The 144,179-nt window shown below is 40.6% G+C and overlaps 2 protein-coding genes across 8 annotated transcripts; both read right to left on the reverse strand.

Annotated features, from left to right (window-relative positions):
* Nucleotides 1-13,073: 13,073 nt before the first annotated feature.
* Nucleotides 13,074-77,427, reverse strand: DAW1 (dynein assembly factor with WD repeats 1). 6 transcript variants are annotated; one of them, XM_050752121.1, is made up of 14 exons: nt 77,306-77,381; nt 76,640-76,882; nt 62,723-62,795; nt 58,134-58,278; nt 56,796-56,854; nt 54,186-54,308; nt 48,033-48,132; nt 43,217-43,324; nt 41,270-41,376; nt 39,977-40,079; nt 39,059-39,173; nt 24,549-24,625; nt 21,875-22,037; nt 19,229-19,639 (listed from the first exon to the last, which is right to left on the reverse strand). In XM_050752121.1, exons 3-14 carry the CDS (start codon nt 62,788-62,790, stop codon nt 19,605-19,607), a joined length of 1,203 nt encoding a protein of 400 aa, XP_050608078.1. In that variant the 5' UTR covers nt 62,791-62,795; nt 76,640-76,882; nt 77,306-77,381; the 3' UTR covers nt 19,229-19,604. The 6 variants fall into 6 exon arrangements, with proteins under 6 accessions (XP_050608077.1, XP_050608078.1, XP_050608076.1 ...); XM_050752120.1 differs by lacking the exons at nt 19,229-19,639; nt 76,640-76,882 and adding an exon at nt 13,074-13,169 and having other exon boundaries at nt 77,306-77,393; XM_050752119.1 differs by lacking the exon at nt 76,640-76,882 and having other exon boundaries at nt 77,306-77,427.
* Nucleotides 77,428-133,821: 56,394 nt separating this feature from the next.
* Nucleotides 133,822-137,549, reverse strand: CCL20 (C-C motif chemokine ligand 20). Of its 2 annotated transcripts, none has more exons than XM_050752134.1 (4): nt 137,403-137,549; nt 135,828-135,939; nt 135,004-135,081; nt 133,822-134,326 (listed from the first exon to the last, which is right to left on the reverse strand). In XM_050752134.1, exons 1-4 carry the CDS (start codon nt 137,476-137,478, stop codon nt 134,305-134,307), a joined length of 288 nt encoding a protein of 95 aa, XP_050608091.1. In that variant the 5' UTR covers nt 137,479-137,549; the 3' UTR covers nt 133,822-134,304. The 2 variants fall into 2 exon arrangements, with proteins under 2 accessions (XP_050608091.1, XP_050608090.1); XM_050752133.1 differs by having other exon boundaries at nt 135,828-135,942.
* Between the last annotated feature and the right edge of the window lie 6,630 nt (nt 137,550-144,179).

Genomic DNA, 144,179 nt, shown 5'->3' on the forward strand with positions numbered 1-144,179 from the left:
CTGAGAGAATCCACAGACCCTTTGAAGGAAGTGGATTGCTCCTGCAGGGCCCAGGAGACAGCTCAAATACTGTGCTAGTATCCACAGCTGAGAGAACTGAACACAGTTCACCTCACAGGACTCTGTGCTGACACCCCCCAGTACCAGCCCAGAGCCTGGTAGCCCTGCTTGCTGGCTAGATTCAGAAGAGAAATAACAGTCACTACAGTTTGGCTCTCAGGAAGCCACATCCCTAGGAAAAGGGGGAGAGTATTACATCAAGGGAGTACCCCGTGGCACAAAGGAGTCTGAACAGCAGCCTTGAGCTCCAGATCTCCCCTCTGACATAGCCTACCTGAATGAGAAGGAACCAGGAAAACAATTCTGGTAATACGACAAAAGAAGGTCCTTTAACACCCCAAAAAGTCACACTAGCTCACCAACAGTCCTAAATATATATGCACCTAAGACTGGATCCAAACCAAGAAGAAAACTCTGAATTGCCAGAAAAAGAACTCAGAAGGTCAATTATTAAGCTATTCAAGCAGGCACCAGAGAAAGGTGAAGTCCAACTTAAGGAAATCAAATAAATGATACAAGATATGAGGGGAGAAATCTTCAGTGAAACAGATAGCATAAATAAAAAACAATCACAACTTCAGGAAATAAAGGACACACTTAGAGAAATGCAAAATGTACTGGATAGTCTCAGCAATAGAACTGAACAAGCAGAAGAGAGAACTTCAGAGCTCAAAGACAAGGTTTTTGAAATAACCCAATCCAACAAAGACAAGAAAAAATAATTTTAAAAATGAAGAAACCCCCAAGAAATTTGGGACTATGTTAAATGACCAAATCTGATAATAATTGGCATTCCTGAGAAAGATCAGCATTCCTGAGGAAATTTAAAAGTTTGGAAACTATATTTGGGGGCATAATCAATAAAACTTTCCCCAGCCTTGCTAGAGCTCTAGATATCCAAATATAAGAAGCTCAAAGAACACATGGGAAATTCATCACAAAAAGATCATTGCCTAGGCACATTGTCATCAGGTTATCTAAAGTCAAGACAGAGGAAAGAATCTTAAGAACTATGAGGCAAAGCATCAGGTAACCTATAAAGGAAAACCTATCTGATTAACAGCAGATTTCTCAGCAGAAACCCTACAAGCTAGAAGGGACTGGGGCCCTATCTTCAGTCTCCTTTAACAAAAACAATCATCAGCCAGTGATTTTGTATCCAGCAAAACTAAGCTTCATAAATGAAGGAAAGATACAGTCTTTTTCAGACAAACAAATGCTGAGAGAATTCACCACTACCAAGCCACCACTACAAGAACTGCTAAAAGGAGCTCTAAATCTTGAAACAAATTCTGGAAGCACATGAAAACAGAACCTCTTTAAAGCATGAATCTCACAGGACCTATAAAACAAAAATACAACAAATAAACAACAACAACAACAACAAAAACAAGACATTCAAGTAACAAATAGCATGATGAATGGAATAGTACCTCACATCTCAATACTAATGTTGAATGTAAATGACCTAAATGCGCCACTTACAAAACACAGAATTGCTCAATGGATAAGAATTCACCAACCAAGTATCTGCTGCCTTCAAGAGATTCATCTAACACATAAGGACTCAAATAAACTTAAAGTAAAAGGGTGAAAAGAAGACATTAATGAAAATGGACACCAAAAGCAAGCAGAAGTAACTATTTTTATGTCAGACAAAACAAACTTTAAAGCAACAGCAGTTAAAAAGGACAAAGAGGGCCATTATACAATGACAAAAGGCCTTGTCCCACAGGAGAATATCACAATCCTAAATACATATGCACCTAAGACTGGAGCTCCCAAATTTATAAAACAATTTCTACTAGACTTAAGAAATGAGATAGTGCTTGGCAAGGTGGCTCACGCCTGTAATCCCAGCACTTTGGGAGGCCAAGGTGGGTGGATCCCCTAATGTCAGGAGTTCAAGATCAGCCTGACCAATATGGAGAAACCCTGTCTCTACTAAAAATACAAACTTAGCCAGACGTGGTGGTGCATGCCTGTAATCCCAGCTACTCAGGAGACTAAGGCAGGAGAATCGCTTGAACTTGGAAGGCGGAGTTTGCAGTGAGCCGAGATCATGCCATTGCGCTCCAGCCTGGGTGATAAGAGTGAAACTCCATTTCAAAAAAAAAAAGAAAAGAAAAGAAATGAGATAGCAACACAGTAATGGTGGGGAACTTCAAGACCACACTAACAGCACTAGACAGGTCATCAAGACACAAAGTCAATAAAAAGCAATAGATTTACGCTATACCCTAGAACAAACGAACTTAACAGATATTTACAGAACCTTCTACCCAACAACCTCAGAATGCACATTCTATTCATTAGTGCATGGAAATTTCTCCAAGATAGACCATAGGATAGGCCACAAGACAAGTCTAATAAATTTAAGAAAACTGAAATTATATCAAGTACTCTGTCACACAACAGTGGAATAAAATTGAAAATCAACTCTAAAGCAACCTTCAAAGCCACACAAAGAAGAGCTATGCAAAGAAGAATTGGTACAAATCTTATTAATACTATTCCACAAGATAGAGAAAGAGGGAACCCTCCCCAATTCATTCTATGAAGACGGTATCACCCTATTACCAAAACCAGGAAAGGACATAACCAAAAAAGAAAACTACAGACCAATATCCCTGATGAACATAGATGCAAATATCCTTAACAAAATACTAGCTAAGCAAATCCAATAGCATATCAAAAAGATAATCCACTATGATTAAGTGGGTTTCTTACCAGGGATGCAGTGTAACAAATAAATTTAATACACCACATGTACAGAACTAAAACTAAAACTCACATGATCATCTTGATAGATGCAGAAAAATATTTGACAAAATCCAGCATCCCTTTATGATTAAAACCCTCAGCAAAATCAGCATACAAGGGACATACCTCTGTAATGTATAATGTAATAAAATCCATCTATGACAAACCCACAGCAAACATAATATTGAATGGGGGAAAGTTGAAAACATTCCCTCTGAGAACTGACACAAGACAAGGATGTCCACTCTCACCACTTCTATTCAACATGGTACCGGAAGTCCTAGCGAGAGCCAACAGACAAGAGAAAGAAGTAAAGGGTATTCACATTGGTAAAGAGGAAGTCAAACTGTCACTGTTTCCTGATGATATGATTATATACCTAGAAAACCCTAAAGACATCTCCAAAAAGCTCCCAGAACTGATGAAACTAATTCATCAAGTTTCATAAAACTAATTCATCAAAATTAATGTATGCAAATCAGTAGCTCTGCTATACACCAACAGTGACCAAGCTGAGAACAAAATCAAGAACTCAATCTCTTTTACAATAGCTGCAAAAAAATAAAATACTTTGGAATATACCTAACCAAGGAGGTGAAAGACCTCCACAAGGAAAACTACAAAACATGGCTGAAATAAATCATGGACAACACAAGCAAATGAAAACACATCCCATGCTCATGGATGGGTAGAATCAATATTGTGAAAATGACCATACTGCCAAAAGCAGTCTACCAATTCAATGCAATTCCCATCAAAATACCACCATCATTCTTCACAGAACTAGAAAAAACATCCTAAAATTCATATGGAACCACAATGAGCCTGCATAGCCAAAACAAGACTTACAAAAAGAACAAATCTGGAAGCATCACATTAACTGATTTCAAACTATACTATAAGCCCATAGTCACCAAACAGCATGGCACTGATATAATAGTAGGCACACAGACCAATGGAACAGAATAGAAAACCCAGAAATAAACCCAAATACTTACAGTCAACTGATCTTTGATAAAGCAAGCAAAAACATAAAGTGGGGAAAGGACACTGTGTTCAACAAATGATGCTGGAATAATTGGCAAGACACACGTAGAAGAATGAAACTAGATTCTTGTCACTCACCTTATACAAAAATCAACTCAAGACAGATCAAGAACTTAAATCTAAGACCTGAAACAATAAAAATTATAGAAGGTAACATCAGAAAAATCCTTCTAGACATTGGCTTAGGCTTCATGACCAAGAACCAAAAAGCAAGTGCAACAAAAACAAAGATAAATAGGTGGGACTTAATTAAACTAAAGAGCTTCTGCACAGCAAAAGGAACAGTCAGTATAGTGAACAGACAACCCACAGAATGGGAGAAAATCTTCACAATCTATATATCCAAAAAAGAACTAATATCCAGAATCAACAAGGAACTCAAACAAATTAGCAAGAAAAAAACCAAACAGTTCCATGAAAAAGTGGACTAAGGACATGGATAAACAATTCTCAAAAGAAGATATACAAACAGCCAAGAAACATATGAAAAAATGCTCAGCATCACTAACGATCAGGGAAATGCAAATCAAAACCACAATAAAATACCACCTTACTCCTACAAGAATGGCCGTAATCAAAAAATTAAAAAATAATAGATGTTGGCATGGATGTGGTTAAAAGGGAACACTTCTACACTGCTGTTGGGAATGTAAACTAGTACCACCACTATGGAAAACAATGTGGAGATCCCTTAAAGAACTAAAAGTAGAACTACCATTTGACCCAGAAATCCCCCTATGTCTATCCAGAGGAAAAGAAGTCATTAATTGCACACTCATGTTTATAGCGCACAATTCGTAATTGCAAAATATGGAACCAGCCCAAATGCCCATCAGTCAACAAGTGGATAAAGAAATTGTCCTATATATACAATGGAATACTACTCAGTAATAAAATGAAGTGAATTAATGGCATTTGCAGCAACCTGGATGGAACTGGAGACTATTATTCTAAGTGAAGTAACTCAGCAATGGAAAACCAAATATCGTGTGTTCTCACTGATATGTGGGAGCTAAGCTATAAGGACGCAAATGCATAACAATGATACAATGGGCTTTGGGGAAAGTGTGGGAGGGGGTAAGTGATAAAAGACTACGAATTGGGTTCAGTGTATACTGCTCAGGTGATGAGTGCACCAAAATCTCACAAATCACCATTGAAGAACTTATATCACCAAATACCACCTGTTCCCCCAAAACCTATGGAAATAAAAAATTTTAAAAAACAAATGAAAGCATAATAAATGAATTTTTAAAAGAAATGCATTTCTCTTTCCTGAAACATATCATGATTTTTAAAATAATTTTTAAAATATTTTTCCCTGTGATGGTCAGTTGTGTGTCAACCTGGCTAAGCTACAGTCCCCAGTTATTCAATCAAACACTAATCTATGTGTTGCTATGAAGGTATTTTCTTTTAATTTTTGGTAAAGATAGGGTCTTGTTATGTTGCCCAGGCTGGTCTCCAACTCTTGGGTTCAAGCAATTCTCCCACCTCGGCCTCCCAAAATGTTGTGATTATAGGCGTGAGCCACTGTACTGGGTCTTATGAAGGTATTTTGTAGAGGTGATTAAAATCCATAATCAACCGACTTTAGGTAACGGCAATTATCTTACATAGTCTGAATGGCCCTGATTCACTCAGCTGAAAGACCTAAAGAGAATAATAAAAGCTTCTCAGGAGAATGAAATATTCCTCCTGTGGACAAAAGTTTCAGCTGCCACTTATCCTGATGGCCTTCCCTAAGAATTTCAGACTTACCTAGTCAGCCTCACAAGCCTGGAAGACAATTCCTTACAGTAAATCTCTTTATGTTTTCTACTTACTCTGTTCATTGTCTGAACCTCAACTGATATACTCCACCACCCTCAATAAATTGTAAACCGTGAGGGAGAAGTGTCTGTCTTCCTTTTTATGAATCCCAGTACCTAGCAACATGCCTGGCCCATAACAGGCACCCAGTGAACATCAACACAAACAAGGCTACTCTGTGATCGTGATGTGGGCCAAGACAAAAGAAAAACAAAACAAAAAAAATCACCATACAGCCATCTGAACAGATAGAACATGACCATTGTCCAAGCCACAAAAATGACTAAACAGCCCCCTCTCCTGGCTGGTTTGAGAGATAGCTGCTCCTTTACCAATTACAACTTTAACCTTGCTCTAGTTTGCTTTCTCTATGGATAATTTTATGAAGATCCCCAATAATATAAAATTATTCTCACTTCCTGAGAGTATTCCATCTAGAGCAAAGACCAAAACTGGAAGGAAGGGGAGGGGAGGGGAGGGGAGGGGAGGGGAGGGAAGGGAAGGGAAGGGAAGGGAAGGGAAGGGAAGGGAAGGGAAGGGAAGGGAAGGAGGAACAATCTGGTTGAAGAGGCAAAACGTGCAACATAAAGGGTGGGCCTTGAGCCATAATAAATGCTATCAGAATTCAGCACATCTGGCCATGGAGATCAGGGAAGGTTTATAATATGACCTGGGGTTAAAGGATAGAGAGTGGGGGAACAAAAGTGTAGAGATTAGAAAGGACATATCTGGACACATCGTACAAAATAAACTAAACAAAGAATTCATGTGAGCAAGTGAGGGAAAACAAATGTGGAAGAATAGATCATGACCAGATGTTGCACAATTAAATGCAGAACTTCATTCTTTCAGCCAGCTGTTTCTTGCTATTTATCTATTTAACTATCTCTCTATCTCAAGATTCAAAATTTTTTTCTTCAAATGCATTTTACTTGGAGGCTAAAATCAAAGACGAAAACAAAGTGTTTTTAATGGCACTCCACTGGCTAAAGTACAACGTGGAAGACAGGATTCAGTGTACTCAGCTCCTCACTCACTGAGCTTTAAAAAATACCTGAGGCTCCATAAAGCTGAGTTTGAAATTCAATGCCATATTAGTATTAATTCATTCATGTATTTACTCCATCAATCAATCAATTAATTCAGTATTTAGAGAACTCTAACATGCCACATTTTGGAGAAGCTCCAAGTAAGAAGAGAAGCTTTGTCTCCTGGTGGTGGGACCAGAATGAAAAGGGACAAGAACACTCCTGAGGTTGCAAGTCTTTCTGGACATGACTGAGGTCCAGCAGCAGCCTCCAGGTTCTATGAGGCTTATTCCAAAGACAATGAGTCCCTGACAGAGAGGCAGACTGTTGTGAACACTGTGGATGTATACTAGCCAGATTTTTCCTGACCTCATCTCTCCATGAACTTGTGCCACAGCCCTGGGGAGATGAGTTAAAAACAAAGTGTTCCATCATAAACTTCTCTGTGAAACACTGGGGCAGCAGCAAAGCTGCTTTACAGTCCACACAGCAAACTGCTAAAGCAGTGCTAAAAGGGACTTGAGGTGGAATAGATTTTTTAAATGGAATATGAGAAAATGTTATCTATCCTAACAGGAAAAGGTGATGATCCCAGAGATAAAAGTACTTGTCACTTCACCCGCATCCTGTCTTGGAAAAACCAGGATGTTTGACAAATCCAAAGAGTCCCAAGGAGAATTCAAAGTCTACTTGCCTGGGCCTTCTTGCAAGACTTTCCATTTTTCCCCAACCTCCTTATTTCCAATGGCCTAGGCTCTTTCCAGACAATGATCTTCCCGTCACCCAGCAGGGCTTCAGCTCAGAACACTCTCTAAAAGATATCTAGTCTCCTCTTTTCTTGGTGGTTAGTCTTTTCTCATATTCTGTCTTTATTCGTGGAATAGCCCATTCCTCACAAGGAACCAACAGATCTGTGCTCCCTGGCACTTTCAACTCTGAACTCCTGTCCTTTGTCCTGATCTCTTTGTAAACCCCCAGCCCAGGGCCAGTGTTAGATTGTGCCTTCTCCACACCAGTGCTGCACAGCCTAGCCCAATCAGAATGCTGATCGCTACAGTTACTCCATCACCTCCAACTTTGGCTGCACCTCTGATGCTGCCCATCAGCCCTTTATGATTCTCTTCAGTGACGATTCTCCCCACAAAAAAAAAAAAAAAAAATTGCCACTGTCCATCTCCATCTTTAAACACCTCATTCTCAGCAGACATCACCAGAAAGCAAAGTCATCAGGCATTCATTATTCAGGTCTTGGTGTTGCTACTGGGCTGATACTCACAGCCAGGTCTCGGTGTTTTCCAGTTGAACACAACTTCACAGAACATCAACATAAACAAGACTACTCTGTGATCATGATGGAGATCAAGACCAAAAGCAAGACCACGCTAGAGTCATGTCCGAACGGACAGAATGTGAGCATTGTCCAAGCCACAAAAATGACGAAACAACCCCCTCTCTTGGCTGATATGAGTGACAGCTGCTCCTTTACCAATTACGTTAGCCTTGCTTTAGTCTGCTATCCCTATGGATAATTTATGAAGTACCCCATCATGCAGAATTATCCTCACTTCCTGATAGCATCCAATATAGAGCAAAGAGCGAAGTCCCTAAACCCAACCTAACACAAGCTCACATCCTATAATAAATTATCTCTAAAATTCTCTGAGACATTCCATGGTTTCCCAGGGAGTGCATTTTCTCTGCAAGGCATCATCAACCAAATTCATTCAACTATAGTCCTGTTCCTGTTGGTGTTCAGCTGGAGGATATTGACAAGAGTGATTAAAAAAAAAATGATTGTTTTCGTTGGGTTCCATACTAAGTAATTTACATGTGTTATCCATTTTATCCTTTGGTGATAGTGAGGATTTGTGCCCATTGTACACATGGAAACACTAACACTGAATCAAATAAAAAGCCATCCAAGTCACAGATCCAGCATAAAGGATAAAGGGATTCAGGAGTCTGGCTCCTGAATGAAATAATGTATACAGTGGTCCATTTCTAAGACAAAGTGTCTTGAATCGGCTTAGGTCAGCAAACTACAGAAGAAACAGAGTATACTAGGCCCCTGCTTGGATAGCCGATGCCTGCTTGTCAGCCTCCCCCTCCCCCCACCAACTTAGTTGCCTTTACCCAAACCAAAGAAGTTTAGTCTAAGATGAAAGTTTACTAGCCTGCAAAATAGCTTGTTTTATCTGTTATCAGCCTGCCCAGCTACTTAGGTCATAAATCAAATACTTGAAGAGCCCCTGAGCTAACTAGGATTGCAATGCATTGTGGGCTGCAACAAAATGCAGCAAGAGGACCCTGAAAAAAAAAAAAAAAAAAAAAAAAACCACCTGAAGGCCCTACACAACAATTAATAGGTGACATCCGGGAAGATTGTGACCCCATAGTACTCAGCCTACCAGGAGCCAGGGGAGGGACCTGCGCTCTAGAGGTTAAATTGCTTGTGGAAACTGTGCTGGGTGTACCTGCCTATCAGACACCTGATCTTGCAAGATCCTCATTAAAAGTCTCCTGGCACCTGTGAGCTGATCCTAATCTTCATTTCTGGCCTCACCTCCAGATCTCTGAGTCCATCCTTTGGGTTTGGACGAGTGAGTGAGTTTGTCTCACACTCCGGAGCTCATGCTCTTAATGATTTTAGAAATAAAAACTAAGAAAAGTTAGCAAGACCATTGTCTTCCTCACATCCTCTCCTCCGGTCTCAGAACAGGAGTTGTTCCTCCTTATAATGTCAGCCTCCCCCCTCTGTCTGCTGTTTCACCCCTCCTCTTCCGCCTTAAGCAACTGGCATCAGCAAATACCAATTTTCTTGTGATTCTTCATTTCTCTTTCCCCTAGGACCATCTTCTCAGTCAGATGTAAGCCTCTTTCACTCTAAAAACAAACCACAATTACCTCCAATGACCCACGGTTCCTTCACCTTTTCCATCTCCACCCCAAGTTCTGAAAACCCTAGTCCACATTTGCAAGAGGAGGATAATTAATAGGCATGCATGAGTGGAATTTGGGAAGCCTATCTTTTCCAGTGTGGAAGGCAAGAGTCGGTGGGAGAAACTCAAAAAAGAGTACAAGAAAATAATGATATCTGGAGTAAATTCTAAAATGTGAGGGGGTAAGATTGTCCAGTTGTGGGGATAGGAAAAGGAATTTTAGAGTAGTTAGGTAAAAGTAAAATCACAGAGAAAGGAAAGCATGGCACATTTTTGAGACCTAGTGAGCAGTCTATCTGCTGTATTAGTTTACTAGGGCTGCCATAACAAAATACCAGACTGTGTGGCTTAAACAACTTGTTTACTCCCAGTTTTGGAGGCTAGAAGTCCAAGATCGAGGTGCTCCCAAGTTTGGTTTCTTCTGAGGTCTCTCTCCCTGGCTGGCAGATGGCACCTTCCCGCTGTGTCCTCACATGCTCTTTCCTCTGGCCATTTTCCTGCCTCATGTTTCTTTCTTTTCTTATAAGAATGCCAGTCATTGGATAAAGAAAATATAGCACATATACACCATGGAATACTATGCAGCCATAAAAAAGAACGAATTCATACCCTTTGCAGGGACATGGATGAAGCTGGAAACCATCATTCTCAGCACAGTAACACAGGAACAGAAAACCAAACACTGCATGTTCTTGCTCATAAGTAGGAGTTGAACAATGAGAACACATGGACACAGGGAGGGGAACATCACACACCAGGGCCTGTCGGAGGGGGTGGGGGAAAGGGGAGGGAGATCATTAGAACAAATACCTAATGCATGTGGGGCTTAAAACCTAGATGACAGGTTGATAGGTGCAGCAAACCACCATGGCACATGTATACCTATGTAACACACCTGCATGTTCAGCACATGTATCCCAGAACTTAAACTAAAATAAATAAATGCTTGAGGGAATGGATTAAAAAAAAAAAAAAAAGAATACCAGTCATATTGCATTAGGACCGCCCCCCATCCCCCGTGGTCTCATTTTAACTTAATTACCTCTTTAAAGACCTTATCTTCTAATAATTACATTTTCAGGTATTGGGCGTTAGGACTTCAACAGATGAATTTTAGGAGGGACACAACTCAACCTATAACATCTGGGATATACAGGCACGGGAAAGATGCAGTCAGAAATGCAGATTAGGGTCAGCTCACAGATGCCTGGGAATATAAGAATGGGAAACTTGAACTTCTTTAGATAGTGAGCTATATGAACACCTGAGATGACATACTTCACTCATTTAACCTTCAAAATTGAAGGTTAAATCTGCTAACATGATTCATTTACAAATAAATTATCTTTGAATGTTATAATGTGTATTTTGTAGCAATCAACACTTCCCTCTAAAGAAACTCGCTTTCAGATATAGAGATATATATATTCACATTCTCCTATTTTTATCCTCTTCTTTCAAACCAACCCTAAGAGGAAGATCTTATAGATAGCAAGAGATTATCTGAAATGTACATATAGCCAATGCTACAGAAAGGTTTGGATTAATATTCGTTAAGTATTAGCTCAAATGCTTGGGAAAGACGCTAACGCTATTCTAAATATAGACCACCTGCTTTCCCCAAGGGAATCAGTAAAACCTGAGTGACTCAGAACACATTGGAGAGAGAAAGGCTCTGCTACAGCAGTAATGAAAGGTCTTCAGAAAGCCAGAGGAGCTGCCCTTGCACTTTGCAGGAAGGGCAGTGCATGCAAGATCTTCCTTCCCATCACACAGACAGAACTGATTCCAGCCTCAAAGTGGCACATTCTCAATGCAGAAAGGGAAGGCCTTTTGTAGGTGAGAAAACTGAGTCACAAACAGAATTCTCAAGGTCTCAGAACCACAAAGTGGTGGAGCAGGATATTAAAACAGGCATTCTGATTCCAGAGTCCGTATTTTCAATCACCAAAATACTGCCACTCATGAGAAACGGGCTGTCATGGCAGCCACCCCTTCTCTCAAATAAAAACCATTATGACAGCTTGATGTCAACAAAGCACCCTTGACCTCCACTTATTCCAGGAAACAGCCACCACAGAAAACCTTCCATCCATAGCATTGAGCAATCCTTAAAGAAACTGCCAAATGTACCTGAAGACCAGTTAGAAAGTCTCCCGACTTCCAAAGCTCCCTATCTTCACAGAACGCTTGCTAATGAGTGGCTGCCTCACATTTCCTCTTTTTACTCAATAAAATGGATTCCCCTCTGAACCTCTGATCTCCTGCTGAAACGCAAGTGACAGCAGATGGTTTCCCTATCTGGTCTCAGACTTACTTTAGTCTTTGACAACCAAACACAAATCAGTTTGACCCTTTAGGTTTATAATCATGCAAAAGTAATCAAATTCAAAGTACTAACAATTATTAGACACTCAATCCACTGAAAACACAGTAAACTTTATTAAAACAAAAATAATCCATGTCATACTCTCATCGGATACTAACACTAAAAGACGTAACTGAGTGTTGAATTCCCTGGACCACATGTGGTAGTCATGACTCTGAATCAATCCAGCTTTATAGCAACTTTTCCCCTTTGCAAATCTCTAAACCTCTAAGTAGGTTAAGAAGCCTCCTCCATTCTGCACAGCAATGCAAATCATTGTTCATGAGGAGGAAGATGTAAATATCATTAAGAGCAATTGACAAATCTTGAAATCCTCCTCCCAGCACTTGAGACGATAAAGTATTTTTATAAGAAAAATTAGAGGGAATTCATCAAATACTTTAAAATATATATATTAAGGGTAAAATATTTCCCAGGGTGTTCTCATGCTTTAATTTGAACAGCAGTCCTGTAAGATAAATGATCATAATATGGCTTTCAACAGAGGGGCCTGCAAAGAAAAATGGAACTATCACTTACTCGCCTTATTGGTCTATGTCCTCACAAATAGAATAGAAGAGGCCTCTACAGTGCATCAGGATTAAGAAGATAAGTCATTTGCCCCAATCTGCCAGTGTGGTCCTAAATTTATACCACAATCTGAGCATTGTTATGTATTCACCCATAAACCTGATCGGTCAGGAACACAATACAAAGCCTACTCTATATTCTTCACGTGTAGCTGCAAGAAAAGAAGCAAGTGTTTACTTATCTGCTGAAAGATGAACACTGCCACCTGCTGAGATAAGAGAACTAACAAAAGTGTGCGAAGTTATGCACTTCTAAAACGCGACATTTTCTAGTTTTCATTAGTGAGAGCAGTAAAACGTATTCGCTTCGTTGTTAAGTGAAATACATGAACATCTGGCCTGTTGTGGTGATTACTTGATTAAGATCCTATAGTCCCAAGAAAATAGTAGCAAAGGCAACTTTTTTCAAAGCAATCCATCCAACATTTCCCAAAAGGTAAGACGAAGAGCAAACTTCACCTTCATGGTCTTTACAGCTGCCATAGAGCCTTTCTGGAATTCCTCTTGTTTGCATGCCCACAAGTACCCATGAACTCATTTTTAAGCTTCTAAGTAATAAAACCTGAAACAACAAAGCACAGGAGAAAAATTCGGACTAGAGAGAAACTGATGGTTTTGCTCTGATGTGCAGCATCCACAACTGTATCACTTCCCCTTCATATGCTGAATCGATGTTCATCCTCGGAATTTCTCATATAGACCAGGGTGTTCCAGAGGAAAGGCAAGGAGAAGAAGGTGGGGGCGGGTAGTAAAAAGGGTTAAAAGACTCCAAGTTATACCAACTCCTAAACATGCGTTGTCAGCTTAAATTAAGGCTCTAATAATTCCTACTTTGTTCCTATTATTAAATGAACTAGCTAATGCAAAAGTCTTGCAAAATATAAAATATGCAGATATTTGGAATGTTTTCTGTTTATATTAGAAAGAAGTAGCCTGATAGGGCAGGAGGAAGCTAGGACAATTAGCTAGAGGATTGTTTCAGTTTCTAGTGCCAGGGTGATCATGAGATTCTAGATTCTAGATTAAAATGGAATAAGACTGGGTAACTAGGATTTTTTAACTGAGGGAAATCTTTATGATTTGGCGGATAGATAGAGAAAATAAAGGGAAAAAGGGAATGACAAGTCTATTGTTAGCAGAAATAGCATTGCTGAGATGATACAGAAAATGGAAGGAATAGGGAGGGGAGTAAGTAGTTCCCTTTTAGCCTTGATGAGATTAAAATAGATGGCAAGATGCTTAAGCTAATAAAGCTGTGTCCTCAATCTTGCAAGCAGGAAGGTTACTCAGGAGGACAGAAGCCAACATGCTAACGATAAAAAAGTGGAAAGTCACCAAACTCTGGGTCCTTGAGTCCTCGTGCCATTGCATAACCACCTTTGGGACTAACCTTGGTTTAATCATGGTATTAATCGTGGTATTTAATCACGGCAAGTATTCTGTTGCTTGCAACCAAAGCATTTCTAACCAAGACAATAGCAAATTTGAATTCAGCAAAATATGAAGTAATCTTGGTAAGATAACAGTTTTTTTTTTTAACTTCAAATTTTACTCCTTCGGAAACTTAAAAAAATAAGTTGTTTTAGAGTAACACTAGCAGTGAAAATATAGAAGATAAATTTACTTGTAATTTAAAGATGATTGATGTGTTTTTAAATGGCAATGTGAAACACACATGTATAAAAAGCATTGTTTAGTTCAAAAGTGCATTTATTTTAATTTTAAAATGGAAATTATGCTAAATCGTGAGCTAATATATTTTTATATATGAGCTGTTGGAAACTATTTCTTTTCGTAAGAATAATCCTCTTTTATAGACTCATAAGAAATCTAAACATATGAAGAAGATGGATTAGATCATAATGGTCTACATCGATGATTTCTTTACTTCTCGGTTCCTCTGTTCAATACAGAACTTTTAAAAGGATAATACTCTAAAGAACCTTAAATTTTATTTCTAATTGATAAAAAATTGATCTAGATAATTCTCCTTACAATACCTATAACACATTAAAGTCAGTTATATCTCAAGTATGATTTCTGAGGAAGTAATATCATGTTCTTTCTGGAGAAATGTGTTTAAATAAGATGACTAAGGTTTTGTTCATAAAAATAGTAGTAAATGTTGGCCAGTACAGGGGCTCACACCTGTAATCCTAGCAATTTGGGAGGCTGAGGTGGGCAGATTGCTTGAGCCCAGGAGTTTGAGACCATCCTGGGCAACATTGGAAGCCCTCATCTCTACAAAAAGTAACAAAAAATTAGCCGGGTGTGGGGGCATGTGCCTATAGTCCCAGCTATTTGGGAGGCTGAGGTGGGAGGATTGCTTAAGCTCTGGGGGCAGAGGTTACAGATTACACCACTGCACTCCAGCCTGGGCAAAAGAGTAAGACCCTGTCTCAAACAATAATAATAATAATAGTAAATGTTGATTACTATGTTTATTATGTGCCAGGTATTCCTTTTTTTTTTTTTTTTGAAATAGGGTCTCACTTTGTTGCCCAGGCTGGTCTCAAACTCGTGGGCTCAAGTGATCCTCCTGCCTCAGCCTCCCACAATGCTGGGACTGCAGGTATGAGCCACCGCACCCAGCCTGCGCCAGGTATTCCTAATCCTAAAGAAGAGAACTATTGTTAGCACTTTTGAAGTAAGGAAACTGAGACACAGTAAGGAAACTGAGACACAGCAAGTAAACTGGTCAGGTAACTTGCCTAATGAATAAGAGTTGGAATCAGAATCCACAAGCAGGCAATCTGACTTCCAGACCCCACACATACCGCACTACAACTCTTCAATGCCTTTTCCGGCAAATGAAAATAAAGTGGGCATATTATCACTTTTCTTATGACTGTAAGTAATCAAACACTTATTTTAAGTAGGTTGGAATATCTGAAAATCGTAATAAATATTAAGAAAGACTTCCTCAACATATAAAAACTAGCGAAATAAGCCATTTTCTGGCCAAGGCCTTCCTCCACCTAAATTGGTCTATGGGACATTGGATCTCCACTACCATACATTGGCCGACTCTTTTGAATAATGTAACAAAACAGTATCACCCTTCCCTAAAGCCATCAAAGAGTTAGACAGGCAAGAGTCAGCGTCTGCTTCTATTTCTTTGGAGTTTTAAAAGAAGTAACCACAACGGGAAAATGATAGTCTCTTTAATAAATGATGCTGAAAAAACTGGATATCCACATAAGAACAAATGAAATTGGATCTTTATCTTACATCATACTCAAGAATCAACTCAAAATGGATTAGAGATTTAAATATAAGACCTGAAACTATAAAAAATCCTACAAGGAAACATAGGGGGAGAGCTCCACGGAGTTGGTTGTGGCAAAGATTTCTTTTCTTTTCTTTTTTTTTGTCATGACAGGAAAAGCACCAGCAGTAAAAGAAAAAAAAAAAAAAAAGGCAAATAAGATTACATCAAACTAAAAATATTCTGCACAAATAAGAAAATAATCAACAGAAAGAAAAGGCAACCATAGAATGGGAGAAAATATTTGCAAACCATAGGTAAGATAAGGAGTTATGATGCAGTCATTATGGAAAATAGTATGAAAGAACCTCAAAGAATTGAAAATACAACTACCATATGATCCAGCAATCCCACTTCTAGATATATATCCAAAGGAAATAAAATCAGTATCTCAAAGAGGTGTGTGAACTCCCATGTTTACCGCAGCATTATTCACAATAACCAAGACATGGAAACCACCTAAGCGTGCATGGATGGATGATAAAGAATATGTGATATCTATATGGATATAGTGATACATATATGTCTATATCAATAAAGAAAATGTAATACATATGTATATATTTCTTTATCTGACAATGTAATGTAAGAAAATCTAATACACATATATGTATATATCTTTATCTCATATATATCACATTTTATTTATTCATATGTTCATCAGCGAACACTTAGGAAGTTGTTTCCATATCCTGACAATTGTGAATAATGCTGCAATGAACGCAGGTATGCAGATGTATAATATAGATGCAGGCAGACCTTGGAGATATTGCAGGTTCAGTTCAGATGCCTGTGGCAGTTTCTTAAAATAAGATGGCAATAAAGGTTGCTGCATCAATTGACTCTGCCTTTCATGAAAGACTTCTCTGTAGCATGTGATGCTGTTTGATAGCATTTTACCCACAGTAAACTTTTTAAAAATTGAAGTCAATTCTCTCAAACCCTGCTGCTGCTTTATCACCTAAGTTTATATAATATTCTAAATCCTTTGTTGTCATTTCAACAATGTTCACAGCATCTTCACCAGGAGTAGATTCCATCTCAAGAAACCACTCTGTATATCCGTAAGAGGCAACTCCTCACCCACTGAAGTTTTATTGTGGCATTGTAGCATTTCAGTCACACCTTCTAATTCTAGTTCTAGTTCTTTTGCTATTTTGAACCACATCTCTTGTACCCCTCAGTCATCCATGAGGACTGAAATCAACTTCTACTAAACCCTTGTTAATGTTGATGTTTTGACATCCTCAAAATGATTCATCATTCAGGATGAATCATGAATGTTCTTAATGGCAACTAGAATGGTAAAACCCTTTTAGAAAGTTTTCAATCTACTTTGCCAAGATCCAGAGGATCACAATTTATGGCAGGTATAGCCTTACAAAATGGAATCACAATTTATGGCAGGTATAGCCTTACAAAATGTACTTCTTAAATAATTAGACTTGAGAGTCAAAATTACTCCTTGATCTATAGGCTACAGAATGAATGTTGTGTTAGCAAGCATGAAAACAAAACTAATCCTCTCGTTCAACTCCAACAGAGCTCTTGGATGACCAGGTGAATTGTCAATGAGCAGTAATATTTTTGGGAAAAAAAATCTTTTTTATTTCTGAGCAGTGGGTCTCAACAGTAGACTTAAAATATTCAGTAAACTATGATAAAAACAGAAGTGCTGTCATCTAGGCTTTGTTTTTCCATTTACAGGGCACAGACAGAGTTCATTTAACCTAATTCTTAAGGGCCTTAGGATTTCAGGAATGGTAAATGAGGACTGCCTCAACTAAAGTCACCAATTGTCTTATCCCCTAGCAAGAGAATCAGCCCTATCCTTTAAAGCTTTGAAGTGAGGCACTGACCTCTCCTCTCTAGCTATGAAAGTCTTAAATGGCATTTTGTTCTAATGAAAGGATATTTCATTTACATTGAAACTCTTTTATTTAATGTAGCCACTTTCATTAATGATCTTAGCTAGACCTTCTGGATAACTTTCTACAGCATTTGCTGCTCACCTTGCACTTTTATATATGGAAGCAGTTCCTTAAACTTCATGTACCAACCTCTGCTACTTTGCTTCTGTACCTTCCTCATCTCTCTAAAACCAACATCACCACCTAATATCCAGATGCCCTTGGCAAATTCCTTAACTTCTCAGGGACTCAGTTTCCTCATTTTTAAGTCAGGGCTTGTATCTACTTTGTAACCGTTGCCAGGAAGATTAAATGAGATGTTCTACATGAAGTGGTTGGGCACTACTGGCACATGGTAAGCACTCAGCCATACTGGTATTATTCGCATTATTAAGAAAATGAGTTCTAGAACACGTTCTGGGGATCTGCTGTAAACCACAATACCCATAGTTGACAATAAAGTATTATACACCTTGAAATATGCTAAAAGGATAGAGCTCATGTAAAGCGCTCATACCAATAAACAACAAAAAACACAAAACAACACAAGGAAATAGTTGAAGATGATGAGTATATTTAGTACCTTGATTTTGATGATGGTGTCATATATGTTCAAACTCATGAAAATGTATACATTAAATATATGCAATATTTTATATATTGATTATATATCAATGAAGCTCTTTTTGAAAAATAATTTTATAAGATTTTCAGGCATTCTCTTGCTTCAGATTCAGGCTTTATTAATGCTTGTGCTTTTCTTTTAACGTTAATTTTAATATGCATTTGGGTACTTTTACATAAACCAAGCTTTTAAAAAACATTTTAAAATATTTCAGCAGTACTAAGGTTGGTATTTGATCATTTTCTCTCATGCTTCAATCGTTTTCCACCCAGATTTTATTTATTTATTTATTTATTTATTTATTTATTTAATGTGTGTGTAAAACGGCATCTCGCTCTGTCACCCAGCCTGGAGTGTAGTGGCACGATTTCGGCTCACTGCAACCTCTGCCTCCTGGGTTCAAGCGATTCTCCTGCCCCAGTCTTCTGAGTAGCTGGGACCACAGGCCCCCACCGCCACGCCCGCCTAATTTTTTTTTTTTTTTTTTTTTTTTTTTTTTTTTTTTTGTATTTTTGGTAGAGATGGAGTTTCACCCTGTTGGCCAGGCTGGTCTCGAACTCCTGACCTCAAGTGATCCACCTGCCTTGGCCTCCCAAGGCACTGGGATTACAGGTGTGGGCCATGGCACCTGGCCCCACCCAGATTTTCAAATGCAATAGTCTGAATATTCTGTTTAACTTTTCCTTAGAAATAAACCTGCCAACATTTTTTTCAATGTATCAATACAGAACAGAAGATATTTGCTATTAAATAAGATCCACATTATTTCCCTTACTTCACCCTAAAAACATACATCATAAATACAGATGTACAAGGAATTTCCTCCAAAGACTTTATTCAACAGAAATTATAACAATAGGCTTCAAAGTAAAATCCAGGAGACACGTTGTTAAGTTACTCTGGTTTCCTTTTTCAGTATCATAATGCTTTTAAAAAACAAACACAATGGAAATAACTGGTGGCATTAGCCAAACATTACGCTGTGTCCTGCCATCTCCATCAAATAATAATATTGGAGTGGCATAACTTTGTCATGTTTAATGGTCATATCCGTGAAATAAAGGACAGTTGTATAAATAGTTGACTTGTAGAAAAAGAGAAAGCGTAAGAAATATTAAAGGAGCAGTTGTCTGGGAAGTTCCAGTTCTGGATTACCATTGCTAGCAAGTTTGCTCACTGACCAGCTTCCTTCAGTCAACGCCATATCCTACAGGTATTATCCTTGCTGCCTAATAAAACAGATTTCACAGAGTTATTTTTTTCTTCATTTCATTCACCTCATTCTCTCTTTCTACAAGTTGACCTTTTCTGGGCCATCGGTAATTAGCAATGTGCTAAATGGACTAGGTTCTCCGCGCCTAACTGCAGAGTCTCTGAGCAGCTCAGGCACCTTTGAAGTAGTGATTTTTTTTTTTTCCCACGATACCAGCTAGTTGTAAATTAAGCAGGTACACATCCTGCTTACTTACACTGGCAAGATTCATGGCTTCTTAGAATGGGAGAGAACTTGGGAATGCAGCCACCTCAGCCATCCCCTCTGCCGTCCCCTCAAACATCACCACCCAGTGGAAAGTAACTTTGAATATCTCCAGGTTTGGGTGATAAGCTTAGGAGGAGGCAGGACATACCACCATTCAAAATTTTAGGGGAGTTTTCTCATCATCAGTGGGCACTACTGGTTTTCTCACCTTCAGGGACTAGGCACATAACATCAGTATAAGAAGTGTGAGTGCCTTAGGAACTAGGAAAGCGTATAAAAACCGTATCTCACAAAATGACACTTCATGTTTTAAAAAATGTAAAGACCATGCCAGCTACTTTTCTGCGGTTTTCTTTGTGAATCTAAACCCAGCCTCAGGCAGCCCACTACAAAATGCCTGCAGTTAATCACGCTGGCGTCCACCCAGAAAATAGAGTAGACTCTTTCAAATAAAGTGATTGCTCTATCGATGGCAAGAGAGAAGTGTCACCCCGTTCTAATAGGCTCTGTTGTCTAGTGAGCCAACGTTAAGCACTTTGGTGCTTTGGGATACACTAAATTACTCAGTGGCATCTTAGAAGCACTCAGGAATGTATGTGCCGGCACCAAAGCAAGGCACAACAACAAAATTTCTTTTGCTAAACCCTCCAGGGTCCTCTGTGAAAACTGGCTGACAGAAGAGGTACTGCAGAGCCAGCCTCACATGAGGCCATGTGGACTAGGAAAGGCTGGTCTTCCTTCTCTCACTCCCTGCAGGAGCGCCCTGTGCCCTCCATCATTGCCCCTCACCTCTTTTCTCATCAAGGAGAAGGATTTGATATTGTGTTGACAACAAAAATCTATGGCTTATTTTCCCAGTGTTTTTGAAGTACCTACATTTTAGTTAACACTTGAAAATCATAAGCCCAAAGATTTTGAAGATCATAAGCCCTGTGATTTTGGAAACTGTCCATGATTAAGTAGACTGAGGAGGCATTCTAATTGGTAAGGGGAGATAATTCTCAGCACTCCTGAAGTTACCTGACTAGGAAACCACCTAATTAGCCAATATGTAAAGCCAACCTTGGGCCTGTGGCATTTAACTTATTAGACCAGTAATTTTTAAATTTGCTCAACACAATGAGAATCACTGGTACTTAGGCAGATCCGGTCTTTCGTGCTCACTTAGGGCACCCTACTCCACACCACTGTGGCACCCGTTCCCTGCCAAGGCCTCCCCTCGAGCCACTGCACTAACATGATGTCATTTTTCTCCCCCTTCCACAATCTAAGCTACCCTTTTCTTATGAAAAGTTGCTAATATTATTAATTCACCATAAACTGTTAATGGTTGAAAAATGGTTAATACATGTTCTTTTCCCCCCAAACATTAGTGCTTTAGCAGGGGAGAAAACAACTCTGCTCAAAGAATAAATCTCTAATGGGCTGTAAAGCCAACTAGGGAGAATTTTGATCCTGACTTGTTTTGGTTACTAACACTTACTGCCATAAACTGAATTTTTTTCTTAAGACAGGGTCTTACTCTGTCACCCAGACTGGAGTACAGTGGCATGATCATAGCTCATCGAAGCCTCCAACTTCTTGGCTCAAGTGCTCCTCCAGCCTCAGCCTCCTGAGCAGCTGGGACTACAGGTGCATGCCACCATGCCCAGCTAATGCTCTATTTTTTGTAGAGACAGGGTCTCACTATGTTGCCCTCACTTAGTAACCAGTAAGGTTACTAAATCTAGATAAATTATTACCTTATCTAGAGCAAATAAAATTCAAAGTTCACAAAGCCTTACTATAGTCAATGGCAGAGCTCACTCCTGCAGGTCCTCATAAAACTAAAATTAAATAATGAAAATATGAGGGCAGGCCAAGATGAGCTAGTGACTATAGAAAAGAGGTAGGGAATGGGGATGAACTCCTGTTAGTATTCAGCTTGGAAACTCTAACAGCCAATCAAGAAAAAATGAGTCTATGGTGTTGATGTCTTCCATACCTGTAATGACTATGTTGCCTTTATAGTTGAAAGTACATGAAAAGATTTCATCAGTGTGCCCCTCAAGAACCTGGAGGCACTGGCCAGTCTGAGCATCCCAGATTCTAGCCGTTTTGTCAGAGCTGCCAGTTAGAAGACGGTTCCCTTGGGGGTTGAAAGAAATCTGCAAAAAAGAAAGAAAAATGATCACGGCTTTGTGTAATGGTTCCAAACACATTTCTTATCAGCAAAAAGAGGACATTACTAAGCACATGTCACCTTCCTAGTCTGGTATTTATTCTTGCATAGAACAATTTCTTCATGATGGAAAAAAAAATATTGCAGGGATTAATACATGGAAATTAAAATCCAGAGAGAAAATTTAATTGCCTACTCCACACATTTTTAAGCATAAAGACCAAAGCATCCATATAATTTGAGTATTCCCCACCCAGCCTCTTTCCAAAGATGCATGATGCCCTTCTCCATGCAAAGACGCAGGGCCCTGGTGTGAATGAACACACAAGTCAGGATCTTTCATAGCCAAACCCTGGTGTTGTCTTTGTAGTCAAAAGCACACAGATCCAGGCGGGGGGTGGTGGCTCAGGCCTGTAATCCCAGCACTTTGGGAGGCCAAGTCAGGTGGATCACCTGAAGTCAGGAGTTCAAGACTGCCTGACCAACATGGCGAAACCCCATCTCTACTAAAAACACAAAAATTAGCCGGGTGTGGTGGCGCACACCTATAATTCCAGCTACTGAGGAGGCTGAGGCAGCAGAATCGCTTGAACCCGGGAGGTGGAGGTTGAAGTGAGCCGAGATCATGCCACTGCACTCCAGCCTGGGTGACAGAGCAAGACTCCGTCTCAAAAAAAGAATAATAATAAATTAAAATAAATAAAAAACAAAAAAGCACACAGATCCTTCTCTAATCTGTGCCACAGAATAAGTGAATGTTAGAACCTACAAGAAAGGAAATTCTCATCTACTGCTACCCCAAGTATAGCATTTTCCATAAATAACCTTCTGTGCCTCCCATGTGCCAGGTGTTGCCAGTTGGTATCTGAGTGACCATCAGAGGAACCTGTTAGTCCTGCATTCCTTTGGGCATCATGCTTACATCCCTCTCTAATCACCAGAAGACAGTGATTCGGGCCATCTCGTCAATGACTGAAGGTTTGAGGAGGGCAGTGCCATTTCTGTTTTTATCACTGTGTTACTAGTGGCTGTGCAATGCCCAGCATAGTGTACACTCTCTAAAAACGTTTGCTGAATGACTGAATACTTTAGCTTTGCACCCCATAGAAATGCCCTTACCAGATGCCAATTCAATAGTATGTTCACTTAAAAAGCATAACATTTAATAAAATAGCACTAGAGAATTCTTTATAGTCACTCATTCATGAAAATAGATGTTTACTTGTCGAGGGGACACACCAGATGTATCAATAGCTACCTAGTCAGACACTCAGAAACGTGGGCCAGGCTTCCTCCTCGTCCTGCCTCCCACACCCACACCCCACTTTTCCATCCCCTCCTGCCATCCATAAGCCTCCCAGCTTATGAAGAGGCCATAGTCTGCATGCCCTGCAGACCTCCACTGACCAGCCAGAGGGCAATGATCACCAGCTGCAGGTGCAGAGGCAGAAGAGCCGAGAGCACAGCATGGGGCAGAGTTCCAGGGTCTAGATGGAGCCTTCAGAAACCTAAAATCATCAAGCTGATATTTTACAAAGCAGGAACACAGCTGATCTCAGACAGGGAACCAAGGGATTGGGCTGAGCTGGGAGGTGAGAGCCACCAAGTCCTAGTCTACTCTACGAAGTTCTGATGACACATCTGAACTTCAGATCACTGACTAGGTGGGCCTGCTCTGTGAATGATCTTTTGGGGGAAGTTTATACAAATCCTAAGATACAGCTTTGTAGTTTCAAAGTGGATAATTTTATATTTTAGTTGTTATGTATTTCCAGGAACTACTTCCTCAATTGCATCTAACTTACAGAACACTTCACATTTGCTGCACAGCATATTTTTTGCACAACATAAACTTCTGTGTTTATTGGAACCAGGAAAAGCACTTTACACGCTCCTTAAATTGCTGTATTAAGTATTTTCAGCTAACTAAATCTTTTGCTGAGAGTGGAAGAGAATGTTGCTCCATACTTTTTAAGAGGTTTTAGAAATCATTATTATGCTAAGTTTGAGGGCACAGTTAAAAATAAAGTCTTTAGGTGAGTGATTTCTAGAAAAAAAAAAGAGACAATTGAACAAATTTTAGTACTTCAGTTCCAGTAGACCTATTCATAATAAGCATGCGCTTTTTGCTTTTTTAATTTGAGATAGGGTCTTGCTCTGTCACCCAAGCTGGAATGCAGTGGTGCAATCACATCTCACTACAGCCTTGACTTCCTGGGCTCAAGCGATCCTCCTGCCTCAGCCTCCAGAGTAGGTGGGACTACAGATGTGTGACACCACGCGCAGCTGACTTTTTTTGTTTTTTTTTTTTTTTTTTTTTTTGTAGAGATGTGGTATCCTTATGTTGCCCAGGTTGGTCTTGAACACCTGGCCTCAAGCAATCTTCTCACCTCTTCTTCTCAAAGTGCTGGGATTATAGGTATGAGGCACTGCACCCACGCCCTGCTCTTTATTTTTTGAAAGTAAATAAACTCCTCCAAATGAGAAAGCAACTCACCTTTGAAATTTCACCTTCATGGCCTTCCAGTTTGGCAATGCATTTTCTTGTGGCAGCACTGAAAATTCTTGCTGTTCCTTTTTGAGAGGGGTGGGGATATATATAAATTCATCTTAAATACAGAACTTTGGATAAAAGACCCTGCATTGTATAAATATCTATCCCCCGACACACGAGCTCTGTGCTAAGTTCATCTTCTTGCCAATGGTAAGAGCTGGATACTTAATACTCTAAATGCCTGCTGGTGCCACTGCAGGAGAGGGCGAGAGGGAGCTCCCTGGTAGCCCTGAGCTTATTAGAAGAAATGATGTATTCTAAGGTAGAAAAGAGAGCAAGAAACAGGAATCCAGAAAGAAAAACCTTTAAGAGAAAAAGAGGAATTAGAGCAAGTTTCAAGAGGCAAGTGATGAAATAAGCAGCAAGCCCAGCATGATACACTAGGTGTGAGTCTGAGTTTCTGCAAGGTGCACAAGGAACATCCCAAGAAGAAGCATCAGCTGCTACTCAACAGGTAAAAAACAGGCTTCAAAAACTCTTTTCCACAGAAAAACCTAATCGAACACTTTGTTCCTGCTCTGCCTCCAGTGACCAAAAGTGCCAAGCCTATAGTAGCCATTCAATAAATAGCTGTAGGATGGATGGATGAATGGATGGATGGACGATGGATGGATGATGGATGGATGGATGGATGGATGGATGGATGGATGGATGGATGGATGGATGGATGGATGGATGGATGGATGGATGATGGATGAATGGATGGAGAAATGGATGGAGTAAGTACTATGGATATTTCCTTATAAGTAAAGGATGAATAAGTTAAATAAATAAGTATTGAAAGAGAAAAACATGAGTAGTAACATTTTTGTTAGAAGAAAAGTTATAATTTGCCTTGCCAGATGAAGACTGCTTTTTAAAATCTCTAATTATAGCTTTACATAGTAGTAAAATATAGCAAGGATACAAAATTGTAGGTACTTGATTTGCATCCAGAGAAAAGTAAAATACTGTAATAAATTTTTTACTTGCCTTTCTGACAATGTCAACTTCATGAGGAAGTACAAAAATGATAAAACTTGCTATTTTAGAATTAATGTAATTTAAAAACATATAACTTGAAATTCAGTTGGACATTTCAAAAGCCTCAAAGGGAAGTGACCAATTTGGTTTCAGAGTCAATAACATGAAAGAGAATGTCCTACATAGATCTACACTTTAAATTTTATAAAACTATATTTCTAAACTTCAGAAAACTCAGAAATAATATGGCCTGAAACACTGTAATTTTTTTACAGATAGGGATACAACTAAAGAAACAAAAAAAATCAGCCTTCAGAATAATTCCAATGAAGAAGAAAAAATAGATAGATAGATAGATAGATAGATAGATAGATAGATAGATAGATAGATAGATAGACAGACAGATAGATAGATACATAGATAGATGTTGCTGCACGGGTAACTATTAGATGAGATCTAAATTTTAAGAAGGGAATTAGGAGCAAAGACCAGAGATAAATAAAAAAAGATCATTGTAAACATCAAGACTTCCTAGAAAGACTTCTCATTCCTAGAATGAGAAGAAGTTTACAAAGCATGCAAAAGGGAAAAAAAAAAGAGAGCGAGAGAAAGAGAGAGAGAGATTTTCAAAGTAATGTTTTATCAGACAAGGAAAGAATAGAATCATGGCCAGAGCAAATACCAGATTATATAGAAAATAAAACTAGAATTGAGCTTGATTTTATTCTCATTCACCCTAAGAATCCTGATTCTTTAATTCTACCTTTTTTATCCCCCCTTAGTGTGAACCAACTTCTAACATTCTATACAGTCAAACATTCCATATAATCTAGCATTCTATATAAGATATGAGTATGGTGTTACATATTGTCTGCCTCTCCCTTCACAATGTAACTCCATGAAGGCAGGGATCCCTATCTCTTTTGTTCACTCAACTATCCTATATTCCTAAAACAATTCTGGCACAAAGTAGATATTTTGATACATATTGTTGAGTAAATTATTTCTATCAATAATGATATTTAAAATGAGAGGGGTGGATTAATTACACTTAAGGTATGGTTATTAAAAGCCAGGATCTGTGAGAAGATAAAAAAAAGTAAATAGTTATTTAAAACAATTAAATTCTCCAGCCTCAGGATGTTTACATTCTAGGGTATAAGGAAGACTTATATCTATCAGCAAGGGATCACCTTTGAAATGTCCTAGCGAGTAAGACAGCAAGCATGCAAATGTAATTTTGAAGGAGACAATGAAATACTGTGTAATTACAATAAATCACCAATAAAATTCTACACCTGATTATAACATAAAGGATATGTGACTGCTTAAAAGTATGTTAGTCACAAGGTGTTTCCATTTTTGCCAGAATTTTTGTATCCAAAAATGTCATTGCAGCCATAAAAAAGAATGAGTTCATGTCCTTTGCAGAGACATGGATGAAGCTGGAAGCCATTATTCTCAGCAGACTAACACAGGAACAGAAAACCAAACACTGCATGTTCTCACTCATAAGTGGTAGGTGAATAATGAGAATACATGGACACAGGGAGGGGAATATCACACACCAGGGTCTGTCTGGGGGTAGGGGCAAGAGGAGAAAGGGGAGAGAAAGCATTAGGACAAATACCTAATATATGCAGGGCTTAAAACCTAGGATTGATAGGTGCAGCAAACCACCATGGCACATGTATACCCATGTAACAAACCTGCACGTTCTGCACATGTATTCTAGAACTTAAATTTAAAAATAAATAAATAAATAAAAATAAAAACCTTGCTCATAACCCCTCAGCCAGCAAATCACATATCTAAGTTCTGCAACTCCAAGTTTGTCTATCCAGCAAATATTGACCTTTATAAGAGATTCTGAGGCATACAGGGAATGTAGTTATACAATCATTATATTGAATAAAAGAGAAGAACTGCTGTCTAAAAAAAATTTCTTATAAGTACTTTTTAAAAATGTTTGGTTTTGACAAATAAAAATTATATATATTCAAACTGTACAACATGATGATTTTATATACAAATATATTGTGTAATGACATCAAAATTGAGTTAATTAGCACATCCACCACCACCCATGCTATACTTGAGACCCCAGAACCTGTTCCTCTTGTAATCTAAGTTTGTGCCCTTTGACCAACATCTCCCCATTTTTCCCACCCCTTGACCCCTACTAGTCACCCTCCTACTCTATCTTCATGAGTTCAACTTTTTTAGACTCCACGTCAAAGTACATCATACAGTGTTTTGTCCTTTTGTGTCTGGTTTATTTCACTTAAATCCTCCAGGTTCATCCATATTGTCACAAACGGCAATGTTTTCTTCTTTTATGGTGAAAATAAAAGTATGTATATATATATCACATTTATTTATCCATTTATCTGTCAATGAACACTTTGGTTGTTCCCATATCTTGGCTATACTACAAAGCTATAGTAATCAAAATAGTACTGGCATAAAAACAGACACATAGACCAATAGAAAGCCTAAAAATAAACTCACACATATATGGTCAACTAATCTTTAAAAAAGGCATCAAAAATACACAATGGAGAAAGAAAAATCTCTTTAATAAATGGTGCTAGCAAAATTGGTTATCCACATGCTGAAGAATATTACACTATTTACAAAAATTAACCCTAAATAAATTAAAGACAAACACAAGATATGAAACTGTATAACTTCTAGAAGACAATATAAAAGGCAGCTTGACAATGGTCTTGGCAATGACTTTTTGGACATGACACCAAAAGCACAGGCAACAAAAGCAAAAATAAACAAGTGGGACCACATGAAAGTAAAGGCTACTGCACAGCCAAGAAAATAATTTTAAAAATGAAAAGGCAACCCATGAAATGGGAGAAAATGTTTGTAAATCACATATGTGATAAAGGGTTAACATCCTAAATGTAGTTCACACAACTCAATAGCAAAAAATAAAAATGGGCAAAGAACCTGAATAGATTTTTCCAAAGAAGACATATTAATGGCCAACAGGTACATATGAAAAGGTGCTCCTTTCACTAATCACTAGAGAAATGCATATCAAAACCACAGTGAAATATCACCTGCACTTAGGATGGTTATTGTCAAAAAGACAAGAGATTTTAAAATGTTAGCAAACGTGTAGAGAAAAAGAAACCCTTGAATGTTGCTAGTGGGAATGCTAATTGGTACAGCCATTATGGAAAACAGTATGAAGGCTCCTCAAAAAAAATTAAAATAGAGCTACCATACAATCCAGCAATCCCTCTACTGGGTACATATCCAAAGAAAATAAAATCAGTAACTTGAAGAGGTATCTGCACCCTCATGCTCATTGCAGTATTAGTCACAGTAGCCAAGATATAAAAACAACTTAAATTGTCCATTAGTGAATGGATGAACTTCCAGAATCTCTTAAATGGCTGTCAAGGAGTTTATGCAGACATGATGTCGAGTCACCACATGTAGTCATCAGAGGAATCGGAAGAATCAGAGGAATGTAGTCATCAGAGGAATCAGACAGAAATATGTGCCTGTCAAAGAGACGATAGTATAGACACAATGTATTCTCATATATGATTGCCAAGCAATGACATGATCATAATTCAGCATGACACATATCACAGGGGGTGACACAGATATAATGTAGTGTCATATGTGGTCAACACAGATGTAGACATAGAGTAATGTCATGCATGGCCATGAGGGAGATGACACAGACATAGCTTAGTGTCACATGTGGTAAGAGAGATGACATAAATGTACTGTAGGGTCAAATGTGGTTATCAAGGAGATAATGCAGATATAGTGTAGTGTCATACATTGTTGACAAGGAGATTATACAGACATAGGTCAGAATTACGGAGCTGACACATACACAGTATAGCATCATACATGATCATCAATAAGATGATCCGGATGTATAGTAGTACCTACACAGGAGTCCGAAGGTTAATGCAGACATGCTGTACATCACGTAAGGATTTAAAGGAGATAATGCAGACATAGTATAGCCTGAGGTGTGATCATTGTCAAGTTCAAGTAGATGAAAAAGACATAGTGTAGCATCACATATGATCATCAAGAAAATAATGGAGACATCGTGTAGGGTCATATGTGCACTATAAAAGATGATACCCAAATAACATGGCCATCATGGATATGACACATGTCCATGATTATCATGTGTAATTGTCCAGAAGATGATGCAGAATAGTATGGTACTCTATAAGGTTATCAAGGAGATGACAGAGAAATAGTATAGCATCATACTTGGTTTTCAAGTAGATGACATGCACATTGACATTCATAATATGTGACTATCAAAGAGAACAACCTTGGTTTAAACATCATACATAGTTATCAAAGAGATAATGCAGTCATAACAGCATAATATGTACTTCTCAAGCAGATTTTGCACATATACTGTGGCACCATATATAGTTGTCAAGGTGATAACACAGATATCTTGCAGCCTCAAATACTGTCATCAGTGAGATTACTCATAATATCATGCATACTTATTTTAAAATTGATGTAAACATAGTACAAATTCATGTATTGCTGTTAAAAACAATGCAGACATGGTATGTAACCATAAGTGGTTGTCAAGTAATAATTACATATTAGATATAGTGTAGCAGTATATTATTTTCAGGGTAATAGTCATATAGGGTCTCAGTAAGACAACGAAGACATAATGTTGCATCATACATGGTTGTCAGGGAAATCACAAAGGTTTAAATGTCACAGATGTTTATTAGAAATATGTGACTGATAAAATAGCTATAGTGAAAATATGCAGAAATAATATATAATCATATGTAACTTTCAAGGTGATGGCACAAACATTGTAGCATTATAAACTGTCCTAAATGAGATGAACTACAGCATAATATCATAAAGAGTTTTCAAGGACATGATATAGACAACAGTATAACATTGCATGTGGTTATCAAGAAGAGGAAGTAGATATAGTGTAGCATTATATATGGCTATTAAGGATATGACACATAAGATAGCATTGCATATGGTTGACAGAGACAATTATATTGTAGCATAATAACTGGGAGTAGTGAGATGAAACATGGTACATATATTCAGTGTTATTAAGAAGACCCAAATAGAGTCTAGTATCACAGGATTTACTACAGACAGGGTATGTTACAGCATCACACATCATTCTCAGGGAGATGATTATCAGAGGTTATTGTCAAGGAGGCATCACATAAATAGTTTAGCATCACACATTATTAATCCCACTTGATGTTCAAAGAGATAATGCAGACATCTTCCAGCATCAAACATGGTCATCAGGAAACTGACCCACAAATTAGCATACTTTATGGATATCAAGAAAAAGAGGCAAACATAGAATGGCATATACATGGTACTTAACTTGATGACACATACATAGAGTAACACCATACGTTACCATCAAAAAGATGACCCATAATAGATTGTCATTTGAGAATATTGTGGAAATAATAAAATCATAGTATAGCATCATATATTGTCATCAAGTAAAGGATGCAAATATAGTTTACATCACTATACGACATGAATTAAAGCAGAGCATCATATATTTGTCAAAGTGTGCTGCAGTAATACTATACCATAACACATACTTAATAAAATTATGATGCAGACAGAGTGTGGCACCACATGTTTTTGTCAAGGGTATGATGCAGACATTATGTAGCATCACTGTCATCAGGAAGTTTAGCCATAGTACAGCAGTATCATACATGGCTCTCAAGGAGGTGAAAAAGTCATAATGTAACAACATATATAGTATGTTAAAAGGTGATACAGACATAGTATAGCATGATATGTGGTTGTCATGGTGGGCTATAGCCTAGAATTATATATGATTATCAATGACGCAAACATGTGATTGGCAAAGGTGCAACATTATCTAAAACAGATATTGTATTGAATCCAGCATAAATTTCAAGATGGTGATGAAAACATGTAGCATCGTGGGTGGTTTTCAAGGTGATGACTCTGATAAGATATAGCACCATACATATTAATGCAGACAGTGAAGCAGACATCATGTATCCTCATAAGTGATCATCAGTGAGATGAGGAAGACAGACAATATAATGCCAAATGGGGGGATAAGGGAGATGACATAATCTAGTGTAACATCATATGTAGTCTTCTTGGATGTAAGGTCCACAGAGTGTAACATCATACATGGTTTTCAAAGAGATGACACAGAGTGGCATCATATATGGATATCAACATGATGGCTCAGTGTTGAATCATAAGTAGTAATCGAAGTGGTGACAAATAAAATAGATCATCAATGATTGTAAAGGAGCTGTGGTACACATAGTAGAGAATCGTTTGTGGTTATCAAAGAGATGGTGCATGTAGTCTTACAGCACCATCCATGGTTATCAAGTTTATGATGTAGACATATTGTAGCATCATACATTATGGTCAGAGAAATGACCCAAAATATAGGATAATCCTCAGTACGGGATCAGGGAAAAGACCAGGTTCCAAGATCATACATGGTTATAAAGATGATGAAGATGCAGTATATCACCATATTTGTTTATCAAGGAGGTGGTGCAGACATAGTACAGTGTCACTCATGGTTATAAAGTAAATGAGGTAGACACAGATGTGATGTGAGGTCCTACGTGTTTATCAAAGAAATGCCACAGAAATATTGTTGCATTATAAAGGCCTTTAGGAACATGAGCAGACCTAATGCAGAGAAAGAGAGAGAGAGATGACTCTCTCAATAGATTAGATAGATAGATAGATAGATAGATAGATAGATAGATAGATAGATAGGATGACTATCTTCTGGCAGAAGGTGTAGACATGTTGTAATGTCATACATGATCATCAGGGAGATGACAGAGACACTGTAGCATACTAGTGGCCATCAAGAGCATGACATATGCATAGTGCAGGGATATATGTGGTGTACAAGGACTCTACAAAGATTGATTTTAGAACCATACCTAGTTCCAAGGAGATGACACACTTACAGTATCACATGGTCATCAGAGGGATGATGTACATGTAGAGTACCATCACATATGGTAATTTTAAAATGGCACATAGGATACCATTATACATGAATATCAAGGAGATGACTTACACAAATGTAGCACTGTAGGTTTTCCTCATGGAAATAACCTATATTATGGCATCATAAATATCACAAAGGAGCTGGCCCGTATAAACAGCAGGCATCATATGTGGTTACCAAGGACAAAAACATTACCCATGATGAAAGGGACAATATAATGTCACGTGTGGTTATCAAGGTGATGACTCAGAAATAGGGAGGTATACCACATGGTTATAAAGGCGATAACTTAGTATAATATCATCTATAGTTTTTAAGGAAATGAAGTACACATAGTATAACATCACATGTGGATATGAATGATATCATGCAGTCATGTTTTAACACAATATGTGGTGATACAAAGACCCAAGCAAAGGATAGTGTCACAAATCATCATCAAGATGGTCTTCTCATGTGTGGTTCTGAAAGACGAATCCTAAAATTGCACGTCACTTTGTTATCTAGGAGATGATTCAGATATAGTACAGACTCATACACAATTGCGATTGTAAAGGAGATGACAGAGAAATAGTTTAGCAATATACATGCTTGTCAAATGTTACACGCTCCTTTGTAGCATTTAGGATGCTATACGCAGTGATAATATTGTACAACACATAGTGGTCAGAGATGATGCAGATGTCTTGGGGCATCAAACATGACCATCAGTGATAGGACCCAAAATGTGGCATCACATATGGTTGCCAAGGAGATTTGGAGTGATATTGTAGCATACATAGTTGTCTAAGACACATAGATGCAAACATATGAGAGCACAGTCCACAATTAGCATGTTTATCATTGCAGACACATGGCAGCCTTTTATATGATCACCAAGGAGATAACCCAGAATATACCATCCTACATGATTAACAGGTAGGGGGTGACAGCAGTATAGCTTAGGTGTGGTTTTCAACAAGGTGACACAGACATAGGAAAACATTTCTGTTTTCAAGGAAATGAAGAATACAAATGAAGTGCAATAGGTGGTCATCACTGAGATGATGAAGACAAAGTGTAGCAATGTCCAGGCCTCCAGTGATATGAAACAGACATACCAGACAGTGCAGCATCATACATGATCATCAAGAAGATAAGGAACACAGTATGCAGCATAACATATTGTTGACAGCAGATGACACAGGCATAGTTTAGCATCACATCCAGTGATCAAAGAGATAACACACTGGATAACATCACACATGATTACCAAGAACGTGACATAACTCGGGAGGCTGAGGCAGGAGAATCGCTTGAACCTGGGAGGTGGAGGTTGCAGTGAGCCAAGATCATGCCACTGCACTCCAGCCTGGGCAACAGAGCGAGACTCTGTCTCAAAGAAAAAAGAAAAAGAGAAAGAAGACGACCTCGATATCACATAACATCATACATGTTGACCATGGAGATGAGGCAGAATGTAACATTATACTTGGTTCCAAAAAAGACAACGTATACACATAAGTCAGTATAGTATGGTATGGTATGATATGGCATAGCAGAGCAGAGCATAGTGTAGCACAGTATGGACACGTAGACACACACAGACATGGCACAGAGCCAAAAACTGTTGTCATGAAGGGATCTACACGTAGTGAAGCAGGATATATGGTCATGAGAAAGATGAATCAGACAGCGTAGAGGCACATGTGGTCAGGGAGATGGCACACATGTAATGCAGCTGCCATTTGTGGCCATCAGGGAGATGACGTAGACATAGTGTAATCTCATAAAGGTCCTACAGAAAGGTAAGAGGTAAGAGAGCATCACATGTGGCTATCAGGGATATAAGACACATATTATACAGCATCATATGTGGTAGTCAGAAAGATGATACAGAAAGAGTACATGTGGTTATCAAGGCAATGACACAGACATAGTGGAGAATTATAAGTTGTTGCCAAGGAGAGGATGAAAACACGTTCTAACAAATAAAATGATCATCAGGGAGACAAAGTAAATATATTGTAGCATCATCCTTAAATAACTAGGCTGTGTCACCCATAAGGTGTAGCACAGTCCTTTGCAAAGGGCATGATGAAGTTACAGTGTAATTTAAGTGGCTTCAAGAAGATTATAAAAACATAAAATAATATTCAGTCTTCAGGCAGAAGAAGCAAATACACAGTATGTCATATGTGATATTATTGTATGCTGAATTGTGTCCTTTTAAAATTCATATGTTGAAGTTCTAATTCCCAGTATCTCGGAAGGTAATATATATACACATAATATATAATCATGTATAATGTTATGTATATGCGTGTATATATAACATATATATTATATATAAATATATAATATATATACACGCATGTATATATACATATATATGTATGGGTATACATATACACATGTATATATGTATATACGTGTGTATATATACAAACATGTTTGTATATATACACACATATATATAACATTATACATGATTCTTAAATATATGCAAGCATAGCATAGTTTCTTCCATTGTCAAGAACATGATGAGACATAGTATAGCTTCATATACAATTGTCAAGGATATGGCTCAAAAAATAGTATAAGCTTACTTAGGTTGTCAGAGACATAATGCAGATATAGGGCGGTGTCATACATTATCAGGGAGATGACACATAGCATAGTGCCATACAAGGCATCGGGGTCTCATGGATGATTGGATGCAGAAAAAAAAGGTATCTGGGTGATGACATATAATTTTGTGTCATATGAAGATACCATGGATTTGACACAGGTATGTTGTAATGTCACAGGTGCTTATCATGAAAATGAAGCAGACATATTGCAGCATCATAAATTAAGTGGTCAGGAAAGTAACACAAAAATATTGTATCATCATACCCTGTTTTCCAAATGGCACAGACATAGTGTAGTATCATATATGTTTGTCCTGGAGATTAATTGTAGCCTAGTGTAATAAATGGTTATTACGAATATGATGCAGAAATAGTATAAAGTAACATATTATAGCATCTTATGGGGTTATTAAAGGGGTGATATAGCAATAATATAACATAACACATCGTTGTCCAATATATTTCAAATAATGTAACACCACATATGGCTGTCTAGAATATGAGGGGTGTGTGTGTGTGTGCGTGTGTGTGTGTGTGTTCATCAACGAATATATTCATCAAGGAGACAGGGTCTTGCTCTATCACTCAGACTGGAGTGTAGAGGCATAATCATAGTTCACTGTAACCCTGAACTCCTAGGCTTAAGTTATTTTCCTCAGCTTACTGAGTAGTTAGTTCTACAGGTGCACGCCACCACACCTGGCTAATTTTGTTTTAATATTTTGTAATGATGGGGTCTCCCTATGTTGCCCAGGCTGGCCTCAAACTCCTGGCCTCAAGCGATCCTCCCACCTTGGCCTCCCAAAGTATTGAAATTACAGGCATGAGCCACCACACCTGGCCATGATGCATATATTATATAGCATCATACATGATCATCAAGGAAATTGTCATAGTACAACATCATATATGACTACCAAAGAATAAGGTAGGCATAACGCATGCTTTAGGATAACTCAGAAACATCATGACAATGTATTTGGTTATCAGGGAGATGATGCACATATAGTATAGTGTCATATGTGGGTAACAGGTTATACACAGACACAGTGTGGCATTGTGATGGTTAATTTTATGCATCAACTTGACTGTGTTAAGGGATACCCAGGTAGTTGTTAAAACATTATTTCTGGGTGTGTCTGTGAGGGTGTTAGACTGAGTAAAGAAGAGCCACCCTCACCAACGTGGGCAGGTATCATCCAATCCATTGAGGACCCAGATACAACAAAAGGTGGAGGAAGGATGAAATTCTTCTCTCTTCTGGAGCTGGGACATCCATCTTCATCTTCTCTGGCCCTCGGTCATGAGAGCTCCTGGTTCTCAGATCCTCAGACTCCAAGACTGACACTAGTGCGCTCCTCAGTTCTCTCAAGTTTTTGGCCTCAGACTAAGAGTTACACCATTGGTTCCCCAAGTTTTTAGGTTTTCAGACTTGGACTGAATTACACCACTGATTTTCCTGATTCTCCAGCTTGCAGATGGCATATCGCAAGATTTCTCAGCCTTCATATATAAATATGTATGTGTGTATACTTATATAATATTGGTTACATACTATATGTGTGTGTGTGTATTTATATACTATTGGTTATATATTTATATACAGTATAAACAGAATTATACATAGAGTAAATATAGTATAATAAGTATAAATATATAATATATAAAAATATATAAATATATACAATATATAAATATATAAAATATATATAATTATATATAGGATAAAACAGAACCAATAGGATATACATATAAAATACAATAGGATATATGTATAAAACAGAACCAATAGGATATATACATATGTACAAAACAGAACCAATAGGATATATACATAAAATATCACCACCTTTCTAAAGGTGGCGATGTGATATAGTGGACCCTGCAGACCATGTTGGCCAGGGCAATGAGGTATAAATACTATAGCATCATACATGGATTTCTAAGAAATACTAAGATATGGAACAGTATCATACATGGTTATAAAGAATAGGATAAAGATATAGTATACTACCATACATTATTATAAAGAGGATAACAAACAGTGTAAATTAAAACATAGTAGTCAGATACATGACATAGATAAAATATAGCATCATATGTGGTCGTCAGATGGATAACATAGACTTGGTGTAGCTTCATACGTGATTATCAGGTAGATGGTATTGATGTAGTTTAGCATCACCTGTGTCTTCAGGAAGATGACACATAGTTCATACTTCATATTCTATGCCTCATAGAATAGCATCACGCATGGTATGTGATGCCATGATATAACATAGACTTAGTATAGCATCACATATGCTTGCCAAGGAGACATAGGATGATGGAGACATAGTATAGTACCATGTGGTTATCAAGGATATAGTGTAGACATAGTTCAGTGTAAAATAGGAAATTGTCAGGGAGATAATGTAGAAGTTGTATAGTGTTAACACATGTTTGTCAGGAATATGCTGCAGACATAGAGTCGCACCATAAATACTTGCCAGGGAAATAGTGCAGACACTATGAATCATCACATGTGGTTGTCAAAGAGATGACACATAATACAGCATCATATATGTTTGTCATGGGAATGACTTGTTGTTCAGTATCATAAAATGTTATCCAGGACATGATGCATGCATAATACACCAATACAGATGGTTGTCACTGAGAGAATAAAGATGTCGTATAGCATTGCATGTGGCTTCAATGAGATGATGTGGACACAGAGTTAGTATCATACATATTTGTCAGCAAGATGACTCAAGGTTTTGCATCATATATGATTATCAAGGATATGATGTAGATATGGCCCAGCATCAAATGTGGTTTTAAAGGAGTAGATGAAAACACGGTGTAGCATAATATTCAACTTTCAACAAGATGATGCAGATACAGCATAGAAATAAACATGATCCTCGGGTGATAAGACAGACACAATATCATGTCACATGTGAGCCACAGGGAGATGACAGATATAGTGTAGTATCACATGTGACTGTCACAGGATTGAAGCACACCTAGGATAGCACCATGTATGGTTATCAATAAGATGACTTATAGTGTAGAATCACAGTGGTAATCAAAGAGACAGTGTATAGCATAGCATCATGTATGCTTATCACAAAAATGTGGTAGACACAGTGGAACAGCACATGTGGTTATAAGGGAGATTATAGCACCATTGATGGCAATTAAGTTGACAAGGCCAACATAGGGTAACATCATACATAATAATCAGGGAAGCCGGGCGCGATGGCTCATGCCTGTAATCCCAGCACTTTGGGAGGGCAAGGCAGGTGGATTACCTGAGGTCAGGAGTTCTAGACCAGTGTGGCCAACATGGAGAAACCCCGTCTCTACTAAAAATACAAAAATTAGCCAGGCATGGTGGTGCATGCCTGTATTCCCAGCCACTTGGGAGGCTGAGGCAGGAAAATTGCTCGAACCTGGGAGGCAGAGGTTGCATTGAGCCGAGATCACGCCACTGCACTCCAGCCTGGGCAATAGAGTGAGACTCCATCTCAAAATAATAATAATACTAATAATCATGGAGATGACCTAGAATATAGCATCATATACAGGTATTAAGAAGATGACAAAGACTTCATATACCTGGTTATCTAGCAGGTGACACAGACATTGTATAACATTACATGTGGTTATCAACTATATGATATAGACATACTATTGTGCCATACATGGTCACCACAGAGATGAGACATGGTTTTTAATCATAGCTGGTCATCAGAGAAATGACCCATAGTGTAGAATCATGCATGGTCATCAAGCAAAGCATAAATCTCTCCAAAAATTAAAAGTATGAACAGATCACCTACCATCGGCTGAAGCAGTTGCAATAAGCTTTCCAGTGTAATCAAAGCAGCTGTCTAGTATTTCATCGTCATGGCCTGTTAAGGTTGCCACACATTTGCCATTTGTAGCATCCCACAGCTACAATTAAAAGAAACAAAAAACAAAAAAAAAGACTATGACTTTCTGTCTCAAGTGTGAAGATGGCCAGTGGTCTTCATGACATGCTTGGGGCTGGTTAAGTAACTGTGCAAAAATTACTTGTGTAATTCTCGCATGTTCGGTTAGATTTACTTTGATTCATGACCAGAGACCACAGCCAACCACCAAGGAAGGCACACCCTAATCACAGAGAAAACCAAAGTCAGACATTTAGAATCTGCCACTACATTAAAGAAAGAAAAAATATCTCAACGTGTATGCTTTACTGGTTGGGGAAGAGTTTTGCTCTTTTTGTAGGAAGGACATCAAATGATTAGGAGCTTCATATAAAATGACAATGTCGGAAAATGAAAAGTACATTATAAAATTGTAATATATTTGTTACATAAACAAATGATAATTCCATAGTATAATCTCTTAGTAACCATTTTTTAAGTATAGAAACTTAGGGACAAGGAAACATTGTGTTTGAGGCTCCTTGACGGTCACTCTACTAATTGAAGTTCTATAAATGAAAAGTGGGATATTAAATAAAAATAAAATGCCTTCTCAAATAAGATATTTAATATACTTGAAGAAATTCAAATTGCTTTACTACATCACAATTCCTTCAAATTTGGAAAATCCAAAACTTGAAATTTAAAAAATTACCAATTATTATTTGTAAATTAATATCTTAATTTTATATCACTTTTGAAATTTGTTAATGTTACAATGGATATCTGACACAGTAAAGAGTATAGACACAATATAAAGCAAAGATATTTATTTATTTAGCTCACCATGCAGGTTTTGTCCATAGAGCCAGTTAATATTAGAGAGCAATCCCAGTTGAATAAGGCACTGCTAATCTCAGCACAATGACCAATTAAGATATTTACCTTCCTACAACACAAAAATAATTAAAATTAGTGAAAGATATCTTACTTCAGTATATGCACATGAATAACGAGGCCAAGCCCATCTGTGTAAGCTAATCTAAATTTTGGTTTTTATAAAATAATATATTTGATGACAAAACAAATACGGCTTTACTAGTGCTCAAAAAGAAACTACTAATAATTTCATTTCGGCAGGGCGCAGTGGCTCACGCCTATAATCCCAGCACTTTGAGAGGTCGAGGTGGTGGATCCACAAGATCAGGAGTTCGAGACCATCCTTGCTAACACGGTGAAACCCCACCTCTACTAAAAATACAAACAAATTCTCCGGGCATGGCTGCGGGCGCCTGTAGTCCCAGCTACTCGGGAGGCTGAGGCAGGAGAATGGCGCGAACCCGGGAGGCGGAGCTTGCAGTGAGCCGAGATCGCGCCACTGCACTCCAGGCTGGGCGACAGAGCGAGACTCTGTCTCAAATAAATAAATAATATCATTTCAACAAAAATGTACTTAGATTTTAAACTATCAAAATAATGCTACTTAAGGCAACATTTCAAAAAGAAATGGGTAACAAATAGTAAAAGCCGTAAGAAGTATTCTTACACCAGACGAGTGCACCCTGGTTGTTCAGAAACCACATGTCAAGTAACTGAAAGGTCCTTCTTTCTCTGTCATTTCTTGTTGCATACATCTTGGTCGGCACCCCTGATAATTAGCCCCTCTATTAAATCACAGACAAATCCAAGAGTAGTTTTCCAACACAAATATGCTAATTTAGTTAACTTCCTAGCAACTAGGACCAAAAATCATTAGGAAGGAAGTTGAAGTTCTTGGACTAAATTAAATTTGGGAAATTAACTAAGAGTTTTATTTATATATGATATTCATGCCTAACATAATGACAAGCCTTTGAAATTTGATTATCCCTGGAATAAATAGTAGCTATGTAACCAGACTATTGCTAACATTCTCCTTTTATGTTGCTATTTGTCATTATTTGCTCTGAATTCCAAGAATGCACATATTTTTGAATCAGAAATATCATTAAAGAATGAATTAATTTACATTTTCAATATGTCCTATTTTTATGGAACCCACAGCAGAGTTAATAGAGAGCAGCTTAAGCTAATAAAAAACAGAGGGTTTTCTGAACCCCCTGATCCAGGTTAAAACAATGCTTAAGAACTAAGAATTACCTTCCAGTATCAGCATCCCACACTACAACTGTATGATCAAAAGACCCCGTGATGATTCTGTCTCCTGAGGTGTTAAATGACAAGGAGATGATTTCGGCAGAATGTCCCTAGAAAAAGAGCAGATACCGTCAAGTATACCGGCAGATAAAACAATTTCTGCAAGTGTACAATATCATAGTCTAAAAGGAAATGCTGGAGAAGGCCGAGCTCCAGGAAGGGAGGTCAGCATTTGGCTGGGGTGAGGATGAGGAGTGTCTGCACGTGGGCACAGGGTTCTTTTTGGGGTGATGGAAAGGTTTGAAAACTAGGTTTTAGCTACACAATCCTGTGAGTTTACTAAAATTAGTGACTTACACACAGCTAGTTCATTTAACCTAATAATGTTGATTAAAAACAAAAGAAAGAGGTTGTGTTTGGGGAAACTAGAGGGCGTCCTTTACATTGTCTTGGAAACACTACAGAGCTGGGGACTACATGGGCTAATAACGCATGGTGTGCAAAAGTAAACAGTGTATGGAATAAAACTAATTACCTTTAAAAAGGCAATTATTAGGATAACTTGACATGAAATCGATTGATAAATTCCTGCCTTTGGCCTGACGTTCAGCTCGTTACTGTCTAGTGTCAGTGAATCAAACTGTGAGACAATGGGAAGAAACCCCTCTGTAGAGCAGATTTGGGAACTCTGATAAGGGGATCCTGGGTGGAGTACGTATAGCCCATGATTCCTCCACTATTTTAGTAAATTCACATAGTTATATTTTTAAATAATACAAAGAAATGGAAAAGTTGATTTATAACTGGATATTTCTGATAGATTTCAAAGGACAAAAATGCATGTAGTTGAATATTAGAATTCTAAGTACGCAAAACGAATGCACTCTCCGGGGCAGACAGGTGTGCCGAGCAGGACCCCTCCCTTCGATGCTCTTAGGCAGTCTGTGAAAGGAGTCGTTTTAGTTGAAAGTGCAGCATTAATGGGGCCTTTCCCTGCACATTTGCCTGAAAGAAGAGATAGTAATGTTGTTGTTGTTGTCTAAAAAAAAAAAAAAAAAAAAAAAAAGAACTGAGAACAGAAAGAGTACACTTATACTAATAATGCTAGATGCTCAGATTTAAGAAAGAAAAGCCATTACTGTTATTTTTAAATGGAGAATTTTTTCTTTCTCGGTCCATGTTTCAACTTTCTTAGAAAAAGCTTTCTGAGGAAACAAATCATGTTTTTAAAAATGTATTTATAGTTTTGAAAGGACAAGGACACTGAATTTCCCATCCAGCTGTTCCCACTGAGTACAACATAGGGTCACCCTATTTTTGTTGCAGTGACTTGGGCTGGGGTGGGAGAAAGGCGAGGGTGGGAGGAAGGGGAAGGTGGGAGGAAGGGGAGAGTGGGAGGAAGGGGAGGGTGGGAGGAAGGGGAGGGTGGCAGGTCACCGGGAGGTGCTGGGCGCATGGTGGTGACACACAAGAGCACACCCCACCAGCACTCACTCTGTGGGCGGAGCCCTTTGACCTTCTCCCTCTGGTCACTTGCCCCTCTCTCATTTCAGACTTTGTGATAAGGATGGTTCAAAGAGCAGCGGGCAGAGGAGAGTGTGCTCACAGCAATCGCTTTAAAGATTCTCTTGGCATGGTTCTCCAGTTCTGCCTCTTGCAAAAGTGCCAGCCTCCACCTGCTTTCCTTTTAACCAGAGAGATGGTGATGGGTTCTAAGCTATAGTTGATGTGTTTTGCAGACTAAAGTTAGTCAAAATGAAAAGCTCCTTGGACTTCCCCAGCACCTCCACCCAAGTCTTTTGGAATAGACAGAAACCAGTAGGAATACTCTTTCACCACTACAGTCTGAAAACCAGCAACTCAACAACATCCAACTTAGAGCTCATTTTGTAACAAAAACACGAATAAGAATTAACACAAATAACAGGCTCATTAACATTATTGACATACTCTTAAGGTGCAAACTTCCTCGCCATTCTGAATGTTCCACAATTTGGCTGTTGTGTCCATACTTCCAGTCGCCACCAATGTGCTTTGAGGGTTAAATGATAAACACACCTAAATTACATGAAATGGGAGAAATTTTAGGAAGATAGAGTTTCAAAGTGTTCATTATACACAGAAAATTTTCCAGATGCAATTACCTTACCAGATTCAGCCTAATTCTTTGTACAAAACACCACATATGTGTGACCTGCTATCCCCAGGTTGAGTCCTTCAGAGTCTTCCTCTTGAAAAGAGGCTGCTTGTTCTCCCACAGCACCCAGCTCAGGCTTGGAGGGGCACTGGCTCCCTTTGCCACTTGCAGACCACAGAAGAACATGAACAAAAGTGAAGCCCATCTCCTTCAAGATCCCTGCTATCTGGCTCTCCTTCTCCTTGCTGCTGTCACCACAGTCCTTCCAATCATGGCCCCTCACTCATCAAGAGACTACAGGCTTGTAGTCTCAATGCCAAGTCTTAGGTGTCCTTCACATGGGCAATCCATCCAGCTCCCCCAGACCCATGCCCCAGACGACTCTTCAGTAGTCTCTCCCATGGCCACACCATGGACCTTGGTATCATCTTCTCTAGAAGATTCACCACCAATTCACCAATCCAGGGTCACAATTTCCCTTCCCACTCCCCTCCCCTAGAAGATCTTTCATCTCATTGAGACATCCGCCTTTTCTCCTGGTCCATCCTCCCCATTCAACTGACACCCTGGAAGCATCACTCCTGCCATTATCCTCGACACTCTTAGTCCCTATCTATCTAATGTACCTTTCGTACAAACTCCTAACATTAACTTTTATCAGGTAAGGATTTTATCCAATCATCTGCCTCCCTGCCTCATCACCCAGCCAAGGTAGCTTAAGAGAACTGCACAGAAAGTTACTGGTATTGCTCATTTATGCCTCTGTCCTCAACAGAGTCCTCAGCACCATTCCCTACTTTGTTTAAGGTGCCTCTGGCTCCATACATTCTCCCATTCCCCACTCCTGCCTCTACTTCCATCCTCACCCCTCCTCAACAGACAAGCTGGCCTCCTACCACTTCCCCAAGAAAACTCTCCTGTCAGGTAGGAACTTCCCCACTTGGATCTTACTTTCCTTCCCTTCAGTCTCAGATGCAGAGGGATCCTTCCATCTATTCTAAGACCCCCTTCCCTGCACAACTAGGGGAGATGCGCCCACTAGGGGAGATGCGCCCACTAGTTTTCCTTCCCTCTAGACTAGATGCTTTTCAGTGACCTGTAAATATGTTTGAGTAAATCCTCCCTTGACCTTATGTACCCCTCTTAGCTACCCTTCTTCTGCCTTTACAACCAAATTTCTTGGGAAACAGTCTACCATCATTTTTGTCCATCTTCTGCTCACTCTTAACTCTTCTGAAACCACTCTGGCTAAATGTCCAATCCAGGTTTGGTCAGTCATCCCACTTAACCTCCCTGACATCTGCAGCACTGACTCCTTTGTTCTTTAGTTTCCCTCCCTTTCTTCTTGTTTTTCTTTTTTCTTTTTGTATCATTTGAAGTTCTCTCTTCTCTATCCTCCCAAGATTCTGTCAGTCTCCTCTCCACACTCTACCTTTTCCTCTAGGCAATTTCAATTGCTCATTGGTTTCTACTGCCACCCAGATACCAGTGACTCATGCATCCAAGTCTCTTTCCCAGACCTCACTGCTCAGTTCCAGCCCTAAAGTGCCAACTGCTAAATGGATGCCTCTGTTTGGCTATCACACAGGCAGCTTATATCAATCTAAGACACAAAAGTCGTATCGATGCAAACCTGTTCCTCCTCTTTCATGCACAGAATTTGTGAATGGCACTGCCCATCATGCAAGCACAAAATCAGGGAATCCATCCTGGGTTCCCCTTTTCTTTTATGCCTCATAACTACTTAGTAACCAGGTTCTACTCACATTCTCTTCATCTATCTTTACAACACACCTTCATCATTTTTCACTTGGATTGCAGCAAGATCCCCACCCACTGGCCAATAACGCTGATCTTACCACCCTCCCATTTCTTTTTCACACTGCACAAAAATAATCTTTCCAAAGACCGCAGATGATCATACCATCTCCTAGCCAAAAAGTCTCAACAGTGTGGCATTACCTGTAAAATAAAATCCAATTCTTTAGCATAGTATATAACCTCCTGCATAATATGGCCCTTGCCTGCCTCTCCCACTTTAATTGCTCACACCCTGTGATCTGAATTTGAATGGGCTATAGGTGCGCTAAGGCATGGACACTGTTAACCCAGGCAGCTGGGCAGCAGCAGGGATCCTTGCCTATCATCTCTGGCCATGCAGCTCCCCTCAGTGTGCTACAAAACCACATTTGCATATTCTGCACATGGCACCACATGGAGGGTCAGGAAGTTCTGCTCTGATCACACAGAGCCACCTGAGTTTCAGGCACACACCACTTCTCAGCATTTACCAGGACTGCTCGCTCTGCCTGGAATGCACATGCCACCCCTCTGGAAAGTCTTTCCTGAACACCTTTCCCTGGCTCAGGAGACCACACTGCTCCCTCTGTGTCCACACTGAAATCCCCATCCACTTCTGACACTTACAACACATCTTTGAACTTATCCACTGATGCTTTCACTCCTTCTATTAAATAGTAAGAACTGTGTCAGATTCTCTCAGGTACCCTAAGCATGTAGGCCAGGGTTCCACACATAGTCAATATTTAATAAATATTTATTGGATGAATGTTGACTGAAAAAGATGAACGTCTCCCTAGGAATTATAGATAAAGAAAATATTTCCCAGAATCTAAAAGAGTGTGGGAAAATGGTCACACTCTAAGGACACGCACTATGTTTTTCTTTGACTTTGGGCAAGTTACTTAAGCTTTCAATGCCTCAGTACCCTACTCTGTAAAATGGGGAAATACCTTCCTCTTAGGGTTGCTATGAGGCACAACTAAGCTAATACCTGTCTGTGTAAAGGGGCTTAGGACAGTGCCTCTCAAACAGCAAGAGCTGTCAAAGGGTCAGTTATGTTTCACTGCAGTATTCCCAGTCACTAGCAAAATACCTTCAACAGAGCATGAGTTATTGGTGGATTAATACACCATGAATGTTTAGGATGAGTGTAAATGAATTTTACTTCTAAAATAAGCAGACTGCTTTTGTTCTTGTTTTGTTTAAGGTGTACATAAATTAGCAGGATACAGGACCCTTTCCCACCTACAGGTAACTTCCTTATCCTCAAGAAATATTTCCAAGCATTCTACAGTCTGTCCTAAGTATCTTGTTCCTCAGTTCCCGGGGTGGGTGTGGGTGCTAGAACTTGAACACTGCTGGCAGATTGGCTGTCACCAACTATTTGCAAAAGCTGTCGCTGCTGTGGCTTGCTTTCCCTCCCTCCACCCCTGTATGTTCTTGTTTGCTTTTTCTGGTTCACAGCAGGTATCTTTTTTTCCAGTGAATATTGAGATTAAAAGATCTATCACTCTTTGTTACCAATTTCCCCTCTTCATCTAATAATAGCTATTAGCACATTCTTTTTATGTCTCTGTTCAATTCAAAAAGTACTGAGCTATATTTCCCTACTGACAATTATGGGAGAAGTGGTTATATTTTGTTTCCTGCTTTAGCCTTTTCTCTCTTTCACCCTTAAAAGTTTCTATTATTTTTATACCACTACTGCATTGGGTACCTTCTATTTGTGGATTCTCTTTTGGTATTATCCACTTAAGAGTAACTTCAAAGTACAACAAGGAAAGTGAGTTGAATATCTAAAGAATCATTCTACCTAATGAAGGCCAGAAATGGAGGGAAAGGGGTGATCCCCACTAACAGGCCAAAACATAACTTGGGGATTTGTTAAAATCAGATCAATTTTTCCTTATTTAAACCTTTGATTAAAAACATTTAAGGTATTACTAATCATTAAGAGCAGCAGTCTGTTTATTTTTAAGAGCTGTCATCTGTTCTTACGGAATGCCAATTATTGCACTAATTGTTATAAGATACATCTCAGAATTGGTCAAGGAAAAGGGCTTCCCAATAGTGAAAGCTGTTTCAAGTACCAGACTATTCATGCATATTTGGGCTCTAATGATACACAGAGAACAATCAGCCTAAATATTTCATATAGTAGTTTAAAAATTATATTAAGGCTGGGCACGGTGGCTCAAGCCTGTAATCCCAGCACTTTGGGAGGCCAAGACGGGTAGATCACGAGGTCAGGAGATCGAGACCATCCTGGCTAACAAGGTGAAACCCCGTCTCTACTAAAAAAAACTAGCCAGGCGAGATGGCGGGCGCCTGTAGTCCCAGCTACTCAGGAGGCTGAGGCAGGAGAATGGCGTAAACCCGGGAGGCGGAGCTTACAGTGAGCTGAGATCCGGCCACAGTACTCCAGCCTGGGCGACAGAGCGAGACTCCGTCTCAAACAAAACAAAACAAAACAAAACAAAAATTATATTAAAAACTGTTTTTATCACTTAATTGACCCTCATTGAGTCAGTACTTTAAAGAAAAGTCAATGAAAAAGAAAAAGTAAGATTGGTTATTATATTTATAAATGTATCATATTACGTATCTACTTAGTCAATACAGGATACAATTCTTTATAGAATCTGCAAGATATTAACTAGAGTAATTTTTAAATTGTATTGGTACCACCATATAAATATAGGCAGACTAAAAACATGGGGTAGAATTTGAAAACTAATTATAAAAGTAGCCCCACTACTTTTATAATAGAATCCTAAAAAGAAACAGTAACATAAAATATAATAATAAATTGTTCAATATACTCACTATTTCTGCTGTATGACCCCTGAAGGTATGGTAACATTTTCCTGTTTCTACACTCCAGAGTTTGCAAGTTTTATCAAAGGACCCAGTGGCAATTTTGTCACTAAGATTTAAAAGAAATATGGAATATTAAAAAAAAAGACACATTATATAATAAACTGAACTAAGATAAGAGATGTTAACACATGAGTAAAAAATTTACTTCACTTCTAAAGCTATAAGCAATCTTAAATTTGTTTCAGTGGATAATAAAAGTCTAATTTTTGAGTGGTATCAATTTATACATTTAATTTTGAAGATTTCAAAGTTATAGGTATGTTTGGGATTATAACAATTTTTTTTATTATTATACTTTAAGTTCTAGGGTACATGTGCACAACGCGCAGGTTTGTTACATATGTATACTTGTGCCATGTTGGTGTGCTGCACCCATCAACTCGTCAGCACCCATCAACTCATCATTTACATCAGGTATAACTCCCAATGCCATCCCTCCCCCCTCCCCCCTCCTCATAATAGGCCCCAGTGTGTGATGTTCCCCTTCCAGAGTCCAAGAGATCTCATTGTTCAGTTCCCACCTATAAGTGAGAACATGCGGTATTTGGTTTTCTGTTCTTGCGATAGTTTGCTGAGAATGATGGTTTCCAGCTGCATCCATGTCCCTACAAAGGACGTGAACTCATCCTTTTTTATGGCTGCATAGTATTCCATGGTGTATATGTGCCACATTATCTTAATCCAGTCTGTCACTGATGGACATTTGGATTGATTCCAAGTCTTTGCTATTGTGAATAGTGCCACAGTAAACATACGTGTGCATGTGTCTTTATAGCAGCATGATTTATAATCCTTTGGGTATATACCCAGTAGTGGGATGGCTGGGTCATATGGTATTTCTAATTCTAGATCCTTGAGGAATCGCCATACTGTTTTCCACAATGGTTGAACCAGTTTACAGGGATTATAACAATTTTTAAAACGAGTTTAATGAATGTAGCAAAAGGTTTAGTTTAGAAAATTACTTACAAATTAAAACAAATAACTTATAGTATGAACTGTGTAAACATAGAAAAATTCTGTTAATAAATATATGGGAAAGAATAACATTGAATGTAAAAGAAAAATGAAAAAAGATAAATCCCATTAAAAATATGGGTAAATAAGGTTTTGAGAATTTAGACAGTGCTTGTGCTCTTAAGGAAATAATGCCTATAATATTCCAGTTGTAAGAGGGCTTAGAAAGGAAATACAAAGACTTCAGTGACTTTCAACTAAGAGGCTTCTCACATTGACTGAGGGGCAGGGCTGTAGTCAACATCCAACAAGCAAGAGTAGATTACCCTGTTTGGCCTTTGATCTTGGAACTAAAACCTTTCCTTTTAACCCTGGCTTACATCTGTCTTTTATACCAGCTCTTCAAGATGTTCACTCAATTGGATTATCATTTACAGCACAAGTTCATTTTCCCAAAGTGTAAGAGATCTCACCAACACATATATCCTAAAGCAGACTAGAAATTTATATTTATCCAGACTAACACTGATGCCTTCATTCTCTCCCTTGTCCCAGGACACCCATATTTCTATAGTGTCTATGTGGTCTCTCAGACTAAAGCAAAGTGGCACCCTCTTTGTCAATGATCGAAGGGCAGCTTGTACTGGCAAACACTCACCCACCCAAAGCTTCCTAACAGCATATCTGACCAGGCTTTCTCCTCTGGCATCCAGCCCAGGGTATTTTACTTCAGCTGCTGATGTCTTCCAATATGTGCTCAAGAAAGGCTCAAAGCCTTGCACTTTTTTTTTTTTTTTTCTTTTTTTGAGACAGAATTTTATTCTGTTGCCCAGGCTGGAATTCAATGGTGCGATCTCAGCTCACTGCAACCTCAACCTCCAGAGCTCAAGCAATCCTCCCACCACAGCCTCCTGAGTAGCTGGGACTACAGGTACATGTCACCATGCTTGGCTAATATTTTTTATTTTTTTGGAGAGATGAGGTCTCATTATGTGCATTCTTTATCAGTTTCCTCAATTTTTTTTCACCCTTCCTGCCCCTCAAACATATGAGTCTGGAGTTGTTGTTGTTTCTTGACTGATATCTATTCTATCACCAACTGTTCTCTATATCCACATGACACCACGTTATAGAAGATATCTTATTGGGAGAACGTTATAGAAGATATCTTATTGGGAGCACGTTATAGAAGATATCTTATTGGGAGAACGTTATAGAAGATATCTTATTGGGAGAACCTGCTCCCGATGTTTAACGTGGGTTCTCTTCTATTTCCTAAGTGTCTCGGCTGGGTTGAGAAATAAAGGGAAAGAGCATAAGAGAGAGAAATTTAAAGCTGGGTGTCCGGGGGAGACATCACGTCGGCAGGATCCATGATGTTCCCCGAGCCATAAAACCAGAAAGTTTTTATTAGCAATTTTCAAAACGGGAGGGAGTGCACGAATAGGGTGTGGGTCACAGAGATCACATACTTCACAAGGTAAGAAAATACCACAAAGCAAATGGAGGCAGGGCGAGATCACAGGACCACCAGATGAGGTGAAATTAAAATTGCTAATGAAGTTTCGGGCATGCATTGTCATTGATAACATCTTATCAGGAAACAGGGTTTGAGAGCAGATAACCTGTCTGACCACAGTTTATTAGGTGGGAATTTTCCCATCCTAGTAATCCTGGGAGCGCTATAGGAGACCGGGGCTTATTTCATCCCATCGGCTTCGACCATAAAAAACGGGACGCCTTAAAAAGGCGCCGTCTATAAGCCTAGCTTCAGGGCGCATTCTCTTTCTCAGGGATGTTCCTTGCTGAGAAAAAGAATTTAGCGATATTTCTCCTATTATGAAAGAGGAGGAATATAGCTGTTTCCGTCTGGCTCACCGGCAGCCAGTTCAAAGTTACCTCTCTCGCTCCCTGAACATCGCTGTTATCCTGTTCTTTTTTAAACATGCCCAAATTTCATATTCAAACACACATGCTCTACAAACAATTTGTGCAGTTGATACAATCACAGGGTCCTGAGGCGACGTTCATCCTCCTCAGTTTACAAAGAAAATGCCGGGATTAAGAGATTAAAGTAAAGACAGGCATAGGAAATCACAAGGATATTCATTGGGGAAGTGATAAGTGTCCATGAAATCTTCACAATTTATGTTCAGAGATTACAGTAAAGACAGGTGTAAGAAATTATAAAAGTATTAATTTGGGGAACTAATAAATGTCCATGAAATCTTCACAATTTATGTTCTTCTGCCGCGGCTTCGGCCCGTCCCTCCGTTCGGGGTCCCTGACTTCCCGCAACAATATGTCTCATGTCAATGTGTTTGAGAATTACTGCATTGAATCAAAGCTTACACCTGCCCTAAGGTATAAAGCAGATAAACAGTAAATTTGGTTGAAGTTTTTTTTATTCTCTCTCTCTGTCTAATAAACACACACACACACACACACACACACACACACACACACACACACTCCCTCTTATTCTTTGGTGATTGTGTTGAATTCATGCTACTGAAACCCCAGTGACCCCAAAGTGCAATGAGAAACGCTGTATTCACGCATACATGAATCATCAGGCGAGGATAACTGATTGGACAAGGGGGTTTTTCATCAGGGGCTCTTGGTAGAATTCAGTTGAAGGGTCAAAAAGTATCCCTCACCTCTCCAACAAGAGAAAACATCATCCTCAGATAGACAGACACCCAAACACATCACGTTTGTTAAGTAGACTATTAAAGGATATGGCGTTATTTTATAGAGAATACCCTTTAAATAGCATTGCAATGAAAGTAGGAATTATACCAGAAGTAAAATAGTGTCATTTATAATTTCAATAAAATCTTTATCTTTTCATAAGCTGGTGTAATAAGGTATTATAAAAACTGTCATTCTCTGGAATATAAAAATGCATAGATCAAAGTTAAACTTTCTAAAACTTAATTGGAATGTTTAATCATTTTAATGTACCAATTTAAGTTTGGTGCCATCACAATTAACATGTTTTGAAAGGGTATTACATTTTTTACAGATATGATATGGGCAACCTAGATAACAAGTTTTTAAACTATAGTATAAAATATCTATTCTAAGTATATCAAATTTTTATGAAATTCCTCCATTCTTTCTGCCCCTACCCAGGCAATGAGTGTATTACTTTAACACGAGTGTATTGTCGCATCTGCATCCTAAATGACCTCCTTGTGTCCTGTTTCTTCTCACATCCAAACCCTCTGACCTCTTCTCTCTGCCAGAGCTATCCTTCCATTTAAAACATCACTTTCATTGTTCCACTTTTTGTTCCTAAACCCTTGATGGCAACTCAGTCCTACAGGACAGAGTTTAAACTCCACTGAATGCTCTGACCTCACACACTTCTGTTTCTCAACATGAAATGCTCGCTGCAGAGACTGGCCACTGAGTGTGCCTGATGAATCCCCTCCTTGAAACACTGAGCTGCTGAGGTCTCTTTGCTCCATGCGTCCTCTCCACTGCTCACCACCTTCATCCTTCCGGCTTCCGCTTTCGGCTCACACCATCTCTAAAGACTCTCACCAGGAGAAATCACAGTGATCTCTTCTCTTAATTGTTAAATCATTTACTGTTTTGTTCTAGTCATCATAACACTATAGTAAATGAGCCACATTTATAGAACCAGCTTCATCTATGGAAAAATTCATTTAGCAGGTGCAATCATGAAAACATACATGCTTGTCTAAAAAATGTATACTCCACTAGATATAAATATATATTTATTTGCCAATCTTTTCACAAGAGGGCACTGTCTTTCTTTGATTATGTGTCAGCTAAGTGGAGTTCACCATTTGTCTTTCAGAAATGTTATCAAACCTCTACAATATCTAGTTTTCTTTTCTTGCAAGTGGAATGAGAACTTAAAGAACTTAAACATATGTGTAGAACAATCTGCGTGCAGAATTTTTCTAGATTTTGACAGTATGCTTTCCAATTGAACATTGATCTCAGCCACAACTTCATTTAGTTGTGAAACAATTTTTCCAAGATTTGCCTTATCTGTGCTTCCCTAGAAAAGACCAGGTTTCTTTTCCACTCATATTTTATTAGTTTATGTAATATTTAGTTAAATTACATGTTATGTTACACAATTACAATTGAAAGCACAACCAATATAAGCACATTGGTCGACAAATACAACTAACTCTTGATCAGTTTAGAACCTAACCAGTGGGAGGAGAATGCCCATTCCAGTGGGTATCTTCATTGCTACAGATGCTCAGGGTGCCATGGGAATCAGCAGTGTGTCGTGAGGAAGAATAGAGGACACTGGGTAATCTCCTGTCAATTATCTAGAGGTTGGTTTAAAAATACTTCTGTTGTACTTGGTACTGTTATTTAGCATGTTGGCATGTTGCCACACACGTTTTTTTTCCTGCCTGGCAAGACTGTAAATTAACTTCTAAATGAAGTAAACCATGCTGTGTGTGTATGTCACATTCCCCCAGAGGGACGAGCCCAGGGCTGTGAACATCAATAGTCAGTGCCTGTCGGAACTTCCAAGGGTCGAGAGTCAAGTCTTGGCTGAGCATGAATTCCAGCTCTTCTCTTTACTACCATGCGGTCCTTTGAAGCATACTTGAACCTTGTATTTTTTTTTTTTTTTTTTTTTTTTTGTCAGAGTCTCACTCTGTTGCCCAGGCTGGAGTGCAGTGTTGCAATCTCAGCTCACTGCAACCTCCGCCTCCTGGGTTCAAATGATTCTCCTGCCTCAGCCTCCCGAGTAGCTGGGACTACAGGCATGCGCCACCATACAGTACATACATTAGCCCAGCTCATTTTTGCATTTTTAGTAGAGATGGGGTTTCACCACGTTGGCCAGGCTGGTCTCAAACTCCTAAGCTCAAATGACCCACCACCTCGGCCTCCCAAAGTACTGGGATTACAGGCGTGAGCCACCGCGCCTGGCCTTAAACCTTGTATTCTGTATGAGGATGGTGATAGGTAACCCAAAGACCCCTTTAAGCATTGAAGGAGGCATTTAAAAGGCTTCCAAAGCACATACCAAGCACTCAGTCAATTTAGACCTCTTGTCTGCTTCCCTTTCTCCCCAAGTAGATGGAGGGATGAATAAATGAATTAATGAACAAATACGTGAAAGGATGAACACACCCGTAAGGATTGTTGAATGCTATGGCATAAACCACATTCCTGTGGCCCTCCAGGGTGTTCAGCTCCTCTCCAGACGCAGTGTCCCAGAGCTTGCACGTCCGATCGTAGCTTCCTGTGATAAAGCTAACACAAGGAATATAAACGTGTTGCAGGGAAGAATGGCAGTGTGTTAATAAACACTTCATGTTTTACCTGCAGGATAATAACTCTATTTATTATACTATTTGTTTGTTTGTTTGAGAGGGAGTCTCGCTCTGCCACTCAGGCTGGAGTGCAATGGCATGATCTCGGTTCACTGCAACCTCTGCCTCCCAGGTTCAAGTGATTCTTCTGCCTCAAACTCCTGAGTAGCTGGGATGACAGGTACCCGCCACCATGCCTGGCTATATTTTTGTGTCTGTTTTTAGTAGAGATGGGGTTTCACCATGTTGGCCAGGATGGTCTTGAACTACTGACCTCAGGTGACCCGCCTGCCTCAGCCTCCCAAAGTGCTGGGGTTACAGGTGTGACACACCACACCTGGCCTATTATGCTTTTTACAATGGAAATCATGTGTGCAGAATAAAAAGTTAAATTGAGAACAATATGTAAATTGTGATATATTCTGTTGTTCCACCCCCACCCCCACCCCCACCCCACCCCACCCCCGAGACAGAGTCTTGCTCTATCGCCCAGGCTAGAGTGCAGTGGCATGATCTCAGCTCACTGCAACCTCTGCCTCCCAAGTTCAAGCAATTCTCCTGCCTCAGCTTCCTGAATAGCTGGGATTAGAGACACACCACCATGCCTGTCTAATTTTTATTTTTATTTTTAGTAGAGATGGGGTTTCACCATGTTGGCCAGGCTGGTCTCCAAATCCTGACCTCGTGATCTGCCCGCCTCGGCCTCCCAAAGTGCTGGGATTATAGGTGTGCACCACCATACCCAGCCTATATTCTGTTTAATAAACGAATGATTCCTTTAACATTCTTCTACAGGAATAGTGAGTCAAGTATAATGTAAAATAGCAGCTTCTTAATCATTCCTTCAATATTCAATTAGGAAAGAGATTTTCTTTTCAAAATATCTCTGAAATCAAAATATCGCTTCAAAAGTATAACAAAAATATATTTCCCCAGCACAGAAAACAATCCACAAAATTGAAAAGCCAGTCTGAATGTCAAGTGGTAACAAGAAAAGGTGAAGAAAAGTCTAATAGCAAAACTCAACTAAACAGGCAGGTTGACAAGACAAAGTATCTTTGATTTCTCCTCGGTATTTTCCTTCTACCATCTTCTCCCACAGACTTTCTCTACCTTTGGATAGATGCAAACACACATTTGCAACTATACACATATGTACTATAGATACTTTTATGGGTTGAAATATAAGCCCTCTAAATTTATATGTTGAAGTCCTAATCCCCCAAACCTTAGAATATGAATTTATTTGGAAATAAGGTCATTGCAGATATAATTATTAATAGTTAAGTTAGGGCTGGGCGTGGTGGCTCACGCCTGTAATCCCAGTGCTTTGGGAGGCCAAGGCGGGCAGATCACCTGAGGTCAGGTGTTCGAGACCAGCCTGACCAACATGGAGAAACCCCATCTCTGCTAAAAATACAAGAAATTAGCTGGGCGTGGTGGCAGGCTCCTGTAATCCCAGCTACTCAGGAGGCTGAGGCAGGAGAATCGCTTGAACCTGGCAGCTGGAAGTTGCAGTGAACCAAGATCACGCCACGCACTCCAGCCTAAGCAACAAGAGTGAAACTCCCTCTTAAAAAAAAAAAAAAAAAAAAAAAAAAAAAAAGAATTAGTTAAATTAGGATGAGATCATGCCGCAGTAGGGTGGGCCCTAATTCAATACGTCCATATAAGAACAGGCCATATAGACACAGACACGCACAGAGAAAACCATGTGAAGGTGAGAGCAGAGCTTTGATGTGCTTCTCCACATCAAAGATGGCCGGCAAACCACCAGAAGCTACAGGAACTGTGGAACAGCTTCTTTCCCACAGCCTCAGAAGGAACTGACCCTGATGACACCTTGACCTCTGACCTCTAACCTCCACAACTGTGACACAATAAATTTTGGTTGTGTAAGCCACTCGGTTTGTGCTACTTTATTATGGAAGTCCTGGCAAACTGCTTATTGTATGTCTATTTTATGTTTATTTTATGTCTGTAGGTCAAGAGGAGGCTTTTCCCTCATGTCTGCTACCTAGCACGTCAGCTCCCAAGCTGATCACAGCCATGCTCTCAATAGAGACTTGCAGCTGCTGTTCGCCATACCCCAAATCACTGACCTAGATGGAAAACGCCTGCTCTGAATAGACTGATCACAACCAATCAAGTTATATATGAGGCCACCCTGCCCGACTCATTCCTGAGTTGAGTTCTTCACAAGCTACATTGGCTGAGAATCCAATATGCCTCCCATTCACTGTGGCATGAATATGACAGAAAACTTGGATTAGAATAGTGGGAGAAAGGGCTTATATTTCTCCTCAATATCCAAGAGGGTACTGAAATCAGAAAAATGAATGTATTATGTACTTAGCAAACTGGAATCTTTGATAAACACAAAAATTTGTTTCATTGCTAAAAATTAGATACAAAAAGAGAATCTTACCATGAGCCCGATTTGTTAAGTGCAACGTTAGTCAGTGGCAATATATGTGCTTTGAGAACCTTCAGTGAAAGAAAACACCATTTTTTAGACTCAAGCCAAATTAAATTTAATTTGTTAGTTATAACTTCAAACCAAATATGAAGACATTCAATTTTGTCTTAATTATACATCAGATTTACCTTTAGACAGTGCTATGTGGCATCTTATTGATACCACTAAGTGTTACCAATTAGTGCTATGTGGTATCTTATTGATGGCACTAATTGGTAACATTTTCTTTTACATAAGGCATGTGGTTTGTACATATGTATAGACTGGGTATATAGGCAATACACTAAATATGTTTCAATAAAGATTTGACAATGTATTATTACTTTATGAATCCTGAAGCTCCTTTAGAGTCAGAATATGTCTTCTTTATCTTTCAATCCCTACAACATCTAACACACAGTGAATGTTACATGAATATTTGTTGAACGCATATACATAGATTGGACAGTCTATTAAGAGTGATTGGCTGGGCTGGGACAGTCCAAGTTATGTCTGTTACCAAAATGTAACTATTAATAGCATGTACTTTCACTATCAAAAATATTCCCTTTGGAGAATAAATTATGAGACATGCTTGTTATATAGCTCATATTTGAAATTAAACAGTGCCACCTGCTGGACAAAGAAATGTTACACAACTATAATTTCTTCTTCCAGAAGCAAATGCCTGGATATTTTGTATCAGGTGAGTATATAACTAATAATTATATTTTATTATCATAATTATATTTAAATCATAAAAGATAAAAGCAGTATAATATGAAGTAATTCTAAGATAATGACAAAGGAAAATTAAAAGCTTTTCTTGAAGTACGAAATGACTATATTTGCTATATTTAATCATCAAAAAAACTATTTAAAAAGCATATTTACATCACATTAAAATTATATGCCCAATAAATAATTTACTGAAATATGGTTTAGTTCACATGAAAGCAGAAAATATGAAATGTTGATTTGTCATAAAACACTTCTTAATGTTACTTTAACTAGAAAAAAGCTTTACTTATTCCATAACTTAAAACTATCTTAATAATAACCCTTTAAATTTATCATTATATGAGGAGCTGAAATCTTTATTTAACCTCTCAAGAAATAAGTGTTTTGGATTTCACTCATTCATTTAACAAATAATTATTGGGACAATCTTAGCAAACATGTGAGGCACTACAGTCAATCACTGACATGCATTTTTCATGGAAAAATATTTTTAGGGAAAGAAAAATAAATAAAATATCAATCATTTCACTGAAATTCTTCTATCTGATATTTTTGTAAATCCATTACCTTAAAAAGATAGAATGTGTGATTGCTGTGCTGGCCGAGTTTCTCTTGTAACCTCTGTATCAAAAGTTTGACTTGCTCTGTTCGTGAAGCTGTGATTAGAGGTTCTGCCTTCTGGATTTCTTCTACTAAAGCACTGACATCAGTACTGAAATTCACCCAAAAAAAAAGTTTCTTTTATTTTATGTCAAAATTTGCATATATCTTTATTACATGAAGAATTGATTGTATTGTTTCATGAAGCACACTTATAAAATGTCAAAAACATCATTATCTTTCCCAAGAGATATCGGGGGGGGTGGGGGGATCACATAAGTCAGTAAATAGATGATGGCAGGAAAGCAAGAAGCTTATAGATGATGGCAGGAAAGCAAGAAGCTTGGAATTTCTAAAACACATTTTTCCAAAGCTAAGGCTTGTTTCATGGAGGCTGTGCCAAGAGTCTAATGTTCTCACCTAGTGTTGTGGTTTGAATGTTTGTGTCCCCTCTAAAATTCATGCTGAAACATGTTCACCAATGTCACAGCATTAAGAGGTGGGGCCTGAATAGGTAATTAAGTCACAATGGTGGAGCCCTCCTGAATGGGATTAGATGCCCTGAATGGGATTAGATGGCCTTGACAAAGAGAGTTCATCCCTTTTGCCCTTCTGCCCTCTGCCATGTGAAGACACAGCATCAAGATGCCATCCTGGAAGCAGAGTGCTGCCCTCACCAGACATCAAACCTGCGGGGGCCTTGGATTTCCAAGACAGAACTGTGAGAAATAAATAATCCCGTCTCAGGTCTTTTTTGTTATAGCAGCACAAAACGAATGAAGACACCTAGGAAGGCCTAGTCCGTACTAGTTCTGAACATGAGCTCTTTTTCCTTCTTTCCTGTCTCTTTTGAATGAACATGTATTGAACGTTCCCAGCATCATACTTTTCACTTTACACATGTTCTCTTATTTAATCCTGTAATAATTTGCTAGTGTAATGCTTTTATCGTAATTATTTTAGAGATGAAGAAACTGAGGTTCAGAAAGATTTGATTTAAAATATTTTTAGGAAAAGAGAAAAATGCCTAACCCATAAATTTAAAGAATCATAAGACTAATATTAATATTTATTATGGACTAAAATATTATTTCCCTGAAAGATAACTGGTCTGAAAAAAATACAGATAGATTCAAATTTCCTCTAGTATTCAAATAATTCACAGAAATTCTGAAAATGTTGCTGGTACAGAATAATATTCATTCAAAAAAGGTTTCAATGTATATACACCATGAAGCATCCAAAATAGAGCCATTTTACAAGTCCTGTCACACACGTGTCTAGAAGATGCACTATGCAGGTTCCCCCACCTTTAAGAAAGAACTCAGGCCCAGCGTCAGGCTTGGAGCTTTGTTGCCTGACAGCTTCTAGCTGCAGCTCTTTCAGGCTGCACCTTGGCATTCCAGGCCAGGGCTGCCTCTTCTCTTGGGGCTCTCCGTCCACCGCTGAGCAGGGGCAGAGCAAGAGCCTGGCCTTTTCTCCCTGTGAGGCATTCCTCTAGCTGGCAAGTCTTGCTCCTGAGCTCCTCCAGACTGGCAGAGATTCTGTTGTCCTGTCTCCTTCATCGAGGTCAGATGTCTCCTCCTGCCTGATACTGCTTCTGCTTCATGCCCTGGACTGTCACAAGTGTCACTGCCCAATAAACCTTTGACTCACCCACCTCTGTCTCAGTATCCACTTCCCATGAATGTGGCCCCTGATAAATATCCCCCTCTTCACCCCATCAACAAACATTAAGCTCCAGTTTTGTGCAAGGCACTGAGCTAGGAACCTGCTCATTCAATTGACATTTATTGAGTTGGTACTATTGCTTTAGCACTGGGTGTGTAAAAGATATGGTCCCAGCTCTCAAGAAACATAATCTATTAGAGTAAGAGTGAGTATTTTGAACAAAAATGAACCAGGGACCGTCCATAATAATGACTTGGATAAACCCTGAGATATTCCATCATCAAAAAGATAATTAATTTCATAAGAATTAAAAGGGTAAAAATGCTCCTTTGAAAAGTTTTCAATAACTTGTATAAAAACAGATTTCCTTGCAAGATCCAAATTAACCAAATAACCTAAACACTCCAACCCTGTAGGATTTTCATGCAATAATTCCAGCATGTCATCTACGGTGCCAGTGTTTTTACAGGCACAATACTTCCAGATTCTTGCAAAAACTAGAAATAAAATTCATACTTTTTTGAGACATTTATTTACTTTCTCCTATCACCAAAAGTTCATGTTTATGAGTGGCTAACACCTTACATCTCCTCAGGAAAGCATAGCACGATTGAATGACTATAGCTAATATGAAGCCCTTCAAAGTGTTGAGTGCCTGGAGTCAGAGCCCACAAGTCCTTTTTGAAATCACCTAATAATTCATACTTTTAAAATATAAAAATCTGTGGTTTTGCGGAATGTCTAGCTGGAGGTTATTCTCTCATATAGAAGCTTATCTGTACCACTTGTGTGATATCCGATGCTGCACAAGTTGTTTCTCAAACTAGACAAAAAGCCTATCAAGTCTAGGGGTTAATTAATACCTTTATAGCCTCTTATAGAATCTAACCCAGATTAGATTCTTAAATATATGTTGAAGGCACATGTACATAATTGCTGACTAAATAAACAAATGTCTAACAAAGAAACTTTCTGCATGCTAGCATAATCACACAAATCAGTAACATGTTCCATTTATAAAAATTACAGGTTGGGTTTGATATTAGGCCTCACTGTTCCTGAAAATAACAAAGACTGTTGTATTCAATGACACTATCTGCGCCACTGTTTATTCTTTGACTTTAAAAAAAAATCAATTGACTACCTTTTTTGTGCCAAGCACCTGAAATAAGACTTGGACCCTACATAGACCACCATCCTCTGAGCCATGCCCCATCCCCACCCTAGACAGGTGTTCCCAGAATCACCAAGCCTCTCAAGTGGCAGCAGTTCCAGGATTGAGAGAGCCCCTGTCTCATCAGCTATGGTGCCAAGTGGACTCATTATAAAACTAGAGAGTAGCCCATATCAGACAGGTCCTTTCGCTTACAGTCTCAGGCCACAAACCTAAAACACAACATTTTTGTTTTGTTTCTTTTGCAATTTTCACCCATTGAGATTATTTTCACCTTATCTGAACTTAGGCTCTCACAGGATAATCACTAGTCTGACTCGCTCTTGAAGTAGAATTTTTGTTTGTTTGTTTGTTTGTTTGTTTACAAAGACAGGGTCTTGCTATTTTGTGTTGCCTGGGCTGGTCTCAAACTCCTAGCCTGAAGTGATCCTCCTGCCTTGGTCTCCCAAGGTGCTGGGATTACAGGTGTGAGCCACCACACTTGGCCTTGGCCTTGAAGTGGAGTTTTGTATGACATTTCTTTTTTTTTGAAGACAGAGTCTCACTTTGTCACCTAGGTTGGAGTACAGTGGCGCGATCTCAGCTCACTGCAACCTCTGCCTCTTGGGTTCAAGCGATTCTCCTCCCTTAGCCTCCTGAAGAGCTGGGACTACAGGCATGCGCCACCATGCCTGGCTAATTTTTGTATTTTTAGTAGAGACAGGGTTTCCCCATGTTGGCCAGGTTGGTCTCGAACTCCTGACCTCAGGTGACTGTGCTGCCTCGGCTTCCTAAGGTGCTGAAATTACAAGTGTGAGCAACCATGCCCAGCTATTTGCATTAGATTTCCTAAAGAGAATGAACTCTGGGCATTATTACATCACAAGGGTTTCCTCTGGGCTCATACCAAGCTTCAGTAATAGCGATTAGGGCTCCTTGTTTTTGCCCCATGGCAATTAATGAGGAGGAACATATGCAGTCAGCCCAAAGAAGTATTTAATAAGAAAATAACAGGCTCAGTAATATTCTTAAAACTCAGTAACAAGTACTTCTCAAAAATGCAAAGGTCACTGGCTGGGCGCAGAGAATCGCTTGAACTCAGGAGGCGGAGGATGTAGTGAGCCGAGATCATGCCACTGCACTCCAGACTGGGCAACGAGAGCAAAATTCCGTCTCAAAAAAAAAAAAAAAGAAGAAAGTAAAGGTCAGCAAAAATAAGGGAAGTCTGAGAAACAGTCGCAGCTTAGGGAAGCTTAAGGACACATGATGGCTAAATGTCATGTGGGATTCTGGATGGAATCCTGCAACAGAAGTAAGGAATTAGGGAAAAACTACGAAAAACTGAATAAAGTGAGCGTTAGCTATTAATTAGGTATCACACTGGTTCATTAATCCTAATAAATGTACCTCACTAATCTAAGATGTTAACATCAGGGGAAACGGGGTGTGGAAACTCTACCTTCACAGCCTCTCTAAAATTATAAACTAAAAGATTTATTTTTTTAAGACCTTAGAAAAAAAGAAAAGGGCAATGACCCTTTTCCCACTTCCTTTTCATTCAGCAAGAGCCTCAGGTACAACTCCCTGAAACAAACAGAAACTGACACACCACAGAAGAACAATTTTTTAAAAACAATGTATTATCTGCAGTTTCTGCAGTTCATCCACACATCACTCTGTGTCAAGGCTTTCCCAGTGAACATTTACTTGTTGAATCCTACAGCTAACTCACCTGGGACCAAGATCAAGCAAATCTATCGACTTCGTCTTTAATTCTCCATGTTTTTCATATTCCAACATAATTCCTATAGAAATAAACAAACATGTTATAAAAACACTTACGATGACCACCTATGTCAAAAGTTAACCTACGTTGCCAGTTTTTTCCATTTTTATGTTTTAAATTTTAAATTTTTTAACAAAACATAAGCAGTGATATCTAGTTCTAAAACAAGATCATGTAGACACACTTTTCCCTGGTCCTTCCCTCTAAATTTAACTAAATACCCTTGAAATTGTCCAGCAGACAATGATAAAATAATAGAAAGACGAATGGAAGAAGGTAGACTGGCTATGGGTTTCAGGGCTTGAGGAATGACTACGTGGTGAGATTCCTGGATTTTCTTTTTATCACTGCACACCACACCCCAAAACTAGGACTAGAGGGCCCTAATCCTTGCCCCACAAATGAGGCCCCTGCAAGCAGTTTGATCCCGTAGTGGAAGCTTGGAGCTGGTCCAGTTCCCATTGCACATGCTGGGCCCCAGCAGGCAGTCGGATCTGGCTGCAGCCCCATCAAGAAAGTCCTGGGACCTCCCAGACCCCGCTCCACAGCCAGACCTTTGGTGGATGGTCCTCTCTACTTGCAAAAGGGGCAACAGCGACATCCAGGGATGTCTCAGACCTCACTCCACACCTAGGCACTGAGGCAGCCTTAGCAAAGCTCTGCGTCTCCCTGTCTTCCAGCCAGCAGCACAATCAGGCCACAAAGTGACCACCAAGATCACTCAGTGACCCCAGGTCTACTAGGGAAGTACCTTCTGCCCCCTGCAGGTGGCGCCAGCAGCGACTGAGCAGGAGCCTCAACAGTACCCGAAAAAACAAAGGACAGTGACGTTGCAAGGGCCTAGGAAACTACACCCACACCATTGGAACTAACGCCCGCAAAAGTAGCCCAAGAACACATATGCCAAATCTAAGCAGATTTCGCCAAATTAGAAGGTTTAGACAGGATCAAGGATCCCTGTAATAATCAAAATGTCTAGGATACAATTTTTTTTTTTTTTTGAGACGGAGTTTTGCTCTTGTTGCTCAGGCTGGAGTGCAATGGCACGATCTCGGCTCACCGCAACCTCCACCTTCCAGGTTCAAGCGAATCTCCTGCCTCAGCCTCCCTAGTAGCTGGGATTACAGGTGCCCGCCACCATGCCCGGCTAATTTTGTGTTTTTAATAGAGACAAGGTTTCTCTATGTTGGTCAGGCTGGTCTCGAATTCCCGACCTTGGGTGATCTGCCCGCCTCGGCCTCCCAAAGTGCTGGGATTACAGGCATGAACCACCATGCCAATTTTTTGAAAATCATCTATTATACCAAGGCCAATCAACAAACACCAATACCAAGATGAATCAGAGGTTGGAATCATCTGACGAGGACTTTAAAGAAGATATTATAAAAATCCTTCAATAATCATTTACAATTTCACTTGAAACAAATGAAAAAATGGAAAATCCCAGGAAATATTTATTAAGCCAAATGAGGATTATAGAACTGAAAAATATGATAACAAAAATAAAAAACTTGCTAAGTGGTGGGGGGAGGGGGGAGAGATAGCATTAGGAGATATACCTAATATAAATGACAAGTTAATAGGTGCAGCACACCAACATGGCACATGTATACATATGTAACAAACCTGCAGGTTGCGCACATGCACCCTAGAACATAAAGTATAATAAAAAAAAAATTAATTTTAAAAAAAGAAAAAAAACTTGCTAAGTGAGTTCAAAAGTAGAGATGACAGAGAATAGAATCCGTGAACTTGAAGATGGATCCATAGAATATATTCCATCTGAACAGCCCAGCACTAATAAAAACTGGACAGAGCCTCCTAACCACTTTAATTCTACTACCTCTGTCTGTGGATATAAACTAGTACATCTCAAAAATTTGGCTTCAGGATCACCTTACACTCAAAAATTATTTAGGACACCAAAGAGTTTTTGGGTTTTTTCCATTATTAAAAACTAAAATTGAGAAATTTTTAAATATGTATTAAGTAAAATAACAATAATTCATAGCATGTTCTTTTTATAAAATTTTTGTAAAAATAACTATATTTTCATGACCCTAAAAAGAGTAAGAAGAGTAGTACTGTTTTATACTTTCGCAAATCTCTAATATCTGGCTTAAGACACTGGATTCTCATCTCTGCTTCTGCATTCAAGCTGCTGTTAAATATTTTAGAAAAGTATAAGAAAAGAATGTATTCAGACACTGATTCGTAGTTGAAAATGAAGGAGTATTATAATTGCCCTTTTATATCATTGTGAACATTTTTTATATTATATTAAAACTCAACAAATGGTAACTTCTTAAAATTAGCTGCGATATAGAATCTGAAACCATGTTAGTGAACTTTTCCATATACTTGCATTAAACCCCATTGGTCTATTTCACACTTTCAATGGATCTTTTATTCATGCATGATCCATGCATAATCATGCACCAAACATTTGAAAAATACTGATCTACTAAGTTATGCATATCTTGTAACTGTTGACATATTTCATCACACAATATCAGAAAGTAACATTTGCCACTGTCACTACCAATTTTTATCATAAGAAAACTCTTACTGTTGGTAAGCTGTCAAGATTATGGTGGTAAACAAAAGTTTTCTGAACTTATACTTTTTGCCTGAAAGCTAAAATATATCACTAGCAAGAAATGCTGATATTTTTGCTTGAAAGTTGTGGGCTCACATTCTTCATTTTCAAGAAAATGTCTACCAAATGTCTGAGTCTGAAAACCATGTTGTTTCTCAGTCTTTCAAGTAAAAATGCTTTTCCATGAAAAAAAGTTGGCTCATCTCAGAACTCAAGCGACCACCTATATTTTCCTTAAGACAACTGTATTAGTTTGTTTTTATATTGCTCTAAAGAACTTCCCAAGACTGGGTAATTTATAAAAGAAAGAGGTTTAACTGACTCACAGTTCCTCATGGCTGGGGAGGCCTCAGGAAACTTACAATCATGGTGGAAGGAAAAGAGGAAGCAAGGCACCTTCTTCACAAAGTGGCAGGAAGAGAATGAATGCAGGAGGAACTACCAAACAATTATAAAACCATCAGATCTCGTGAGAACTCACTCACTATCATGAGAACAGCATGGGGGAACCTCCCCTTGATCCAATTACTTCCACCTGGTCTCTCCCTTGACATGTGGGGATTGTGGGAATTATAATTCAAGATGAGATTTGGGTGAGGACACAAAGCCTAACCATATCAACAACTATCAGACTTCACACTAGAGCAGAAGTGCTTTCTTAGTACTTCCTATTTGATCACCTGGAATACTCAAAATACATGCACTCCCATGTTAATGTTTTGCTATATTAATAATTTTCACTGTTTCATCAAGGAAATCCTCAAGCAAAACTAGGTTGTTCTGTTGGGATTTTTTTTGTTGTTTTTTCCTATTGTGAGAGTGTGTCAGTGAAGAAGAAATACAGTGACCACCATTAGAGTTTGGTGTCACTGCCTTGATTTGTAGTAAGGCACCAGCAGTTTCACCTTCCATTGCTTCTGCACCATTAGTGACAACGTCAGCACAGTGTAGAAAAGGAAGTAACATCTTATTGTTACTAGGAAAAATAAGTTTGACCTTGAGACCCTGCTGAAAGTGTTCAAGGGTGCCCAGGAGTCCTCCACAGTTTGAGAATCACTGCTATAGACCATAGTTTGGTATAACAGATATAATTCCAGCAGTATTTCAGATCAAGGGAAAATAGGAAATGTTGCCAAAACACTCTATTTACTTTTCAAAAGCACTGAGCCATTAAGAAAGAATGTGGCAGAGGCCAGGTGCAGTGGCTCACACCTGTAATCCTAGCACTTTGGGAGGCCAAGTGGGCAGATCACTTGAGGTCAGGAGTTTGAGACCAGCCTGGCCAACATGCTGAAACCCCGTCTCTAATAAAAATACAGAAATTAGCTGGGCACTATGGCAGGCACCTATAATCCCAGCTACTTGGGAGACTGAGGAAGGAGAATCACTTGAACCCAGGAGGCGGAGGTTTCAGTGAGCCAAGATCACAGCACTGCGCTCCAGCCTGAGTGACAGAGTCAAACTCTGTCTCAAAAAAAAAAGAAAAAGAAAAAGAAAAGAAAAAGAACGTGGCAGAGTTGAAAAGTGTATACTTGGCATCAGATAGATCCTCAACCCCTTACTTATGTCATAATCTAGCAAATGTCAATTTTCTCATCTATGAACCTACACTTTGCTGGTTGAGATTAAATAAGATGTATATAAAGCACCTGGAATAAAATCTTAATGAACAGTGCTTATTTTCTAGGTATTAATCAAATGCTACCTTGGGGCATATCCTACATGGTCACCTTGTATTATTTAAATTGCATTTATGCCTTCTCTTTCCAGTGAGATTGTAACATCTTGAAGAAGGAAGCATATCCATGTCCTATGCTTCCCTATATTCCCAAAAAGATCCTTCTCAGGGCAAGTCATGATTTAAGCACAGCAGGCCTGTGATTTTTATTTAGGTTCAAGTACAAGCAACATACTCAGATTCCTCTCTGGATTCCATTTCTCTATCAAAAGTGCCTGCCCTTATCCAGTGTCTTCATGATCTTTCAAAATGCTCTAGCAGTGCTTGTTGAATACCTGAACTAACTGGTAGATGACAGGAAGACCGTCCTCAAATTGCTTAATGCATTTGACATTCTCTGTCCTTATAACATGTGGCCTTTCAGAAATAATCAATACTATAAACAATATATCCTCCTTCCTCAAATATACCCTCTTTAGGTTTTTTATAAAATCTCTTCTTTCTCTTTTTCCAATCACTTTGTTATTTTTTGTTCTCCTTTGTCCTCTTTTGCCTGACCTTTAAACAGTAAGCATCTTTAAACTTCAGGTCTACAGATTCTTCTCTTCTCACCTTACATTCTTTCCCTATATACATTCATCGGTACCATGACTTTAATTACCATCAACATGCTAACTATTAATCGCAAATCTCCAGTCTATATCTCCTCTGAGTTCCAGATATATAGATGTCTCCCTACCACCTCAAAGAGTTCAGGATCTTCTCCTTCAACACTGCTTCTCCTCTGGAGTTTCCACCTCAGAGTCGGACATCACTACCCACTCAGCTGCACAGCTATGATCTCTGGGAGGGAATGTTTCTCAACCCTGTCTTGCTGCACGCATGTGCTGAAACCTAAACAGGAAATCCAAGCAGCTGTTGTGTAATGAACGGCAAGATTTTAGAACAGAAAAATAATGCAAAATGCTTATAATGACTCAAGAAACTGTCCAGAACACTACAACACAGCAAGCAAATGCTACTTAGGGGATAGTTTGGCATAATTTTGTTTTGGTTTTTTCCCCCCAAGAAGTAGTTCCTTTGTACCAAAGACCTGAAACCAAACTCTACTCTCAAAAGCAAACTTAAAAAGAAAAAAAGAAAGATTCTGTGGAGAGTCAACCAGTACTTATTTCCTTAGAGTGAAAAAAAAAAAAAAAAAAAGACTGTTCATGTCACATTAAACTTTTCAGCAAAATATGGACATTACAGCATTGTTAAAATATTTTTAAACCTAACTGTATGCCACATGTTATAAAAAAGATTTAAGGTGCTTACAAAAGATGAATAGAATACAAAAAGCTAAGACTAGAAGAAGATAAGAAAGAGATACTGGGCCGGGCGCGGTGGCTCAAACCTGTAATCCCAGCACTTTGGGAGGCCGAGACGGGCGGATCACGAGGTCAGGAGATCGAGACCATCCTGGCTAACACGGTGAAACCCCGTCTCTACTAAAAAATACAAAAAACTAGCCGGGCGAGGTGGCGGGCGCCTGTAGTCCCAGCTACTCGGGAGGCTGAGGCAGGAGAATGGCGTAAACCCGGGAGGTGGGGCTTGCGATGAGCTGAGATCCGGCCACTGTACTCCAGCCTGGGCGACACAGCGAGACTCCGTCTCAAAAAAAAAAAAAAAAAAAAAAAGAAAGAAAGAGATACTGTACCCATTGCAGATACAGTTAATGGCAAGATCACACTTATAATTGCAAAGAAAATTACTGAATATCCAAATATAGAATTAACAAGAAATGTGTAAGTCCTAAATGTACTATTGAATATAAAAGAAAACTGTGATAAATGAGGAGACATATTTCTGGACGAGAAAACCCAATGCTGTAAAGATGTCAAATTTATGAAGTTAATGTAGTTAAAATGATTTTACTTTTTGAAATGTGAAAATTTACTCGACCGGATATTACAATGAACTATAAAAAAATAAAGTGTGGTTTTGATACAAAATTAGATCAGTATAATAATCATCAATTTTGATCATCTATGCATCAAAATTTAAAAATAAAATGAAAGTATATTTCAAGTTAATAGAGAAAGAAGGTATTGTTCAATAAATGATGTGATAATATTTCAAATTAATAGAGAAAGAATGTATTGGTCAATAAATGATGTAATAATCAGTTGGATTTTTTGAAAACTTAATAAAATAGATTTCTGCCACGTACAATGTACAAAAATATTCCAGGTTGATTACAAATTTTAATATTAAAAATAAAATATAAAATATTCTAGATAATACAATGTATTTGTCTCCTAGTGTCTGTAATCACCTTTGTAAGTACATGAAATACAATAGCTATAAAAGAAAAAATTGACAAATTTGTCTAAAATAAATTGTAAGCTTCTGTACAATAAAAGATGCCACAAAGTTAAAGGCAAATAATAATCAGCAAAGAAGTTTGAACCATAAACACAAAGCTTTAAGAACTTAGTATAAAGAACTCCAAAAATGATTTTTTAAAAGAAAATTGGACAAAAGTCAGCAGCAGTCAATTTACAAAGACAGAAAATGATCAATAAACAAACCAAAACAAAAAGTCCCTAACTTCATTATTAAGAAAAAATACAAAACAGAATAGACATAAATTTTACCCATCAAATTAGCAAAGATCACAAAGACTGATAATATTCAACATCAGCAGCTTGAAGACACGGGCACTCTAACGTGTCAGGTGGCTCCTTTCAAGTCATGATCGCTGATCTTAGCTATTCCTTGATGCATTTTCCATTATTTGGCTATACACAAATATTTTATTAAAGTAAGAGAAGCCAGGCGCGGTGGCTCATGCCTGTAATTCCAGCACTTTGGGAGGCCGAGGCAGGCAGATCACTTGAGGACAGGAGTCCAAGACAAGCCTGGCCAACATGGTGAAACCCTGTCTGTACTAAAAAATGGAAAAAATTAGCCAGGTGTGGTGGCATGCCTGTAATTCCAGCAACTTGGGAAACTGAGGCACGAGAATCGTTTGAACCCAGGAGGCAGATGTTGAATGAGCTGAGATTGTGCCATTGCACTCCAGCCTAGGCAAAAATAAATAAATAAATAAATAGAAATAAATTTAAATTTAAAAAGTAAGAGAAAAATAAGAAAATAGAAAAAATGATAGGGATCGACATCTTTTCTTTTTCATTTTGTTAGAGTCTGAGTCTTGCTCTGTTACCCAGGCTGCAGTGCAGTGGTACAATCAACACTCACTGTAGCCCCGAACTCCTGGGGACCCATGCCATTCTCCTGCCGCATCTTTTTGAGTAGCTAGGACTACAGGCACATGCCGCTATGCCCAGCTAATTTTTTAATTTTTTGTAGAAACAAGATCTCACTATGTTTCTCAGGCCGGTCTTCAACTCCTGGGCTCAAGCCATCCTCCTGCCTCAGTCTCTGAAAATGCTGGGATTGAAGGCATGCACCACCATGCCCAGTTGATCAGCATTATCAGAATATAAATCCTTGAAGATCAAGATTGCTACAAAGCTATTTGAAAATTCAAGAAAGATACATACTTTAAACATACAAAGTCTGTATCAATGCAAGACACCATTATCATCAAGGGAGTGTTTCTTTCTGTACTATAATTTTAGATTTTTTGCATTATATATGAGGGTATTTAATATGTGCTATTAATTATTGAGGAAATAAATGCTTGCATACATAAATGATGTACACAATGAATAAGCAATATAATAATAATCTGTAACGCAGAGAATGGTTGGAAAGAATTAGCACCTGGCAGTACACAGAGTATGATCTAATACCCTAAGGAAATGCATTTTTAACATTTTAGCAGATAAGTTAACAAAAGTCTGCTTTCTTTATTCACTACTTGTTTGTAATAAAGTAAAAAGTTCAAAGTCTTTAAGCTGACTACTAAAAATTATTTGGGATGCTGTACAAATGGATCTAGAAAATAAAGTACAAAATTTAAACATGTACATTTGACTGCTTCACTGTGACAAAACCTCTAGGCCAGGGGTCCCCCCACCCTACCGGGCCGTGGACCAGTACCAGTCTGTGGCCTGTTAGGACCTGGGCCACACAGCAGGAGGTGAGAGGCCAGCGAGCGAGCATTACCGCCTGAGCTCGTTCAGCCTCCTATCAGATCCGCAGAGCATTAGACTCCCATAGCAGCACGAATCCTATTGTGAAGTGTGCATACAGGGATCCAGGTTGCACACTCTTTATGCGAATCTAACTAATGCCTGATGATCTCAGGTGGAACCGTTTCATCCCGCAACCATACCCCTGGTCTGTGGAAAAATTGTCTTCCACAAAACCAGTCCCTAGTGCCAAAAACGTTGTGGAATTTTGATCTAGGCAATATGTTCATCCCTCTCACGATTAGTGAGCTCCAATATGAGCAAAAGGCTGTGATATGTGTCATGAAGAATAAAAACAGAAAACAAAGAGTCTGGGAGTAGTGGCTCACGCCTATAATCCCAGCACTTTCGGAGGCCAAGGCAAGTGCATCACTTGAGGTCAGGAGTTTGAGACCAGCCTGGCCAACATGGTAAAACCACGTATCTACTTAAAATACTAAAATTAGTTGGGTATGATGGCACATGCCTGTAATCTCAGCTACTCGGGAGACAGAGGTAGAGGTTGCAGTAAGCCAAGATTGTGCCACTGTATTCCAGCCTGGGTGACAGAGCAAAACTGTGTCTCAAAAATAAAAATAAAAAATTAAAATAAACAAAGATGCTGCCAGAAATACATGCTTTTCTTCAGTGATTGTTTCCCATCATATCTTAATAATCTTGATTTTCCCTTGATTGTGCATTATTCAACAAATCTAATTCCCAAAACACTTAGGTAACGAAGCTTCTATTCCTCAAATTCTTCAATACATTAAAAGGGCATGCTTCAAATGATACTAGTATTCTTTACTTAGATTATATATTCAATCAACAGAAATCCTTAAAGTTCTCAGAATGTTAACTAGATAAGTTAATGTTGACTTAATTCCTTCTCCTGGTCAAAGAACTATGGACTTCACACAATAAACAAAATACAAAAATTGTCACAACTGAGTCAGCTGAAAAGCACATAGTCAACACCCACTTTTCCCAAAGCAAAGAGCTTATGAATTAATAAATGTGACCAAGATGGAAAGGAATGTCCCATGTTTGGTTAGCCATGTTACTGGCATGTACATTTAGCCTTTGGGAATGTAGGTAGGGAGAGGGATAATTCAGTAGATAGCAGCAAGACAATGCCCCTGACCTATACGTTATCCAAAAGAAAGTGGGAGGGCGAAAATTAGAGGATTGGGAGGCAAAACAAAACTGCTCTATATGCAGAAGGGATAAAGGTAGCACAGGAATGATTCAGTGGAACGATTTTTTCCTATCTGATAATGCTATTATTGAAACACCCACCTTCTATTCAGTAGTATCTTGGAAACTTGTGTATGATTTGGCTCACCAAAGATTGGAATTCAGAAATTAAATGTCAAGCACGCTAAGTAATATGACCTCATTACAAGATAGGCATTAAGGCAATAGTCGCAAGCATGAGTCAAGAGAATTATGTGAGCCTAAGATCGCTACAAGAATCCTAGGCTTGGCCAGGCCCGGTGGCTCATGCCTGTAATCCCAGCACTTTGGGAGGCCAAGGTGGGCAGATCATGAGGTCAGGAGATCCAGACCATCCTGGCTAACACGGAGAAACCCCGTCTCTACTAAAAATACAAAAAAAAAAAAATTAGCCAGGCGTAGTGGTGGGTGCCTGTAGTCCCAGCTACTTGGGAGGCTGAGGCAGGAGAATGGCATGAACCCAGGAGGCAGAGCTTGCAGTGAGCCAAGATCAGCCACTGCACTCCAGTCTGGGTGACAGAGCTAGACTCCATCTCAAAAAAAAAAAAAAAAGAATCCTAGGCTTTTAGAGCTGAAGTAGATCAAAGATCGCTTATCTGGCCCTTTCACATTTCAAGATGAGTTTGAGTCATTCTGCTTACACACATAATCTCATTAAACTCCCTTATTCAACAAAAACATTAATGTCATTTTATGCACCAGGCTCTCCTCTGGGTGCTAGAGATAAGGAGTAAACAAAATAGACAAAGTTTCTACCTTCATCAATCTTTTATTCTCAGTAAGCAAAATAAATGAGTAAAATAATGATGAGTTGGAAAAAGATAGCCCCAAGGAGAAAAGACAAACCAGGGAAAGGGGCTGTGAAATATCATGGGAAGAAGATAGAAATGTTCAGAAAGGAGTCATCTAAGTCTTCACTTTACACACTGTTGAGGAAAGAGTTTAAAAAGTTGGGGCACTAGCGATACAAATGTCCAAGGGTAGGTTATTCAAGGCAGAAAGAACAGCAACTGCAGACCCTGGGTGGGAACACCTCTGCCCCATCCAAGGAACACCAAGGAGAGGAGTGTTGCTGGAGGGAAAAGTCGAAAGTGGTGAGGTCAGGGAAGCAACAGGGGGTGAGATTTTGCAGGGCCTTGGGGATCACGGCCCTTTTACTTTAAGCGAGCTGCGAAGCCACTGGAGGGCTGCAGCACAAGAGTGACATGGTCATATTTATGCTCTAACGGAACGACCCCATTGCCATATAGACTGAAGAGGGGCAAAGGTGGAAGGAAGCTTTCAAGCTGAAAAGAATGGTACCAGTCAGATAGGAGAAATTGTTGAATTCTGCATATATTTTGAGGGCAGGACCAGCAGGATCTGTTAGTGGATGTGGAGGTGAGAGAGAGGAGACAAGAGTCCAAAATGTCTGACATGAGCAAGTGGAGAAATGGAGCTGCAATTTGCTGAGATGGGGGAGACCATGGGAGACCCCCATCTGAGATGTATGGTGGACATTCAAATGAATGTGTCGGGTGGGCAGTTAGGTACTCAGGACTATGTGGGATGGTTTGTTTTTTGTTTTTTTGAGACAGAGTCTCGCTCTGGCACCCAGGCTGGAGTGCACTGGTGCAATCTTGGCTCACTGCAACCTCCACCTCCCAGGTTCAAGCAATTCTCCTGCCTCAGCCTCCTGAGTTGCTGGGATTACAGACCCGCACCACCACACCTGGCTAATTGTGTTGTATTTTTAGTAGAGATGGGGTTTCACAATGTTGGGCAGGCTGGTCTCAAACTCCTGACCTCAGGTGATCCGCCAACCTCAGCCTCCCAAAATGCTGGGATTACAGACGTGAGCCACTGCGCCCAGCTTCAGGATAGTTTTTAAGCCTTGAGAATGGATGAGATTGGCTAGTGTATGAGCGTAGATAGAAAAGGGAAATCCAAGTTTGGGGTTCTGGGGCACTCCAACATTAAATAATCAAAAAGAAGAAGAGGAACCAACAAGATGAACCCAGAAGAAGTGACAGTGAGACAGGAAGGAAAATAGAGTATGTGTCCTGGAAGCCAAAGAAAAGCAGAGCGGTCAAATGGGTCGAATGCTGCTGTCAGGTCAAGGCAGGCAAGGACAGTGGCTTGGCCAGTGGATTAGCAATGGGAATGTCATTGGAGATCTTGGAGTGGGCAGTTTCAGTGGGGCAATGAGGGTGAAAGCATGATAGGAAGGGAGGACAGCACTTGGGGAGAATATTCTTCCAAAAAGGTTTCTTTACTCTGAAGAGAAAGAATCAAATAAGATAAGCAGCTGGAAGGGTCTAGTAGACCTGTGAAGTGGTGCTATTGTCACCATGCACCCACGCTTTGATAGAATAAAACAAATTGCCTAAGTTTTTTTTTTTTATTATTATGGTATATGTTGAGAATCAGTTATTCTGAACCCAGAGCCCACATTCTTAACCTATGCTCCACAACAAGGGATGAAAGCAAGAACTTCATTTATTGGTACACCTATGGGAACCAGCACAGGCCTATGGGCAAAAAGAGCCAAAAGAAAATTATGGAATACTTAAAGGAAACAGACTATTAGTCTTAATTTTTAATTTTCTATATACTATATACCTATGCCTAATTTAAATTTTGTAGATACTCTCAGCCTGGTGCAGTGGGTCATACCGGTAATCCCAGCACTTTGGGAGGCCAAGACAGTGCTGGGATCACTTGAGGTTAGGAATTCAAAACCAGCCTGACCAACATGGTGAAACCCCGTCTCTACTAAAAATACAAAAATTAGTTGGGCATGGTGGTGCACACCGGTGATTTCAGCTACCTGGGAGGCTGAGGGATGAGAATCGTTTGAATTCAGGAGGTGGAGGTTACAGTGAGCCAAGATTGTGCCACTGCACTCCAACCTGGGCGACAGAGCAAGACTCTGTCTCAAAAATTAAATAAATTAATTAATTACATAAAATAAATTTCTCTAGACACTCTCATATATATATCTTTCTCATGTTATTTTAACTGGAATTCTATGATGGAGAAAATGAGTGTCTTTTCTACAAATGTCAACTTCCCATTGGAGAAAGTAGCTGTCCAGGATTGGTCTTCCAGGGAGGCAGAAGCAGCATCCCTTAAGATTTTCAGTATTTATTCTCAGTAATTTCCATACCTGACCTCTCATCAAACACATCCATTTATCCATACATTCATTCAACAAACATTCCTGATCTCCTATGTCCCCAAATCTCTTCTAGAAGCTGGGGATGCTACAATGATAAAAAAAAAAAAAAAAACCACTAAGATCTTAGTTCTCACGAAGTTTACATTAAATGGGAAAGAGGCAGACATTTGAAACATAACAAGTAGAGTTTTGGATGCTGACAAATATAATTTTTAAGCACTTTATGGCATAGAGTAAAATCAGCACAGGCTACTTCAAATAGGTGGGAAAGTCTCTTCAGGTGGCTGACATCAATTGAAACTGAATAAAGAAAAGGAAGCAGCTTTTCCTAGCTCTAGGGAAAGCTGGGTCCACAAAACAAATGAGTAAAAGACCCTCTCTTAAGTCTTAGAAGAACAAGCTAAAGAAGTTGGAAGTACAGTGAGGGTACACAAGTGAAGTTTTAGAAGTTAACAGTGCAGGATAAGCCAAATCCCACAGGGTGCGGATTGTATTCTCAGCATGGTAGGAAACTATTGGAGATCTTGAATTCAGATTCCACTGGCTCCTAGTGGCAGATGGATTGTAAGAGATGAGGGAGAAAACCAGGAATCTAGTGGAAAAGCCACTGGAATGGCCCAGCCAGAGGGAATGGTGGCTGGAATGGAGGGTTGGACTAGGCTGGCAGCTGGAAGGGATGTTAGACCAAGAAATCTGTGCTATGGAAAGAGGGATAATCTGATGGATTCACAGAATATTTTGGACTTAGAGCTGGCAGAATGGATAAAGCAATGCGGGGGTGGGGGTGGGGGTGGGGTGGAATTAATGATCACAAGAGAGAAACAAAAAGTGACCACCTAGGTTTCTGGCAAAAAAACAGGCTGGGTGATGATGCCTTCTACTGGGAGGGCACAGTCTGAGGAAGCAGCAGGATTGGGATGGGACTGGAAAAAAGAAATCATGAGATCTTGTGTGATACCTCATCGGCGATGTTGGATATGTTGCTGGGAAAAGTGAGACATTCAACCTTAAATTCAAGTCCCATCCCTCATAACGCTATTCTAAACCAAACAGGTCCAAAGTATCTTACCCTCCTTTGAAATCTTTATGACACTTCTATCCAAACTTCATTGGGCAAGTGTATTTGGTTATCTTCTGCCTTGTGGCATGTTTTGCAGATTTTTTTGTTTGGTTGTTTGTTTATTTGCAGATGTTTCTAATTTAGAAAATGAGTTCCGAATTAGAACCCAAGGATTCCACTTCTATTTCTGTCCCTAACAAGCTGGGTGATCAATGGGTGTCACTTATTCTTTAAAGGTGAACATGTCCTCACCTAAAATTAGAGTTAGGCAAGGATTAGGTAATTAATGTATTGCTTATGTTACTAAGTAATAGTTAAGTAATTTATTCCATAATTACTTCACTCATTGAAATCAAGGACTATGAACTTCGTTAAAGGTTCATAGCACAGAGCACAAAGCGTGTAAGCAGTAGGCACTCAATAAATTCAGAAGGACTGATAATGCATGCACAGTCAAGCTAAACTCTTTAAATTCCTAAAAGAGTAATTGTTAATGTTTTGAGGAAGAGTCCAGCATCTGAAGGAATGAGGGGCACAGGTTGGGAAGTGCCCGACTTCCTGTCCCACTTGGGGACCCCGCCGCCCCTCAGTCCCCGTGCCCTCCTCCGCCCCAAACCCTCCCAGTCTGGGAGCCCAGGGTCCCACGTGGGGCTGACGGGCCGGGCTGGCGCGTACCTGGCGGATAATACCGAAGCAGGAAACTCTTGAGCTTCATTTTCCTGTTCTGCTATCCCCGGCCGATGGGCTTCGTAGCCATGGAAACGGCTAACAGCAGAGGGACGCGGGTGCGCATGCGCAGGTTGCCCCAAGCGGTCCTGGGACGCAGAGCCGGGAGATCGGTCTCCGGGAGCCGCTGCGGGTACCCCGGGGCTCCAGTGCTCGGGAGGCGAGTGTTCTGGAGGTGTCTAGAGTGAACGGGGTGGGGGCACCTCGTGTTCTCACTAAGGGCGACCTCAGAGGAGCTAAACATGGCCGGGAACCGACGGCCTAGGCCAGAGCCTGGGCTGCATGCACTATTTTAGCACATTCGTTTCCCAAAAGGAAGGGCAGGAGGAAAAGCCCGCGCTGGTTACCACTCAGAGCCCCAGCCCGTGCCCTGTCCTTGTCCTCCCAAAAGAAAAATGACCTCAACTTAATATCCTGCGTTTCTTGACTCTGTGCCATACGTTGCACTAAACGCTGTATGCACACATACTCATATAATCCGAACAAGGTGTGAGTTATGTACCACTTCTTAAGGATAAAGTAACTGAGCATTAGAGAAAGTGGAGAACTACCAGAGGTCGCAGCCTAAATGGATAGTAGAGGCAGAAATTGAAGGCAGGTGCGTCGGAACCTACACCAGAAAGCCTGCACCTGTACTCTCAACCTGGGCTTAAAACTCTCCAGGCCTTCATGCGGCCTGTCCTATTTCTTGCCAGCATCGTTGTTTGCCTGCCACGTTTCCATCAGGAAACCTGTGGAGAGAAAGAGTCAGCCAGCCAGCTTGTCAATTTCCTTTAAGAAATTTGGCCTAAATCGGAATTTCCCAAACTTAAGTAATTCCTGTGTTATCTGCACAACTATGAGCCATATCTCGCCTTACCTCTTCCAGAGATCCATACCTAAGTTTTCTTTAAGTTATTAAAATGTCTCTAGATTGACTCACTTATTTTACTTCACTTTGTAAAATGTAATTTTAAAAATTACCTTTACTTTTACGGTTACTGGCTGTTTACTGAAAATTATATGAAATTCAATCCCACCTGTGAAGTTTTCATTTCTAAATTTAAAATTATATGAAATGTTCAGTAAACAGCCAGTAACTGTAAAAGTAAAGGCAATTTTTTTAAGGTGTTGAATTGGTCGTTAAGGGCTGGGCCATCAGGAACTTGTGCGTCCGTCTCAGGGAGACCTGGCCTTCAGAGATGACAGCATTCGGCCCCAGGAGGAGCCTGCAATCTGTCCTCCGTCTTCCCAGCTTGTGCCCCCCATAGGGATACAGGACAGTAAGGAGCTAAACAGAACCTGCTGCCTGAATGGGGGAACCTGCATGTTGGGGTCCTTTTGTGCCTGCCCCCACTCCTTCTATGGATGGAACTGTGAGCACGACATATGCAAAGAGAACTGTGGGTCTGTGCCCCATGACACCCGGCTGTCCAAGAAGTGTTCCATGTGTAAATGCTGGCACAGCCAGCTCCGCTGCTTTCTTCAGGCATTTCTACCTGGCTGTGCTGGCCTTGTGATGGATGAGCATCTCATGGCTTCCAGGACTCCAGAACTACCACCGTCTGCATGTACCACTTTTATGCTAGCTGGCATCTGCCTTTCTTTTTTCTTTTTTTTTTTTTTTTTTTTTGAGACAGAGTCTCACCCTGTCGCCCAGGCTGGAGTGCAGTGGCCGGATCTCAGCTCACTGCAAGCTCCGCCTCCCGGGTTCAAGTGATTCTCCTGCCTCAGCCTCCCGAGTAGCTGGGACGACAGGCGTCCGCCACCTCGCCCGGCTAGTTTTTTTTTTTTTTTTTTTTTTTTGTATTTTTTAGTAGAGACGGGGTTTCACTGTGTTAGCCAGAATGGTCTCGATTTCCTAACCTCGTGATCCGCCCGTCTGGGCCTCCCAAAGTGCTGGGATTACAGGCTTGAGCCACCGCGCCCGGCCGGCATCTGCCTTTCTATACAAAGTTACTATTAATTGCCGTTGACCTATTTCCAGAAATACAATTTTAAATATCATGCAAATTTCATGACCTGCTGCTACAATGTCCTAACTGAAAGATGATCATTTGTTAGTTGCCTTAAAATAATGAATACATTTCCAAAATGGTCTCTAACATTTCCTTATAATGCCAACTACTTCTTACCTCTTTGCCCTGCCCTCCCCACAAAAACTACTTCTTTTGTCAAAAGAAAGTCAGCCATATCTCCATTGTGCCTAAGTCCAGTGTTTCTTGATACATATAATTCTACCAAGGTCTTCTTAAAATGTTATTTTAAACAATTGAATTATATCTCCAGATTATTAAAGACTAATCCTAATGTGGACCTTAGGATACAGTTTTGAGTAGAGTTGATAAAAATCAATTAAAATAGTCTCTTTAAAAGGAAAGAAAGCCTCTTTAAGGAGAGGAAACAGAGGGTTGAAGGAATGGAAGTTCATCTGCATGTATGCAGGGAGACTGGGTAGGAAAGAGGAAGCAAATGGGAGAGAGAAGTTGGAAAACATAAAATGGGTTACTTGATGGTGATTAGGTGGGTGTAGAGAAGCAAATTAAAAGGCTAAATGGAAGGGCAAGTTTCCATCGTCTATAGAAAGCTATATGAGACAAGGACTCCCATTTTTTTCCCAAAGGTGTTGTAAAAAGAATGAAGTCTCCTTATAAAAATAAAATTATGCCTCAATGTCCCCAACAAGATTGCTTAATAAATTATGTCTCCTCCAAGCTATGCAATTCTTTTAACTGTTATAGAAAATGTTCACAATATATTTAGTTGTAAACCAAGTGATAAAACTACATATTGTAAAGTCAATTTTTAAAATACATTGTATATATGTGTATGCACAGTAAAAATAGAAAATATATTGATCTAAAGGCATTGAATTACTATATACTACTATATATTACTATATTATTATATACTAATTACTATATACTGCCACAAAGACTCTGAACCCAAAACCATTCCTTTCTTTGTAAACGAAGGAAGGAAGGAAGGAAGGAAGGAAGGAAGGAAGGAAGGAAGGAAGGAAGGAAGGAGGGAGGGAGGGAGGGAGGGAGGGAGGGAGGGAGGGAGGGAGGGAGGGAGAGGGGAGGGGGGAGGGAGGAAGGGAGGGAGGGAAATTAGCAACTGTTTGAGATAGTTAAGACAGGCTACAAGATGGAATAGCACCCAACTGAGCCTTCCTACTTGATGTGTTCAGAAGATTGAAAAGATCATTGAGATGGCAAAGCCTTTGCTACTAAGTGACACAATTTAACCTAATATAAACATGCAACACATTTAAAAAAAAAAGAAAAATCATCTTTTTCTCACCAGTAGTAAGCATCCCATACTTGGAAAACAGCAAACCATATGAAATCCAAGCTCTCTTCCAGCTCAAACTTTCTCCTAGCCATTAAGACACTCCGGAAGGACACATGGAGGGAGGGGCAAAGAGTTTGTTCTATAGAAATGAGAAAGTCTTTGGTAGATTTTGGTCACCTATTTATTGCTTGTGCTCATGCCATTTAAAATGCCATCTTTGGGCGGGGCATGGTGGCTCTTACCTATAATCCCAGCACTTTGGGAGGCCAAGTTAGGAGGATTGCTTGAACCCAGGAGTTCAAGACCAGCCTGGGCAACAAGGCAAGATCTAGTCTCTACAAAAAAATTAATTAGCTGGGTGTGGTGTGCGCCCCTACAGTCCCAGCTACTCAGGAGGCTGAGGGAGAGAGCACTTGAGTCAGGGATGACATTACCAATAGTGGGATGAACTGACATATATTACCTGATATTACAATGCACTGAAGAGAACACAGCAAGGCCGGGTGCGGTGGCTCACGCCTATAATCGCAGCACTTTGGGAAGCCAAGGTGGGCGGATCACGAGGTCAGGAGATCCAGACCATCCTGGCCAACATGGTGAAATCCCATCTCTACTAAAAATACAAAAATTAGCTGGGCGTGGTGGCGCGTGCCTGTAAACTCAGCTACTCGGGAGGCTGAGGCAGGAGAATCGCTTATACCAGGGAGTCAGAGGTTGCAATGGGCCGAGATCATGCCACTGCACTCCAGCCTGGCGATAGAGCAAGACTCTGAAGAAAAAAAAAAGCAGCAATTCTCTGGAATTCCTGCCCAAAATGAATTACTTGACTCAAATCATAAGGAAACATCAGAGTAAACCAAACTGAGGAAATTGTACAAAATAATCGTTGACAGTCAAGGAAAGAAAAGTCTGAAGAAATATTTGAGATTAAATAAATCTAAAGAGGATGACTAAATGCACTGAGTGATGATAGATCCTGAACCAGAATAATAAGTACTTACAAAAGACGTCATTGAGACAATGGATGAACTCTGAATAGGGATTGTGGTTTAGATAATCGTGTTATATCGATGTTAAGTTTCTTGACTTTGATCATTGTACTGGTTATGTAAGAGAATGTCCTTGTTCTTAGGAAAAGCATACTGATTTATTTCAAAGTAAAGGGGCATGCTGGCACCCTGATCTCAGACTTCCAGTCTCCAGAACTGTGAGGAAGAAGTTTCTGTCGTTTTTGAGTCACCCAGTCAATGGTACTTGTTATGGAAGCCTGAACTAAAACATTCCCACCAGGACTTGCCTTGAACAACCAGAAACTAAATAATGAATAGCAGTAATTTTAATCTGCTAAGCCAATCCAGTCTAACACAGTGAAGTCACTCTGGGTTTCAGTTATCCAAGTATGGTCCCCAAACCAGCAGGGTCAGTATCACCTAAGAATTCATTAGCAATGTACACTCTCACCTCCCCCGAGTTCCAACCTACTGAATCAGAAACACTGATGGTGAGGTCCGACAACCCGTGTTTAAATGTGCTTTCCTGGTGATTCTAATGAATGATGAAGCTTGAGAGCCACTGTGCCAGCTTAATAGGTTACACTGACTTGGACAGAATGAAGCAAGTGAAATTGGGCTTCGTCTCCCATGATCAGGTATTTCTGTGTATTCCAGGCAGTCTTCCTTGATTGTCAGGAACATTAAACTGGTTGTTCAGTCACACGCTCGAATGTACATGAGACCCAGAAACAACATGGGAAGAAGCTGGAATTCTCTACATAATTGGGTTTCAGATGCTCCAATGCACTGAGAGAGGACAGTGGACATCAGGCTGAGGGAGGAATCCAAAGGTACCTGGGAGGGTGGGAGTTGGGGAGGGAGGTAGTCTCTAAAATCAAAATATGTATGGTGAGTGTGGCGGCTCATGCCTGTAATCACAGCGCTTTGGGAGGCCAAGGCAAGAAGATTGCCTGAGCTCAGGAGTTTGAGACCAGCGTGGGCAACAGGGCGAAACCTGGTCTCTACAAAAACTACAAAAATTAGCCCAGTGTGGTGGCACTTATCTGTAGTCCCAGCTACTCAGGAGGCTGAGGTGGGAGGATGGCTTGAGCCTAGGAGGTGGTGGTTACAGTGAGTTGAGATCACACCACTGCACTCTAGTATATCTATATAGCATAGATAAACTATATGGATGTAGTATATCTATACATACATATATATATGGATGTAGTATATCTATACATACATATATTTATATTTATAGAGAGAGAGAGAGAGGAGGAGGAGGAGAGAGGGAGGAAGGAGTCAGTCTGGGAGATCCAGAGTCTATATTTTTGAGGCTGGGCAAGGTAAGGGAGGAAGAGTTCCGGCTGCGGCTAGGCTTGGTGGATTCCATTTGGCTCAGCTTCTCCTGGAGAAAGCTGACATCAATGAGATGACTGCATCACTGCTGTTGGGGGCCTCACCGAGAGTAGCACATAAAAAGAGAGATGCAATCCTCTCCTAGAAAAAAAAGACACAGATGCTCAGAGCCAGGCAGGAGCAGTCTGCTGTGCACAGGGTTTAAAGGTAGCCTCGTCACAGCAGGCCCCAGAGCAGAGGAACTGCATCAGGGTGGAGGCCTACGGACCAGACATCGCCATCTACCCTCTTCGTCTGCCTGCCTCCATCCCCACAGCAGGACTCAAAAGCATCTGATCTTACCTGGGACTTGAAAACTGACAGGGCCAGGGCCACTAATTGTATCATTCAATAAATATGTTTAAGGACCTGCTAGCACCAGGCATGCTGCTCTTATAGATCTAATTCTGAAAAATATTGCAAGGGAGTTATTCACAGAAAGAATCAGACTTTGGGTGAGTTTGAAATGATTGTAGGTTGCCAGGCGCAGTGGCTCACGCCTGTAATCCCAGCACTTTGAGAGGCCGAGGCAATGGATCACCTGACGTCAGGAGTTCGAGACCAGCCTGACCTATATGGTGGAACCTTGTCTCTACTAAAAATACAAAATAAGCTGGGTGTGGTGGTATGTGCCTGTAATCTCAGCTACTTGGGAGACTGAGGCAGGAGAATCGTTTGAACCCAGGAGGTGGAGGTTACAGTGAGCTGAGATCACGCCATTGTACTCCAGCATGGGTGACAAGAGCGAAACTTCATCTAAAAAAAAAAAAGAAAGAGAGAAAGAAAGAAAGAAAGAAAGAAAGAAATGATTGTAGGTCAATGGGAGACAGACCTCTAGATGTGACCAAATTTACATTCACTGATGGGTCAATGCCAGTACATGGCAGGCTGATAAACAGCCAGCACAGCTGATAAAACAGCTTTGCCACTGAGGCATTAGAGCAGAATGCCTGACTTGAAGCCTACCGTTTTCTAGACATGGGATCTTGGCCAAGGTCCATCACCTCTCTGGGCTTTAGTTTCCTCATTAAAAAGCTAGAAACGATCATGGTATCCAATTCATAGAGTTGAGTTTCAGAGAGGTTAAGCAACTGGCCAAGGTTATACAGCAAGAAAATGGCAGAGCTGGAACTCAACAAGTCTTTTTTTAAATCTCAGATTCAAAGAGCTAGAAATGATCATGGTGTTCAATTCATAGAGTTGTCACTATAAGCCTGATTCACTTGAAACATTTTGTAAGAATTAGGGACGGTGATGATAGTAATAAATAAGCCTTATTATGCTAAATTTGTTTGAAACTGAGGAAAGGGTATGTACATATCACGTCCATTTCAGTTGATAATCTAGGTCAACAGTTGCTCCAATTGCAATTTGGAATCTTTTGTGTGATCCTTGACAAGTATATCTTGCTAATTATGTCAATTAGTGTCAGTATACTTGGCTTAAATATTAAAATTAGTTTACATTTTTTAAAACATAACTACTTTCTCTTTGGGCCCATATAGATTTACCTTCTTAAATAAATGGCCTAGAGGATCTAGAAGGGAAGAATGGATTCTATACCTTACCAAGCTAGAGATAGTCCAGAGAAGAATGACACAGGTGCAGAAAGACCAGGGATATCTGGAACATGAACCAGAGACCCTGGGGTGGGCATAATGCCACCCTTTGTGCCTGGCATACCATAGTCCTTAATTAGTGAGTGATTTTCATTATGATCTGGAAGAGGAAGTCACTGATTATGTGTGAAACTAGAGGGCAGGGCTAAGAGAGTTAGATTCATGGAGGCAGATGTTGGCTCCCCATAAAGAACTCCTGCCAGTTTGTCCAGTAATGAATGAATAGACTAAGCTGTGTCCAAAAGTATGAGAATTTCCCAGCACTGAAAATGTTCTAGCTGAGGCCATTTGACCAGTTGCCAAGATGATTTTAAAACACGATTCTAAGTCGTCTGACAGACAGGACTAGATAAAATTTTCTTTTCATTTCTGTGATTCCATGATCTTGTGCTCTCTGTGTGTCTGTGTGTTTTCACAAAAAGATAAAGGTGGAAAGGTATGAAACAGTGGGTTGCTCTTTGGAAGACAGAAGTTCCAATCCTACCCTTTCATCAATGAACTTTAAGCAAATCCTTTGCCCTTCTAATCCTCAGTTACTCAACTGCAAATGATTTTCGCTCATTCCATTCAGCGCTCACACACCACGACTCACTTATTCCTGCTCTGGCTCTGATTCTTGTCGTTCCTGCCACCCAGTGAGCCTCCCACGTCAGCTGTTCTAAAGCCTCACCCAGCGATAATCACCTTGCCCACATGCTCAATTCGATTTTCTGCAACAGTGTGTGCTGGGTGTGGAGTTCACATCACGCACTCCAAGATGGGTCCCTACCATGCGATGCCTGCCTCCAATCCCTATGCCAACAACTGCATCTGGCCACTTTCAAGTAAACTCACGGGACCCTAGTGATGGTTCTTTCATTTTGTGTTGAAAACTGCATTCTATTCGGTGTTGTTTATTTGATTTTTCTTCCTCTTACAGGGTTTATTCTAAACTCCCAAAGGATCTGATACAATAGCCCTTTGCGAAATTATGGAGAAAAGGTCTGAAATTATCAGCCTTGGTTGTCATTGGTTCTATGCTCCCACTTGCATTACAATGCCCTCCTCAGCTTGTCAGGGTGCCTCCTACCACCTCACTGCAGCAACTTGCTGAAATGTCACCGCACCCTGTTTCAGTCCCCAGAGGACAGTCTGCTGTGTGCCACTTCTGGAGTCTCTCCTCTTGGCCCTGGATCCCCTAAAGAACCTATAGTTCTTGGTGACTTCCATGTCCCACTCTGGGGTCCAGTGAACTTCTAAATACCTAAACTTGCCAGTTTGACAGATAAATTAGTCATCTCTCTCCAGCCTGCATCAGGCTGCCATTTCCACTCAGTGCCCACCCCTTTCTGCAATGCATGAAAGCTGCTTTGTGAGACTTGCTGGATTTCCAGGATCACCTCAAAGAAGTTTGGCATCATTTATCTCTCTTCTCAGATCCCACCATTCCAAAGAAGTTCTCTCCTGCCCTTCTACCTCCAACCGTGACTACCTCCAACTGTGACTAATTGTCTCCCTCCTTCTCCCTTCTACCCAGTTAAATGAGCCATTCTCTAAATATGCTGGTGATAGTGGCACTGGGGATTGACTGGAATCAGATCACTGGTGCCCTCTGCCTTGCCAGAGAAAAAGGCCCTGGTTAGGCTTGTGAATTTCATGCAGACAGGTAAAGACATCCTGTCATGCTTTTTATGGTGCCACCGCTAGCACAAGCCATGCCTTTGGGCAGATTATGGAAGGGCATCAGCTCTGGGTTGGAGGTGTTCCTTCACACTGCCAGGACCTCCAGGCCTAATGGGGGCATTCCCGAGGCCAGGAGACCCAAGCTGAGCAAGGGCCAGGCTTTGCCCCACTCACTGGCAGGGCTTTGAGAGCTACTCAGACTGCCCAGTGGGCCACCCAGCCCCGCACAGGTCCCCAGGGAGCAGCTGATCCTTGCAAACGCCTGCTAGACTAGGCCTGCTCACAAAACACCTTCACCTCTCCACACTCCTCATGAGCTTATACTCTCCTCTGGTGTACTTGCCTGCAAGTTGTTTTTCAATGAAAAAGAAGTGGGGAAAGATGGTGTAATGGGTAATGACATCACACCTGCCAAGAGTCAGACTTCTGATGTTGCTAATGAGTTCGTCCTCTTTAGGGAGGCCTGATGGCCTAGAAAGGACACAAATGTGAGTCAGAGGATCCAGACGTTTGAATGCCAGTTCTGCCACTTACTAGCAGAGTCCCTTTTAGAACCTCGATTTGCTTAAATCAAAAGGGGGATAATAATACTATCTGCCTCATTGGGCTATTTTATGAAACAAATGATGTAAAACATATACAGTATGCCGTATACCCAATTTCTAGGCACCTAAAATCTTTTTTCTTTGAACATTATCATAAAGAAATTAACCACATCTATCACTAAATTGTTTGACTCTGGAATACATGTTGATATGCAAAATATATCTAAACCGTCTATTTCAAATAAAATATCACATCGAGGGACTGTTGCAATTCGGTCAAGGTTATTTATCTTCACTGCCAGTAGGGGGCAGCAGTGTACACCTGTTTTATAAGCGCATTTACATTCTTTCCGCAGGGTGACTACAGTCAATAATAACGTAATTGTATATTTTAAAATAACTTAAATAATGTAATTGGGTTGTTTGTAACTCAAAAGATAAATGCTTGAGGGGATGGATAACCCATTCTCCATGATGTGCTTTTTTTTCCAATCCTCAGAGACATCTAAAATGTGCTTATTTCGCATTGAATGCTGTCAAAATATCTCATGTACCCTGTAAATATATATACCTACTGTGTACCCACAAAATTTTACAAATAATAAAAATAAAACTTTTTATAATAAAATAAGCAATAAATAAAACAACATACTCAGAAAAGAAAGAGGAAGGAAGGAAGGAAGGAAGGAAGGGAGGGAGGGAGAGAGGGAGGGAGCGAGGCCAGAGCCTTTGCCAGACAAAAGAGCCTACGTATTGAGCAAACTCCTTCCTTTTAGCTACCTCAAAATTATCTTTGAAATAACTTGGCTGGGCGCGGTAGCTCACGCCTGTACCTCCAGCATTTTGGGAGACAGAGGCGGGCAGATCACTTGAGGTCAGGAGTTTGAGACCAGCCTGGGCAACATGGGTGAAACACTGTGTCTACTAAAAATACAAAAATTAGCCGGGTGTGGCGGTGGGCGCCTATAATCCCAGCTACTTGGGAGACTGAGGCAGGAGCATCGCTTGAACCCAGGAGGCAGAGGTTGCAGTAAGCCAAAATTACACTGCACTGTACTCCAGCCTGGGCAACAGAGTGAGACTCCAAGAAAGAAAGGAAAGGAAGAAAGAGAGAAAGAGAGAGAAGGAAGGAAGGAAGGAAGGAAGGAAGGAAGGAAGGAAGGAAGGAAGGAAGGAAGGAAGGAAGGAAGGAAGGAAGGAAGGAAGGAAGGAAGGAAGGAAGGAAGGAAGGAAGGAAGGAAGGAAGGAAGGAAGGAGAGAAAGAAAGAAAGAAAGAAAGAAAGAAAGAGAGAAAGAAAGAAAGAAAGAAAGAAAGAAAGAAAGAAAGAAAGAAAGAAAGAGCGAGCTAGCTCGCTCCTTGCCATGACACACAAACATGCTAGCGATGGTAACAATGATAATAATTAACATTTATTGAATGCTTACTTTGTACCAGGCTCTGGGTTAATTATATTACCCAAATCATCTGCTTCAATCTTCACAAAAACTCTACCCAGTAAGGACCATTGTTCCTATTTTACAGATGACAAACTGAGGCTTTGAGAGAAGAGCACAGCTTGATACGCCCTCTCTGTTTGTGGCCATTTTGAAATAGTTCTTTATTTAGCCAACTTTACTTGCCTTGTTCTAAAGTTTTTACTTTTTAAATTATTTTCTTATTGCCTTTTACAAATACAGAGCTGTTTATACCGCTGCTTCTCTGAGGTGTGTCTGTGCTGGCTCAACACCACACGGTCCCTGCAGGACTTCCTGTAATGTCTAGCAAATTCCAAGATGATAATAGCTTGAAAGCCTCTCAGCCAGGATTTTGACTTTGTGTGTGTCAACTGAACTGAATATGTGCTTGCTGAAAAGTGACATTTTAAAGCAGAAAGGGGAAGATCAGCTTGTCCTTATTTCTTGTTTTCAGTGGAAATATATACAGGAAATACTTACAACGATAAAAACTTTTGAAGCCTATGGTTTTATGCTTGTTACTGCCACGTTATCTTTGTTCCCAGGACATAAATCTCACAGACTGCTCAGCATCTCCAAAGAGCAACAGTAGTAGGTAACGAGGAGAAGGTGTAGCTGCGCAAACCTTGGCTACTCTCCCAAAGGGGGATTCCAGATCCTCTCCACCTCCTCTTTCCTTCTCGGACTCTGTTGGCACTCCCTTTTGTCTCGAAGCTCCTTTCACTTTTTCCTGCCTTTCTGTCTTTTTTTTTTTTTTTCTCTCTCTCTCTTATGTTTTAGTTCCACATTTCTGTCTCCACCTCCACACATGTAGCACTTTCTTTTCCTAAACCAGCTCTTTCTTCTTCAAAGCCCTCCTGAACATCTCTTTCCCTTTTCCTCATATTTAATCAGCTAAGTCCTTTTATTTCCAAAACTCTGACATGGCCACATTGGCAGATTTGGTGGGTCGGCTCACTCAGTTCTGTTTCATTCCCCTGCCAGTGGGCCTGGTGCCTGCTGGAGACCCCAGACAGCTTCACAGCCCAGGTTCCACGTGGGGCCTGATTCCCGTCAAGCAGGCGGCACCCAGGTGATGCCCGTGCCATCTGGAAGCAGAAGCAACGTTGGCAGGTAGAGCCAGAGCTGCTGTAGGCAAGCTCGGCCCGGTCATCATGGGGGTAGTCTATTTCCTTGTGCAGCAGCCCTAACAGAGCTCTCCACGGCTAGGCTCTAGCATCATGGATGGTGACAAGCCGTGTGCAGGCCATTTGGAATGCCAGCGAGATTGTGGTCCCACAGCCGTCAGCTGTGTGCTGGCGTCCCAGTTCCCTGCTCCCTGATCACAGCAGACTCGGCCACAGACCTAGCTGAACAGTTCTGCAGTGTTGTTTTGGCAGGCCCACCTGAAAATTCTGCTCAGAATCTGTTCTCACCCACTAATGATTTGGAAAACATACTTCCTGTTTCGATCACTTTAGTTGAAACTACCACTGACTCCTACCCAATCATTAATTAGTAAAAGAAGTGATTAGAGACTGGGATCAGTGGGTCACGTCTGTAATCCCAGCACTTTGGGAGGCCAAGGCAGGTGGATCACCTGAGGTCAGGAGTTCAAGACCAGCCTGGCCAACATGCCGAAACCCTGTCTCTACTAAAAATGCAAAAATTAGCCAGGCATGGTGGTGTGTGCCCGTAATCAAGCTACTCAGAAGGCTGAGGCAGGAGAATCGCTTGAACCCAGGAGGCAGCGGCTACAGTGAGCTGAGATCGTGCCACTGCAATCCAGCCTGAGCGACAGAATAAGACCCTGTCTCAAAAAAAAAAAAAAAAAATCCACACTGGCTGTCAGTCAGCCTCCTCCCCAGCAACCCCAGTTTATGCTCAATGGGCTCATGAATAAAGTGGTGTAAGAGGCAGGTATAAAGGTAAGGCATGGCCCATAGAGGATTCCTTGTCACCAAGGCTGGCCTATCTATTGCCAATTGGCTTGCCAATTGCTGTGCTATGTATCTAAATTGCCTACAGCAGCAATCAACCTTGCAGCCCATTCTTTTACCATCCCTGGAGAACCAGGCTGACACCCAGCAGAAGGCTGATCATGTTGGAACTGCTCATCACTAAGGGGACAGAAAATTGCCCACAGTGAAAAAGACTTATGCTAGATAAGAATTTTCCATATCTGGCCGGGCGCAGTGGTTCACACCTGTAATCCCAGCACTTTGGGAGGCGGAGGCAGGCAGATCACAAGGTCAGGAGATCGAGACCATCCTGGCTAACACAGTGAAATCCCATCTCTACTAAAATTATAAAAAATTAGCTGGACGTGGGGGCAGGCGCCTGTAGTCCCAGCTACTCAGGAGGCTGAGGCAGGAGAATGGCATGAACCCGGGAGGTAGAGCTTGCAGTGAGCTGAGATCCGGCCACTGCACTCCAGCCTGGGCAACAGAGCGAGACTCCATCTCAAAAAAAAAAAAAAAAAGAATGTTCTATATCTGCCTACTGTGCTCCCTCCTGCAACACAATCTGCGTTGTCTATCATCCTGGTATCCAAACAATATTGTTTCTCACAAGAATCAAGGCAGTCAAATGGTTCTCTTCTCTTATCACATACCTTGCCTGAGCAACTGGCCTATAGAACACTCAGCTCCAGGGCCGAGTGGAAAAGCAACACTTGTCGGGGTGTGGTGGCTCATACCTGTAATCCCAGCAACTTGGGAGGCTGAAGCAGGTGGATCACTTGAGGTCAGGAGTTCAAGACCAGCCTGATCAACATTGTGAAACCCCATCTCTACAAAAACACAAAAATGAGCTGGGCATGGTGGTGCACATCTGTAATCCCAGCTACTCTGGAGGCTGAGGCAGGAGAATTGCATGAACCCAGGAGGTGGAGGTTGCAGTGAGCTGAGGCCATGCCACTGCACTCCAGCCTGGGCGACAGAGCCGAGACTCCATCTCAAAAAAAAAAGAAAGAAAACAAAAGCAACATTTGTTAGGTTGGGGTGTGTTGTTCTTGATGTGGTTTTTTGGTTCTGAACCAGCACCCGACCATCTTGGGTGCTGTCTCTCCTATGGTCAGAACACGTTGTTCTGGATGCCAAGGGTGGGGATGTGAGCGGCATCTCTTCACATTCCACCCAGTGATTTACTCAAAAAAGTTTGATCATGATCTATTTGACTGTGATTCTGCTTGTTTAGACGTCTGAGATCACAAGAACAAAACTGTTCCACCATTAGACACACCCGTGTTCCCATAACTGAAAACTACCCTTTGGCCATTTCAGGTTCCTTTTGTCCCTGAATAAACAGGCCAAAAAAAAAAGGGGGGGTGGGGAGAGGAGGAGGGATTTACCACATTGGCTGAGAAGAGTAGACTGATTATCAAGGAGAAATTGAGTTCCTGTTAAATCATGCCATTGATGGGAGAATATTCCTCAAACCCAGAAATTTTGTCATGTCAGGGTGGTAAAAGTCAATGGAAGACCATGGGAACCAACATGACAAGGACCTTCCTAGGGTTCATGCCATTCACAAAGGAAGGTTTGGATGACCCCCCTAAATAAAGACTCTAGCCTGCTCAAGGCAAAGAGAACACAGAATTGGCAGCGGAGTAAGAAATGGACACAATAAATACCAAATAAACCTCATGGTCAGTTGCGGAAATGAACACTGTTCATTGTTATAGCAAACTTATTTCTTCTTTCCACACTGTGTCATGTTTTTCTCTCTCTCCCATTTTTCTACCATTGAGACAGCCAGGTGGGAGGGAGTCCAACCTCTCCAACCGGCCTACACACTGGAAGGAGCCACACAAGTTCATGCCATTTGCAGCAGGGAGGAGCCTGGCCCCTCCTCTTCCTGTGTGGAACCTGGGATTCGAATGGCTAGGCAGGAAGTGCTCTAACAGGGACCCTGGCCTAGCTGAGAGTTCCTATTTCCATATTTTCTAACTTTTTTACCCACTAAAACCCTGGGTTTTTGGTTTTGTTTTTTGTTTGTTTGTTTGTTTGTTTGTTTTTTGAGATGGAGTCTCGCTCTGTCGCCCAAGCTGGAGTGTAATGGCTTGATCTTGGCTCACAGCAACCTCCGCCTCCCAGGTTCAAGTGATTATCCTGCCTCAGCCTCCCAAGTAGCTGGGATTGCAGGCACCCACCCTCATGCCCAGCTAATTTTTGTATTTTTAGTAGAGATACAGACAGTCTGTTGGCCAGGTTGGTCTTGAACTCCTGTCCTCAAGTGATCTGCCCACCTCAGCCTCCCAAAGTAATGGGATTACAGGCATGAGCCACTGTGCCCGGCCATAAAACTCTTGTCTTACTCACCATTCAAATTGTCTGCGAGCCTACATTTTCATGGCCGTGGGAGGAAGAACCCCATCTTTAGCTGAACTAAGGAAAAGTCCTGCAACACAATTTTACATAAGACTCTTTGGTGGGTGTTAACTTCATAATTTTGTCCACAGGTTATCGTAAAACCATACAGGACTGTGGTTAAACAAAAGAAAGAAGGACTAATCCCCAGAGATGAACCCTGCAACTGATGACATTTGCGGTCCCTGCTTTGGGAAAAAAGTATTCTCATTTGCATGAGGAATGGTTTTATTGCCATCATGAGAGCATTTTTTGTTGCTGTTGTGGTTTGAAAGTTTAAGTGTGGGAAGATGGGGACACATGGGTGTCAAGTGGTCAAAGGTTTGGTCTATGGCAAAAATTGGACTTTGGCTTCATCAGCTCCATCCCAACCCCCTTGGACTTGGCTCCACTGCAAGCTGGAGGCTGAGAAACCAAAGACTACATTTCTGAGGCATCCTTCCAGCTCAAGATTTTTATGTGACCTTGCCACCCGAGCCCTCTCTGAGCTGTGAGAAAGGATGGGAGCAGGGTGTTTGAGCCCAAATCTGGGCCATGTTCTTAGCCATGATGAAAAGTTCAAGGTGTTAGGAGGCCGGGAGTGGTGGCTCATGCCTGTAATCCCAGTACTCTGGGAGGCCAAGGCAAGTGGATCACTTGAGGTCAGGAGTTTGAGACCAGCCTGGCCAACATGGTGAAACCCCATCTCTACTAAAAAAAAAAAAAAAAAAAAAAAAAAAAAAAAAAAGGGAGGGGTTAGGGTCAGAAAGGCGGGAGTTCGATTCCTACTCTGCTACCTAATCCCTATGAGAATGTGGGCAATTTACTGACCTTCTCAGAGCCAAGCCTCGGTACCCCATGTGTCAAATGTTTATCTGTACCTAGTAGAATTATCCCAAGAAATAAGTATAAACCACCTTGTAAAGTACCTGGCACAAATCATGAAATGTCATTTCCCTATCCCTTAACAATTGATAATCTCTTTGGCAGTCAGACAACTGGCCATATCTTTTTCAGCGATACAATGAGCAAAAAGTGTGCAACATTACAGGAATGATAAGAAAAGAATTTCTATTATCTAGCAGGGCATAAAGCCAGAGAAAATCTTACCCTAACTGAGGTCTGATTTATTTTTGGAGGTAGAAAGTTATCTGGGCAAAAGCCTCCTTTAGAATACAGGGCCAATATCATATTAAAACTTCTGGACTATATCACTGTTTAAACATATGGTTAAACGTACCTACACATAGTTTACAGGTAACAGAACTGTGTTCATATGCAGCCTTCTGCTTCCACTACTATCTTGATTTATTTCTTTCTTGAAGCAGAAAGTGCTATTGCCTACAGGGATTTTATTTTTATTTTTATTTTTTTAGTATTCTTCAAGTTAATGTTAATGTTCCTAAAATATGTTGTTACATGCTCTCTACTTTCACGGTAAAGCAGAACTATATTGAAATGCTTATTATCAAAATTCACGCATGATTTAACCTATAGATATGAAAAGAATAATACTTCAAATTGTTTCTTCACAGTGGAAACCCCCACTTTTTAAACAATGAAGTGTCAGGGTTGGCTGTCCTACTGAGGCTACTGTTCTGGAAATGTTTGGCACCTGATAACCCTAGGCAGAACAAGAAAGCTATTCATTATCCAGTATCAAAATATACAGTGTTAGATATCATTTCTGGTGTAAACTTCTCAGTACTTCCCATGACTAAGGTGGAGGAAAGAAGTTCCCCTTTCAGAGAACAGGTTTGGAGGAGAGAAGGGATTATTTTCTCTTTTATTGAAATATGTCATGGGTTTGATGAAAGTTATGTGTGATGCTTAAATATTTGAAGACTATACTAATTTGGTTTTTCTATTGTAACCAGGAATATAGAAACAATGAGCAGATATTTAGATATATAGGATAGAGTACACCCACATATTAATGGTAATAGGGATGGAGTAAGTGAAAGAATAGGAAATACAAGCAAAAACAACTAAGAGACAGATGGCTACAGAAGAGGAAAAGAAGATATTAAATGCAAAGAAAGAGGGACACAAAAATAAAAGAGAGAGAGAGAAAACTCTAAAATATAAATAGAAGGCTGGGCACAGTGGCTCATGCCTATAATTCCAGCACTTTGGGAGGCCGAGGAGGGAGGATTGTTTGAATCCAGGTGCTTAAGACCAGCCTGGGGAGCATGGAAAAAACACATATCTACAAAAAATACAAAAATTAACTGAGCGTGGTGGTGCACGTCTGTGGTCCCAGCTACTTGGGAGGCTGAGGTGGGAGGATCGTTTGAGCCCAGGAGGCAAGGTTTCAGTGGCCAAGATGGTGCCATTGCACTCCAGCCTGGGCGACAAAGCCAGATCCTGTCTCAAAAAATAAAATAAAATGTAAATAGGAAACACAGTGCTAAAGAATCTGAACTCAACACCTAGGTCTTGGAATAAGTATAGGAATGGAGTTGTTTATTTTTCTCTCCCTTACTTGCCAAGTCAGCGAATTCACCACTGCATCACTCAAGTTCAGTACAATGCCAATAAACTCTTGTTCCGTAACTGAGTGAGGTTGAGGAATCATCATAGAACTACTGAATGTTAGTTACAAAGACCTTGAAAGATACACTCTCTTTGAAGCTATTGTTCACCGTATCTTGGTTCTTTCTGGTAACAAACAATACTCTTCTCAAGACAGTTGGAGATAGATAGCTTTCTTCTAATAGGATAAAACCTCCTGCCTCTGCCTACCAGTTTAGCCCTTGGAACTGTATCTGGCATATCTAACTTCTCTTCTATAGGACAGCCCAGCGGAAGCCAGCTTTACATGGCCGTCAAGATCACCTTGAAACCCCACTGTTACTCACACCACAGTTTCCAATGCCCTCGTCTTTATGACTCCATCCTCTAAGAGCATTTTCCTGATCTTCTTTTCTCCTTTCAAAGCATGGCTGCTTCTCTTGGTGTGGTTGGAACAATACAAAGGAAAGGGGCCATGACTGCCTTCATTCTAGAGACTGCAGGTATAATACTATACCTTCAATTCAAATTACTTTTCTTTGAGCGGTCACATGGTAATAAGAAGAGCTCACCACTGAAGGGCACTTTACAGTTTACATGCCTCATGCCTCACACTGAAAAACAGTCTTCATCCTCTCCTCTGGGTACAAAGCTCTGGGAAATGTTTGAAATAGGACAAGGAAGTTTGTCTTTGATCAAACAAACTTCGTGCACCAACTCTCCTTCCCGCCCGGGGATGTTCCCAAGTGCCTTTCCTTCAGTTTCTGCACTTAGCAAAGCTGACTCACCCTTACTTGCCAACATGCTGGCTTGCCAGCATGCTGGGGGCTTCTCCGTTAACTTCCCTTCTCAACAATCCCCTCCAAATCCTTTCCCAGCCAAGCTCTTCTTCCTCCTGCCCATAATTCTGGTTAAGGGAACAAGTGCTGAGCCAGGTTACATCATTACTCAGGGGCATGAATCCAGACAATTGATTTGACCTTCATTCTGTCTCCTGTAAAATGAGGATAATAAAAATGCTGACCTTCTTGAGTCCCTGAGAGATATAGCAATAAGTGGAAACCCCTCAAATGGGGCCGGGGACCCAGAAAGTCCTCAGGAAGCATTAGTTAGTATCACAGTGCTTGTCCTGGGTCTGCCTCCTGAGGAAGCCCTGTGATTTATTCAGTCACACTAAAGACTGGCTTCAACTGTCATGTGCAGGGTTCCTTACACTGAGCTCCTGAAACTGTATGCACAATTATGTGAATCCAAATGTATTTCCCCTGAAATTCTTTACCCCAGGTGCAAAGTAGAGTCATGTGGGGAGCTTTTAGAAACCACTGATGTCCAGCCCCATCATCCCCAACCAGATATTCCAATGCAAAGCATTCCTGAGTAAGGCCCAGGCACTTCTCCCAGTAAACGTAACAGGCAGCCAGGGGTGAGAACCACTGATGCATGCATGGCAAGATTCTTAACAAAGGTGAGCATCAGGTCACTTGTGTGGTCTAAGAAAAATAAACTAAATAAAAATAAACCCTATAGGTCTGAGTTAGGATAAAGTAGCTGTTTTAAAAGCAATACAGGTGATTTGGATAGAGGCAGGAGGCAGATAAATTCTAGGCAGACAGGGGCAGGACCCCACTGAAACTCCACCTTCGAGTTGAAAAGCCTGAAACCCACGGCCCAAAGTGAGAACTTCTATCCCTTTTTGCCTGCTCTCTCCCAATTGGTTCTTTCTGAATAATGTCTTTTTACCAATCAAACATTGCCCTTTCCAAAACTACCTAGAGCCTGTGCCACTCCCAATCCTGTGCCTATAAAGACCCCAGACTCAGTCAGTAGAAAGAGAGAAGTGACTTGACTGGAGAGAGGTTTCCTGGCTTCAGAGGGACCGCTGGACTTCAGAGGAGAGATGGCTTAACTTTGGACTTCAGGAGATTATTGGTCTGTCCTGCCCCATCTCCAGCTTCCCTCTCTGCTGAGACCCATTTTCATCGCTAAATAAAATTCTCCACTTTCACCATCCTTCAGGTGTCCATGCGACCTCATTCTCCTTGGATGCCAGACGAGAGCTTGGTACCCATCTAGTGCAGGAAACCAAAAACGGCCATCACAATGGCCCTTTGCTGTCACTGGTGGAGCGATGAGAGCATTATAACATGCCCTCTGGGGCTTTAGGGTTGCAGGAACACCCACCTGGGTACCACTGCAGGGCCCACATGAAGTCTGCTCCTTCCAGCGCCCAAAGTGGCCAGCCAGATCCTACACTCACTCGCTCATGTGCTTCCTCCCACGAGAGGTTGAGCATGACAGGCCAAATAAATGGGTCACCCCTGTTGCAAGTCTGATGAAGGGGTTGAGAAAAACCCTGCTTCAATTCTGATATGCTCCAGAGAACCACTGGCTGGCAAGTTTTCATCACATTTTCCAAACGTAAAAAAAAAAAAAAAAAAAAAAAAAAAAAAAGTGGCTCCCTAACAGAAGTCAATGGTGTGGTATCTACCTAGGATGAGGTTTTTTCTGCCAGGCTTCTCTTTTCTGGCCTTAGGTGTTCAGCCCTAAGCTCCCTGGGGCCAGCCCTGGCTGTTCTCCCTGCTAATCAGGCAGATCACCAACCAGAGCAGCTTTCATCTTTACTGAGAATGAGGAAAAGCAGGAGAAATGGCTGAAACCATGGGGTTCCTTCTTCATCTTTATTCACAATATTTTGGATTGAATGAAATAGCTTTAAGAAAGTTGTTTCTATTTCTGCCAACATATGCATGTGGGAACAGATTTTTAACAATAACTGATAAAAATGAAATCCAGGAAGAAGTAGGATATTGTCACTTCATTTCACACTGCACCAAATATATATGTGCAAATTGACAAGCTTGTACAAAGAAACAAAAAAAAAGCCCAAGTAAGGTAAAATATCTGAATTCCTTAATATAATCTCTTTAAAAATTTATATATCAACATAAGTTTACCTCCTGGGCTTTCTTAAGATACATTTTTCATTATAGCAAAATTGTTCTTCCCATATTTATGGTGTTAAAATGTCCTTTCTTTAGTGAAATGGTGGCACATTTGCTTTTTCATTGGTTTGTAATGACTTTGCTCTGATAAAGAACTGGGAACTGCATGTTAGTAAACAGCCCTCTGCTCTGCATCCCCCACAACTTTTTAAAAACCAATCTGTGAAATCCCAGAGTCTTGCAAACAGGAGGTCTCTGCATATCACTTTTCAAAATACTTAACCAATGTACAAACACCTGAACCCCACGCAGACCTACAAAATGATTATCTCCCAAATACTGGCTTTTAAACAAGTGCCCCAGACCCATGCTGAAATTTGACACCCAAACTGGAGGTATTGCATTTTGTGTTGTTGCTTGTTTGTTTGTTTGAAATGGAGTCCCACTCTGTCACCAGGCTGGAGTGCACTGGCACAATCTCGGATCACTGCAACCTCCGCCTCCCGCGTTCAAGCAATTCTCCTGCCTCAGTCTCTCGAGTAGCTGGGACTACAGGTGCATACCACCATGCCCAGGTAATTTTTGTATTTTTAGTAGAGAAGAGATTTCACCATGATGGCCAGGTTGGTCTTGATCTCTTGACCTTGTGTTCCTCTCGCCTCAGCCTCCCAAAGTGCTGGGATTACAGGTGTGAGCCACTGCACCTGGCCGGTATTGTGTTTATAAAAGGAAAGTTTCTTTACTCAAATGGATTTATAACTAGTGACACAACATAATGAAAGGAAGGATGAAGGATAAAATATGTCAAGTATTTTGGGAAAGTGGATATGAGTGAACTTGAAAAGTACTCTTTTACATGAAATATGAAAACAAAGCATGGAAGAGGATGTTGGATGGATGGATGGATGGATGGATGGATGGATGGATAGATGGATGGATGGATGGATGATGATGGTTGGGTAATTGATAGAGAAAAGAAAAGCAATGGAAACAGGAATAGAAAGAATTGGGAAGAGGGAGAGAATTAGATGAAGAGGAAGAGAAATATAAGAAAGTGTGTAGATAGCGTCAAGGAAAGAATGCTGAGAATTACTCTACAAATGAAAATACTAATTATGTCCTCAGTTTTCTTTTCTGAAAATGAACAAAATGGTTCTGCTTTCCAAGTGTAGCATTGTCTCTATCTATGGGGTAGACAAAGAAACAGAAAAAGGAAAAAATGTGTTAGATTATGTGTTAGTTTCCTATTGTCACTGTACCACACTACCACATTTTAGTGGCTTAAAAATACAAATGTATTCTTTTATAGTTTTGGAAGTCAGAAGTCCTAACATCTAGGCAGCCTTCCTGTGCACTTCTCTTGCAGCTCTGAGATCCAGCAACATCTTTGGGTTCTACTTTCTCATGACTGCCAAGATTGCCCTGGGGATAGAGTTGCCAGATTTAGCAAATCGAATACAGGACACCCCAGCAGCTTTGAATTTCAGCTAGACAGCACATGGGTTTTTTTGTTTGTTTGTTTGTTTGTTTGTTTTTAAGTGGGCTCCAAATATTGCCTGGGACATAATAGCACTAAAAAATATATATATTGTTTATCTGAAATTTGAAGTTAATGAGGCATCCTCTATTTTATTTTATCTGGCATGTTTCCTTAGGGATTATACCTATTCCAACCAGCCAGATGGGGAAAAGATCATGAGTAATCGTGCTCTAGGGAATATTTATGGTCCTGGCCAGGATACATTTACTCATCAAGAATCAATTCGCTTCCCACTCTAGCCAGGTTTCTCTTACATCCCTCCACCAGCCACGTGTTTCTTCTAATCTGCTTTAATCATATTGCCCCTCTCTTTATCAGCCTCCCAAACTCCTCAATGTGTCCTGGAAGTCCCTGCCCCTAACCCAAGTGGGCAGCCTCATTTATTCCTCATTCTTCTCTTCCCCAACTCCTGACACCTTTCTTCCATGCCTCATAGAAATTGCTGAGGAAAAGAGGCAAACTCTAAAATATCTGAAGAGATTTACTCTGAGCCAAATATGAGGGACCAATGATCTGTGACATGGCCCTCAGGAGATCTTGAGAACTTGTGCCCAAGGTGGTCGAGGCACAGCCTGGTTTTATAGATTCAAGGGAGACAGGAGACATTCATCCAATACATGTAAGATGTACATTGATTCAGTCTGGAAAGCCGGGATAACTCTAAGCAGTGGGGCTTCGAGGTTATAGGTAGATTTAAAATTTTTCTGATTGAGAATTGGTTGAAAGAGTTACTATCTAAAGACCTGGAATCAATAGAAACGAGCGTCTGGTTTAGGACAATAAGCGGTTGTGAAGATCAAAGTTTTATCATGCAGATGAAGCCTCCAAGTAGCAGTCTTCCAAGAGAATAGACTGTAAGTGTTTCTTACCAGACTTTAAGGTCTGTGTCGATGTTAATGCTGGTTGGCTTTTCCTGAAATCCAAAAGGGAGGAGGGTGTAATGAGGCATGTCCAATCCTCCCTTCCCATCATGGGCTGAACCAACTTTGGAATGCCGTTGTCCGAGAAGAGGGGTCCATTCAGTTGGTGGGCGGGGTCTTGCAATTTTATTTTTGGTTTACAAACTCTTTGAGCCAAAATAGAGTTCATCTGTGCCTCAATAATTGCTCAGAGAGGGAGGAAAGTCATGACTGAAATGGGCTGATTGTCACTTAAATAAACACCCAGGGCCGCACCAGGGGGAGGTCCGAAGCAAGTCTTCCGACTTCCCTGTGAAATCCCTGATTCCCTTTCCTCTGTCTATGGATTCTGAGTCCAGGGTCTTTAACTGGCTTGAGTAATTTTTGTTAGCATCTCCAAAGAGGTAAAAGAGAAACTGAATATAGAAAATAGTGCAAAAATAGAAATTCATTTAAGGTAGGGTGGTTTTTAGGCTTCCGTTCAAGAAAAATAGTCTGACCCAGTTTTCAACTAGGTCAAGATGTGGTAGACTGAGTTAAATCGTGAAAGGCTCACATTACCCTAGAGCAGAGGAAGATTTTTATGAAGTCACTTCCTTGCTGCTTCTTTTGCTGGAGTGAAACTTGCCATTCCAGCCGGGTGAGTATGGTACCCTGAGGGGGCGAGGGAAAATGAACTCATAACTTTAGCAGCCCTCTTCTTGCATTTTCCCATCCTCCTCCCACCTTTTACCAGGCTCACCATTCCTTTCTGCAATAGTTGGTTTTTCCCTGTTTTAATGAGTTGGAATGACCCAAAAGGGGTGGCTTTGTGGTATTTTTCATCTCTTCTTTCCGCCTTTTCTTTTACTCTTAGCAGAGTAAGAGGGAGAGAGACTTGCAAGTTAGAAAACCTAACAGTGTTTATCGTTTTTCTTCTTCCTTATTTTCTCTGGCATCATAACTCTTACATAGTTTTTGGTTCTTTCACTTGAGTATTTACCTTAGCCTCTTTACATGATCAAACTATTAAGATTCCTCTTATGCCATTCTTGTTTCTCTTAACAAAGGTGTTTCCCATCACTTGGTTCTGTTGATCTTTGAAATTTGAGCCCTTTTGATTTCCTGCAAATGTTTGCTCTTTTAAGAAAGAGAAATAAAAATAAGCCACATTTTATTTTTGCCCCATGAACTTCTAATTTTCATGTTTCTATTAAACATTTCTGATCATTTCTCCCGGAGTCTCACGCTGTTGCCCACTTCTAACTTTTTCATGTTACAGGCGCCCGCCACCGCGCCCGGCTAATTTTTTGTATTTTTTTTTAGTCTGTGGTCTCGATCTCCTGACATTTCTGATCATTCATTTCTCTTTTTTTTGTGCTAAAACTTTTTTACTTTTCTCTCATTTATCTCTCCCCTTTTTCATCTAAGAGAGATCTTAAGAACACAGCTTCCAATGTCTTCTTTGTTTATTTCTTCCCTTTCGCACTGCAATGCTTCCCTATACTTTTATCTTCTTATGTCTTTAATCTCTTTTCTCTATTTCCCTCCTGACTCATTCCCTTCTCTCTCTTCCCCTTTGTATCTGTGCCTGAATTTTCTCAAGTTTTCCTTCGTTTTCTCTTCTTTTCTTTACATCTTCCTTGGTTTTCCCATTGGTTTGTATTTCTTTGTTTTAAGGGAGAAGGAGGGATATCTTAGATACTCCTTTTTACTTCATAACAAAAATGTTCTTGCTTCCAAAAAGTCTCTAGTAAATCTAAACATGAACAGGACATATTCTGGCCTCTGACCTGCCTTGGGGGCCCCATTTCTTAAACCCTCACACTCACCTGGGGTCCAGACTAGAGGGAAGAATTGCAGCGCCAAAGGGGTGAAATAGGCAAAGAAGACTTTAGCGTGAGTCTTGCCTCTGCCTAGAAAGCTCCTTCCTTCTCTGCTAATTTCCTTCTTTCCCTCCAAGACTGATCCACGGAGTGAGGACTTATTCTCACCTTCCTAGCCCTGCTGGCCAAATCTCATTTAACCTCATTATCACTCTAAATTCAAGGTGGGATTGTAAATTTGATCTTTTAAAAAATTTTTCAGTTATAGCAACATATGGAAGAACGCATGAAATAAATATACAGTATATTAAATCATTACGTTTTGAAAATCTGTGAACCTGCGTGCCAATCAGCACTCCCTGAAACCTCATGTGTTTTGTTTCAGCCATACCCTGCTCACATGCTCCTGGAAATAACTACTGTCCTTGCCCTTCTGATAATCACTTCTTCACTTTTCTTTATCGTTTCACTACCTTTGTATGCACGCTTAAAAGTAAAGTTTAATTTTTCCTGGTGTTGAATTTTAAAGAAATAGCGTCATCTTACGAGTGTTCTCTCTTGTCATCTTCCTTTCACTAGATACCATGTTTAAGATTCCAGGATGTTATTGCATTCAGCTGCAGTTTATTTTCTCTTCTGTCTAGATTTCCATTGCTTGTGATGCCCCACAATTTATTTATTCATTTTAAAGTTGATGGCCCAGTTTGGAGCTACAATAAACAATACTTCTGAAACCATTCTTTTACAAGAGTCCTGGCACATGTATACATGCATTACTCACGGGCATGTATGAGAAAGAACTGCTGACTCAAGGAGTATACACGTGTTCAGCTTTAGTAGAAAATGCCACACTGGACCAGGCACAGTGGCTCACACCTGTAATCCCAGCACTTTGGGAAGCCAAAATGAGAGGATTGCTTCAGCCCAGGAGTTCGAGACCAGCCTGGCCAACATAGTAAGATCCTGTCTCTAAAAATAATAAAAATAAAAAAAGTAGCCAGGCGTGGTGGCATGTGCCTATAGTCCCAGCTACTTGGGAGGCTAAGGTAGAAGGATCACTTGAGCCCAAGAGTTTGAGGCTTCAGTGAGCTATGATCACACTGCTGGACTCCAGCTTGGGAACAAAGTGAGACTGTGTCACGAAAAAAAAATTTTAAGACAAACTATTTTCCAGTGGGGTTACCACAGTTTTCTTTCTCAGCAGCAGTGTCTGGGAATTCCTTTTGCTCCATAGCCTTGCCAAAACCCTTGCTCAGTTGATGGGCAGAGACGGTATTCTCCGTCTCTATATGCCCGGACCTACCAGATTGACTGGCATGTAGAAGATGCTCTCATTCGTTATTATTTTATAAAATTCCCTTATGTTTATGAATCATTATAGACTTAGTCCAAGTCTAAAATTTTCCAAGGATCCATCTTAGGGAGATTTATGGTCAAGAGAATGTGAACGACATCAACTCTGGAAATTTTTTTTTTTTTTTTTTTTGAGATGGAGTTTTACTCTTGTTGCCCAGGCTCAAGTGCAATGTCGCAATCTCAGCTCACTGCAACCTCTACCTCCGGGTTCAAGCAACTCTCCTGCCTCAGTCTCCCAAGTACCTAGAATTCCAGGCACTTGCCACCACGCCCGGCTACTTTTTTGTATTTTTAGTAGAAACAGGATTTCACCATATTGGCCAGGCTGGTCTCGAACTCCTGACCTCAGGTGATCCACCCGCCTTGGCCTCCCAAAGTGCTGGGATTAAAGGTGTCAGTCATTATGCCTGGCCTGTATTGCTATGTTTCTCATGGAACATATCCTTACACCCTCACCTCTAATAAGTAAATAGATGCCTAGTAAATGTTGTAAAATTACAAGTCATTATGTATGGATTTTTATTAAAAGATGTCAAAGAAGACACATTTGGACACACCTAGCACTGTGTCTTCATACTTTTCTGGAGATCATTTACTAGGAATGAGATGAAGTGAGCTTCATGCACAGAAAGCTGAAACTTATAAACACATGTTCCAGGATTTTTTCTTAAATGTCAGTGAAGTTTTGCTAATAAAAATTTCCCCACCTGGAAGTAAATGTTTCCCTTAATTCGGATGTTAATTGAGTGTACGAGGTAATGCTCTACTTTTTTCTTAATACCATTTGGTTAGGGTCTCTGTGATAAGGTGGCTTAAAATTCTCATCTTTAAATCTCTTCGACCTTTAAAACTTTTTCCTTAAAACAATGTACATTTGAAAATGTTCTTCAAATAGAACACAAGTCTATGAGAGAAATTATTTCCCTTTATAAAGAACTTTTAACAAGTTGATAAGAAAAGAGAATATTAGTCATTAGAAAATTTGTGTAAATTGTTGTTACACTTCAAAAAATAATGTTTGAGACACAGAAAGGAAAGAATCCCCCGGGGCTTCATCTTATCCAATTATCAGTCCCTACCAACTTCATCAAGTCATTTCCTAAATGATGGATAAATCCTTATTAGAGAGTTACAGTCATCAATCAATAGAACAAAAAAAAAGATTAAAACTTTATTCAAAATGATTGTATTTTAGGGCCGGGCACAGTGGCTCACCCCTGTAATCTCAGCACTTTGGGAGGCTGAGGCAGGTAGGTCTCTTGAGGTCAGGAGTTCAAGACCAGCCCGGCCAACATGGTGAAACCTTGTCTCTACTAAAAATACAAAAAAATTAGCTGGGCATGGGCATGGTGGCGTGCACCTGTAGTCCCAGCTACTCAGGAGGCTGAGGCAGGAGAATTGCTTGAACCTGGGAGGCAGAGGTTGCAGTGAGTTGAGATCATGCCACTGCACTCCAGCCTGGGTGACAGAGCGAGACTCCATCTCAAAAAAAAAAAAAAAAAATTCATTTGATTTGGCACAGTGACTCACACCTGTAATCCTAGCATTTTGGGAGGCTGAGGCAAGAGGCTTGCTTGAGGCCAGTAGTTCAACAGAAGCCTGGACAACATAGAGAGATACTGTATCTACAAAAAATAGAAAAGTGAACCACCAGGGGTGGTGGTGTATGGCTTTGTTCCCAGCTATTCAGGAGGCTGAGGTAGGAGGATTACTTGAGCCCAGGTGGTCAAGGCTGCAGTGAGCCATGATCATACCACCACACACCACCAGCCTGGGTGACAGCGCAAGACCCTGATTCAAAAAAAAAAAAAAAAAAAAAAAAAAAATCACATTTGCCCCCTGGTCAGACATATTGTTTCTTTGAAGTCAGAAATAAAGGACTTTTTGCAAAAAGAGGTTGTCATCAGCAAAGGGGGAAAACACATCATCAAATGACAGGGACTTTGCTGAGTAGAAAGAGCAATCAGCTGGGGCTAAGAGGTTTCCTAAGCTGTAGCCTTCTTGGTGTATACTTGAAAAGCTCCCTGAGCACCAATTTCTTCACTTGTAAAATTAAATAAATTAGATAATATCCAAAATCACATGCAGGCTTTAGTTTATGTGATTGAGTGAGTGATAGTAAGGCCCAGAAATAATGAGAAAGTAAAACTTTCATTTTAATCATAGAAAGAACACAATGTAACCACCTTGTGGGTTCTTCTTGCCCAGATAGAATCAATTTGTCAAGACAAGAGAATTGCAGTAGAGAGTTTAATACACACTGAGCTGGCTAAACAGGAGACCAGAGTTTTATTATTACTAAGTTCAGCCTCCTGAAAATTCAGAGGCCAGGTTTTTTTTAAATTTTTTATTGTTTTTTGTTTTGTTTTGTTTTGTTTTGTTTTTCAGACAGGGTCTTGCTCTGTCTCCCAGACTGGAGTCCAGTGGCATGATCACGACTCACTGCAACCTCAACCTCTTGGGCTCAAGCAATCCTCCCACTCCAGCCTCCGAAGTAGCTGGGACTACAGATGCATGCCACCACGCCTGGCTAATTTTTGTATTTTTTTGTAGACATGGGGTTTCACCATGTTTCCCAGGCCTGTCTCAAACTCCTAAGCTCAAGTGATCCACCCCTCTTCGGCCTCCCAAAGTGTTAGGATGGCAGGCATGCTCCACCACACATGGAATAGAAGCTAGGAAGTTTTTAAAGATAGTCTGGCAAACAGAGGCTAAGGAATGGGGAATGCTGATTGGTTGGGCCAGGGATGAAATCATAGAAAGCCATCCTCTTGCTTTGAGTCAGTTCCTGGGTTGGAGGCACAAGACCAGATAAGCCAGTTTACCATTCTGGGTGGCAGCAGCTGGTTCATCAGAATCCAGTCATAAAAATACTTTGAACACCAATCGTCTTAGGTCTTACAATAGTGATGTTATCTACAGGAGCAATTGATGAGGTTAGGAATCTGGTGGCCTCTGGCTGCATGACTCCTGGGCCATAATTTCTAAACTTGTGGCTAATTTATTAGTTTTACAAAGGCAGTCTTTTCCCCAAGCAAGAAAGGGCTTTGTTTTGGGGAAGGACTATTACCATCTTTGTTTTAAAGTTAAACTATAAACTAAATTCCTCCTGTAGTTAGCTCAGCCTATGCCCAGGAATGAACAAGGGCAGCTTTGAGGTTAAAGGTAAGATGGGGTCAGTTAGGTCAGACCTCTTTCACTGTCATAATTGTCCTAGGTCATATTTTTCTCATTGTCATAATTTTTACAAACATGGTTTCAATAATGTTTTACATACTCTAGAAATTCAACAAAAAATCCACTACACATTTACCAAAATGGCTTTAAAACATTTAAAAACAACAGTACTAAATGTTGGCAAGTACGTGGAGTAACTGGAACACCTATGTATGGTTGGTGGGAATTTGAAACGTTATAACCATTTAGGAAAAAGGTCCATCGCTTTCTTATAAAACTAAACATATATTTACCCCCCAACCCAGCAATTCCACCTCTAATGTACCCAAGAGAAATAAAAATATATGTCTACAAAAATATTTGTACAAGCGTGTTCGTAACAGTGTGAAACAAAAATGAAATTCTAAGCCTCCCATCTGACTAAAGGGATCCTCTCTCCTGATTGGCCAAGGGGATCCTAAAGAAAACCTAAAAACTATTTCAGGCTATGAGGGGAAGGGAGAGGTCAAACATGCCTCGTTATATCCCATCTTGTTGAAGTTTAAGCAAAATTGACCAGCATTAATATTAAAACAGAGATCCTAAGACTGACAAAACAAACTCTTTGTAGCAATGAGATACTGTACTCCAACCTACCCCTGATATAGCATCACATGAAGTACAGCAGGTCCTGAAGGAAATCAAAGTATTTCATCCCAAAATATATTTATTTGACATGTATTGAAATGGCCCTGCAAAGCCATCTTTTATGGGGAAAATTTGCATTTTGTAGGGAATTCCCTTCCCTTTCCAGGTCTTTTCCTTAGTCAGGAGAGACTTAACTAAGAGACTGACACCTTTTAAGGTCTAATAAGAGACAGTTACCATCTGTTCTCTCTGAAGCCTGCTACGTGGTGGCTTCATCTACATAACAAGAACCTTGGCTTCCCCCTTATCTTAACTCAAGCATTTCTTTCTGCTAACTTCAACTTTTTAGGCAAAACTTAACCTTTTCAACCAATTGTCACTCAAAAAATCATTGACTCTTCCTATGACCCATGGCTACCCTCTTCAAGATATCCCACCTTTCTGGGCCAAATCAATGTATATCTTACATGTATTGATTTACATCTTTGCCTGTAACTTCTGTCTCCCTAAAAGACAGAAAACCAAGAGGTAACCCAACACCTTGAGGTCATGTTCTCAGGACCTCTTGAGGCTGTGTTCTGAGCCATGGTCTTATATATTTGGCTCAGAATAAACCTCTTCAAATATTTTACAAAGTTCAGCTTTTTATTGGTCAACAACAGCTTTATTCATAATAATCCAAACCTGAAAATAGCATGGATGTCCATCAACAGGTGAATGAATGAACAAACTGTGGTATATCTATACAATGAACCACTACTCAACAATAAAATAGGAAATGCACCATTCAGTTAGTAGCATTGCTAAAAAAAGAAATAAACAAAATGGGCTATTAATACATGTTGCAATATAGATGAATCTAAAAATCACACCAAGTGAAAGAAATCACATACTGTATGTTTTAATTGGTTCTTGCATTGATATAAAGAAATACTTGAGATTGAGTAATTTATAAATAAAAGAGGCTTACTTGGCTTATAGTTCCACAGGCTGTATAGGAACCATGATGTTGACATCTGCTCAGCTTCTGAGGAGGCTTCAGGAACCTTACAGTCGTGGCAGAAGGCGAAGGGGGGAAAGGCACGTCTTACATGGCAGGAGCAGGAACAAGAGAGCAAGGCATGAGGTGCTGCCCATGTTTTAGCAACGAGATCTCAGAAGAATTCACTCACTATTATGCGAACGACACCTAGAAGGTGGCGCTAAACCACTCATGAGATATCCACCCCCATAATTCAACCACCTCCCACCAGGCCTCACGTCCAACATTGGGGATTACAATTTGACATGAGATTTGGTGGGGACACAGATCCAAACCATATCACTGTGTGATTCCATTTATATCAAGTTTTAGAACTAATCTACAGTGGAAAAATTAATAACAATGTTTGCCTTTGGGATAGTTGTTAACTATTGATGAAAAAAGGTGTGAGAGAACTTTCTAGGGTGATGATAACACCATATATCTTTGGGGCTTGGATTTGCACTTTGACAAGTGTAGGCATTTGTCAAAATTGATGGAATGGTACACTTAAGATTTGTGCATTGCATTTTAGGTTAATTACCTTAAGCATGATAAACAAATATTGAACCATAATTAATGATAAGTAGTTTGAAATAGGGAGAGGTAGAGAACACTACGTCTGCAACTTATTTTGAACTTTTTCAAAAACTATGTTGGGTTGATGATAGATAGAATTAGGAGATGAAGCAAATTGGGATTACATATATTAATCACAGTGTCTGGTTAGTGGGGGGGTATGTTCACTGTACAACTGTTTCAATATTTCTATATGTTTTACATTTTAAAATTTATACAATAAAATGTTAGGAAAACAAATCAAAAATTAAAGTGAAAAGGAAAGAAGTGAACCTGATTATTTGTCACAATGATACTATACAATAGAGAAAAAAAGTTAATTAAAGTCATTTTTTTAACACAATGCTTTGTAATAACTTAGTGGGACAGGGTGGACAGCAAGATGGCCAAATAGGAACAGCTCTGGTCTGCAGCTCCCAGTGAGATCAACACAGAAGGTGGGTGATTTCTGCATTTCCAACTGAGGCACCCAGTTCATCTCATTGGGACTTATTAGACAGTGGGCATAGCCCACAGAGGGCAAGCCAAAGCAGGGTGGGGCATTGCCTCACCCAGGAAGTGCAAGGGGTCAGGGAACTCCCTCTCCTTGCCAAAGGAGGCCCTGAGGGACTGTGCCGTGAGAAATGGTGCATTCCGCCCCGATACTAAGCTTTTCCCATAGTCTTCACAACTTGCAGACCAGGATATTTCCTTGTATGCCTACACCACCAGGGCCCTGGGTTTCAATTGCATAATTGGGCTGCCCTTTGGGCAGACACCAAGCTAGCTGCAGGGGTTTGTTTTCGTACCCCAGTTGTGCCTGGAATGCCAGCGAGACAGAATCATTTACTCCCCTGGAGAGGGAGCTGAAGCCAGCGAACCCACTGGTCTTGCTCAGTGGATCCCAGCACCACAGAGCCCAGCAAGCTAAGATCCACTGGCTTGAAATTCTTGCTGCCAGCACAGCAGTCTGAGGTCAACCTGGGACACTCGAGCTTGGTGGGGGGAGGGGCGTCCACCACTACTGAGACTTGAGTAGGCAGTTTTCCCCTCACAGTGAAAACAAAGCCCCCGGGAAGTTCAGACTGGGCAGAGCCCACCGTAGCTCCGCAAAGCCTCTGTAGCCAGACTGCCTCTCTAGATTCCTCCTCTCTGGTAGGGCATCTCTGAAAGAAAGGCAGCAGCCCCAGTCAGGGGCTTATAGATAAAACTCCTATCTCCCAGGGACAGAGCGCCTGGGAGAAGGGTCAGCTGTGGGCACAGCTTCAGCAGACTTAAACGTTCCTGCCTGCTGGCTCTGAAGAGAGCAGTGGATCTCCCAGCACAGTGCTTGAGCTCTGATAAGGGATAGACTGTCTCCTCAAGTGGGTCCCTGACCCGCATGCCTCCTGACTGGGAGACAGCTCCCAGCAGCGGTCAACAGACAACTCATATAAGAGAGCTCCAGCTGGCATCTGATGGGTGCCATTCTGGGAAGAAGTTTCCAGAGGAAGGAACAGACAGCAATCTTTGCGTTCTGCAGCCTCTGCTGGTGATACCTAGGCAAACAGGGTCTGGAGTGGACCTCCAGCAAACTCCAGCAGACCTGCAACAGAGGGGCCTGACTGTTAGAAGGAAAACTAACAAACAGAAAGGAGTAGCATCAACACCAACAAAAAGGACATCCACTCAAAATCCCATCCAAAGGTCACCAAGATCAAAGACCAAAGGTAGATAAATCCACGAAGATGAGGAAAAACCAGTGCAAAAAGGCTGAAAATTCCAAAAAACCAGAATGCCTCTTCTTCTCCAAAGGATCACAACTCCTTGCCAGCAAGGGAACAAAATTGGACAGAGAATGAGACTGGTGAATTGACAGAAGTAGGCTTCAGAAGGTGGGTAATAACAAACTACTCTGAGCTAAAGGAGCATGTTCTATCACAATGCAAGGAAACTAAGAACCTTGAAAAAAGGTAAGAGGAATTGCTAACTAGAATAACCAGTTTAGAGAAGTACATAAATGACCTGATGGAGCTGAAAAACACAGCATGAGAACTTCGTGAAGCATATACAAGTATCAAAAGCTGAATCGATCAAGCAAAATAAAGGATATCAGAGATTGAAGATCAACTTAATGAAATAAAGCATGAAGACAAGATTAGAGAAAAAAGAATGAAAAGGAACGAACAAAGCCTCCAAGAAATATGGGACTATGTGAAAAGATCAAACCTACGTTTGATTGGTGTACCTGACAGAGACAGGGAGAATGGAACCCAGCTGGAAAATACTCTTCAGGATATTATCCATGAGAATTTCCTCAGTCTAGCAAAACAAGCCAACATTCAAATTCAGGAAATACAGAGAACACCACAGAGATACTCCTTGAGAAGAGCAACTCCAAGACACGTAATTGTCAGATTCACCAAGGTTGAAATGAAGGAAAAAATATTAAGGGCACCCAGAGAGAAAGGTCAGGTTACCCACAAAGGGAAGCCCATCAGACTAACAGTGGATCTCTCTGGAGAAATCCTACAAGCCAGAAGAGAGTGGGGGCCAATATTCAACATTCTTAAAGAAAAGAATTTCCAACCCAGAATTTCATATCCAGCCAAACTAAGCTTCATAAGCAAAGGAGAAATAAAATCATTTACAGACAAGCAAATGCTGAAAGATTTTTGTCACCACCAGGCCTGCCTTACAAGAGCTCCTTAAGGAAGCACTAAATATAGAAAGGAAAAACCGGCACCAGCCACTGCAAAAACATACCAAATTGTAAAGACCATCACAACTATGAAGAAACCGCATCAACTAACAGGCAAAATAATCAGCTAGAACCATAATGACAGGATCAAATTCCCACATAACAATATTAATGTTAAATGTAAACAGGCTAAATGCCCCAATTAAAAGACATGGAGTGGCAAACTGGATAAAGAGTCAAGACCCATCAGTGTGCTGTATTCAGGAGACCGATCTCACGTGCAAAGACGCACATAGGCTCAAAATAAGGGGATGGAGGAATATTTACCAAGCAAATGGAAAGCAAAAAAAAGCAGAAGTTGCAATCCTAGTCTCTGATAAAACAGACTTTAAACCAACAAAGATCAAAACAGATAAAGAAGGGCATTACATAATGGTAAAGGGATCAATGAAACAAATAGAGCTAACTATCATAATATATATACGTACCCAATACAGGAGCACCCAGATTCATAAAGCAAGTTCTTAGAGGCCTACAAAGAGACTTAGACTCCCACACAATAAAAGTGGGAGATTTTAACACCCCACTGTCAATATTAGACAGATCAATGAGACAGAAAATTAACAAGGATATTCAGGACTTGAACTCAGCTCTGGACCAAGCAGACGTAATAGACATCTGTAGAACTCTACACCCCAAATCAACAGAATATAAATTTTTCTTGGCAACACATTGCACTTATTCTAAAATTGACCACATAATGGGAAGTAAAACACTCCTCAGCAAATGCAAAATAATGGAAATCATAACAAACAGTCTCTCGGACCACAGAGCAATCAAATTAGAACTCAGGATTAAGAAACTCAAAACCACACAACTACATGGCAACTGAACAACCTGCTTCTGAATAACTACTGGATAAATAACGAAATTAAGGCAGAAATAAATAAGTTCTTTGAAACCAATTAGAACAAAGACACAATCTACAAGAATCTCTGGTACACAGCTAAAGCAGTGTTTAGAGGGAAATTTATAGCACTAAGTGCCCACAGGATAAAGCATGAAAGATCTAAAATCAACACCCTAACATTACAATTAAAAGAACTAGAGAAGCAAGATCAAACCAATTCAAAAGCTAGCAGAAAACAAGAAATAACTAAGATCAGAGCAGGACTGAAGGAGATAGAAACATGGAAAACCCTTTGAAAAAATCGATGAATTCAGGAGCTGATTTTTTGAAAAGATTAACAAAATAGATAGACCACTACTAGCCAGACTAATGAAGAAGAAGAGAGAAAAGAATCAAATAGACACAATAAATAACGATAAAGGGGATATCACCACTGATCCCACACAAATACAAACTACCATCAGATAATACTATAAACACTTCTACACAAATAAACTAGAAAATCTAGAAGAAATGGATAAATTCCTGGACACATACACTCTCCCAAGACTAATTCGGGAAGAAGTCAAATCCCTGATTAGACCAATAACAAGTACTGAAATTGAGGCAGTAATTAACAGTATACCAACCGAAAAATGCCTAGGACCAGATGGATTCACAGCCGAATTCTATCAGAGGTACAAAGAGGAGCTGGTACCATTCCTTCTGAAACTATTCCAAATAATAGAAAAAGAGGGACTCCTTCCTAACTCTTTTTATAAGGCCAGCATCATCCTGATACTGAAACTTGGCAGAGATACAACAAAAAAGAAAATTTCTGGCCAATATCCGTGACAAACATCAATGCAGAAACCCTCAATAAAATACTGGCAAACCGAATCCAGCAGCACATCCGAAAGCTTATCTACCATGGTCAAGTCTGCTTCATCCCTGGGATGCAAGTCTGGTTCAACATATGCAAATCAATAAATGTAAAACTAAAATCCAAGAAATTAAGTAAAAACTCTGTAACATTAAATGTTTGGAAATATCAATATAAACTAACACATTTTCCAATATATTTCCTAGTTCTTCCCTTATGGATAATATTAGGAGCTATAACACCTGTTTGCAATAAGTACCTTAGAATTTAGATTTTGGTTTCAATATGCCATCACCCGCCACCCACAACATAACTATGGCTTCTTGGAGAAATAGCTGATTCCAGGTCTGAGGTAGAGAAGACCAAAGGCAAGCCTGAGACATCTTGCTACAGAAAGCCAGGAATGCTCAAAGACTAGTGGGCACATGTCAAAAGGGCACAGGAGCTACATTTGGGTTAACATGGGCTCCACCAACCCTAACCCTAACCCTAACTCTAATCCTAACCCTAACTTACATTTGAGTCTTTAATCCATCTGAAGTTCATTTTTCTATAAGGTGTAAGGAAGGGGGAGGTAGGGTGTGAGTGACATGGGTTAACATGGGCTCCACAACAGTAAGTGATTGCAAAACTTTGAATAAATAAAAACCCATACCATATAGAAAGAGGAAGGGAAACATACATTTGCTGTCACATCAAATGCTTACTCTGAAAAATTGTTAAATTTTTCTAACTCTATCCTCAGGGACTGAGGAAAAGCTCTTCTTTACAAAGGAATTTTAGCTAATCAATGCAGAAGGAATAAGAGATTTTTTTAAACCACCAAAGAAGTAATTGATTCAGGCAAGGATCATCCATGGATTTAAAAATATTACTATTCAAAACCATAATGGGGAACAGGATATTGGCATATATCAAAATGTCACCCCATGGATTATTTACTATTTGCATAGGGAAGTCCCTCCCTTATAATGGAGAGGTATGGCTGGCATCCTGCGATGATCACCAAGTGATCAAATTAGCTTCGCTAATTATGCAACAAACTACCATTATTTGCCTTGTGAAGTGAGGCATGTAATCCAAACGTCACCTATAAAATTATGTCAATTTTACCTAAATTTACTCAGCTTTTAGACTTAACTTCCAGTTTGAAGAAAATGTAGAGGTCAGAGAAAATATTAAATTAAAAGAAGCAACCACCAAATGCAGAATGTAAAATGTAACAAATAATTCTTTTTTTTAATTTTTTTTTTCTTTTTGTAGAGACAGGAATCTCACTATGTTGCCCAGGCTGGTCTTGAACAAGCGTCAAGCAATTCTGCTTTGGCCTCTTAAAGTACAGGGATTACAGGCGTGAGCCACCATACCTGACCCACATATCTCTTCAAAAAGTCAACGTGGGCTGGGTGCGGTGGCTCGTGCCTGTGAGTTCCAGCACTTTGGGAGGCCGAGGGAGGCGAATCACTTGAGGTCAGGAGTTCGAGACCATCCTGGCCAACATGGTGAAACCCCATCTCTACCAAAAATACGAAAATTACCGAGGCATGGTGGTGCTCACCTGTAATCCCAGCTACTCGGGAGGCTGAGGCAGGAGAATGGCTTGTACCCGCAAGACAGAGACTGCAGTGAGCTGAGATCATGCTACTGGCCGACAGAGCTCAACTTGGTCTCAAAAAAAAAAGAAAAAGTCGACTTTTTTTTTTTTTTTTAAGATAACTAGAGAAACCTGGTGAAATTTCTAGATTAAAAGAGGTGTAACTGGCCAGGCACTGTGGCTCATGCCTGTAATCCCAGCACTTTGGGAGGCAGAGGAGTAAGGATTGCTTGAGCCCAGGAGTTCGAGACCAGCCTGGGTAACGTGACAAAACCCCATCTCTACAGAAAAAAAAAAATTAATTAATTAATTAAATTAAAAAATATTTAACTAGCAAGGTGTAAACCTTTATTAGAACCTAATTTGGAAGGGAGAAAGAACAGCCAAAAAAGACATGTGGAACACAATTCAGGGAATTGTAATATAGATTGGACAATAGATGTATTAGAGAATGGTAACTTTATGAGGTGTGATATTGACATTGATGATGGATGAGAATTTCTTTAGGATACCCATGCTAAATTCTTAGAGGTGAGATTACATTGTGTCTGCAACTTACTTGGAATACTTCAGCTAAAAAATTCAGACGAGAGAGACTGAGCAAGAACGAGAGAACAATATAGTAAACAAGCGTTGAAACTAGTGGGTGGGTGCCTGGTGTTCATCGTACCAGCCTTTCAATTTATTTGTACGTCTGAAAATCTTTCATAATAAAATGTTTTAATAAAAAGGAGAGCAATGCATAAGATCATCTTTTATAACGTCATAATAGAGAGTGTGTTTTGAAAATAGGACAGTATCAAATCAAAATGAATTTAAAATAAAATTATTAAACATTCAAATAAAGTAAAAAAAAACCAGGGTTCTGTTCACCATGAGTAACACCAGGGTATCTGGCTTCCAGTGCTGGTCTTTTCTCATCTATCCTAAGACTTGCTGCCAAAATTCGTTTTCAAAAAAAAGATCTGATCATGTTGTTCTTCCTTTTATGGTTTAGGAGCAAATTCTAACTTCTTTCGAAAGACTCCTGACATACTCCTATTCCCATTCTCCACAACAGCCAGAAAATGACTTGCTCTTCTTCATAAAACCCCCCCCTTTTTTTTTTTGAGACAGAGTCTTGCTCTGTTGCCCAGGCTGGAGTGCAGTGGCACAATCTCGGCTCACTGCAACCTCCACCTCCTGGGTTCAAGCGATTCTCCTGCATCAGCCTCCCGAGTAGCTGGGATTACAGGTGCTCACCACCACGCCCAGCTAATTTTTGTGTTTTTACTAGAGATGGGGTTTCACCATGTTGGCCAGGCTTGTCTGGAACTCCTGACCTCAAGTGATCCACCCACCTTGGTCTCCCAAAGTGCTAGGATTACAGGTGTGAGCCACCACACCTGACCCATAAAAACGCCTTTTGTACCAAAGCTTTCTTTGCTCTCTCAGTGTGATGGATATCATAGATTGGCTCACTCAACTTCCAGTCAGTCTTTTTTTCTAGCTGGAGAGGTTAGAAAGTTAAAAGCAACGTTTTTGAAAACTGCCTTTCAGCTAAAGTGCTGGATGTGGATGGGGTCTGCCTATTAGATGAACTAGTAAAAGATCTGGAATGCAGAAATGAGGAAGGGTCTTGTTTTTGAGAGAGGATCTTGCTCTGTCACCCAGGCTACAGTGCAATGGCATGACCATGGCTCATTGCAGCCTCAACCTTCCAAGCTCAAGCGACCCTCCCATCTCAATCTCTCGTGAAACTGTGACCATAGGCATGCACCACCATGCCTGGCCAATTTTTCTGTAATTTTTTGAGACAGGGTCTTGCTCTGTCACCCAGGCTGGAGTACAGTGACATGATCTCAGCTCACTGCAACCTCCACCTCCTGGGCTCAAGCGATCCTCCCATCTCAGCCTCCCAAGTAGCTGGGACTACAAGTATGCACCACCACATCCAGCTAATTTTTGTATTTTTTGTAGAGATGGGGTTTCACCACGTTACCCAGGCTGGTCTCAAACTCCTGAGCTCAAGCGATCCATTTGCCTTGGTTTCTCAAAGTGCTGGGATTACAGGCATGAGCCACTGCACCCAGCCTAATTTTTAAATTTTTTTTGTAGAGACAGGGTCTTCCTCTGTTTTCCAGGCTGGTCTGGAACTCCTGGCCTCGAGCAATCCCCCTGCCTCACCCTCTCAAAGTGCTAGCATTACAGGCATGAGCCACTATGCCAGGCTAGGGTCATCTTTATATTGTTTTTTCCTAGTCTTTGCAGATCTGAAGTGTTTCTGCAAGCATTCCATATCTTTCACCAACTTCAAGGGTAATGAGCTGTCAGAGCTTCTTGATGAGGCTTTCTAATCCCTGGATTGTAGCTATGGGGGGTCCAGTCTCTAGTTTCTTCATAGTCTAAGTGTGGGTGAAGTGGTGGTCACATCGCCAGCACAGCAGTTGGTGACTTCAATCAACATCCTTAATTCCAGCATAGCTCCCATGGTGGGTCACTTCTTTCTGTTTCTAGAATTATTCCTAGAAGACCAATTATGAACCAATCCTTTCAGCCTTTCCAGTAATTTTCTATGACCAGATTTCCTGTATTAAATCCCTTCTTGATTAAATTTCTTGCAGTGATTTTCATTTTCCACTCTGAACTCTGATAAAGCTCTATGAATCTAAGAAATAAATATCTTTAAAAAAATAATATTTTGTGCCAGGCATGGAGGCCCATGCCTGTAATCCCAGAACTTTGGGAGGCCAAGGCAGGCAGATCACCTGAAGTCAGGAGCTCAAGACAGGCCTGGCCAACATGATGAAAACCCATCGCTACTGAAACTACAATAATTAGCCAGGTGTGGTGATGGGTGCCTGTAATCTCAGCTACTTGGGAGGCTGAGGCAGAAGAATCTCTTGAACCAGGGAGACGGAGGTTGCAGTGAGCTGAGATCGTGCCATTGCGCTTCAACCAGAGCAACAAGAGTGAAACTCTATCTCAAAATAACAATAATAACAATAATAATAATATCTTGAAATGACAGGAACTTACACTTGGGCAAGGATTCCAAAACCTGGAACATCAAACCACCTTTAGACACTTGGGAAAAAAATAGATTTCCTGACTCCATCCCAGACCTATAGGATAAGATCCTCTCAAGGCGGAGTCTGGAATACATTGTTAAATCCCCAGGTGATAATGATGCAACCTACCTAGCATGGAAGTGCGTGGACTCATACGTAAGACTTAAAGACGTCAAGTCTCGTAGATGTCATGAAACCCAATCTGATGCAAGACTCTCAAGGCTAACATTTTGTTATTTCCCAACTTTCCCCTCCCACAGATTACAAATTATTATCTGCAGTAATTTATTAGCCTGGCAGGGACAGTCTTCTAAGGAAAGCCACCTTTGCAGAAAAAAAATGAAATCACTTCTTTCAAAACTACATAACAAAGTAAATTCACAGACTAAACTGTGGCTTAAAAATCCACATTTTACTTTACAAAATATATAATGAACTTATAGTAGTATGTGATATACAACTAAGCTCTTTAAACATATTTTTAATAGCTCAAAACACATTCCAGATTTTACTAATATACTAAAACAAGATCTCAAAGTAGTATATCACAGAAACATGATATTACAAGATTAGAAGCAACCTTCAAGATAATTATTCACAACAGGAACCTATAGTAGAAGGCATAGTCGGAAAATAAAGACATTGGGCCAGGCGCAGTGGCTCAAGCCTGTAATCCCAGCACTTTGGGAGGCCAAGGTGGGCGGATTGCCTGAAGTCAGGAGCTCAAGACCAGCCTGGTCAACATGGTGAAACCCCGTCTCTACTAAGAATATAAAAATCAACTGGGTGTGGTGGTGGGCACCTGTAATACTACTTGGGAGGCAGAGGGAGGAATCGTTGAACCGGGAGGCAGAGGTTGCAGTGAGGTAAGATTGTGCCAGTGCTCTCCAGCCTGGGTGACAAAGCAAGACTACGCCAAAAAAAAAAAAGAAAAAAGAAAAGAAAAGAAAAGAAAAGAAAAGAAAGAAAGAAAGAAAGAAAGAAAGAAAGAAAGAAAGAAAGAAAGAAAGAAAGAAAGAAAGAAAGAAAGAAAGAAAGAAAGAAAGAAAGAAAGAAAAGAAAGAAAGAAAGAAGAAAAGAAAAGAAAAGAAATTGAAAAAAGTGAATTCAGAGGTCCTTCCCCTTGATCTTGTACTGAGTCGCTGGTTGAATGACAAACACAGTGTTTAATGGGGCATATAGGACGCTTTTCAAATAAATGCCAAACTGTGTTCACTACCCTACTTAATAATTTTTTAATTTTTCCTGAAATCTTACCTTGAGGTGTTTCCTAACCTAATCCCTTCTGTTGATCCTGCACTAATGTGCAAACAGTTGGAGAGTTGATCAAAGATGAACAAGAAAAGCAAAGTAATAAAAAAGTAACCAAAATCTGTAATATTGAAAGAGGCAAGTGATTGTGGAAATGTGTACAAAGTACTTGAATCAGAAAATGAAGGCAGAGGGGCAAAGTTTTCCTCCAACATCACCTTTAAAAGCCTGAGAAATAATCGAGAATAAATACCCATCCACTTCTAATATTCTGAGTCTGACAAGAGCGCTGAGGGAGTGCTGCTTTCTGTTGGTTGCAGAAGTGGACCACAGCTGTGCCCGGATTGCTTTCAATTCCTCACCTCTCTTCTGGGTATCAGTTACATTGAGTTCTTTGAAAATTGTAAGACTGAATGGCTAACTGTTAATTCAATAGCAGAAATATTCTGACCTGATTTTCAAGGTGGAGAATTGACATTAGTAAATAAATACACATGAGATACATTTTGAAACCCATCTGGGCTTGTTCAGAAGCAAGTTCATGGTTAATAATTTCATATAGACTCTGCATTTGATAAGTAGAGTATCGGGATCTCAGAGTTTAGGGTAAAAGGTGGACCCGATGCTACCAATTCTCACTAGTCCTTATTTGCAGTGATTGCCAATAAGCTCATAGAAGAAAAGAAAAACTTAATTTAGCAACTTGAAATACATAAAGAAAGTCAAATGTATTTATTGTGTTGTATTTGGGCAAGTGACCTCAAGATCATTAACTTGTCAGGTATTTACAGAGTTGTTACCATGTGACAGACACTCTGTCCAGCCTGGGATAGAGTGGTGAGCCGGGTCTCTGTTATCAGGGAGCTTACATTCTGGGCACGTTACAGGGTACCTGGAATGCTACCCATGGTCCACTGATCTCATTCTGCTCAGAATTCTTAAGGCATGGACTTTACAGCCAAGTTGACCTGGACTTGGACCTGGACCTTCCCTCTTGCTGAACATGTAAGCCTAGGTGCTTGTTCCACCTACTCTCTCTCCTGTCCTCCTGGTCCCCAGGGTTTACATGTCCATCAACACTGCACCATGATGGAATGGGAAATGACCTGGTCCCATGGTGTAGAGAGAGAAAGCTCACCCATGTCCTTCAGATGAGGAAGGCCAGTTCTTGGAGGAAGCAAACGACATTTTCCCTGCAAACTCCCTCTTAATCAACTTTCCAGCTTCAAGGATCCATCCAGAGAGGACTTCTTCAGGCTGATCCTTACCTTCAGAGAGATAAGCAGACCTGTTTTCTCTCTCATGAACTTTGACCAGAAAGCAAACTCACCTAACCATGAGAATCAGCCTGGCACTTGTAGAAGTATAGATTCTTAGACTCTATGCCTACTAAGTCAGAATCTCCAGAAATTTCTGTTTTTAACAAGCAATATGGAGAAACACTATATCAGGATCATAGCCCTGGACAAAATCCAATTAAGAGATGAAGCCAGGTGACTTGCTAAACATAGGAGAAACTTTTCTCCCAAGGGGCTAATAGAAATGGTAGTCATCTAATTTCTTTTAACGCCACCACGATAAGCCTAAATTTTTTTTTTTAATTAAAGGATATGAAGAAAGAGAGATGGCATGTGGTACCTTGTTAAAACTGTCCCTGGTGCTTCAGTTTTCTCTGAGATTGAAACATTCCTGTCCTTTAGATTCAAAAATATTTCTTTAGGCATCCTAGAATTTTACTAAGTCTAGACATTACATCAAAATTTTAGATAGATAGTACTATTTTATTTTTATGTATGTGTGTATGTATATATGTATTATTTATTTATTCATTTATTTATTTTGAGACAGAGCTTTGCTCTTGTCACCAAAGCTCGAGCACAATGGCGTGATCTTGGCTCACTGCAACCTCCACCTCACAGGTTCAAGCGATTCTCCTGCCTCAGCCTCCTGAGTAGCTGGGATTATAGGCACCCACCACCATACCTGGCTAATTTTTGTATTTTTAGTAGAAACAGGGTTTCACCATGTTGGCCAGGCTGGTCTCGAACTCCTGACCTCAGGTGATCCACCCACCTTGGCCTCCTACAGTGCTGGGATTACAGGTGTGAGCCACCACACCCAGCCCTGTTATGAGCATCTTTATCCACACATATTTATGCTCTTATGCAGTTATTTCCTTAGAATAAATTCACAGGAAATAGAAATACTGTACTGTGAAATAGATACATATTTTTAAGGCTTTTGATGCATCCTGAAAACGTGTCTTTAGAAAATTCCTACTGAATTATACTTCTACCAATTATGTATTAGAGCACTGGTTTCCCCTGGGAATTATCAGGTAGTTTTTCTAGCCATTCCAAGTCATCCCAAAAGCATGTTCTAGCTGCAAGGCTTTGTGTTAGGCACTGCAAGAAATGCAAAAAGGTAGAAGCTATGCAACGTTCTTCACCCAAAGAAAACCACAGCATTGTGGAGAGAAAGCTCATGGAGGAAGTACAGCGCATGGGAGAACAGGCACAAGCTCCATCAGTGGGAGAAGTGCAACATGCTACGGACGCTCAGAGGAATGAGGGAGGAGCTTTGGCTGATCTGGGAGTGGTCCATGTAGGAGCGCAACCACTCAAGCTGGACCTTAATCTAGATGGAGATTGGGCAGCATTCTTGGTGAAGTTCTGGATGAAGATGTGTGGACAGAAAATGGCAAAGTATGCCCACGCCATGGTAAAGAAGCCAACGTGCCTGGAGTATGTGAAACACATAAATTACTCTAAGAGGCGGGATAAGAACTGGATCATGGAAAGCCCTGCAGCCCAAGCTGAGGACTTGATGGGTAATGGATACCCAGAAGTGATTTAGAATCCTGAGAATGATAAAATCAATATTGTGGCATAGATTTGGCAAAACATGTTCAAATAAGAAGAGATAAAAGGCTAGAAAACGTCTTCAGAGGTGAAAGCCACAGAAAGATGAGGGCAGTGAGAATGGAAACAGAGTCAGGAGGAAAACTGTTTCCAACCATAACCAGCCAGGTGAGTGCCTGACTAGTGGTGGGGGTGGAAGACTAAGGGTGAGGAAGGAGCCAGACGACTTTGTGGTTTTGGACCTGAATGATTGGTAAGTGGAGAGAGACAGATGGACTGGTAGACAACAGACAGAGAGAGAGACAGACAGAGAGAAGTCTCAACCTCAGGGAGAGGTTTGGGGAGGAAATACTCATAGTTTGTCCAGAGAGAGAGGGAGAAGGAAGGGAGGGAGAGTGAGAGGAAGGGGAAAAAAAAGAAGAGAAAAGGAAAGGAAAGGAAAGGAAAGGAAGGAAGGAAGGAAAGGAAGGAAGGAAGGAAGGAAGGAAGGAAGGAAGGAAGGAAGGAAGGAAGGAAGGAGAAAGAAAGAAAAGAAAGAAAAAGAAAAAGAAAGAAAGAAGAAATAAAAGAGAGAAAGAGGAAGGGAGGGAGGGAGGAAGGAAGGAAGGAAGGATGGAAGGAAGGAAGGAAGGAAGGAAGGAAGGAAGGAAGGAAGGAAGGAAGAAAGAAAGAAAAGAAAGAAAAAGAAAAAGAAAGAAAGAAGAAATAAAAGAGAGAAAGAGGAAGGGAGGGAGGAAGGAAGGAAGGAAGGATGGAAGGAAGGAAGGAAGGAGAAAGAAAGAAAAGAAAGAAAAAGAAAAAAGAAAGAAAGAAGAAATAAAAGAAAGAGGAAGGGAGGGAGGGAGGGAGGGAGGAAGAGGAAGGAAGGAAGGAAGGAAGGAAGGAAGGAAGGAAGGAAGGAAGGAAGGAAGGAAAAAAGAGTGAAAGAGCGAGCAAGCCATGTAATGTAAAATATTGAAGAAAAAACAAAGAAAGGGTAATGTTTGGAGCAAGGTAATGAGAAGGATGAAAAGGAGGTGGAACCCAGGTGGAGAGGACAGCATGGCCTTGGGCTAAAGGGAGTAGCCCCTCCAGCATTCAGGGAGATCTAAGCGGGCGCTGCTTGGAAGTCAGGAGAGAAGCCCGAGGACACCTGTCCATGACCTCTGTGCTCCTTGAGAAGCAGGAAGTGAGGCCCCCTAACAAGACAGCTCTGTAAGGAGCTGTGTGTGGGGGCAGCGTGGCAGCTCCAAGCAAGTCCAGCCTGGAGTAGACACCAAGGAGAAGCTGCTAAGTTCAGCTAAAAGGCGACTGAAGTCAGGGGGCCTTACTGCTCCCCTCATCTTGACCAACTTTAGACAGGCTTCTTCCTGCCTCTACACCTGGCCTCCCTCTCCTTAGAGCATCTATTAATACTTTAGAAAACTTGTCTTTGTGAATCATTTCTCTATGCCTTTGAGATGTATATTTTTGGAAAAGCCTCCTGTCCATTTTATAGCACAAGAACGTCTTTCTCAAGGACTTGAGCGCCGTCTATTTGAAATGTAATCACGAAAGAAGGTACTGCCCTATCTCCCAGCTCTGCAGTAGTGTGGGAACCTAACCTCTGTGGGCAGCCGCCTTGCTCTGAGCTGTAACACTAACTCCGTCACGAAGATATGATAAAGCGTACTTTTCCTTTGGTAAAGCCAATCAGCGAACACAGAGGGCCGACCATACCCTACCCCAGCTCTGAAAAACCCTTCTGTCCTCTGTTTCAGTGGAATTGAGTCCAGACAACAGTACCGGCCTTTCTACCCTATTGTAAGATCCTTGCCTGTCTGACTTTCTCCGGCGCGATTTTTGTTTACTTACAGGCATACTGGAAGCCCAGCTGATTTGGAACACCATGAATTTGCAACTGACCAGACCATAAAAAGCGGAGTTCTGCCCCCGTGGTGAGCCAAATGTAAATCAAGAGGATGAAGGGTGAACTGCGTTAGCAGCATGAGTGTGGCACAGCAGCATGTGCGCGGCACAAGGGAACAAAGAGACCAGGATTTTGACAGGAGAATTGTTTGGGTGTCACATCCTGAGATTTAGGCTGGCTGGGGAAAGAACCAAAGCCTGCGGATAAACTGAAAGAAGAGGGAGGAATCGAGAAACTAGAGAACTGCGTAAGATTAAAAACTAAAGCAAAGCAGAAATCAAGAAATGAAATTAACTACCAAGAACACAGGAAGCCATCCTCAGAGAGGAGTCAGCCAGTTCAGTTCCTGTCATCCTCCACTTGAGTTCCTTCTTGAGCTCTCCTGATCTCCTCAAGGTGGCAGCTGCCTCTTCCGCCCTCATCTCCAGCCACTTTTGCGGCCTGTGCACCTACACACATACTCACTAGTGCATATACACATGCACACACGAGCTTCTGTGCACATGCCTCAATTTCCCCACCTGACAACTCCCAAGGCATCCTTACACCCTCAGCTCCTGGAGGCCTCCTGCCAGTCCCGGGTAGAACTCATGGCCTTTCCCTTAACTCCTATAGCATTCCTACTACAGACAGTGCATAAAATACAGAATTTAGGTTTTGTACTGAGTTTCTTTTTTGTTTTCAGTTGGAGAAGATTTTTGCCCCTTTTTGCGGCAAAACGGAAAACAGCCCTTTTTTCAAGCTGATATTTTCACCCACACAGGCTCATTGGCAGGCAGGTTGCACCAAACTGAGAAAGTGTGGCTGATTTTTAGGGTAGGGCAGGGAGGAGGGGCGAGTCAAGTCAGGCCTAGACAAGCCAACTCTGCCAAGCTGAGCAGAGTGGTGGTGGCAGGAAGAGGCAAGTGGCAAGGGCAAGCCCTGCCCCGGGAGCCCTAGGGGTGGAAACTTAGGAAATGGAATCATCTCAACAAGTGAAACAGCATTCGGGCCAAATGGGACCGCACCCAACACGCCAAACCCAGGAAGCCAAGGAACGAGGTGACAAGAGGAGGGAGGCAGGCACTGTGACCTCAGATTTGGCTGCATTGAAGGAGACAGACACCACATGTCCTTTCTAATTGCATTTGACAGAATGCCCAGGGCAGGCCACCAAACTGCTGCAAAACAGGACAAAGAGCCTCTGCTGTTACAGAGGGCGGTGCAGGGGGATGCGGGGATGCCCTGTGTGGTTTTCAGGGAGAAAGACGTGTGTCACCCTTTGACTTGAGATGTGAAGCAATTGCTGCCAGATAATTCAGGTGAGATGGGATGTTCATTAATTCAGAAGTTTTTCCAGGACTACGCTACTCGATAAACAGTTCTACCCCCAAAATGGGGCTAAGATTGATGTGGGAAAATTCCTGGAATAATTCACATAAGAAAAGAGAGGAATGTGTAAAAACATGGTTTTGGTGAACAATGTTAGAAATAAATTGGTCAGGCGAGGCGGTCCATAGCCGCAATCCCACCACTTTGGGAGACCGAGGCAGGTGGATCACTTGAGGTCGGGATTCAAGACCAGCCTGGCCAACATGACAAAACCCTGTCTGTACTAAAAATACAAAAATTAGCCGGGCAGGGTGGCACATGCCTGTAATCCCAGCTACTTGGGAGGCTGAGGCAAGAGAATCGCTTGAACCTGGGAGGCAGAGGTTGCAGTGAGCTGAAATCATGCCACCGCACTCTAGCCTGGGCAGCAGAGGGAGATTCCATCTCCAACAAAAAAACAAAAAGTGTATGAATACATGCAATAAATCCCAAAGGACCCAGCATTAGCCCCCATTTGCTCTTCTTGGCTCCTTAGTCTTTACATACATCGATCTGCTTCTAAATTTCAATTCTCAGTAATAAGCAGGTCTTTCTTCCCTGGATTTAAGCCTCTGAAGCACTAAGCTCATTATCGCCTGAGTCTGAATGAATCTACATTCAATACTTTCCTCATCACCTGGAATTTAGGTGATGAGGAAATTAGGTGAATTTCTTCAAATTAAGTATTTAAACTTTAATTCACCTACATTTAAGATTTTAGATTATTGAATTGTAACAATCTCTTAAAATCATTGTTTTTCAGGTGAAGGGGGGGGGAACCAGAAACAAGAAAAATGAAAAAAAAAAATGTACACTAGCTTTTCAAACTTGTGAGCATTTCCTGCTAGAAGTGCCTTGATGTCAACGACGAGAGGAATACAAATTGTGTTGTACCATTCTGGAGAACGGGCAGCATTTTCTGTAACCACATCGTTGTATGGTATTTATTCCTAGACATTGTTTGTTTTAACTGAGCCAGAGCCACAGAAAGAACACAAATTCGAAGAATCACCAGACTCAAGGAATGTCAGTGCTGCTGTGTGCTAATGCAATCCCCAAATCACAGTTTGAATTCATATTCAAGTTTTCTTAACTTGAGTTGGCCCCAGCCGGAGACTTGACACCTGGTAAGCTCAGTGAAGAAAATTTTATAATCTTAGGGGTTCTAACCTATGAGCTACCCTTTTAGTCAGAGTAAAGCAAGGCCTAGTACAACAGTCTTCCATGGACCTATGTTATCTCCAAAAACTAAGACTACACTCTTGGGCCAGGCAGAGTGGTGCACGCCTGTAATTCCAGCACTTTGGGAAGCCAAGGCAGATGGATCACTTGAGGTCAGGAGTTCGAGATCAGCCTGGCCAACATGGTGAAACCCCATTTCTATTAAAAATACAAAAATTAACCAGACGCGGTGGTGCGTGCTTGTAATCCCAGCTACTGGGAGGCTGAGGCAGGAGAATTGTTTGAACCTGGGAGGTGGAGGTTGCAGTGAGCAAAGATCACACCACTGCACTCCAGCCTGGGTGACAGAAGGAGACTCCATCTCAACTAAAAATAAATAAATAAATAAATTGTAAAACACCATGGTACTGATGAATTTCTATAGGGAAAGAATGTAAGGTGAGAGGAGAAGAATCTTTAGGCTTGAAGTCTAAATATGCTTGGTGTCTAAAGGTCAGGCAAAAGAGGACAAATCAGTAAAGGAGAATGAAAAAATAACAAAGTGATTGGAAACTGCACTCCAGTCTGGCTGATGGAAACAAGACTCTTATCTCAAAAAAAAAAAAAAAAAAAAACGACTACACTCTTGGACAGGTTTAATCAGACCTGTCTTCCTTGCCCTATCCAGGGTCCTTTCTAAGCCAAGGGGAAGATGGAGGCTTTGTTTCTGAGAGAAAGGCAGGAAATTGTGTCAGGATCTACACAGATATGAAGTTCTGCATCCCCACCCTCTGTCCCTTTTCCCAACTTTATTGTCCTCCTATTTCATACATTTATTTGGTGATATGTGTTGTATGTCCCCTCTTCTAAACCATGAGGCACAAGAAAGCAGCAAGGTTATCCTGTTTATCCCCAGTGACCACCTCAGCACCTGGCACATAGTAAGTGTTCAATAAACATCTCTTGGTTGAAGGAACAAATGAGTGAACGAGTGGAAAACATTATTTTTATCCAATAAACTGTGAAGAGATGTAGCAGGAAAGAAAAGTACAACAGTGTGAGGTATGTCTGGCACTGCTAGGGAAGACGGTGTCCACATCACAATTGAAGCTTACTCCTTGGAGAAACAAACTTTTTATTTAGAAGCCTTTTTGATCCCCCCCCAAAAATCTAAAGTGCTCTAATACTTTGATGGTATCTTCTAGAATAGCAGAGCAAACAGATGTACAAGAAGATTGCAAATTAGCAGCCCCAGGGCTGAGCATCAGGCATCGGAAGTGCTGCTGTCTCCTTGACACAAAAACACCTTATGCCAGAGGCCAGGAGGGAGCCCTGAGAACAACTCTAGACTCCACTGTATCTTTAAAGACTGTGTGACCTTCAGTAAGGTTCTAAATTCTCCTGACCCTCGGTTTCTTTATCCAAGAACAGGCATAAAATTAGAGTTCAGAGCTCATATTCCAATGAGGTACATTGGCAATCTTAGCAAGTGATATTAACATACAAATGCTTAAATAATCTAGATATTATTAATGACATGATTATCACCCAAATTTTTGCATTCATCTTTTCTTTCTCATACTGCTCATGCTTCCATCCCAGTTCTCCATTGTGCCTCCAACTCAACTCCACAATGTCCCCCATGACCTTCAATGGAAACTTTTTTCTATTGTAAAGCAACTTCCCTGTCCTTCCGTCTTCCACTTCTTCATCTCCTGGCTTCATCTGAAATCTGAGTTTATGGCAAGAACACTACTTCTCTCTGGGGTCTTCTCAAGATGAAGCGGCTCCTGTCCCACTCCTCTCCCACCGCAGGGCCAGGTAGAGACCAGCATTCTTGTGCTTCCATGATGGCACTTCCTCATTCCTACATACCTTTCCCATCATCTTCTTTGAAGCATATGGATGTCATTAGACCATCCACTTCCCCTCCCTCTGGCTATCAGTTACTGGCCCTGATCAGTTCTTCAGCTCAGTGTTCCCTTTCATTCCTGTTGATGACATCAGTGTGAACAACTTTGTAACCATGTGGCACAATGCCACTTATTCAGTAGCCTTATCCCCTTGCACAGTAAACTCCAATCCAACCCAGCCTCTGTTTCTAAGTAGGGTCGAAGTACATGCTAAATAACACCACAGGAATGCAATTAACAAAACCCACAAGGTGGGAAACCACAGAACAAACGTCTTGGTTTCTCTGAAGCATAAATTGCAAAGGAAAAGGAAAGGAGATGGGGCTGGTGGTGAGGAGCTCTCAGATTAAAAGTTAAAAAAAAAAAAAAAAAAAGCCAAAACAAATGAAGTGTGTGGACCTCTTTTGGATCTTCATTTACACTTTCATCTACATCTTTAAATCTTCATTTAAAGAAAAGATGGATGCAAATAATGTTTTTTAAAGCAACTTTATTTTTTTAAAGCAAGCAGAGAAATTTGAACCCTGACTTGACATTGAATGATATTAGAGAATTAGTGTTGATTTTTAAATCCATGTGAGTGAAATTGTATGTTTTTAAAAGTTCATATATATATATATATAGAGAGAGAGAGAGAGAGAGAGAGAGAGACAGAGAGAGAGCGAAATACTTATAAACAAAATAACTTAATGTCTAGAAATTGCTTCAAAGTAATCCAGGGGGGATAGATGGGAAGAAGTGAGTTGGGTGGTGTAGGTGTAACAAGATTGGCCATTAGTCAGTTGAATCCAGATGATAGATACATGGGGGCTTTTTATATGATTCTCTCCACTTTTGTATTTTCCATAATAAAAAGTGGAAGGAAGCAGGGCTTGGTGGCTCACGCCTGTAATCCCAGCTCTTTGGGAGGCCGAGGCAGGAGGATGCTTGAGACCAGGAGTTTAAGACCAGCCTGGGCAATGTAGTGAGACCCCATCTCTATTTTTTTTTTTAAAGGAAAAAGTAGAGGGAAAATCAATGGGAATGACTCATCCATCCTGGTAGCCTTCCAATCATCACCCTGCTACCCCACCACTTGAGTTGCACACCCACAGTCACATGCTTGGACTTTGGCTCCTGGAGCTGCTCCAGCCCCTCCGGCCCTCCCATTCTCCTGCTCTTTGACGACACTGAGGCTTTTTATCTGAGGCCTCCCCATACTCTCCCAGTGTCTCAGATACCTTTGGACTTCATCTCCTGTCTCTGGTCTAAACTGCATAGTTCCGCACTTTGACCCCTCTCTGTATCCCTATCATTGACTCTCTCGCCCTCTTGTCCTTGCACTGTGCCTAGATGCGAAGCCTGAGCCTACACTAGTCCAATTAGTCACCACTGTCTATTCTTACACCCAAACGGCAGCAGGCCACCTAGTGCATGCCAATGGAAATCACAGCAGCTTAGTTATCTCCAACCTCAGTGAACCCCAACACTGTGGAACAACCTTGAGTGTACCCCTGTGTCCTCTACTGACTATCTCAAAGCATCTCCTTTCATGTCAAAAGTCACTCATCACTCTCAAAAGGTGACTAGTCTTCCACCAAGAAAAGCAAGACCACCAAATTCAAAGTCTGTTAACTTCTTCCTTCACAAATTGTAAAATTCTCCCCACCTACTCCTGAGTGAATTTTGTTCCAAAAGAAGAGATGACTCAACTGAACTGTGTTCTAGAAACCACTTCTGCTTTTTGAGAGAAGTTGAGGTACCATTTGTTACTCTTTTAGAATCTTCAACTCTTTATAATATATTCAATCTCTCTCTCATTCTCTCTCTCTCCTCTCCCTGACTCTTTCAATACTTTTCCATCTAAAGATAAAAGGCTCTCCTTCTAGCTTTTATTTCCTCTTACCTTCATTGCCAAACTACTTGTCACCATTCATTCTTCAACCCACTATCATTGGGATTCTCTCTCCTACACTACCTCACTGAATACTCCTATAGTTACCAATGACCTACAGATTGCCAGGGCCAAGATATTATTCCATCATTATCTTACTTACCTCTTAAGATGACACTAATGGAAGGCACCAGGGAGGCACCGAAGAACTCGGAGACTACTCTGAGAACACAGCAAGTGAAATCCACTTATAGGGCCTATGGCTATGGCCAGGCATCAGCAGTCTTACACAAGAGACTTTTGGAAAATATATGAGCAAAAACCTCAGAATCATTCAGATCGTTAGAGTGTATTTAGGAGACAGGACTAGACTCTTGCATAAACTAACAGTGGTTCTCAAGAAGACTGTACAAACAGAAAGGGCTACTTAGCCCAGGGGAGAGCAAAGGCATCCTGTGGTGTCACCTCAGAGAGTCAAGGGGCTTGATGAAAGTTTAAAGGAGACCTTCACCGTATCACTATTGCTTGAATCTAAGAATGAGAGTGAATTCATGTACTATACATGTCATTAAAAATAAGTTCAGAGACTGAAGATTCTAGTAAAAGAAGTCAAAAATCAAAGAGTACATGCTGGATCATTCCACATATATGAAATCAAGAAAAGGCAAATTAATCTATCGTGAAACAAGCCAGAACAGCTGTTACCCTTAGGTTGTACAAATGGAAGTGAACACGAGAGCGCCTTCCTCTGCTGTCTTGAGGCAGGGTTGTTTCACAGGTAGGTGCATATGCAAAAATTTATTAAGCTGCCCAATTAGGATTTGTGTATCTGGGCCAGGTGTGGGGGCTCACACCTGTAGTCCCAACACTTTAGGAGGCTGAGGTGGGCAGATCATGGCGTCAGGACTTCGAGACCAGCCTGACCAACATGGAGAAACCCTGTCTCTACTAAAAATACGAAAGTTAGCCGGGTCTGGTGGTGGACGCCTGTAATCCCAGGTACTCAGGAGGCTGAGGCGGGAAAATTGCTTAAACCTTGGGAGGTAGAAGTTGCAGTGCAGTGAGCCGAGATCATGTCACTGCACTTCAGCCTGGATCACAGAGCAAAACTCCATCTCAAAAAAAAAAAAAAAATTGTGTGTGTCTTACTGCATGTAAATTATACTTCAATTAAAAAGTAAATAGAAAAGCTTTTTTCCAAAATGGAAAAAAAAAAAAGAGAGAGAGAGAGAGAGCTGTGAATCGGGAGTGGCATCCCTCATCCAAGATCATATTTAATCCAGTGAAAACTAGAGCATTAAATATTCAAATTACATAGCTAAGGCCCTGCTCTCTGATCCCAGGCTTAATAAACCAGCTTTGTGATTCCAGTTTGACTGGTCAGGTAGCTTGCTCCCTTAATTTAGCCGTGTGCTTATGTCCACATACTTGACACTTGGATGCTTTCCTTGTTGATTAGTAAATTGGCATTCTAGCCTGGAGCTTTCAGTCTTCAGAAACTCACTTAATATTTATTAGTGGTCCTGGCCTCAAAAGATTCAGAGAGCTTCAGAGTCTAACAAACTTTGCTGCTTTCCTGACTCCACAAGCCTTACCTGCTGAGGCCTTCTGGCAATGAGACAGATGTGCTGCCTCCTGGCAATGCCTAGCTTTGGCTGTGCTCTTCCAACAGTGACTGATGGGGAGGAGAGGAGAGGTGTCTGGGATGAGTCCCAGGCTTCACAATCCCACTTCTTCTGCACTTTTTTTTTTTTTTTTTTTTTTGGGGGGGCCGTGGCTCTGACTGAGGTTTCACCATTTCTCAGCCTCCTCATTGCAGCTGCCTCTGGTACCTCTGCTTTCCATCCACCCCACCTCCCTTTCCTCTGCCATGCAGAGACAACATCTATTTTGACCTTTACAGTGGTTTCCCAGTGCTGCATGGTCAAGCCCAAACCACCACACTTAGTTGAGATAACAGTTTTACTTAATCTGTAGCTACTCCACCCCTGCACCCACTTGCATATACTCCTCTTCATCCAGTATTGCTCAATGGTGGCGTCACTGGCGTTTGGGGTGGCACAATTCTTCATTGTGCGGAATCATCCGGTGCATTCCAGTGGATTTAGCATCCCTGGCTCCTGCCCACTGCGTGCTTATTGTACCCACCCTCAGACATTGTGACAACTACACATGCCCCCAGATATTTCCAAACACTCCCTGCTGTCCCTTTTCCAACTGGCTACTTCCTACTGATTCTTCATACCACAAGCATTGGCCTGAATCTTGTGACATTGCCATCTTCTCAGGTCAAGAACATCAAATATTGGCTATTTACTATGATTCAACTGCATAGTACTTCTTCTGGAAACCCTCAGGAACGATGCCCGGTGACTTTCCTTATTAAAGTGCTTGCCACCCAGTGTTGTAAGAGCTGCTTTACTCCTTCCTGCCTCTCGGCACATTGCTCAACCTTAATTATCTAGCAGTAAGTTTCTAAGTTTTAAGTCACTTCATCTCTGTAGCACTTGACACAGTGCCCAGCACATACTAAACGTATGTGTGATGAATCAGCACACAGGATGTTGAGCATACTTTCCCCGATGATTCAGTGTTGCTGTTCCTGAGGATGCAGACGCCCTCGGGGACAATTGAGCCACTTACTCTTTTTTGGCTCCACGTCAAATGACCCACCACTGCCCTATTTTATGGATTTATGTGTCTTGATTTTGCATCATATCATCAGTGTGCCTGCCTCCAGTGATCCCGTGTGTTCTTTGGAATCCGAGGCACTCTGTGAACGTTGGTGCATGAATGTAGTGATAGTTAACTACTGGATCCGAGTCTTTTCATCCAGGTTTCACACGTTTGGGGGCTCCCCTCTGGTTAGCAAGGCAGTCACTGAGAACTCTCTGAATAGTCACTTTCCTTTCAGAAACTGCTTAAAGGTGACTCTGGAGGACTTTTAAAGGGAGAAATGTTCGTATGCTGAGATATCCTGGCTGGTGACAGAAGGATGGAAGAAGTGATTCCTGAAGGTATATTCTAAATGGTGGTTGTGTCCCTGTAGTCAAAAGGTGTGTGGGCATGGTTTCTTATTTTAAACAGTTTTTTAAAAATCAATAAACATTGGGTTATGAATTTCAGATATAGGATCTTTTTCAACTTTTAGTCTGGATGACTTTGAATTAAAGAAAAAATAGAACAACTGTTCCATTATAATTCATGTAAAATCAAATCCAGGGCCATGAGGGGCCGAGATAAAGGGAACAACTAGAAGTTAGTGGCAACTGTAATTTCTCAGACAATTCTTACATTTTCTGTGCCTGGAAATGTTTTCAATACACATCATAAAAATGATATATGACTCAATCAGCAAAATAACTTTTTGTTTCTTTCTTTATTTTCAATATTTGTCTTATTAACATTTTTCTTATTTTATGATGTAATTACAACAATTTAGGAGACAGAACAATATAAACAAAAGAATGTTAAATAGTTTTTTTAAAAAAATAGCTTGTTGCTCTTGAGAAAGTCCATATAATCTTATTCCCCCCAAACATAATTTTATACTTTGCACTAAACCAAAAGAGCTTATGGAAAATTAGTATTAAATAGCTAAACACAGAAAACCTACAGCTATAAATAACATAAAATACAGTTTAACTTGAATGTGATGCTTAAACAAAGCAAACTATGATGCAATATGAATCAACTTCATTAATTGGACAAGTCCCAATGAGGCGCAAATTAGATAAGCACTAAACCCTCCATCATGTGCAAGTGAAACCTCCAGCCCCAGGAAGGTTCTTTCTGTTCTTGGGCTAAGTCCAATTCCATTCCAGAAAAGCCACAGTTTTTACATCTTGTTGATTTTTTTGCTGTAAAATGAAAAAGAAGAAAAGTGTAAGTAATGACGAGGTGACTGCATGGGAGGAATGACTTTGGTACCTAAAGGTTGCTTCATCTGCCCTTAATCTCAATTCAGTATGTCAAGCAGCTCAGAGTTCAGATGAGGAAATTGAGGTTTAGAGAGGATGGCCCTTGCCCAAACTAACTCAGCTCATTAATGACAGAAACAGGATATGTACACATTTCTTGTGTCTCCAAGTTCAGTGGCTATGGCACACGGGTGTTAGGTGCCTTCCATCCGTTGATAAAGTGTTACTGTCTGTTATTGTCAATGTAAATCAGAACCATTGATCTCTGTTTAACTAATGTTTATTTTTCAATTTTTAACAAACAACCAAATGCTGGATTGCCTTTACATTATATAAATAGGAGGCATCTTTGCAACAAGAATCAGGCAGCTAGTAACTATCAAATGCATAGAGAAATCTAATACATCATATAAGAAATCAGTAAATTAAAATAATAATAACGATGATGATCTACAGGTGGAAAAATGCATTCTTTGTTTTTGTGGTCCAACTCAAATTTTCCCTTTAAAAATTCCACAATAGTTAGACTAAAGAATCTCAGAAAACCTACGGTCCACCCCTTTGAATACTCCTCTTTCCTCAAACCTTTGCAGAGGCTAAATGTCAGTGTAACATACCTGAGGCGACGTACAATAAGTTTCACCCAGGTCTGCTTTGGATTTGCGCACACAGATAACCCTTTCTTTGTGTGAAAGCTGAAAAATCAGAACATTTGATTTGTGTTTAATGAGCTTTTAAATGGGTTTTTCACAGAACGTACAATGGAGACTTTACATTCCAGTTCATTACACACTAAACACTTCAGTTGACGAGGTAAAATAAAATGCCAAAAAAAAAAAAAATGCTTCTGATGAAGATTACTGCTAAATGAAAGTGGTTCTCCCTTTCTCTGCAATGTAACAAATAATAGTACAATGGCAGAAGACAAAGTCCCAGAATTGTCATATAATTTTGCTATTGGTGGTTGCATAGAATATGTATGTATCTGATCAATAACTTCTATAATTCCAAAATATAATATCCTATATAAATCAAGAAAATTATATGTGATAGTATAATTAGTCTGAGATTTTACTTTTGGTCTCAAACATTTTCTGGTAGAAGATGCTCATGTCAAAATATGTATCTTCCATATTTTCCTAACATATCACTTTAATAGCCTTAGAAAGTGATTTTTGCCCTATACTAGTTCCTTTTGACCAAACAATTTTTAAAAAAGGAAGTTTTTGCCTTATTCCAGTCCTGTTTAAAGTGAACTTTGAAGTAGATATGTACTAAGACAAAGCTATCTTTGCCACATCATTTCTTTCTTTTTAAGATAAGATCCTATGTTCAAAACATCAGTAATTTCTGAATGAAACTCTAAAAAGGCAAACATTTTTAAAACTGAAGTTTCTAGGTATTCCTGATACAATTGAATTAAAATCAATTAATAACTTACATGACAGCATTGATGTCACAGGTTTCATTGGCCAGCTGCTGTGTGAAGCCCACAATAAATTTAGGATGAAGGATACGGTCTGTATATCGAAGACAGCAGTCAAAGTTGCTTGCTGCTAAAAAAAGTGAAAGGTATTGGGTCCACATGAACAAACTTATCCTGTGACTGGTATTATAAAACTACCTTAAGTTGTGAAAAATCTAGTGAATCTCATGTATATGATGAATAAACCACTTAGTGCAAGAGTTTCAATGCCTTCGAAACCTTTGTAAGGTTGTTGAGAACCAATTTAACATAGTTTACAGTTCTTTGGAACAACAGTTTGTGTGCTGAGAAGTTTTGGTTCGATAATACAATTGAGAAACACATGACTTCTCGTAAGTGGGATATCTTTAGTAAGAAACACAAAATGACAATATTTCATTTCAGTTCACTATAATCATTCAAGAATATGAGCACCCCCTTCCTTACTGCTTGAAAGAACCCTTATGTAGATAAACTTCCAAAAGCAGAAAATGAATAAATTGGCAGATCTTAATCTATTATCTGGCTACTAAGTATTGAGAAATAGAGCTACAAAGGGAAATATGATTTATAGGAGTGAAAACGCTTTGAAATTGTCATGTTAGCTAATAGGAATGTTTAATTTTGTTCATAAAAGTTCAACACGTGGTTGGGCATGGTGGCTCACGCCTGTAATCCCAGCACTTTCGGAGGCCAAGGAGGAAAGATTGCTTGCCTCCAGGAGTTCGAGACCAGCCTGGGCAACATAGTGAAACCCTGTCTCTACAAAATAATGTAAAAAAATTAGCCGGGTGTGTGGCACACGGCCATGGTCCCTGTTATTCAAGAGGCTGAGACTGGAGGTTCACTTGACTCCAGGAGGTTGAGGCTGCAGTGAGCAGTAATCATGCCACTGCACTCCAGCCTCGGTGATGAAGTGAGATCCTGCCTCAAAAATAAATAAATAAATAAATAAATTCGATGTGCATTTTCAGGAATGCACCTGTTGCTAAAAGTGATGTGTGACTATTGAGCAATAAAGCAATACTTGGACATTCCCTAGTCAGATAACAACATGCTGTCAGGTAAGGGATTAACGTTATTTCAAAGTTGACAAGCAATGTCCCCCAGGCCTTGTGGGAATGTTGATGACAGGTATTATAATCTACTTCTGAAGGATGAGTTTTGAACTTTCCCAAAACTATTAAGTTGGGAGGTAAGAAAGTTGGGGACGTGGGAGTATTCTCTACATTTCAAAACAGCCCCATCTACTGGTAACATCACACACTTTGTATCACTCCCAGAAATAGCACTTTGGCTTTGTCCTGAAGTTTAGGGGTCTCTAAGAGCCCACCACTCCCCCAATCTGCTGAGACTGACAGCAGAGAGGAAAGCCTGATCCGCAGCCGTAACTCTTCTCTCCTCCACTCCACAATGGGCTGAAAACTTCCATCACTCCCTCTTGTGTACTTTCAAACAGTTTTCCACCCCTTAGGGACCCCCAGTTGAGCTCAAGGCTTAAAGGAAAATGAAAAGTCTTTCTCCTGTGCTAGCAGAAACAGCGACACTTACCTTCTGATTCACTGCAGAGGTAGAGTAGCAGCACTGACATCAAAGCAGCCAGGAGCAAACTCTTGCTACAGCACATGGTTTTTTAGCTCAAAGAACAGATCTGCTCAGTGCTGGGTACCCAGTGCTTCGGGAGCGCTGTTGTGTTCTGCCAGCAGCCTGGGATGGCTCTATTTATAGCAAATAATTGGGAATGTACACAGAAGGTGTGTTACCACATGGGGTTTTCCCCGTTGATCAACCGGCCCCATCATGTCATCATAAAAAAAAAACCCGCAAGGAAAACTTCCTCCTTTTTCCTCATATTGGGAAGATGCAAAGGTCAGGGTAGGGGATAGGAAGTTGAGAAAGGGAGAAATCCTGTTAAATTCTTTGGATTTGCAAAGAGCAAAAGCAGCTCAGCCCTGTGGCCCAGAAAAGACTTTCATTCAGTTTCAACTTAATCTTTTTTGCATCTGAAAGTAGAGGAATAACAGCGATACAAAGGTCAGCCCCACACAGGAACATTCCAGCACTCCTATTGTTATACCCTATTTGCTTTCCAGAGCCAGTCAAGGAGGAGGGGGAGGAGGAGGAGGTGGGATGCCAGGCACACTCTGGTATGCATATACCATCGCATGGTTGATGTTCAGCTGTCATGAAGAAGACGCTGAATTGCTAGACTAACATTCAGAGCAGATACTATAACAGTGCTACAGTACTGTCCACAGTTAGAGCGGAAAATGTCAGTCTCTAAGTAAGGCTCAAACCTCATCTTCACCTTGATTTAATGTCAACTCTTCTAAGAATCTTATACATTCACATAGGTTTAATCAATATTGCAGTTCAGAAAATAATCCTTACCTGCCTTTAGCTCTTCATGATGATGTACTAATATAACTCAATATAGAGCCTCAGAATGGTTGAAGAAAAACCTACCAGCAGTAGCTAGTCAGCGAAACAAATGTCAAATAATAGTACTAATGATGATAATGTAATATGACTCCCTAACCTAAGGCAGTAGAAGAGTTCTCCACTAGACCCAAATAGGTTGAAAGTAAAAGGATAAAAAAAGATGTACCAAACTGTAAACAAAAGAGAACCGGAGTTGGTGATGCCTATATCAGATAAAATGGATTTTTTAAAATGTTACTAGAAATAAAGAGGGACTTTCATGGTGACACAAAATTAACCCACTGGGAAGATATAAAACCTATAACCATACATATACCTAACAGTAGCACCCCAAACTACAGAAAGTAAAAACTGACAGAATTGAAGGGAAGAATAGGAAATTTTATTTTATTTTATTTTATTTTATTTTATTTTATTTTATTTGAGACAGAATTTTGCTCTTGTTGCCCAGGCTGGAGTGCGGTGGCACCATTCTCGGCTCACTGCAACCTCCGCCTCCCGGGTTCAAGCGATTCTCCTGCCTCAGCCTCCTGAGTAGCTGGGACTACAGTCATGCACCATGATAATTTTTGCCCAGATAATTTTTGTATTTTTAGTAGAGACGGGGTTTCACCATGTTGGCCAGGTTGAACTCCTGACCTCATTACCGGCGTGAGCCACCGTGCCTGGCAAAATGGGAAATTTAACAATAAAAGTTGACAGCTTTGATACCACATTTTCACTAATTAATAAAATTTAGGCAGAAGATCTACAAGAAAATAGAAGACTTGAACAACACTATAAGCCAAATAGACTTAGCGGGAATCTAAGGACTACTCCATCCAACATCAACAGAATAGTTGCACATGGAACATTCTCTAAGATAAAGCATATGGTAGGTTATGGAACAAGTCTCAATAAATGTAAAATGACTGAAATCACATAAAGTATACATTCAAACCACAATGGAATTAAATTAGAAATCACTAACAGACAGAAAGGAAACCATATATTCCTAAATAACCAATGTGTCTGACCGGGAGTGGTGGCTCATGCCTGTAATCCTAGCATTTCAGGAGGCTGAAGTGGGTGGATTGCCTGAGGTCAGGAGTTCGAGACCAGACTGGCCAACATAGTGAAACCCTGTTTCTACGAAAAATACCAAAATTAACTGGGTGTGGTGGTGCATGCCTTCTAATGACAAAAACACTCAACTAACTAGGAATAGTTGAGAACTTTCTCAACCTGATAAAAGTCATCTATGACCACATCACAGCTGATATGAACAGAGATGAAAGACACAAATAATTGACCCTGATTAAAGAAGAAAATAGAAAATTTGGGATGGGCGCGGTGGCTCACGCCTGTAATCCCAGCACTTTGGGAGGCCGAGGCGGGAGGATCACAGGTCAGGAGATCGAGATCATCCTGGCTAATAAGGTGAAACCCCGTCTCTACTAAAAATACAAAAAAAATAACCAGGCATGGTGGCGGGCGCCTGTAGTCCCAGCTACACGGGAGGCTGAGGCAGGAGAATGGCGTGAACCTGGGAGGCGGAGCTTGCAGTGAGTAGAGATCTTGCCACCCACTCCAGCCTGGGCGGCAGAGCGAGACTCGTCTCCAAAAAAAAAAAAAAAAAAGAAAAGAAAATGATTCCTTTATAATTATTGAGGAATTCAACCTGTTAGCAAATAAAACATTTGTTTACTAAAAATATGTTTTATTTGAATAATAGCTTTTTTTTTTTTTTTTTTGAGACCAAGTCTAGCTCTGTCGCCCAGGCTGGAGTGCAATGGCACGACTTCGGCTCACTGCAACCTAAGCCTCCGAAGTTCAAGCAATTCTGCTGCCTCAGCATCCTGAGTAGCTGGGATTACAGGCACCAGCCACCATGCCCGGCTAATTTTTTGTGTCTTTAGTAGAGACGTGGTTTCACCGTGTTAGCCAGAATGGTCTCAATCTCCTGACCTCGCGATCCCACAGCCTCGGTCTCCCAAAGTGCTGGGATTGCAGGTTTGAGCCACTTTATTCTTCATGACATGAACAGTCTCTAACATAAATTAGGTGCATTCCAGCCTGGCCTACGTGGTGAAACCCCGTCTCTACTAAAAATACGAAAATTAGCCCATGTGGTGGCACGCACCTGTAATCCCAGTTCCTCAGGAGGCTGAGGCAGGACAATCGCTTGAACCTGGGAGGTGGAAGTTGCAGTGAGCGAGATCACGCCATTGCACTCCAGCCTGGGCGACAGAGCGAGATACTATCAAAAAAAAAAACATTAGATGCACAATAGATCTTTATTGAATGAATGAATGAATTTCTATCCTTCCTCTTCAGTGAACAGTAGGGTTCATGTAAATGAGTCATTATTTGAGTGATAATAATTCATGTCCTTTTTCCTCCCTGACCATAGCTTGTCCTTTGTGTGTGTATATTCGTGTGTGAATGTGTGCATGCAAATGTTCTAACATTGAAGACTAAGCGGAGATTATTTTCCATAGCAGAAAAGAAGTGGCCTTAGCAGTTTCATAAATCAGAATTCAATTTAGGGTTCTACGTGAAAGGTTAATTTCATCCCATGGCAGCACAGTGGAAAAAAACAATTTCTACATGTCTACAAAAAAACATTTTTATTTTCCCAAGATCAAAAACAAGCACTGACAGGCTGGGTGCTGTGGCTCACACCTGTAATGCCCTCACTTTTGGAGGCTGAGGCAGGAGGATTGCTTGAAGCCAGGAGTTGAAGACCAGCTTGGCCAGCGTAGTCAGACCCCATCACTTAAAAACAACAACAACAACAAGAAACCAGCGCTAATGGTCTACCTGCTGGGCCCTCCAAAAACTTAGGGACATTATCTGATATACCTGTGTGAAGTTTTCATAATATTTACTATTAAATGAAGGTGAAGAGTTGCTTCTAGTTGGTTAAAAAACAGTTGAGAAGGAGATATTGAAGGTTGTCAGTGGGTGATAAAACCTGGTTTTAATGCTATCCTGGGACCGTCTGGTGGAGGCAAGGAAGGATTCCTGTGGTCTCTCTGGTGATGTTTTGCTAAATGAAACCCTTCAACCTGCCAGCTTCAAAAGTATCTCAAGACGGCGCAATGGCTCATGCCTGTAATCCTAACACTTTGGGAGGCCGAGGCCGGTGGATTGCTTGAGGCTGGGAGTTCGAAACCAGCCTGGGCAATACAGTGAAACCCCGTCTCTACTAAAAATGCAAAAATTAGCCAGGGGTGGTGGTGTGTGCCTGTAGTCCCAGCTACTGGGGAGGCTGAGGTACAGGAATCACTTGCACCCAAGAGGCGGAGGTTGCAGTGGGCCAAGATCACACCACTGCACTTCAGCCTGGGCGACAGATTGAGACACTATCTCAAAAAAAAAAAAAAAAAAAAGGTGTCTCAGATGTCTCAGATTATGTAGTCTCAGATGGTATAGCGATGGGTAAGGAAAAAATTTGCAGTGGCCCTTTGGCTGTCAACAAGCATAAACAGTCAGGCACAAAAAACAAACAAAAACAAAACCCAAAAAACAAAAACAAAAAACACACATTAACAAAACCGTTCAAGAGGTGGCCTTCAGCAAAATTAGCAAACTCCAAGGTAGGAAACCAGGTCATTTGGGGTGTGTCTGGAGGAGAAAGAAGCCCAGCATTGCAGTGGAGGTGATGAGAGCTGTAACTGTTCTGTTTCTGAATGAGCCCCCCACTGGCTTAGATATTAGCACATCAAATGCACTTCTGAAGATGACAAGGCAGAGAAGGCCCATCCTCTTCTCCATTCCTTAGCCTTGTTAGGCCGTCTTCAAACCTTTTGATAGCCTTAGCTTGCTGGCTTCTGGAAGGGTGATGTTCCATGGTCGTGTATAGAAAACTTTGACGTATTTTGCATCTGCGAGTTACCAGCGTAAGTCCTACAAAAACTCTGCTGATTTGTTCCCACATATTGTTAATAGAGGCTCCTCTGCTGTGACCTTAAATAGGAACCAAGGAGGCAAGAAACCTGGGGAACTTGAAAAGCCTCCCAATCAGGAAAAACAATGAATAGAGGAATTAGCTGAATTTTATGTCAATTCTTCTTTCTACAGGGAAACTAAATATGAATGTAATGAAATCTTAGTAGGTGAAAAAAGGAGTGAACTTTCTTTGATCATCAACTCAGGTGGGTGTCCAGATGTTTATTGAAAAATTTGCTTGGTGAGCCTCAAGGCTCCATTCCTGAAATAAGAGCCCCAGTTATCAGACAGGGCATCCAGGTTCTTTACTGTGGTTTAAACAATAGCCCTGCAGGAATTTATAATAGAAGTGGCTTCCTGTTCTACTTGTCCCACAGCCAATGCCTGAACAGTCTCAGTGGTATTTCTTCTGGTTCTTGAAAAAAAGCAGCCTATGCATGAGTTTATCGGTGGCTATTTTAGAGCATCATCATATTTCTTTGGAAAGCTGATATCTGACCTACTCCCTGTGAGAATTTTATAAAGTATGACATAATGAGTGCATTGCATCTTTTGTTAAGACCAAAGCTGAAGGTGGAATCTTTTTTTTTTTTTTTTTTTTTTTTTTTGAGACACAGTCTATCTCTGTCACCCAGGCTGGAGTGCAGTGGCGCCATCTCGGCTCACTGCAAGCTCCGCCTCCCGGCTTCACGCCATTCTCCTGCCTCAGCCTCCTGAGTAGCTGGGACTACAGATGCCCACCACCACCACACCTGGCTAATTTTTTATATATTTAGCGCCCAGTAGAATAAAGTATGACATATCTACAAAAAATATAAACCACAAAAAGTAACACAGGAGACGATATGCTATCCTACAGAAAGCATACATAGATATAAAACATACAGATAGATATAAAACACAGAATTTCTCCTACACATGGGAAAGTAAGCCTTGTTATTTCACAGCACTTTTGAATGCAGCTTCATCTTTCTTTTATTTTGATTTTCAGGCTCAATGTATTTGTGATCAAAAAGTTTGTTGTTATTAGATAGTATAAAATAAAGCAGATCATTTCTGATTATTGCAGATTATTGCTTCCATTACTGGACAAGGAAGTGAGGACCTGGCTGCTTTCCAAGGAACCTTTCGCCATGGTAAAGACAATTCTATTTATCAATGTACACGAGGGCTCAAAGGTCTTACTAGGAATTTCCCTTTTAACTTTTGAAGCCAGTGAGTCTTCCTTACCACTTCAGAATAATTTGCATAACCAAGCCTATCAACTTTCCATGATTAAATTGTCCCTACAATAAAGAATCAACTCCATTGAAACAACTTTACAGATCCACATGAGTGATTTTTTAAATCTTCAAGTCTTTTAGGAAAGATGAGCTTTTTAAATTTTAGTATCATCAAACCAACTTTGCCTTTCTTTGCTCAGCTGGTAGTAGAATGCCTTCAGCCCTGTTGGCTCAACCAAGATCTGTGCCTTGAAATCCAGGTTGAAGGAGGATTCAAATGCTAAACAAAACATCAAGAAATTAAAACTCCCCTAAGAAACAAGGTAAATGCTATAGGACATACCAAAATACTCAGTGTTCATGCTGAATGTCTGTGTATGTGTGCATGGTGTCACCATGAGAAGATACCTGGGTGTACTCTGTAACACATGTACACTGATTTATTGTACTTTAAAATAGTATTGATTTAGGCTGGACGCAGTGGCTCGCGTGTGTAATCCCAGCATTTTGGGAGGTCGAGGCAGGCAGATCACTTGAGGGATACGAGTTCAAGACCAGCCTGGCCAACATGGTGAAACCCCATCTCTACTAAAAATACAAAAATTAGCCAGGCATGGTGGCATGTACCTGTTGGGAGACTGAGGTGGAGGATCCTTTGAATGTAGGAGGTGGAGGTTGCAGTGAGCCGAGATCGCGCCACTGCACTCCAGCCTGGGCAACAGAGCGAGAC

This window comes from Macaca thibetana, chromosome 12 (genome assembly GCF_024542745.1).
Source record: "Macaca thibetana thibetana isolate TM-01 chromosome 12, ASM2454274v1, whole genome shotgun sequence".
Taxonomy (NCBI): domain Eukaryota; kingdom Metazoa; phylum Chordata; class Mammalia; order Primates; family Cercopithecidae; genus Macaca; species Macaca thibetana.

Bases quoted from the DNA above. Each gene is read 5' to 3' on its own strand.
- DAW1 (XM_050752119.1), bottom strand. From the start codon at position 77,345: ATGAAGCTCAAGAGTTTCCTGCTTCGGTATTATCCGCCAG. The intron at 58,279-62,722 runs GTGAGTTAGCTG...GGTGAATTTCAG, and splicing joins TTGCTTGATCTTGGTCCCAG to TACTGATGTCAGTGCTTTAG. The intron at 19,640-21,874 runs GTATGGAAGACA...CTGTTTTATTAG, and splicing joins AGGCAACATAGTCATTACAG to GCAGCAAGGATAATACCTGT.
- CCL20 (XM_050752133.1), bottom strand. From the start codon at position 137,478: ATGTGCTGTAGCAAGAGTTTGCTCCTGGCTGCTTTGATGTCAGTGCTG. The intron at 135,082-135,827 runs GTAAGTTATTAA...CTGATTTTTCAG, and splicing joins TGTGACATCAATGCTGTCAT to CTTTCACACAAAGAAAGGGT. The intron at 134,327-135,003 runs GTATGTTACACT...TTCATTTTACAG, and splicing joins CTTATTGTACGTCGCCTCAG to CAAAAAAATCAACAAGATGT.